At 40.6% G+C, this 102,133-nt stretch overlaps 2 protein-coding genes and 1 long non-coding RNA gene across 7 annotated transcripts; 2 read left to right on the forward strand and 1 right to left on the reverse strand.

Moving 5' to 3' along the window:
- Nucleotides 1-3,946: 3,946 nt before the first annotated feature.
- Nucleotides 3,947-53,260, forward strand: ogfrl1 (opioid growth factor receptor-like 1). 2 transcript variants are annotated; one of them, XM_061910976.1, is made up of 7 exons: nt 3,947-4,029; nt 19,531-19,617; nt 20,199-20,277; nt 29,249-29,327; nt 29,470-29,536; nt 29,645-29,790; nt 43,479-53,260. In XM_061910976.1, the coding sequence occupies exons 2-7, from the start codon at nt 19,561-19,563 to the stop codon at nt 44,026-44,028; spliced, it is 978 nt and encodes a 325-aa protein (XP_061766960.1). In that variant the 5' UTR covers nt 3,947-4,029; nt 19,531-19,560; the 3' UTR covers nt 44,029-53,260. The 2 variants fall into 2 exon arrangements, with proteins under 2 accessions (XP_061766960.1, XP_061766959.1); XM_061910975.1 differs by lacking the exon at nt 3,947-4,029 and adding an exon at nt 10,795-11,091.
- A 1,820-nt stretch (nt 53,261-55,080) lies between these two features.
- LOC133559319 (uncharacterized) lies at nt 55,081-64,291 on the forward strand. Of its 4 annotated transcripts, none has more exons than XM_061910972.1 (2): nt 55,081-55,229; nt 59,675-64,291. In XM_061910972.1, exon 2 carries the CDS (start codon nt 60,351-60,353, stop codon nt 61,596-61,598), a length of 1,248 nt encoding a protein of 415 aa, XP_061766956.1. In that variant the 5' UTR covers nt 55,081-55,229; nt 59,675-60,350; the 3' UTR covers nt 61,599-64,291. The 4 variants fall into 4 exon arrangements, 3 of the variants coding, with proteins under 3 accessions (XP_061766956.1, XP_061766957.1, XP_061766958.1); XR_009808146.1 differs by lacking the exon at nt 55,081-55,229 and having other exon boundaries at nt 55,820-63,528; nt 63,598-64,291; XM_061910973.1 differs by lacking the exon at nt 55,081-55,229 and adding an exon at nt 55,820-56,941.
- LOC133559321 (uncharacterized) lies at nt 56,647-98,004 on the reverse strand. Its single transcript, XR_009808147.1, has 2 exons — nt 97,624-98,004; nt 56,647-66,932 (listed from the first exon to the last, which is right to left on the reverse strand). It is a non-coding gene; the product is annotated as an uncharacterized LOC133559321 (long non-coding RNA).
- Nucleotides 98,005-102,133: the final 4,129 nt, after the last annotated feature.

The raw sequence follows: 102,133 nt of genomic DNA on the forward strand, positions 1-102,133 counted from the left end.
CGATAAGGTTGCAGCTCAGAGAGGAGAATAATCAATCATTCGAATACAAAATACAGTAACAAATAAAAGATGGTACAATTGTTTAAATTGACCATTAGTGAATGAAATTCCGATAATCTAATTTTCAACAATTATGTTGAACATATTTAATAACCAGTCGCTTCAGGACAATATTATCACTACAATCATGACCTTTGTATGTTTTAATTTATATTTCTTAATGACTTAAAGAGATGTTTGATTGTTTATTAATAATATATATATATATATATATATATATATATATTTATATATATATATATATATATTTATATATATATATATATATTTGTATATATATATATATATATATATATATATATATCTTTTTTTATTTATAATAGTGCAATTGTTTCATGTGCAATATGTATTATTTATTATGTGTTACTCACTTTAAGTTTTCCATTTCTTTAATTATTTTTACTTTTGTTACTGTATGTAAGAAATGCTCATTGTGGGATGAATAAAGTATGTTTTATCTTATTTGTTCCTATTCAACAGCCTTTCATTTAATGAGGCTCCAGCTTGCATTGAAAATCCTCATAAAAAGCCCCATGGAACGAATTAAGGGTGTATGCACACTTGGCCATTTGGACCGTGCTCGACTTAAAACATGAATCCATCTCCACATGGTGTGGGCCCAAGCACAATATGATGAGGGTGAGTACTGTATCTCCAATTCAGTCTGTCAAAAACCAATAATAGGATCAATGGTCCAACTTTCCAAATGACTCAGGAACATAAGCTATACCTAAAATAGTCCATTTACGTCGCTCCTATACCCATACTTAATTTAGATACATGTATACAGTATGTCATTCACTGTAGTAGTATTGCAGCCGTACTGTCGCTTCCAGAACAGATGCAACAGGCAGACATTTAACAATACTCCAGCCACTTCCTTTTTCTTGTTGCACAACAAAACCTCTTCTGTTCATAACATCTCCTTATTCATGTCGTGTCTATAATGGTTATGTGTTTGAGGACCAAGTGTTATGCAAAAAATGTTTATCTATTTTTTATTTATAATTATCGTTTTATCACAAACTAGCCTTAATCTATTGGTTTTTTTACTATTTATTTAGAAAATAAAACCCAGTTACATGAAAGATGCTAACAGACATGGCAATGATTCTTTTCCACACGCTCATTTTTTTTTTTAGATTTGTGAACGGGAGATTCATCACTGGTATCATTCATCCCTTAGCATTACGTTTCTATAAACAGGATGGTAGTATCATCTGTTACGCTGACACATACAATTAGCCAGTGTATCAGGCTGAGAGATTAGCTGCTCTTTCAGGACTTGGACTTAAACAGAGCTGTCCTGGTTCACATTTTTCCGTGGACAAAAAGAAATTGCAACTAGTTGAAGATGAGTATTTCAGTTTTTCTCACTGGCATTGCTGTCAGAGACCTAAAACTGGATATCAAATGAAAATGTGGTTTTATTTGACATCACCTCTCTGTTCACAATCGTCACACACACGTCAACCAATAAGAATTTGGCGGGGGAGGGTCATGGAATGCTAACTGCTATATGCTATATGCTACTGCCGTAGCTATTAAAATGGAACATTTCATCATTGGCGGTAACTTATGAAAACTGAGAAGGGCTGAACAAAAATTGGACCGAAAAGGATATCATGTACTGCAGATTACAAACTGGACGTAGTGAAATATGCAGCAGAAAATGACAAGAGGAAGCGGCGCATACCTTAAGAGTTGGCAGAGTTGTTTAGAAGCGACATCGAGGAAGAAGATTTCATCCGATTTATCGATTAGGAGTGACAGATTTTTTGGTAATCGTATAGCATGTTCTATATGTTATAGTTATTTGAATGACTCTTACCATAATATGTTACGTTAAAATACCAGGCACCTTCTCAGTTGGTTATTTATGCGTCATATAACGTACAATTATTCAGCCTGTTGTTCACTATTCTTTATTTATTTTAAATTGCCTTTCAAATGTCTATTCTCGGTGTTGGATTTTATCAAATACATTTCCCCCAAAAATGTGACTTATACTCCAGTGCGACGTATATATGTTCTGTCCCTTCTTTATTATGGATTTTCGGCCAGTGCGACGTATACTCAGGAGTGATTTATAATCCGAAAAATATGGTATATTCAATTCATGGGAACTATTTACAGTCAAAAACACGGTTGTTCTAATGGTTCTCCAGGATTTATTGTGGCAAACCTATACATGAAAATGTAATAAGAAGAGTTTTGAGCTCTTTTAGGGAAACAAAACCAAGACATTATAACAAATATGTAGATGACACATTGGTTAAAATCAGAAACCAAGAAGTGAAAGCCTTCAGTGGACAAAAACATTCAGTTAACAGGAGAGGACGTCAGTGAGAGTAATTGGCCTTTTTTGGACTGTGATGTGCACATTGGAGACAACTAGGGCCTAATGTTGAGGCTTACTAAAAAAACCACACATCTTGACCGATACCTACTTTTTGATTCACATCGTCCACTGGATGGCAAACTGGGTGTTATCAGAATTCTACAACCCAAAGCTGATAACGTTTCCATGAGCCCAGGGGCTTGTGGTTTTTGTTCTACAAGGAACAAAAACAAAGTGGGTGAGGGGGAAAAATATTAAAGACACAATAATATTGTCATTCCATATGTATCAGATCTATCTGATACATATATCTGGTCTATCTAATACATATCGAATGGCAATGTTATTGCATCTGTACAGAAACTCAGAAGATGTTTAACCAACACGACAATCCACTACACCAGGAAACACCCTGACACAACGACTAGTGCACCCCAAAAACCGGACACTCCATACCTAGAGAAAAAGTAATCTGGTGTATGTGGTCCAGTGCAGTGACAAATTCACTGATTTACTGTATACTGGGGAAACAAAACGCTTACTAACACAATAGGTGCATGTCAATACACAAATGTGCAAACTATTCAGGTCTATACTTTGCTGTCTACTTGCAACTAAAAGAGAGGACAAACATTTGCATATTCTGGATAGGGAATAGCCCTCATCTGTAAACAGCTGAGGGGTGTGCGACATCATCTATCCCCAACAAACCATGTTGTCCTTTGAACCATTTCTAACATATTTAACATGTTAGCCTCTAAAAAAAACAACTATTGACACTTATTAGTTACATGGTCTCTTCCTTTCATTCTGAGAACTATTACTTTTTGCACCACAATAGAGCGCAACCCTTCTAACAGGATAAATACCGTAGTTTGTGTCTGGCACGAAGCGTTTGGACTGGATCGGTCCCATCTAAATCTGTGAGCATGAACTGATTAAGCCTGCTCAGATGAGAGGCCAAATATCGTCCAAGACAATAAAAACAGTCCAGTTGTGATCGGTTCAATGGCCTAAGAATACACTGACCCGATGAATGAGAATATCTGGAGGAGACTTTGGTATTAAAGATTTTGGCTTTTCCTGCAACGTAAAGATCCACAGTATGTAGCTTTGTGTTTGCCGATTTTGGAGATAGTTTAGATGGGAATGAATCGGCATTAAAGGCATTGGTGCTGGTGGAAGTCCTGCACAATACTGCATATCACAATCGTCTACTTTCTTTTCCATAGGAAATGAAGATTTTTGCTCTTGCCGCTGATGTCAGTGTTGTCTTTCTTCAAACTAGAAGAGTTTATCAGAGTTTGTCTCCTTACTTTCATTTTTGTCTTAAATCAATACCATTAGTCCTCGAAGAAGGAGCTCCTCTTCAGGTCAGCATGATGGATGTCGCGGCAAACTGCCTGTAGCCACGCCTCTCAGCGTGCAGGACTTGGCACCAGGTGAACAAAACCCTAATCAGACAGCAGGCCTCAGCACCAGGTGGAATGAATTTTAATCAGGCAGCTAGGTGGCTTTATGTTGAAGCTGCTGCGTGTACGGGTAGAAAGGGTAGACAAGGAAGGTGAATGGTCTCGAAAAACAGGATTGGGAACTGCATAAAAACTATCACTTGAAGACTAAAGAGGGTAAGTGCATTATGTGCTGCTCAAGTAATTGAAATTCCTACTGATGCTTAGTGGTGTTGTCTGAGTTTATGCAGTATATAAACTGCTCAAAAAAACTAAAGGAAACACTAAAATAATATTGTAGATCTGAATGATTGAAATATCTTATCAAATATGCTGTTTTTTATTGTTGAATGTGCTGACAACAAAATCACATGAAAATTATCAATGGAAATCAAATGTATTAACCCATGGAGGTCTGAATTTGGAGTCACACTCAAACATTAGGTGGAAAAACACTACAGGCATTACATAAATTAATTGTCAATCAGTGTTGCTTTCTAAGTAGTCAAATTTATTTCACAGCAGTGTGATTACTTCGGAGTTAAGTTAAAGTACCAATGATTGTCACAAAACTAGGTGTGGCGAAATTATTCTCTGCATTTGACCCATCACCATTGTTCACCCCCTAGGAAGTGAGGGGAGCATTGGGCTCACATTGTGTTGTTTAAATGGGTCATACATATTTAGCGCTTTTCTACATTCAAGGTACTCAAAGCGCTTTGACACTATTTCCACATAACTTTCAATAACTTTAAGTGTTTCCTTTATTTTTTCAGCAGTTTATATTTGTCAACATCCATCCATCCATTTCTACCGCTTATTCCTTTTGGGATCGCGGGGGGCGCTGGTGCCTATCTCAGCTACAATCGGGCGTAAGGCGGGGTACACCCTGGACAAGTCGCCACCTCATCGTTTTATCTGTATTTGTCAACATGTGTCAACAAATGATTTAATAACTTAACTGTGGTAATTACTGTAAATGTATTCGGTTATAGTGGAAATTAGTTACTTTGGTTTATTATCTATTGCTTTTGTGTTGAATACCTTTTGGTTTATGTAGGGTTTTTAGTTTAGGCCATAAAATGGGGAATAACAGTAAAATATGAGGTTAATTGTGTTACATTGGATTGTGCAAGGTTTAGGATAAAGACTGTTCAGACCTGGCCAACCAGCGGCTCACGAGCCTTGTGCGGCTCTTTGGCTGGTTTCATGCGGTTCTTAACTCTGTTATGAGCGTAGCATATATGTGTGTGTGGCCCTGTAAGATATGACAGCATGTGAGGTGAGTGACGTCAGTGAGTGGGTGGGCAAGAGAGGTGAGGGAGCGTGAACAGTGAGTAGTGCAGGTGCTAGTAGCTTGGTGGATGGCTGTGTACAAGACACCGATAAAGTCACAAAGTTTCAACAAACCACCGACCTCGTCATTGACCCTCGAGTCCTGAGCTGTAAAGACCCACTGCCGGGTAAAGTGAAGGGTGTTACCTCCGAAGTACATCAGCCCTGGAGGAACGTCTCCCCTGCGCTCCTCGACTACGGTCTGGGAGCCGGAAGCAGGAAATGGTAAATGGGTATACTTGTATAGCGCTTTTCTACCTTTTTTAAGGAACTCAAAGCGCTTTGACACTATTTCCACATTCACCCATTCACACACACATTCACACACTGATGGCAGGAGCTGCCATGCAAGCGCGAACCAGGACCCATTAAGAGCAAGGGAGAAGTGTCTTGCTCAAGGACACAACGGACGTGACTAGGATGGTAGAAGGTGGGGATTGAACCAGTAACCCTCATATTGTTCGCACGGCCACTCTCCCAACTTTGCCACGCCGTCCCCAGGTGTAACAACTCTATTAGTGCCTTGGTTATTACCATGAAGTCTTTATTTTGACAGCCGGGCACGGTAAACTTGTCTAAGTGCAAACTGAGGCAGTATTTGTCATTGATAAAACTTTCGGTGAATCCAAATTTATGACCAATAGAAACGCAATTAACGGGGACGGAAATTTGACCCGGCAAATATAAACAAAAGAAAACACTGGCGGAGTGCGATAATCAATACAATGAAAAAAAAAAAGCAAACCGGGCAGTATGTGAAAAAATAAAAATCCGCGTACGGGTGACACGCGGGCTTCAGGAATTGTGCGTCCTTTCTGATTTCAATGCGTAAAAAAACACAAAAAGTGCCGTAACTCCAACACTGCTTGATAGTGTAACAAAATCAGTCACACTTATATTCTGCAACATTCACAGTTATAAAAAAAAAGTGCAGAGGTAGAAATATTCCAAATAACCTCTTGTATACAATGTAAACATAAATAATGGCTCAAAAAGAGTCCATTATATTTCAACAAAACACAGCAGACGAGCTTTCGCCCTGCACTGCTGTTTTGTGCTTTGGAGTATCAATATGGGCTTGTAGATCTTTATTTGCCACACATATACTCTGTATAAGGGCAGCACGGTGGAAAAAGGGGTTAGTGCGTCTGCCTTACAATACGCAGGTCCTGAGCAGTCCTGGGTTCAATCCCGGGCTCGGGATCTTTCTGTGTGGAGTTTGCATGTTCTCCCCGTGACTGCGTGGGTTCCCTCCGGGTACTCCGGCTTCCTCCCACCTCCAAAGACATGCACCTGGGGATAGATTGATTGGCAACACTAAATTGGCCCTAGTGTGTGAATGTGAGTGTGAATGTTGTCTGTCTATCTGTGTTGGCCCTGCGATGAAGTGGCGACTTGTCCTGGGTGTACCCAGCCTTCTGCCCGGATGCAGCTAAGATAGGTTCCAGCGACCCCAAAAGGGACAAGCGGTAGAAAATGGATGGATGGATGGATGGATACCCTGTATACCTTCCTGCTTTGCACACAGTGTATTCTGCTCCCCATGGGGACGGCGTGGCACAGTGGGAGAGTGGCCGTGCGCAACCCGAGGGTCCCGGGTTCAAATCCCACCTAGTACCAACCTCGTCACGTCCGTTGTGTCCTGAGCAAGACACTTCACCCTTGCTCCTGATGGGTGCTGGTTGGCGCCTTGCATGGCAGCTCCCTCCATCAGTGTGTGAATGTGTGTGTGAATGGGTAAATGTGGAAGTAGTGTCAAAGCGCTTTGAGTACCTTGAAGGTAGAAAAGCGCTATACAAGTACAACCTATATATGAGTCACGGCCAGGAAAAAAAGAAGGATACCTTTTCGCAACACATCCGTAAAGTTGCATTTACGTTTCGGCATTTCTCTCTTTTGTCCTGTCTGTGTTTCCACATCTTTCTTTTGTGTCCTGTCTGTCTCTCACTCTCTGTCTCTGCCCCTCCCTCCCTCACGAATGCTGCTCGCTTCCATAATGTGTTTTGTTTTTAACCCGTTCTTAACCCTGGACGTACATTGAAAATACATACAACCCTGACTCAAAATGCCAGACATTTGAGACATTTAAGAAATCCCGCCCAGACAGTCCCGCAAAAGAGGACATGTCTGGGGAAAAGAGGACGTAAGGTCAGTCCAGCATAAGAAGAAGAAGCCGAAGTCCGTTTGAGTGACGTCAAACGTGCTTGTGCGTGAGATAACAGTAGTAATCAATTTGTGACAAGTTCGCTCTCAAAATGTCAGGGAAAAAAAGCACAGAAAAACGAAAATATGGAGAACACAGTACATTCTAAACAGAGTGGGAGTGTTTATATATATTTTTAGAACGTAATGGCAAGCCATTCTGCCTTATATGTCAGGCGCCATTAGTGCATTTCAAAGCTTCAAATCTTCAAATCTTCAAATCTTCAGCATCACAAGGAATGCCAGAAGTCCCACTAGGCAACACGCATTATAACAGAAAAAATATCATAACTTTGTTTGTGGACTTGGTTGAACAGAGTTTGCGTGTGTGTGAAATTAACAATTAACACAATGTTAATTGTTGAAAATAACTAGCCTGTGGTCTTAGTACTGGAGGAGTCATGTTGGGGTGTGTGACATTTACAATACATCTGGCTGAGCAGAGGTGTGTGTGTATTTTCCATTTGTAAAGGTCCCCTAAATCAGAGCTGAGACGCTACAGAAACAATATGCTTGATTACACTGTACTAACTCACTAAACACATTCTATAAATGATAGCTGTAATGTAGTGGTTAAAATAATAATCAATTGTCACATAGTGGTCGTTTCCCCAAGATGCATATGGACGTCAGGAAGCAGAGTGCAGGTAAAAAAAGATTATATAATACCCAAAAAATCAAGCCAAATTACAAAAAAACACGGAAAGCTATGGTAAAATCTTAACCAAAAAAAAAAGAGCTAGAAGCAGATGTTGCGAATCAGAGAGAGGTAGGTGACAAAAATCAGTACCCATGGCAACAAAGAAAACAATCAAGGGTGCTGAAACAGAACTAATCACCATGTAGTCGAAGCCTTTAAAGATGGCTTTTGCCTTCATCCACGCGCACGTGACGGTGGTGCGATGATGTCTTCAGGCCAAACAGAATGACTAGCGAACCCTCAGGACCCAACATCTCGTTCTCCAATGGAAAATAGCGGAGGGTTTCTGCCTTCATTACCTTCAGCACCGGCCACGTTTCATCGTCAAATGCCAGGAAACCTGATACTGACAATCTTCTGTCATGTCAGGGTCGCATAGTTTTGCATCAGTCGTTTCCCCAAGATGCAGATGGACGTCAGGAAGCAGTGTGCAGGTAAAACAGATGATTTAATCCAAAAAATTCAAGCCAAAATACGAAGACACTAAATTGTACCGATGGCACGGGAAGCTACGGTAAGGGTTTAACTATACCAAAAACAGCAATAAGACAGTAGTACTGTGGTGTGTTGCAAATAGGACTGCCCGGCAGAGTGGAATAAATGCTCTCTGATAAGTTACTGGGAGCGAGTGAACATCCTGACCACTAATCAGACGCAGGTGACAACAATCAGTACCCATGGCAACAAAGAAAAAAAACAAAGGTGCTGAAACAGAACTAAACATCCATCCATTTCCTACCGCTTGTCCCTTCTGGGGTCACAGGGTGTGCTGGGGCCTATCTCAGCTGCATTCGGGCCAACACAGATAGACAGACAACATTCACACACAAGGGCCAATTTAGTGTTGCCAAACAACCTATCAGCAGGTGCATGTCTGTGGAGGTTGGAGGAAGCTGGAGTACCCGGAGGGGAACCCACGCAGTCACGGGGAGGACATGCAAACTGCACACAGAAAGATCCCGAACCCGGGATTGAACACAGGACAACTCAGGACCTTTGTATTGTGAGAAACATGCATTAACCCCTGTTCCACCGTGCTTCCCCAGAACTAAACAACTAAGAAAATAAATATGACCAGGACAACGGATCATGACACGAATGTAGAACAGAAGAATGCATGATTAACACTTTGGATGACATAAGGGGGATTTTACCTGGAGACATCATATTTAGACAGCGCTAAATGAAATATGAAAGTGCTACTGTTAGAATTAGAGGAACCCTTAAACTCCAGGTCACATTCATCATTCGAATATTTTATATTCATATGATAATATTCATTATGAAGAATTACTCTTTGAGTATAAAAAATAAATATTTGTCAAATAGATATAATAGTATCTCAGGGCTTTTTAAAGTCTGTTGCGCATTGGAAACATTTATTTGTTTTTGTCGTCATCTAACGGACTTAATGCAAAACTACAGTTTCAATGGCTTTTTTTTCTGTTGAAGTCTGCTCTTCAGTGCCATCCTATTTGGTGCCTATTCTCAAATCCTTAGAGTCACCACTGTGATGAAATTACCCTCTGCATTTGACCCATCTCCCTGTTCCAAACCCCTGGGAGGTGAGGGAAGCAGTGAGCAGCTAGCGGTGACCACACTCGGGTTTCATTTTGGCGATTTAACCCCCAATTCCAACCCTTGATGCTGAGTGCCAAGCAGGGAGGTAATAGGTTCTGTTTTTTATAGTTTATGGCGTTGGTTCTCAACCTTTTTTCAGTGAGAAAATGTTTTCAATTCAAGTACCCCCTAATCAAAGCAAAGCATTCTTGGTTGAAAAAAAGAGATAGAGAAGTAAAATACAACACTATCATCAGCTTCTGATTTATTAAATTGCATAACAGTGCAAAATATTGCTCATTTGTAGTGGTCTTTCATGAACTATTTGAAAAAAAAAGATATAAAAATAACTAAAAACTTGATTCAATTATAACTAAAGATTTCTACACATAGAAGTAATCATAAGCTTAAAGTGTCCTCTTTGAGGATTGTAGATTCATGAACTTAATTCTAAAAATTTCTTCACAAAAGAAGAAATCTTTAAAATGAATATTCATGGAACACGTCCACATAAAATCTATCCGTCAACACTGAATATTGCATTGTTGCATTTTTTTTTCACAGTTTATGAACTTACATTCATATTTTGTTAAATAATTATTCAATAAATGTATTTATAATGGATTTTTTAATTGTTGCTATTTTTAAAATTATTTAAAGAAATCTCATGTACCCCTTGGCATACCTTCAAGTACCCCCAGGGGTACGCGTACCCGCATTTGAGAACCACTGGTCTATGGTACGACTCGGCTGGGGTTTGAACTCACGACCTACCGATCTCAGGGCAGACACAGTGCTATGGCAACCCCGAGATCAGATTAAAAATAACAACAACAATTTATTATTTAATGTCTAATACACATGACACCTGACAAAGCAAATTACAGAGATTAAACAAAAAATATTGAAAAAATAAATAAAAAAGGTAACATGACTGCTGATTTTAACAATTCAAGTGCATAAAATGTGTAATATAATCGGTGTACTGTGTAAATATTAAAATACAAAACCATATGTTTAAAAAGTTGGAAAAGCCTGGCAGTTCCAATTCCTGCACTAGTCATATACTTTTTCTTATTGGTCAAAATGGCACTAAACCACCATGCGCATGCGCTGTAAAAGCCTTCTAAGGTTTTGATGTCAGTCTGGTGGAGGAGTGGTGTGCGAACAGTTGAAGGCGGTGCTCGGTGGCCTCAAACCAGGCTCATAATGTAATATTTAGTGACGAGGGGAAGGGCGCTGCCTGTATTTAAATGGGAAATCTGTTGGGCCACTGGAGGTTCAAGGAGCCGAGCACCGTGGAGGAATGCGACTCGACGTGGGGGTCGGACTCGGAGAGCGACGAGCCGGCGGGCGAGGAGGACAGCGGCATCTCCGAGAGCGTGAGCCCAGTAGAGAGCGAGTGGGCCGCCGCGGAAGACGATGGAGACTTGCCTCATCAGGTATGGTGGAGCTTTAGCTCGGTGACATGAGGAGGAAGTGGGAACACGCTGCGTGATTTTTTCGGCCAGGCCAGGACACCGAAAGGGCAAACGAGTGCCACGAATGTTTTAATTCTGTCATATCCCCAATGATCATGCTAAAATAACACTTCTATCGGCATAAATAATAACACGATGTGAACATTAACACCTATGATTAATACACCTTATTTATACGGTGTATCCAAAACGTATTCACAGCGATTCACTTTTCCACACTTTGTTACAGCCTTATTACAAAACGGAACACATTAATTTCGCCCTCAAAATTCTACACACAATGTCCGATAATGAAAATGTGAACATGTTTTTTTAGTGCTTTTCTCAAATTTTATTAAAAACAAAAACAAGGACTCACATGTACATACATATTCACAGTAGTGTTGTTTCGATACCAAAATTTGGGTACCGGTTCCAAAATGATTTCGATACTTTTCAATACTTTTCTAAATTAAGAGGACCACAAATGTCTGCATTATTAGCTTTATTGGCGGTATAGAACCGAATATGATTCATTAGTATCGCGGTACTATACTAATACTGGTACTTACAACTGCGGCTGGGTGATATGGCCTTTTATTAATATCTCAATATTTTTGGTCCATGTCACGATACACGATATATATTGCGATATTTTGCCTTAGTCTTGAATGAACACTTGATGCATATAATAACAGCAGTATGATGATTCTATGTGTTTACATTAAAACATTCGTGTTCATACTGAATTAATATATGCTCATTATAAACTTTCATGCAGAGGGGAAATCACAAGTAAATCAATTTAGCAAAACTGTATTTATTAAACATTTATTAAGCAGTGGCAAAAACATTTATGTCATTTCCAAAACAGAAAGTGCAAGATTGTCAGAGACATTTTAAAACAAACTATTAGCGCACTTTTGTGCATGATGTCACTAAATGAAATATCAAAACAACACTAAATTAAACTTCACTTTTTGTACAGAACGCCACTACAATAGTTAAAAACAAACAAAGTGCATTTTGTGCATTATCTCACACAAGATATTTCAATAAGTGTCAAATAAAAATGAGCTGCATAATAGGAATTCAAATAGTGTATGTCCTTCATTCTGTGGTAGGTTCCTGCGGACGTTATCTCCTTCTGTTGATGATTTTTTTTTTCATACAGTGTTGATCTGGAAATTGTTGCTTCAGCATTTTGTGGGTGTGGCACCGAACGGAAATGCTGACATGCAGTTTCAAGCACTCTTCAATCTCTAGCGGGTGACTTTTCAAATGATGCTACAAATTTGCAGTGCTGCTACTTTTTGTAGCAACGCTTTTGCTGCATACCTGTTCAACATATTCCCGCTTGAAGACAAACCACCGCCAGACGATGCACCCCTGTGCTGTTTTTCTTGGGAATTAATTCTTCCATCATTTGTTACCAGATTTCCACCTTCTTTCGCTTGTATTACCACCCGCAACGCACCTTTAGCATCACAGCTATTGTTACCCATGCAGCTACCTCTCTGCTCGGGGAGGACGTGTGACGTTGCACGCGTGACAGTATGTGGCATATGTAAGAACGTGCGCTTGTTTTAAGTCTCTGTGAGAAGCAGAGACAAGAAAGAGTGGGAAACGCATCCAGTGTAATGTCCGCAGCTAAAAGCAACTGTGTGAGAACATATACTCCAATATCACGATATATTAATTTTCTATATCGCACAGAGACAAACCCACGATATATAGAGTATATAGATATATCGCCCAGTTCCACATACAACCCTAATTCACAGTAATTTGCACAATACTTGTTGATGCTCCTTTTGGCAGCAATTACAGCCTGAAGGTTTATTTTGATACGGTTTAAGTTGGCTGGAAAGCTTTGGTGCACAGTCATTTTCAGATCTCTGCAGTGATGTTCTTTTTGATTTAAAGTCAGGGCAACTCAATGACATTTACAGCATTGTCCTGAAGCCATTCCCTTGATATCTCGGCTGTGTGCTTAGGTTCATTGTCCTGTTGAAAGATCAACCATTGTCCAGTCTGAGTTTAAAAGCCTACTGAAAGCTACTACTACCCACCACGCAGTCTGATAGTTTAAACATCAATGATGAAATATTAACATTGCAACAGTTTAGTTTACTAAATTAAAATTTAAAATTTCCCGGGAGTTTCATCTTGAAAACGTTGTGTAATGATGACGTGTACGCAAGACGTCACAGGTTTTTAGGAAGTATGAGCGCTGCACACACACACACAGCTAAAAGTCGTCTGCTTTAACGGCATCATTACACAGTATTTTGGAGATCTGTGTTGCTGAATCTTTTGCAATTTGTTCAATTAATATTGGAGAAGTCACAGTAGAAAGATGGAGTTGGGAAGCTTTAGCCTTTAGCCACACAAACACACGGTGATTCCTTGTTTAAAATTCCTGGAAGTGAAACTTTCCTGTGGATCACATCGTGGTCAAGCCAACATGGATCCCTACCAAATGTTAACCAGCAGGTTTCGGTGAGAAAATTGTGGTTAAAAAGTCGCTTCTTACCGGAGAAAAGCTGAGTTTGTGCCGTCCATAGCTGCCGTCGACTCCCCTGAGACACTGCGCGTCAAGACACCCGTGGAGACACCCTTCCGACTATCAGGCACTATTTAACTCACTAAAACACTAGCAACACAATAGAAAGATAAGGGATTTCCCAGAACTATCCTAGTAAATGTCTCTAAAAACATCAGAATCTGTCCCAATGCAATCGAATTTTTTTTTTTTAACGTTTCTTTTTTAATCTTTTTTTTTTTTTCTATTCCGTCGCTATCAATATCCTCAAACACGAATCTTTCATCCTCGCTCAAATTAATACGGAAACTGTTGTTTTCTCGGTCCAAATAGCACTTTTTGTTGGAGGCTCCCATTAAAAATAATGTGAATATGTGAGAAGCCCCCACATTTGTGACGTCATCATCTGCGACTTCCGGTAGAGGCAGGGCTTTTCTCTTAACACCGAAAGTTGGGAACTTTATCGTGGATGTTCTCTACTAAATCCTTTCAGCAAGAATATGGCAATATCGCGAAACGATCAAGTATGACATATAGAATGGACCTGCTAGCCCTGTTTAAATGAGAAAATCTCATTTCAGTAGGCCTTTAAAACCCACTACTACCCACCACGCAGTCGGATAGTTTATATATCAATGATGAAATATTAACATTGCAACACATGCCAATACGGCCTTTTTAGTTTACTAAATTGCAATTTTAAATTTCCCGGGACTTTTTTCTTGAAAACCTCATAATGATGACGTGTACGCGTGACGTCACGGGTTGTTATGAATATGAGCGCTGCGTACACACACAGCCAAATGTCGTCTGCTTTAACGACATAATTACACAGTATTTTGGAGATATGTGTTGCTGAATCTTTTGAAATTTGTTCAATTAATATTGGAGAAGTCAAAGTAGAAAGACGGTGTTGGGAAGCTTTAGCCTTTAGCCACACAAACACACGGTGATTCCTTGTTTAAAATTCACCCATTAAAATCAATGTGAATATATGAGGAGCCCTCAACATGTGACGTCATCGTCTGCGACTTCCGGTAGAGGCAGGGCTTTTCTCCAGTTGCAAACTTTATCGTGGATGTTTTCTACTAAATCCTTTCAGCAAAAATATGGCAATATCGCGAAATAATCAAGTATGACACATAGAATGGACCTGCTATCGCCGTTTAAAAAAAAATCTCATTTCAGTAGGTCTTTAAGAGCGCTCTGGAGCAGGTTTTCTTCCAGTATGTCTCTGTACATTGCTGCATTAATTTTCCCTAATTTGTCCTGATGTGTCTCCCAGTTCCTGCTGCTGAAAAACATCCCCACAGCATGATGATGCCACCACCGTGCTTCACTGTAGGGATGGTATTGCTCTTGCGATGAGAGGTGCCTTATTTCCTCCAAACATGATGACTGGCATTCAAAACCAAAGCGTTCATTCTGTGTCTCATCAGACCAGATCATTTTGTTTTTTCAGTGTCTGAAAGTCTTTTCGGTGAATATTGGCAAACTCAAGATGGGCTGCAATGTAATTTTACTAAGGAATGGCTTTCGTCTGGCCACTACCATAGAGGCATTTTTGATGGATTGCTGCAGATGGTTGTCTTTCTGTAAGGTTCTCCTCTTTCTACAGAGGAAGCCTGTAGCTCTGACAGAGTAACCATCGGGTTTATGATCACCTTCCTGACTAGGGCCGCATTCCCTTGATTGCTCAGTTTCGACGGCCGGCCAACTCTAGGAAGAGTCCTGGTGGCTCCAAACTTCCTCCATTTATGGATGATGGAGGCCACTGTGCTCATTGGGACCTTCAAGGCAGCATATTTTTATATACACTTTTCCAGATTTGTGCCTCGAGACAATCCGGTCTCTGAGGTCTACTTACATTTCTTTCGACTTCATGCTTGGTGTGTGCTCTGTGAAGTGTGGGACCTCCTGTATAGACAGGTGTCTGCCTTTCCAAATCTTGTCAATTCAACTGAATTTACCATTGGTGGACACCAATTAAGCTGTAGGAACGCCTCAAGGATGATCAGTTAAAACGGGATGCACCTGATTTCACTTCTGAGCATCATGGTTGGCTGTGATTTCTTAGTTTTTTATTTTTAATATTTAAAAACAACTTTTTGACATTTTCATAATAGAGTATTGTGTGTAGAATTGTGTGGCCAAAATGCATTTATTCCATTCTTTAATCAGGCTGTAACAAAATGTGAAAAAAGTCAAATCGGCACTTCCTGTTTCTAACTGATCACGTTTACACTACTGCAGTTTCTGAGCAACAAATATGTCATCACACTATTTTTATATTATACAATTATTATTCTAACAGTACATATTCTTAGTGCAGTGGTTCTCAAATGGGAGTACACGTACCCCTGGGGGGTACTTGAAGGTATGCCAAGGTGTACGTGAGATTTTTCAAAAATATTCTAAAAATAGCAACAATTCAAAAATCCTTTATAAATATATTTATTGAATAATACATCAACAAAATATGAATGTACGTTCATAAACTGTGAAAACATATGCAACAATGCAATATTCATTGTTGACAGCTAGATTTTTTGTGGACATGTTCCATAAATATTAATATTAAAGATTTATTTTTTTGTGAAGAAATGTTTAGAATTTAGTTCATGAATCCAGATGGATCTCTATTACAATCCCCAAAGAGGGCACTTTAAGTTGATGATTACTTCTATTTGTAGAAATCTTTATTTATAATTGAATCACTTGTTTATTTTTCAACAAGTTTTTAGTTATTTTTATCTTTTTTTCCAAATAGTTTAAGAACGACCACTACAAATGAGAAATATTTTGCACTGTTATACAATTCAAAAAATCCAAAACTGATGTATTTTACTCCTTTATCTCTTTTTTTCAACCAAAAATGTATTGCTCTGATTAGGGGGTACTTGAATTAAAAAAATGTTCACAGAGGGTACATCACTGAAAAAAGGTTGAGAACCACTGCTGTAGTGTGTAGTACTTCAAAACACTTGTGATGGGTTGTTTTTGTAGCACATCACTCGAATGTATAAGGCACATATGATGATTCTAATTTACATTTAAAACACTTGTTGGTCTCGTTAATGTATAGGTATTGTGTGACGCGTTTTTTGAGTCTGTCTGCAAACAGTTCTTTTGTGGAGGTGTTTCTTTTCGATTGTAATTAAAACCTTACATTCCCCCTTTCCAAATATTTTGAGAATGTACAGCGTTAAACATATCTTTAAAACAAACATAACTACCGTATTTTCCGGAGTATACAGTAAGTTGCTCCGGAGTATAAGTCGCACCTGCCCAAAATGCATAATAAAGAAGGAAAAAAAACATTTATAAGTCGCACTGGAGTATAAGTCACATTTTTTGGGGAAATTTATTTGATAAAACCCAACACCAAGAATAGACATTAGAAAGGCAATTTAAAATAAATAAAGAATAGTGAACAACAGGCAGAATAAGTGTACGTTATATGACGCATAAATAATCGACTGAGAAGGTGCCTGCTATGTTAACATAACATATAATGGTAAGAGTCATTCAAATATCTATAACATATAGAACATGCTATACGTTTACCAAACAATCTGTCACCCCTAATCGATAAATTCGATGAAATCTTAAACGTCTATTCCCTTCCGTGAATGAGCTAAATAATCCATCCATCCAGATAGCCTATCTCAGCTATAATCGGGCGGAAGGCGGGGTACACCCTGGACAAGTATATTATTTGATATTTTACGGTAATGTCTAAATAATTTCACACATAAGTCGCTCCTGAGTATAAGTCGCTCCCCCGGCCAAACTATGAAAAAAACTGCAACTAATAGTCCAAAACATACGGTACACATTTTCTTCGGATACGGTTGAAGACAGACTTTTGAAAAACAATATACTGTATTTTCTGCACAATAAGCCAGGACTTTTTCCCACAACTTTACAAAGTTGTGGATAATTTATGGATTTTTGCAGGTTCACAAGTTTCATTCACCGCCAATAAATTTAGCCTTGTCACATCATCTATATGAGTGTGTACAAAATAACATTCATCCAAAAATTAGGTAGGTGTTGCTTGTATTTAGGTGTAATCTATACCACAAACCGTATGGTAAACTTAAAGGTCACATTAGGTACACCTGGCTACTCAGAGATCGTTACAGAGCTGCATTTAAAAAAGCTGCATATACCAGCTTTTATGTCACTGCATGTAGCACGTCAGTGTTATAGAGCAAATCCCTCGTTCCGATGAAACACTTTATACTACCTTATCTTTTGTTTCATAAAACCAAGTTGTTATCTTGCCATCTTTATAAAGCCCCACTTAACAACTTTTCAGTTTTGGTTGATTTTGGCGACGCAAGTCGACCATAGAGATAGTGTTTTTGCAGAAGAAAACCACAGTTCCCATGAAGACTAGTGTGTATATCGCAAAACTGACATGATGTCCGTTGTAATATTGGCATTAATGGCTATGCTGATTAAATAGCAGACACTATCAAGAAATGATCTTGGATTGCTTTACAAACATGACGCTACTACCAAGAATGTATCAGGGGAGATGCAAGTCCGTAGCAAAGAAAGACTGACGGCAGCATTATCATTGTGATTTCAGCATCGACACTTACTTAAAACTCCAGCATGAACAGAGCCAAGCCAGCATCAATTGGAAATCCTTCCTCATCTTTGAGCTCGCCAGCGAGTGAAAGCCGGGGCAATGTTGATCGTTTTTCTTTTTCTTTTTTTGTCTTTTCAGACAACATTTTTTGTTTCTTTAGTTGTTTTGGAACTTAAGCCATGATAGCAGTAATTGCACGTAAGCGTTCTTTTTCTTCCTCTTACAGTTTTCGCATCGACTTCTGTCTTTTTATATAGATAGATAGATAGATAGTACTTCATTGATTTCTTCAGGAGAGTTCCCTCAGGAAAATTTTATGGCATATTTTTTGTTCTTTGTGTAGTAGGGTTACTGCCACGCTCCTAAAAGTTGCCAGTAAAAGCGATACAAACCCTCTCAGGCCATGACAGAGATGTCATTCAACTATTTGTAAGACCATGTATCATCCCAAAAGTTATGAGAATATTTTATGAAGGTTGAAATGTTAGTGTTGCTTTATCCGTTAATCCAAATTTGTTGTGCTCCATGTTGACAAGAGTCCTGCGTAAAATGGTGTGTACAAATAAATATGAACGTATTTATTTCAGAGACATCAGAGCAGACGGGAGGGCATTGCTGCATGTCAAAGAATGACCACATGTGTACGTACTTTCATCTGTGACGTCACAAATGGCCAACTGTCAAATAAGACTCCAGAACACAGCAATCAGAGGCATCAAAAACTGCATGCAAGCTTACGCTCCAAATGCATCAACCTTGTGATTTGATGTATTTGGCATTGTTTAACACGTGTAACCTTTATAAGTCAGAAAAAAGGAATATAATTATTAGTCCGCTTTACAGCATTAAAGTACCATATTATGTGTAGGTAACTTTGACTGTAAATAAGGACGCAGACTCCTTCCATCCATTTTTTACCACTTGTCCCTTCTAAATGTCAACGTGATTTCTATTGTTAGTTTGACCTTAAATCTTCCAGCCTCGCAATAAAACATATTTTGTGTCAGTAAGTATAAATTGGACTGATGTACGCATTTTATAAAGTAATTTATCCGTCTGGTAATTTTTTGAATGCATTTCTTTTCACCAGTGTTTGTCACGGGAACAACTTAAACTGTACTTATCACTGAATGCCAACGTGCTCAACCTCAAAATATTGCTGCTCTCATTGCAGCTGGTTGCAGTTCAGTATAAAACTGCAGCTCTTTTTTTTGACACAGGATGTTCCTGTTTCATTGGCTTTTTTTAACATTCCTCTCTCTTCCTCCCTCAGCTGACTGACTCTCCAGAGTCTCCTCCAAAGATGAAGAGGAGTTTTTACGCTGCCAGAGACTTGTACAAATACCGCCACTGCTATCCGGTAAATGAGTACAGACACCTGTAGCTTGCTATGAGAACATCTTGTGGTTGGTTTATTATGTATACAATCAGTACTCTCACTTCCTCTTTCCCAAACTGTGTGGAAACATACAATACTGGACAAAAGAGATCTTTACACATTAAAACTACAAATATAAGAATAAGTACATTCCGGCATAAGGCAGAATCGCTAGTCAGTCACAGGACACATTTGGATGATAACCATTCACGTTTACATTCATAACCTATGGACAACATGCATTTTTGGGGGATGTAGGAAGAAACTGAAGTACAAAACAACAATTACGCACTGGGAGAACATGCAAACCACACAGAAATGTTCTTCCTGAGATTTAAACTTGGATTGCCTGGTTGTAAGGCAGACCACTACGTCACCATGATGCTCCTTGAGACACTCTACAGTCTTCTATGTAAAACACACATGAAGGTTTTTTAATCTTGATTTATGATTGTCATTTGTCATTGACGTTTTTTGATCCGATTGAGGAGAACATGTTATGTATCATGTAACAAATCTAAAGATGCGTATGACTTCTGACATACTTTTGGTGTTGTGCGCAGAACTACAAAAAGTCCCGTCAACCCAATGAGTTCCTTAACCTGCGTTTCTACCTGAACAAAATTCCTCTCGTTCCTGATGGTGAGTGTGACAAACACGTGCGCACACACACACAAAAGTACCTTATAAAAATGTAATACACTCTTCACATTTCAGCAACCGTTTTACTATTATCAAAGGACCTTATTAGCGAAATTAAACTTAATTATAAAAATTATAATGTACAGCAGGCAGACAGTGGATTAGAGTTTAACAGAGTCAAATGCGCAGCAAAGTCCAAATGCTTTAAACATATAAACTACGGAGGTAACGGTTTAAAATCTCACGGTACGTTACTATCACGGTATTAAGGCCACAGTATGATATTAAGGCGGATCGGTGTGGCGTCTTCAGTAATGCAGACGCTGTATCGATCCGTTGTGGTGAAGAAGGAGCTGAGCTGGAAGGCAAAGCTCTCAAATTACCGGTCGATCTATGTTCCCATCCTCACCTATGGTCATGAGCTTTGGGTCATGACCGAAAGGACAAGATCACGGGTACAAGTGGCCAAAATTAGTTTTCTCCGCTGGGTGGGTGGGCTCTCCCTTAGAGATAGGGTGAGAAGCTCTGCCATACGGGAGGAGCTCAAAGTAAAGCCGCTGCTCCTCCACATCGAGAGGAGGCAGATGAGGTGGTTCTGGCATCTGGTCAGGATGCCACCCAAACGCCTCCCTAGGGAGGTGTTTAGGGCACGTCCAACCGGTAGCAGGCCAAAGGGAAGACCCAGGACATGTTGGGAAGACTATGTCTCCCGGCTGGCCTGGGAACGCCTTGGGATCCCCCGAGAAGAGCTGGACGAAGTGGCTGGGGAGAAGAAAGTCTGGGCTTCCCTGCTGAGGCTGCTGCTCCCGCGACCCGACCTCGAATAAGCGGAAGAAGATGGATGGATGGATGTAAAAAAAAAATTTTAAAAAGCTTGATAATAATGCCATAGTGCAGGGGTGCCCATTACGTCGATCGCGAGCTACCGGTCGATCGCGGAGGGTGTGTCAGTCGATCGCAAGCCAGGTATTAAAAAAATAGACATAAAAATGAGCAATCATCAATCTTCAACAAGACTTCCCTTTCGTCAGTTGTTTGACATTCTCGGCACCCGAGGATCTCGTGAGATGACGCCGGCTGCTGCGAGATCATTATTAAAAAAAAAAAATCGCTGACAGGGCGGAGAGAAACACTTTTTATTTCAACAGACTCTTGGGCTGTACCTGTTGTCAAAACTCTAAAAACCGACTGCACAGTTCCTGTCTTCACTATAAAAGCCCTGTTTCATCCTGCCCGTGCTAACAAAATAAGAGTCTCAGAAAGCTGGCGTGCACAAGCTAGCAAGCTACGGAGTTTGATGCCAATGTATTTCTTATTAAGTTGTTGCACCTTTCCTGCTTCCCGCGCCTAGACCATAGTCAAGGAGCGCAGGGGAGACACTTCTCCAGGGCCGATGGATTCTCTGTGCAACACCCTTCACAGTGGGTCTTCACAATTCCGGACTCCAGGGCAAAATGACAAATCCTGCAATTATTTGTAAATCGTGGCTTTTTATTTACGTCTTGCACGCAGTCAAAATCCCACACAAAAACACTAGCCACTCCCCCGCTCTCAGCGACCGCTCACTCTCCTCTCTCGCTCACACACTCACTGACGTCACTCACCTGCTGTCACACATTAAAATGCCACACACACATATGCTACTCTCATAACAAAGTGTTTAAAAACGAGTATTCAAGTTGGACAAATGAGATGCCAAATCCAACCACGTTCATGTGGTATTGGACAGAAAGGAGGACTTTTTTTTTCCTCCATTTGAAAATGCAGACGTTATCAGCACCACTGTCTGATTCCAATCAATGCAAGTCATCAGAATCAGGTAATCCACCAACTTATATTCTTGTCTTCATGAAAGAAAGGAATCTATATGTGTTAAACATGCTTGTATTATCATTAAACACCATTAACTTGTTAACAAAAATGTCTCTTTCATAAATAAATAAATATAAATTATTAATATGAATGAGGTAGATCTCCTCGACTTGGTCAATTGAAATGTAGCTCGCCTGCAGAAAAAGTGTGGGCAGCCATGGTCTAGACAATATATATTGCATAGCTGTTGTGTACATTTTGCTTTACAGTCACATTTATAATCTGTTTTTGAGTCTGTCCGGAAATGGTTCTTTTGTTGAGGTAGGGCTGGGTATCTTGGCTTGTTTCCCAAATCGATTCGGTTTTCTATGCATACGGTTCTAAATTGATTAATCATGATTCAATTCGGTTTGATCGACAGTACATTTTTTCTGGCGCACTTGACACTGCTCCGTATGAGAGTACACCTGCTATGGTTTCTTCTTACAAGACTCTGTCTTAATCATAAGCATAATCATCAAAAATAAAAGTATCAGTTCGATGGTAACGTTGCATAATCTTAACATAGTGTGGTTCACTTCAAGCACAGACAGAAGCCGGCGAGTATGGCAGCAAATCTTTGGCAACAAAAGTCGCAATGGCTTCTCTCACTGTTTGTATCTTCATAGTCGCCGCATGATTTTTGGTTTTGCCTCGGACAGTTTATTGTTGGCAGCTAACGTTAGCATGACACTGCCTCTGCTGCTCGACGTACAAGACTAAGAGTGAGGAGTAGGGTTGTCCCGATACCAATAATTTGGTACATGTGCCAAAATGTTTGATACTTTTCAAAATAAAGGGAATTACGAAAAATTTTAATATTACCTTTTTTTAACAGAAAATCTTACAATACATGAAAACATGTTTACTATTGCTCTCAAAAACTATTTTATAAAGTTGAATTATAAATTCAAAAGCAATAAACCCATTGTTTTTTTTTGTTGCACTCAAAGAACAATTTACAATTTTCCATATTCCATAGTCTACAATAAACAAGGATTAAATTAGAATAAAATAAAAAACTTCATCGATATTATATTCAATTATTGGTTGCCACTCCTGGTCAGTGCTTTAAGAAAAATACAATTATTAGTATACACTAAAAACAAAACTATGGATACAAGTACACAAAAGCCATTTGTCAGGTAAAACACACAGTTAAATATAAAACACAAATTGTAGGAATGTGTTACAAAATTTCTCCTCTCTGAGCTGCAACCTTATCGTGGTAGAGGAGTTTGCGTGTTCCAATGATCCTAAGAGCTATGTTGTCCGGGGGCATAAAGCCCCCTGGTAGGGTCTCCCAAGGCAAACAGGTTCTAGGTGAGGGATCAGACAAAGAGCAGCTCGAAGACCTTTATGAAGAAGAAAAATCATGGACCCAGATTTCCCTCGCCTGGACGCGGGTCACCGGGGCCCCCCCTCTGGAGCCAGGCCCGGAGGTGGGGCACGATGGCGAGCGCCTGGTGGCCGGGCCTGTTCCCATGGGGCCCGGCCAGGCACAGCCCGAAGAGGCAACGTGGGTCACCCCTCCAATGGGCTCACCACCAATAGCAGGGGCCCTAGAGGTCGGGTGCAATGTGAGCTGGGCGGCAGCCGAAGGCAGGGCACTTGGCGGTCCGATCCTCGGCTACAGAAGCTAGCTCTTGGGACGTGGAACGTCACGTCACTGGGGGGGAAAGAGCCTGAGCTAGTGCGCGAAGTCGAGAAATTCCGGCTGGATATAGTCGGACTCACTTCGACGCACAGCAAGGGCTCTGGAACCACTTCTCTCGAGAGGGATTGGACCCTCTTCCACTCTGGCGTTGCCGGCAGTGAGAGGCTACGGGCTGGGGTGGCAATTCTTGTTTCTCCCGTGCTCAAAGCCTGTACGTTGGAGTTCAACCCGGTGGACGAAAGGGTAGCCTCCCTCCGCCTTCGGGCGGGGGGACGGGTCCTGACTGTTGTTTGTGCTTACGCACCAAACAGCAGTTCAGAGTACCCACCCTTTTTGGGAACACTTGAGGGAGTACTGGAAAGTGCTCCCCCGGGTGATTCCCTTGTCCTACTGGGAGACTTCAACGCTCACGTTGGCAACGACAGTGAAACCTGGAGAGGCGTGATTGGGAAGAATGGCCGCCCGGATCTGAACCCGAGTGGTGTTTTGTTATTGGACTTTTGTGCTCATCACAGTTTGTCCATAACAAACACCATGTTCAAACATAAGGGTGTCCATATGGGCACTTGGCACCAGGACACCCTAGGCCGCAGTTCCATGATCGACTTTATAGTTGTGTCATCGGATTTGCGGCCTTATGTTTTGGACACTCGGGCGAAGAGAGGGGCGGAGCTTTCTACCGATCACCACCTGGTGGTGAGTTGGCTGCGATGGTGGGGGTAGATGCCGGACAGACCTGGCAGGCCCAAACTCATTGTGAGGGTCTGCTGGGAACGTCTGGCAGAGTCTCCTGTCAGACAAAGTTTCAATTTCCACCTCCGGAAGAACTTTGAACATGTCACGAGGGAGGTGCTGGACATTGAGTCCGAGTAGACCATGTTCCGCACCTCTATTGTCGAGACGGCAGATCGGAGCTGTGGCCGCAAGGTAGTTGGTGCCTGTCGGGGCGGCAATCCTAAAACCCCTTGGTGGACACCAGCGGTGAGGGATGCCGTCAAACTGAAGAAGGAGTCCTATCGGGTCCTTTTGGCTCATAGGACTCCGGAGGCAGTGGACAGGTACCGACAGGCCAAGCGGTGTGCAGCTTCAGCGGTCGCGGAGGCAATAACTCGGACATGGGAGGAGTTCGGGTAAGCCATGGAAAACGACTTCCGGACGGCTTCGAAGCGATTCTGGACCACCGTCCGCCGCCTCAGGAAGGGGAAGCAGTGCACTATCAACACCGTGTATGGTGCGGATGGTGTTCTGCTGACCTCAACTGCGGATGTTGTGGATAGGTGGAAGGAATACTTCGAAGACCTCCTCAATCCCACCAACACGTCTTCCTATGAGGAAGCAGTGCCTGGGGAATCTGTGGTGGACTCTCCTATTTCTGGGGCTGAGGTAGTTAAAAAGCTCCTCGGTGGCAAGACCCCAGGGGTGGATGGGGTCCGCCCGGAGTTCCTTAAGGCTCTGGATGCTGTGGGGCTGTCTTGGTTGACAAGACTTTGCAGCATCGCGTGGACATCGGGGGCAGTACCTCTGGATTGGCAGACCGGGGTGGTGGTTCCTCTCTTTAAGAAGGGGGACCGGAGGGTGTGTTCCAACTATCGTGGGATCACACTCCTCAGCCTTCCCGGTAAGGTTTATTCAGGTGTACTGGAGAGGAGGCTACGCCGGATAGTCGAACCTCTGATTCAGGAGGAACAGTGTGGTTTTCGTCCTGGTCGTGGAACTGTGGACCAGCTCTATACTCTCGGCAGGGTTCTTGAGGGTGCATGGGAGTTTGCCCAACCAGTCTACATGTGCTTTGTGGACTTGGAGAAAGCATTCGACCGTGTCCCTCAGGAAGTCCTGTGGGGAGTGCTCAGAGAGTATGGGGTATCGGACTGTCTTATTGTGGCGGTCCTCTCCCTGTACGATCAGTGCCAGACCTTGGTCCGCATTGCCGGCAGTAAGTCAAACACATTTCCAGTGAGGGTTGGACTCCGCCAAAGCTGTCCTTTGTCACTGATTCTGTTCATAACTTTTATGGACAGAATTTCTAGGCGCAGTCAAGGCGTTGAGGGGTTCCGGTTTGGTAACCGCAGGATTAGGTCTCTGCTTTTTGCAGATGATGTGGTCCTGATGGCTTCATCTGACCGGGATCTTCAGCTCTCGCTGGATCGATTCGCAGCCGAGTGTGAAGCGACCGGAATGAGAATCAGCTCCTCCAAGTCCGAGTCCATGGTTCTCGCCCGGAAAAGGGTGGAATGCCATCTCCGGGTTGGGGGGAAGACCCTGCCCCAAGTGGAGGAGTTCAAGTACCTAGGAGTCTTGTTCACGAGTGAGGGAAGAGTGGATCGTGAGATCGACAGGCGGATCGGTGCGGCGTCTTCAGTAATGCGGACTTTGTACCGATCCGTTGTGGTGAAGAAGGAGCTGAGCCGGAAGGCAAAGCTCTCAATTTACCGGTCGATCTACGTTCCCATCCTCACCTATGGTCATGAGCTTTGGGTCATGACCGAAAGGATAAGATCACGGGTACAAGCGGCCGAAATGAGTTTCCTCCGCCGTGAGGCGGGGCTCTCCCTTAGAGATAGGGTGAGAAGCTCTGCCATCCGGGAGGAACTCAAAGTAAAGCCACTGCTCCTTCACATCGAGAGGAGCCAGATGAGGTGGTTTGGGCATCTGGTCAGGATGCCACCCGAACGCCTTCCTAGGGAGGTGTTTAGGGCACGTCCAACCGGTAGGAGGCCACGGGGAAGACCCAGGACACGTTGGGAAGACTATGTCTCCCGGCTGGCCTGGGAACGCCTTGGGATCCCCCGGGAAGAGCTAGACGAAGTGGCTGGGGAGAGGGAAGTCTGGGTTTCCCTGCTTAGGCTGTTGCCCCCGCGACCCGACCTCGGATAAGCGGAAGATGATGGATGGATGGATGGGTGTTACAAAATTCAGTCATTTCACTTGCATTAGTTGAAGCTAATTGAGCGGTCTTAACTCGGCTCATATTTAGCAACAAGCCAAGCAGCTGCGTGCGCGTCTACGTATTCACATGTGCACAGCAGGGTAGCTGGTTAACGGTTATGAGAGTAGCGTATGTGTGTTTGCGAGAATGTCAATGTGTTGGGTGAGTGACGTCAGTGAGTGAGTGGGCGAGTAAAGAGAGAGAGAGGTCGAGTGTGCACTGTGTACTGCGCAGTAGAGTGATGAACGGGTCCGGTTGTGTCCTCCAAAACTAATATACCCACTGCCCTTTGTGTGTACGTTTTGACACACTCAACATCTTGCACCTTGGCTCTGTAGTCACCGTCGCACAGCATAATGCAGTTGAAAAACAGTACCGGTATTTTTCAAAGGCAATATATCACCGTTTCCAATTAATTAAAACCACATTTTTTTATTAGTATCGGTATACTGTACAACCCGAGTGGGGAGCTAAGCCTTGTGAATCGATATTGCTAAAAATGAAAATATATCAATCAAACTGGTTATTTTACCCAGCCCTAGCCCCTCAGAAACTATCTTTATCTGAAGTACTTAAAAAAAATATATTGAAGACATGTGCAGACTCTCAAATGGATAAAAAACATCAAGAGATGCTGCTTTCACCAGCATTTATGTCACTGCAGGTCACATGTCGGTGTAAGCTCACGGTCAAAAGCATGAACCTTCATATTTGACGCTTGAGTATCAAACATTATAACAAAATTTATGAATCAGAAAAGAAGAAAACTTATCATTGGTCGCCTTTAAAGACAAATCAAATCTCAGGTAAGTCTCTGTAGTGCCCGAATACTCTCATGATTGACGACAATAAAGCGTTCTACAGTATTTATTCTATTCTAAGTCTGGTGCCCTTGGGAGCCTGGTTAACTTCCTAATATTCTGTAGACTTGCAGCATTTCCCTCATTCAGTGTTTGGGAGTTTGTGTGCATTTGTAGAATTTTATTTTTGGATTTGCTTATGATCTTGTAGTGTTTATGTGGTAGCAGCAATTTTCATTTGCAGCATCCTCTGCACAGCACAGGACCGGAATGGTGGGGACATTGAACTTTAAAGACATTAACTGCAAGTCATTCTTTTAAATATTTGCTCGAAAGAGTAGATATTCTTGCACAATTTTTTGCACTTAGAAAAAGTTGTTAATTGTGAAAAATATGATTAGAACAGTTTACCTTATGTTTGAGTTCAATTTTAGTAAGCGTGTTTGTTTATCCTAAACATTCCTGCCACTTTATTTGACACACTATGGCAGGGCTGCCCATACTTTTTCTGCAGGCGAGCTACTTTTCAATTGACCAAGTCGAGGAGATCTACCTCATTTATATTTATAATTCATATTTATTTATTTAAGAAACAGACATTTTTGTTAACAAGTTAATGGTGTTTAATGATAATAGAAGCATGTTTAACACATATAGATTCCTTTTTTTCATGAAGACAAGCATATAAGTTGGTGTATTACCTGATTCTGATGACTTGCATTGATTACAATCAGACAGTGGTGCTGATAACGTCTGCATTTTCAAATGGAGGAGAAAAAAAGTCCTCATTTCTGGATTGGATTTGGCATCTCATTTGTCCAACTTGCATACTCATTTTTAAACACTTAGTTATGAGAGTAGCATATGTGTGTGTGGCCCTTAAATGTGTGACAGCAGGTGAGTGACGTCAGTGAGTGTGTGGGCGAGAGAGGAGAGGAAGTGGTCGCTGAGAGCGGGGGAGTGGGTAGTGTTTTTGTGTGGGATTTTGACTGTGTGCAAGACGTAAATAAAAAGCCGCGATTTGCAACTAATCGCTGGACTCGTCATTTTGCCCTGGAGTCCGGAATTGTGAAGACCCACTGCCGGGTAAAGTGAAGGGTGTTGCACCGAGAATCCATCGGCCCTGGAGAAGTGTCTCCCCTGCGGCTCTTGACAACGGGCTAGGCGCCGGAAGCAGGAAAGGTGCAACAACTTTATAAGAAATACATTGGCATCAAACTCCGTAGCTTGCTAGCTTGTGCACGCTAGCTTTCTGAGACTCTTATTTTGTTAGCACAGGCAGGATGAAGCAGGTCTTATGGTGAAGACAGGAACTGTGCAGTCGGTTTTTAGAGTTTCAACAGCAGGTACGGCCCAAAGGTCTGTTGAAATAAAAAGTGTTTCTCTCCGTGTCAGTGATTTTTTTCTTAATAATGAGCTTGCAGCAGCCAGCATCATTTCACAAGATCCTCTGGTGCAGAGAATGTCAAACAAAAGACGAAAGTGAAGTCTTGGTGAAGAATGATTATTGCTCATTTTTATGTCTATTTTTTTAATGCCTGGCTTGCGATCGACTGACACACCCTCCGCGATCGACCGGTAGCTCGCGATCGACGTAATGGGCACCCCTGGTCTAGACCACAAGGAAGTGTGCACACATGTGGTTGAGTGTATTGGAAAGACTAGCAGATTAATAAACTGCTTCATCACACACTGCTAAATGTGTGTAGCAACTAATAATGCCCTGTTTCTTGTCAGGTATTTATGTAGAGGAGATTTTGACGGGGTGGCGAGGTGACTATGACAAGCTGGAGCACAATCACACCTACATTCAATGGTGAGACACACAAAACATGAAATTGTAACTCCACAGCAAGCTCCAAATGACTGATATATCTCTTGATGATTCGTACTTAGTTTGCGAACAAATTCGTATTTTTTTCTTTGCATTTATGTGAAAATTAATTTCCGTGTGGAAGGCTCTTCCCATTACGAGAACAAGGGCTCAACTTCTACGCACATGAACTGACTCAGGATGAGATTAAAGTAAGGAGCACACACACACGACATGATAATTCATATTTTGACATTTTTGGACACTTTGAATTAATTACAAACAAAAAAAATAAATGAGCATCATTTTACTCTTCTTAGGAATTCCAAAGCACTCGAGAAGCCAAGCGAAGGTTCTTGGCAGCTTATTCCCTAATGTTGGACTTCTATGGCATCAAACTACTGAATAAGAGTGGAAATGTCGCTCGGTCTTCCAACTGGCAGGAGCGCTTCTATCACCTTAACGAGTAAGTTCACAAATTAAGACCTGGCTACACTTACGCCGAGTTTCTTTTACATGCTGCTACACCTCTGGTAGAAACTAACTGTCAAGGAGTGGTAACGCTCATACAGTATGTAGAACATGGCGCAGACTCATTCTGTAGGATCGATCAGCAAGAACTTACAATTGCCTCAAGAATAAGTGCTGTCGTGCTGTGTAGCTTAATTGCTTTCGCCAGCAAATGTGAAGCCAAATTAACAAGCAGATGGCCAAACAGCTTTTTGTTTTATTTGCTTGGCCTTCCCAAGTTGCTCGTGTTGTTCGGACAAAAAATTTTGAAAAAGTAAACATCACAACGATTTCCAAAGCTAAAGACACCACTGATAAATGTGTTAAGGCTTTGACACTGATATACAGTAGTTTTGAACACAATAATGATGATGTATTTTTAAAGAAGAGATTTGTACAGAATTAAGTTATTTGATGCAGATGCAATGGACATAACTACAACAATGGAATTGAAATGAGAGTAGATGGAAAAGACCGCTGGTACGCAAAATGGTCAACCTATCCTGAAAAGCTCCTGGGATAGATGTGTAGTGAAATAAACCCCCAAAAATCTACTGGAATTGCGGTATGAATGCGTCCGCTACGATCTTCTCAGACTTTCCATATGCAGGCAGACAACAGTCCTTGACAATGACTCTCATTGTATTCATGTATTGGAGTTTAGATAAAAATGTTTGAATTACCACCTTAAATGAATCCAATTAGTTTTTCCCTATCTCACCCATCTAAACTCTACCATTGAATTATTATCTTTACATACATATAGTTATTTGTGACTGCCTGACACAAGTCGAATTAGCACTGCCTGTTCGGTCACTCATAAACACATTATAATGGGACTTTGTGTACTTCCACTTGTTAACACAAACAGGGCCTAATTTTCTAAGGTTATTTGTTTACTAAAAATCATGCAAATTTGATAGTGCACCACTACTTAGCTTGTATGCTGAGGATTGCGTCTCTTTAACTGTGTCTCAAAAAAAGATGTTCCGATCAGGGATTTATGCTGCCAATTCCGATACCAATCGTTGATCACCTAACATCTGCACTTTTTTTGAAATTTTGCCTATCGCTTACAATCATAACAGACACAAATACACGTCTTTTTTTTAAGGATTCTAAAGATTATATATATAAGAAAAAAAAAAAAAAACGCTTGCAAACTGCGGCTAATGGGAGTTACTGTTGTAGCTTTCAAAGCCTTTTAAAGGCCTACTGAAATGCGATTTTTTTATTTAAACGGGGATAGCAGCTCCATTCTATGTCATACTTGATCATTTCGCGATATTGTCATATTTTTGCTGAAAGGATTTAGTAGAGAACATCCACGATAAAGTTTGCAACGTTTGGTGCTGATAAAAAAGCCTTGCCTGTACCAGAAGTCGCAGAGGATTTGCGCGTGACGTCACGGGTTGTGGAGCTCCTCACAGCTGAACATTGTTTACAATCATGGCCACCAGCAGCGAGAGCGATTCGGACCGAGAAAGCAACGATTTCCCCATTAATTTGAGCGAGGATGAAAGATTCGTGGATGAGAAAACGAGAGTGAAAGACTAGAAAAAAAAAAAAGGACTAGAGGGCAGTGGGAGCGATTCAGATAGGGAAGATGCTGTGAGAGGCGCCGTGGCAGCCGGGGTAGCCGTGGGGGTGGCAGGACCACTAGGCCAGGCCCAACCGCAATAAGGGATGGAGCCATACCGCTTTGAACCCGACGCTGATGGTGACGGTCAGGAGGACGCTGCTGATATTGATGCTGGAGTAGCACACTACGTAGATCGCTTTCAGAATACAGAATGGTAAAATGTCATTTATTTTTCGAAATGATCGCTGCATAATACACTGTACTTTGTGTGTGTGGTCCAATCCAACCGTGTTCGCTTGACATCTCTGTTCCATAGTAAAGCTTGACTGTCATCGTTCGGAAATGTATACAATGAAACACCGGCTGTGTTTGTGTTGCCAAAGGCGGCTGCAATACACCGCTTCCCACCTACAGCTTTCTTCTTTGATGTCTCCATTGTTCATTGAACAAATTGCAAAAGATTCAGCAACACAGGTGTCCAGTATACTGTGGAATTTTGCGATGAAAACAGACGATTAATAGCTGGGCACGATGCTGGAACAAAATGTCCTCTACAATCCGTGACGTGTCATCATACCGAGACGTTTTCAGCAGGATTTTTTGGCGCGAAATTTAAAATTGCACTTTAGTAAGTATTGGCATTTGTTGCAATGTTAAGATTTCATCATTGATATATAAACTATCAGACTGCATGGTAGTAGTAGTGGGTTTCAGTAGGCCTTTAAAACAACTTCAAAACCCTCCAACATTTTATAAACACACCGCAAGAATATATATATGTATATGTGAGAGTCTGCTCTTATCACGTCGTCATTTGAGGACCAGTACGTCCCTCTCTCTCTCTCTGGCCAAGAGAACGAGGACGCACCTGCACGCTGACAGCGGGAGTAAGCTTGATCTCAAAAAAACAATGTCACAGTGTTGTGACTTGGACAATATAACTTTTTGAGTGATGTGTAGTCGGGTCTACACGACAACTCGAGACCCAAGCGCGCACACAATAGAGACTCATGGAGCAGTAGACTGTCATATAAGCGTGCATTGGCGCGCTTTGCGAAGGTCATGTGGGAAGAAAATGGATGAATGGATGGATTATTTGCGATATAGTTAAAAGTGGTGTTGAAAAATAGTTTGTTGTTAAAGCAAAAATATATATACTTATATAATATATAATCTGTTTGTTTGTTGTGTTTAAAATAGGAAAATGTCGCAAAGAAAAGCTTATTTTCTTGTTGATTACGCTTTTAAAAAACTTCCTGATGCATAAAAGTAGGTAGATACTGTAAATAGCTCGTAGAGGTTAAAATAAGAACCTTTACCTTAATGAATATGCATAAAATACCTTAAAATTTAAATTATTTATTTATTCCATAAAGAAATGTTGGAAACACTCAGGTCTTAGGCATATAGCCTATTTGAACTAAACAATTTCCCTTGTGGATCATTAAAGTTTGTCTAAGTCTAATTGATACCTAAGAATAAGATTAAAAACCTAAACATTGTAAAATAAATGTGCGTGCGGTCTAAAATTAGAAACGTCTTGAACTGTGTATGTGTATGTGCATTAAAATATAGTTTGTAATATTGTTGTTTTCGATAAAAAATAAAACCATGAAGATACTGAAAATAGTAACTAAAAGAAGGACAAAGTACATGCACATGGATTGCTTGCAGTAGTAAAAAAATAAAAGTTCATAACTTATCCGTGATGTGTACAAATGTGCAAGGTGTACGTGTGTCATAAAAATCATTTAACTAGGAAGAATTAGATTTTGTGTATACAAATATACTTTGCAAATGTACACAGAGATAGCTAAGTACAGTGCTAGTTTGACTCCCAGTACTGTTAAGCATTACCTAAATTTACATTGCAAGTGTACAGTTGTGATCAAAAGTTTACATACACCTGTAAAGAACATAATGTCATGGTTGTCTTGAGTTTCCAATAATTTCTGTAACACTTATTTTTTGTGATAGAGTGATTGGAGCACATACTTGTTGGTCACTAAAAGCATTCATGAAGTTTGGTTCTTTTATGAATTTATTATGGGTCTACTGAAAATGTGACCAAATCTGTTGGGTCAAAAGTATACATACAGCAATGTTAATATTTGGTTATTTGTACGTTTCACTGCAATAAAGAATTTATGAGTATGAACATCAAATATCTTGTCTTTGTAGTGCATTCAATTGAATATGGGTTGAAAAGGATCTGCAAATCATTGTATTCAGTTTATATTTACATCTAACACAATTTCCCAACTCATATGGAAACAGGGTTTGGATTTATTATTCATATATTTAAATTGTGTTACAAATTGTGAAAGAGAACAAATGTGTTTGTAATTTCCATGAGAAAATGGAAATACGAGAACTATGTGTAGGATCGCATTGTAACGGTTTGCGTGTTCGTAATAAACTTTAATTTAAAGTTAAGCCTCAAAGCTTGACTCTCATTTTTGTATGTAAGCGCTTTATAAACAAAGTTGGATTGGTTGCCACTGCATACCCAGAATGTGTCCGTTTTTGGCTATTATTCTCCCTGATAATTTCCTTGTTTTTTTCATTACAACAAATATATTATCTTATGTGTATGTGTAATACCTTTACTTTCAGTCAAACACAAATTAAAGGAGAATAAAGTTGAAACTGTTAGTAAGATATGTGTATGGAATAAGAGAGTCCGGGATCGAAAGCTGTGCAATACCATTATGCATTGTAGACTTGTGCCTACGACTCACAGTTTAAAAAGTACTCCTTGATGATACATACATGTACATTTTCACAGTGTATTGTCACTTGAGCATGATTAATTATATAGTTCAAAGATCGCAAGAAGAAACCTAAAGTAATGTTTCTTAACCACTAAGAATGGTTACATTTCTGAAATGTATCAAAAACACACTAATGATGCAACTTACATTCACGATATGTATATTAAACTTCTAAACAATAATTACAAAATGATGCAAACTATCAATATTCTTACAATGTAGTGACACACAATTAAAAATATTGTGGTAAAAATATTTTTTTAAAACAGGTGGATTAAACATTATCACTATTTTAAAAAGCATTGATCAAAACTCTTTTGTCTATTCATAATCACTGAGCGCTTTTATACATTGTTGATATTGCAGACTCCATGGATCATTAAGTTAATTAGCTGTGGACACACCGTCATCTTCAGCCTTTGGATAGTAACGCTTTGATAGAAGGTCATCCTCATGTCCTGATAGAAGGTCATCCTCATGTCCATCTACTGAAACTTTGATAAAACAGACGGGAAGGAGGACCCACCTTCGCGCACAAACCTATCATCGCTATCTCAATGAAAAGCTGCCAAATCTTCAAGTCTACACTCAAAACCCACAGTGACTATAGTTGGCATAACTTTCATAAATCCTGTTAAATTTAATAAATTAAATACATAGATTATTATTTTCAAAACAACTAACATCTGACAATTAAAAAATGAAGGGGTGGGAGGACATGGAAATCTAAAAAGAAGAAACCACTATTTTATTGTATTTAATCAGTCGTTCACGATGGCAAGGACTACTTCTAAAGTGAAGAAATCGACACATCCAAATATGGATGTCCTGCCCCTGGGCTCTTGGGCTCGGAAAGTGCTGCCCTCTTCATTGTGTAGTTAAATGGCCCTGCTTTAGAATCTCATAAAAAAAAACTTTGTCCATGGATGAATAAAGCCATTTTCATATTTTGGAAAAGCTGTCAGAAAGTGGAACGTTTGTGAAAAGCCACAAAATTAGAGTTGCATAGTCTCCATTTTAAAGAAATAATAATGGAGCTGAATGAAATGATAAAACACGCTCGCTCAGCTTTCTTTTCACATTTTGTTTTGCATAATAAAAACACCCTAATTTCCTTTTTGACACTATTGAAAATCTCCCCATGTGCCTGTGTACATACAGGATGACTGTAAATATTTTAGAACTTCTTTGTGAACAAAGTGCAAGACATTAGGGGCAGAATCCTCTTTTGGATAGCTTGTGCACTACATCAGCCGCTGTGTGTTCATGGTCTTCATTCACTCCTGTCAGCCGACAGGATGTTCATGTTAAAATGGGCAAGATAATACCCACATATGCGGGCATAGTTCCGACTCCACTGATCTCAAATGTTTTTATTTTTGTTGGTCCTTGGGTGGTAAAATTTTTAAACATTTCACTTCAGTCTGGCTCGATCTAAAACTTTTTTAAACTTGTTTTTATTTAACTAATTATTGAGAAATGTAATACTTATCATTTATAGGATGTGAACAAATGTGTTAGTAATTGCTATGACTTGGAAAAGGGGTAGTTTTAAATAAGTTCTGCTTCTTCCTACTCAGACATTTTGTAACAAAAATACTATAAATATTTGATGTATGCGTGTACGTTTGAAATGTGAAGTGAATTATATTCATATAGCGCTTTACATTGTGAAATGCATTGCCTGCATTTTTAAGATACATTTAAACCAGCATAGGAGGAACTGGGAGCAAAGTAGGTAAAGTGTCTTTCCCAAGGACAATGACTAGAATGGTAGAAGCTGGAATCAAACCAGGAACCCTCAAGTTACTGGCACAGCCGCTCTACAACCTGAGCCACGCTGCCCCAAATAAGCTATTACCGTATTTTTCGGAGTATAAGTCGCTCCAGAGTATAAATCTCACCTGCCGAAAATGCATAACAAAGAAGGAAAAAAACATATATAAGTCACACTGGAGTATAAGTCGCATTTTTGGGGGAAATTTATTTGATAAAATCCAACACCAAAAATAGACATTTAAAAGGCAATTTAAAATCATAAAGAATAGTGAACAACAGGTTGAATAAATGTACGTTATATGACGCATAAATAATCAACTGAGAAGGTGCCTGGTATGTTAACGTAACATATTATGGTAAGAGTCATTCAAATAACTGTCATGCCTGTAATTCAGTTTTAAGTTTGATCATGTTTGTTTTGTTTTTGGACTCTTGTTTACCGTTTTACACTTCCTGGTTTTCTCCAAGTCACGCCCAGCCCTCAGTCCCACACCTGTTTCTAATCATCATAGCTGCTATTTATACCATTTTGTTTCTGTCCTCGTCCTGGGAACTTTGCTATTTCCTTTCTGCCTTCATGACTGCTATTGCATTGCCTACATATGCTACTCATTCTCCATGCCCAGGATCACCCGCCACGCACGTGCTTTTCTTGCCTCCGTTTTTTTTGTCACAGTAAGTGTTTTGTGTTAGTTGTTTATAGTCATGCCATCTTGCTGTTTTTGTTCATAGTTTATTCATGCCAACGTGCAAGTGTTTTTGTTTTCTGTTTGTATTATGTAGTCTAGTAATATACCTCCTTGTGAGCGCCCTTTGTTTTGATTATTTTTGTATTTAGTGTATTAATAAATTATCATCATGTACCTAAATTCACGCCTGGCTCGTCCTGTAATCCCTCTGCGTCAAAGGAGCAAAACCAATCCATGTCGTAGTCCTGACAAAAGTTCCCAGCAAAAGCGCTCCTTCGCAGGAGATTTGGACGAGGCGTCTTTGGCGGTGCTGAGCGCGATGCAGGAGGAAACGCTGCGCTACTCTTCCCTCGCGCAAAGAAGTTTGACGTTGGGGGCAAATGGTGAAGAGGTCCCCATTGACTTCATTTGGCCCGAAGACGACGACATGTTGCCGTCTTCCCGGAAGCGTCGCCCTCGACGTAGGATGTCAGGGAAGGCTTCCACGTGCGGAAAGAAAGTGTCGCGCCAGCAAGCTCCTCCCACTCAGGGCGGAAGTTGACCGCATGCTGGCCGGACTCTCCATGACAACTTCACGCCACCGTCGACAAATGACATCCCAGACCAGGATTTTTTTTTCAAGACTTTCACAGTTAATCATCCACCTCCATCAGAAGACTCAAACCCCATAACATTGATAAATTATTATCAACAAATGATTTTGCACAATAGATCACATCAATCACAGCCATCTGAATTTCATGCCATGCCTCCCAAGACTCAAGCCCCACCCACGTCACAAGAATTTTTTTTTCCTCACACAATCAAACCAAGACCAAAGAAAAAAGACTATATGGACAATTTAAAGGGGAATATTCTGCCCTCCTCCTGGGGCTGGGGTTTGTTTGGTTGGTTCTGCCCAGTGCGGTGCCAGGCCACAGCCTCCAGCACTTCCGCCTCCACCAGTCTTTCAGCCTGCTAAGCCACAGCGACCAGCACATCCCTCACCACCAGTCTTTCGGCCTGCTAAGCCACAGCTTCCAGCAAGGCCACCTCCACCAGCACCAAGTCCAGGTCCACGGCTCGCTCCAAGTTCAGGTCTGATGCTAGCACCAAGTCCAAGTCCAAGGCTAGCACCACGACCTGCTCCACGGCTAGCACCACAACCAAGTCCACGGCTAGCACCGCGACCAAGTCCACGGCTAGCTCCGCGACCAGCTCCAAGTCAAAGTCCAGGTCAAAGTCCACGTCCAGCCCCAAGCCAAAGTCCACATCCAGCCCCAAGTCAAAGTCCAAGTCCAGCCCCAAGTCAAAGTCCACGTCCAGCTCCGAGTCAAAGTCCACGTCCAGCCCAAAGTCAAAGTCAACGTCCAGCCCCACGTCAAAGTCCACGTCCAGCCCCACGTCAAAGTCCACGTCCAGCCCCACGTCAAAGTCCACGTCCAGCCCCACATCAAAGTCCACGACGCCAAGCGCCGCCAGTCGCAGCTCCACGACGCCAAGCCCAAGTCGACCGCCAAGCCCAAGCCCAAGTCGACCGCCAAGCCCAAGTCCACGCCGAGCGCCAACGCCTGCCACGATGACGACGCTAGCTCCGCGACCAGCTCTAAGTCAAAGTCCAGGTCAAAGTCCACGTCCAGGTCAAAGTCCACGTCCAAGTCAAAGTCCAAGTCCAGCCCCAAGTCAAAGTCCACGTCCAGCTCCGAGTCAAAGTCCACGTCCAGCCCAAAGTCAAAGTCCACGTCCAGCCCAAAGTCAAAGTCCACGTCCAGCCCCACGTCAAAGTCCACGTCCAGCCCCACGTCAAAGTCCACGTCCAGCCCCACATCAAAGTCCACGACGCCAAGCGCCGCCAGTCGCAGCTCCACGACGCCAAGCCCAAGTCGACCGCCAAGCCCAAGCCCAAGTCGACCGCCAAGCCCAAGTCCACGCCGAGCGCCAACGCCTGCCACGATGACGACGCTAGCTCCGCGACCAGCTCCAAGTCAAAGTCCAGGTCAAAGTCCACGTCCAGGTCAAAGCCCACGTCCAGGTCAAAGTCCACGTCCAGCCCCAAGCCAAAGTCCACGTCCAGCCCCAAGCCAAAGTCCACGTCCAGCCCCAAGTCAAAGTCCCCATCCAGCCCCAAGTCAAAGTCCAAGTCCAGCCCCAATTCAAAGTCCAAGTCCAGCCCCAAGTCAAAGTCCACGTCCAGCCCCAAGTCAAAGTCCACGTCCAGCCCCACGTCAAAGTCCACGTCCAGCCCCACGTCAAAGTCCACGTCCAGCCCCACGTCAAAGTCCACGACGCCAAGCGCCGCCAGTCGCAGCTCCACGACGCCAAGCGCCGCCAGTCGCAGCTCCACGACACCAAGCGCCGCCAGTCGCAGCTCCACGACGCCAAGCCCAAGTCGACCGGCAAGCCCAAGCCCAAGTCGACCGCCAAGCCCAAGTCCACGCCAAACGCCAACGCCTGCCACGATGACGACGCTAGCTCTGCGACCAGCTCCAAGTCAAAGTCCAGGTCAAAGTCCACGTCCAGGTCAAAGTCCACGTCCAGCCCCAAGCCAAAGTCCACGTCCAGCCCCAAGCCAAAGTCCACGTCCAGCCCCAAGTCAAAGTCCACGTCCAGCCCCAAGTCAAAGTCCACGTCCAGCCCCAAGTCAAAGTCCACGTCCAGCCCCAAGTCAAAGTCCAAGTCCAGCCCCAAGTCAAAGTCCAAGTCCAGCCCCAAGTCAAAGTCCAAGTCCAGCCCCAAGTCAAAGTCCAAGTCCAGCCCCAAGTCAAAGTCCAAGTCCAGCCCCGAGTCAAAGTCCACGTCCAGCCCCAAGTCAAAGTCCACGTCCAGCCCCACGTCAAAGTTCACGTCCAGCCCCACGTCAAAGTTCACGTCCAGCCCCACGTCAAAGTTCACGTCCAGCCCCACGTCAAAGTTCACGTCCAGCCCCACGTCAAAGTTCACGTCCAGCCCCACGTCAAACTCCACGTCCAGCCCCACGTCAAAGTCCACGACGCCAAGCGCCGCCAGTCGCAGCTCCACGACGCCAAGCGCCGCCAGTCGCAGCTCCACGACACCAAGCGCCGCCAGTCGCAGCTCCACGATGCCAAGCCCAAGTCGACCGCCAAGCCCAAGTCCACGCCGAGTGCCAACGCCTGCCACGATGACGACGCGTCCGCCTCCCACACCCGTCGGCCACGGGTGTGGCTACTACGTGGTCGTCCGTCATGCCAAGGGCACCGACCTCATCGGCGGTTCCGGATGTGGCCACTACATAGTGGTCTGCCACGCCAAGGGCGCCAAACTCCTCATTGGCCACTACGTGGTCGTTCGCCACGCCAAGGGTGTCGACCTTCTCGTCGACCTCGGACATGGCCGTTCCCGGGTCGCCCACCTCGTCAGGTACAGCGGGCTTCTACGCGTCGCCGCCACCTGACTATGCCCCGGTGGATACGGGGACACGTGGACTGGCGACCCACCACCATGCCCCCCTCCCGCCTTCCCATGACTCTTGATCATTGTTTTCTTTTTGGACATCTGGAATATGTCCTTAATGGGGGGGCACTGTCATGCCTGTAATTCAGTTTTAAGTTTGATCATGTTTGTTTTGTTTTTGGACTCTTGTTTCCCGTTTTACACTTCCTGGTTTTGTTTGTTTCCATAGTAACCCAATAGTTTCCACCTGGTCTCCAAGTCACGCCCAGCCCTCAGTCCCACACCTGTTTCTAATCATCATAGCTGCTATTTATACCATTTTGTTTCTGTCCTCGTCCTGGGAACTTTGCTATTTGCTTTCTGCCTTCATGCCTGCTATTGCATTGCCTACATATGCTACTCATTCTCCATGCCCACGATCACCTGCCACGCACCTTGCTATTCTTGCCTCCTGTTTTTTTGTCACAGTAAGTGTTTTGTTTTAGTTGTTTACAGTCATGCCATCTTGCTGTTTATGTTCATAGTTCATTCATTCCATCGTGCAAGTGTTTTTGTTTCCTGTTTGTATTTTGTAGTCTAGTAATATACCTCCTTGTGAGCGCCCTTTGTTTTGATTATTTTTGTATTTAGTGTATTAATAAATTATCATCATGTACCTGAATTCATGCCTGGCTCGTCCAGTAATCCCTCTGCGTCGAAGGAGCAAAACCAATCCATGTCATAGTCCTGACAATAACTATAACATATAGAACATGCTATACGTTTACCAAACAATCTGTCACTCCTAATCGCTAAATCCCATGAAATCTTATACGTCTAGTCTCTTACGTGAATGAGCTAAATAATATTATTTGATATTTTACGGTAATGTGTTAATAATTTCACACATAGGTCGCTCCTGAGTATATGTCTTACCCCTGTCCAAAAAATACTGCGACTTATAGTCCGAAAAATACGGTATTATGAGTTGAGTGGCTCCACATTGGCTGCTACTGTAACTTGTTAACCGGGGAACTAAAAATAAATCTTATCAGCATTTAAAAGCATTAATCAGCAGGATACATACTTTTCAAGAAAATTGTCGGATACTGATGGTTGACCAATTAATTAGCACATCCCTAGTCATAACACATTTAATGTGTCAGAAACTGATTATCAGAACACCCACAATACTGGGAGGAGGAGATACAGTACTTGAAGACAGACTCGCTAAATAGATTACCCTCCTTCTTTTGCTCATTTAAGAGATGCAGTCCTCTGCACACAAGTTTAATAGATGTGCTTGCGTGTGCTATCAAGTTTGCATGTGTTTTAATGCATTCAAACCTTTAGTAGATCAGGCCCACTTTGTTTGTTGTAGCATGGGATGGATATTCATACATTTCTTTCTATTGACCCTTTTTCCTCATTTTAAGTTGCTAGGTCGGTCAGTCATTCTTAATCTTATATCCTGAGTTGTCCTTTTTAACCCAAAAAATATGCCACGTTACACTGCATATCAATATAACATATCCACAAATGCCTTTGTTGCTGATTGGTTGACAGGGTATTTGCTGTTGATGGATATTTTTTCAATTAATAATCAATCAGTTGCTCTTAATGTATTCAATAGGATGTTCTTAACTCCTGTTTCTACACCATTGTTCTATTTATTAATGCTGCCTGCAGGAGATAGTGGAAGTATGTGTAGATGTAACTGGTACAGTGAATGCCACGCTTTGTTCTCTTAAGATCATTTGAATAACTTTGACAGAGAACCAATGGTGCATCTGTGTATGTACACATTACTGCACTCAATTTTACATCCGATGCTTTAAAACATCAACAGTCAGTTTCACATTCTTGACAAATAACCAAAACAGGTGAGAGGAGTGGAGATAAAGTAGTGCTCGCCCTGTTGGAAAAGATCGTCACTGGAATGATACGTAAAACTTAAGAAGTGGGCGCATATGTTGGTGACTAACTTACAACAATAACGGAATCAGCTTTATTGGCCAAGTAGTTTAACACACAAGGACTTTTACTTTGTAGACTGCTCTTTGTTCAATGCAAGAAACAAAGAAAAACACAACTACAATGAGAGAGCACAAGGCTGTGCTGGCCTGGTGTTCATACTGTACTATAGCCTGCTCACGGCCAGATTACAGATTCATGTAAAAGTTGTGTAATATTTGGTTTGAAACCTTTAAAATTTTAACATGCCTGCATATCAAAAAGGATATGAAAGACTCTGTGACTCTTGTTTGTTTACCGTATTTTTCGGAGTATAAGTCGCTCCGAAGTATAAGTCGCACCAGCCGAAAATGCATAATAAAGAAAGGAAAAAACATAGATGAAGTCGCACTGGAGTAGAAGTCGCATTTTTGGGCAAAATTTTTTTGATAAAACCCAACACCAAGAATAGACATTTGAAAGGCAATTTAAAATAAATAAAGAATAGTGAACAACAGGCTGAATAAGTGTACGTTATATGACGCATAAATAACCAACTGAGAAGGTGCCTGGTATGTTAACCTAACATATTAAGTAGCATGTTCTATACTATACGTTTACCAAACAATCTGTCACTCCTAATCGCTAAATCCCATGAAATCTAATACGTCTAGTCTCTTACATGAATGAGCTAAATAATATTATTTGATATTTTACGGTAATGTGTAAATAATTTCACACGTAAGTCGCTCCTGAGTATAAGTCGCACCCCTGGCCAAACTATGAAAAAAACTGCGACTTATAGTCCGAAAAATACGGTAGTCAATTATTTATCACAACACAGGAGAGCTACTTGCGGTATTAGCCATATTTGACACAAAGTCGGGCCATTCTTGCACCGTTGATGTGCCGCAATCACTGGCTGCTGCTGTCCGCCCTGCTGACCAAGCTGTGCTGGAGTCACAGGAACACATTGTGACAGCAATTGGTGGCAAAATGTTTGCCTTGATAAATTAATGGACATCTCCACAAGTATGAAGCAATAAATGCATTGGCAAAAAAGTGATATTTGTGTCCTTGCCTTGATCTTTTTACATTGTTGAAATCTAATGTTGGTAAAGCCCAAACAACCACCTATGTGCGTCACCAAAATATCCACAGCTTGTAAAAATGCGCCTACGTGATCCACATTTCCACGTTCAACCTACTCTTTACACATCTCATTTCTACTTTGTTGTAAAAAAGGGCATATGCCGGTTTCTTTTGCATACGCTCGCTTAACAAACCGGGTCCCAGGTGCGCATGTGGTATCTTTAAACATCCAATGTCATCTACCGTACAAAGTCACTTTTTCAGACAGTCCCATTATAATGTTCTTATGAGAGATAGCAAACAGCAGCACTAAATGTGTTTGTTGCAACACAAATAAATACATGTATAGTAGAATGTAGAATAAATAAAATGAAATGATGGAAATGTGTGTGTCTTTTGTGTGAAGGTCCCAGCACAACTACCTGCGCATCACTCGCATCCTGAAGTCCCTCGGCGAACTCGGGTATGAGGCCTTCAAAGCTCCACTGGTTCGCTTGTTCCTGGAGGAGTCACTGCATCACAACACCCTTCCCAACATGCAACACAGCATCCTGGAATACTTTGTATATACCATTCGCCTGCCGGACACCCGTAGACGCCTGCTGCGCTACGCCCGCCAGCACTACAGGCCTGCTCACGCCTTCCTCTGGGGTCCTCCACCTAAGAGATCCAGGTTTAAAGGTGGGGATGATGGAGCTAGTGTGGGGGCTGGGAGCAGTGGGATCCGAGCACCTGCTCCCACACCAGAACCACAGCGAAGGGGGGAAAATAGCTTCATCTCTACCTCTGCATGTAGCGGGTCACTTGTGTCTTCCTACGATGCCATAGTATGCCGTGATGTGTCGGTAGAGGGGCTGAACATATACAGTGGAGTGGGCTCCAGCATGGAAAGCCTGCAGGGGACACTTATTATGATGGCAGAAGGAAATAATTACACTGAGGTTGTTCATATGTAGGGAGTGAGAAATTTTGTTTAGGTTCTAAAACCCCATGAGAAAGTAAAATAAGATATACATTTAATGCCATGGACAAATATAGATTTTTTTGTTGTAGTAGGATATCTTAAGGGCTTATAGTAAACCTATATTTGCTGATGATGCTAGCTGGGATAAGACTACTATAGACTCAATTCCCAAAGTATGTTAACCCATTACATCTGAACACATGACTAAATATTGCCTTATGCTTATTGATTTTGAGGTGCATTTATAAACCAGAGGCCTGTCATGCTAAGGATTCATTAATACAAAGTCGAGAAATGGTGGCTACCAGGGATTAGATACTGTAAACTATGTTCTATTTTTACTTTTCAAACTCAGTAAAACAGCGATAAGGAAGCAGATTGTCATAACGATGACTGATACTTAAAGTTATTTAAGTACTTTTTTAACTAGTTAAATGACAATACATTGTGCTACTTGCCACTATCTATAGCACACGTCTGCTGTATAGAACAATAAATGTGATTTTTTTCATAGGAACAAAACTTTCCGGGAGGCCCATTTGTAGTTTTGAGCGCTTCTATAACGAGTTTACTGACAGATAAGTTCGAACTATACGCTAGTTTGTATCACAAATGACAACAGGGGAGGATGCATATGCCAGTCCACCCCACAACAAGAGGATAGAAAAAAAGAAGGAACTTATTGACTAGAACGTTGAACTACAACGGCCAATTTGCGCAAAGATCTTGGGGTAAATTTCTACCACATATTGAGATATCTGCTGATGTCACAGGACAGAGCAAATTTAAAATGGCTCATTTGCAAGAAATATGAAGGAAGTCAAGATTGTTTTATAATTATCTCTGCAATGCCTCCATGGTTTGATTTGAAGTTTTTGGGAATTATGCACATGCTCAATTCACAAAAGCAGGATAGTTTTCTATAATAGCAAACAGGTCCCCTAACATAGGTCTGCTAACATTTATACAGTGGTACCTCGTAGGGATGAGCGATACGGCCTAAAATATCGCAATATATATGGGAAACTCAACAAAACGAAAGTTGACTAATTTCAGCAATTTAACTTTAAACGTGAAACTAGTATGTGATGTAAACTTATGACATGCAAGGTGAGAATGTCAAGCTTCTATGTGTTATAATTTTGATGATCATGGCATACAGTTTTTGAAAACTTCACATTTTCTGAGATTTTCAAGTCAAGGTTTTCATAAGCTGCACGCCATAATCATCAAAAGAAGGGTTACAATATCTTGAGTTGCATGTTATGAGCCTCTGTCATATAATAGTTTCATCTTGTAAATCTAATTGCTAGAGAGAACAAACGTTTGCCCGATATTCAAATGTTTTGAGTTTCAGCTATATGTTGCAGCCTCCTGAGATAATGATGTGTTTTACAATATATTATTTGGCATATAAATTGTAATATTACCAATCAAAAAACAGATTATAGAAGGCACATTTTTCTGTTGACGTATGTTGTAACATAATTTCCGGTTGTATTTACAAATTTGTCATTAATCCGTTACTAAGTAGTTACAGAGGCAGAATTGGCCAAATCAATACTGATACTTCAAATCATTGATTGATTACATTTTTGATCACAATTTTAATCAGGCAGAACACAGAATGGCCATGCAACAATATCAATTACATTGTTTCCTTATTCCCTTTTATGACATACAATATTTGAAGCAAAATATAGTCAATAGTCAAAAGAACTTAAGCTAAAACTACATTTGGCTGGTATTTAAATTATTTGGTTCTGCCCTTAAAGGCCTACTGAAATGAGATTTTCTTATTTAAACGGGGATAGCTGATCCATTCTATGTGTCATACTTGATCATTTCGTGATATTGCCATATTTTTGCTGAAAGGATTTAGTGGAGAACATCCACGATAAAGTTTGCAACTGGAGAAAAGCCCTGCCTCTACCGGAAGTCGCAGACGATGATGTCCCATGTTGAGGGCTCCTCATATATTCACATTGATTTTAATGGGAGCCTCCAACAAAAACAGCTATTCAGACTGAGAAAACGACAATTTCCCCATTAATTTGAGCAAGGATGAAAGATTCATGTTTGAAGATATTGATAGCGACGGACTAGAAGAAAAAAAAAAAAAGTAAAAAAAAAAAACGCGATTGCAACCGCGTTGCATTGAGACATTTACTAGGATAATTCTGGGAAATCCCTTATCTTTCTATTGTGTTGCTAGTGTTTTAGTGAGTTTAACTGTACGTGATAGTTGGAAGTGTACGTCCACGGCCGGGTGTTGACGCGCAGTGTCTCGGGGAAGTCGACGGCAGCTATGGACGGCACAAGCTCAGTTGATATCCGCTAAGAGGCAACTTTTTATCCACAATTTTCTCACCGAAACCTGCTGGTTGACATGTAGTCGGGATCCATGTCCGCTGTGATCCATACTAAAGTTTCATCTCCGTGAATTTTAAACAAGGAATCACCGTGTGTTTGTGTGGATAAAGGCTAAAGCTTCCCAACTCCGTCTTTCTACTTTGACTTCTCCAATATTAATTGAACAAATTGCAAAAGATTCAGCAACACAGATGTCCAAAATACTGTGTGATTTTGCCGTTAAATCAGACAACATTTAGCTGTGTGTGTGCGTAGCGCTCATATTCATAACAGTCCGTGACGTCACGCGTACACGTCATCATTACGCGACGTTTTCAAGAAAAAAGTCCCGGGAAATTTAAAATTGCAATTTAATAAACTTAAAAGGGTGTATTGGCATGTGTTGCAATGTTAATATTTCATCATTGATATATAATCTATCAGACTGCGTGGTGGGTAGTAGTGGGTTTCAGTAGGCCTTTAAAGCCTTCCTATATCCGGGGACGTATTTACTAATTTTCTAAATAACAAAAACGACAAAAATAAACATTTTGTGATTGCAAAAATAAATGTATCTAATGGTACTTGCAATAAATGTGGTTCATTTGCCGGCGTGAGGGCGAGGATTAGTCGGTCACACTGTGGAGAAACGTTACCTGCTAACGAGGACTCAACATTGCGTTGAGGACGCGTTTGTTTTCTTGTGGTTGTCAAATATATATCATCTATGTTGTACAAACCTAGTACCACAATTTTTGTTACTAATCTGTTTCAAAAAGTCTAACAAAGACAGAATCATTTGAAAACCAAAAAAATCACGTAAATCCAATTGACTGATTCCTGACACCCCCCCACCCAGAAAATATGAAATACACAAAAACTTCAAATGAAATTTGATTATTGAACATTTAACATCACTTCTGCCTGTATTGATAGTGGGGGTTTACATTTTCGTCAGTGTTCTCACTCACAACTTTCTTTGGCCCCACGGTGGATTAATTTGCGGTTGTAGTCAATTAAAAAAGCACAAAGCCTGAGTCACTAACTTGTGGGATTCCATGGACTACTTTGTACATACGATAACCACGATGGTATATGAAAACCGATGCAAAGATTTTGGCAGAAATGTTCGCAGACCAAAACGAGGTTCCACTGTATCTGCAAAATGTGTCTTAATTGTACGGACCTGCAATTAAAACATTGTTAGCACGCTATATCTAATTAAAGGCATTATATATATGTTACTAATAACATTTTAGTGTTTGAAGTGTTAATATAATTATAAATGACTGTTAAAGTACAACATGTAATAGCACTATTTGACTAGTTCAAGATATCGCTGTATTTTATAGTTATCTATTTGGTAAATATCAACTCAACATAAACTTATTCAATTTCTAATTGTTGTGAAGTGTATGAAACAATATTAAGTAGATAATTGTGTAATGGTTGCCAACTAGTTTAGCTGTGCTCTACAATGTTAGGTAAACTTCACTTACTTATAACCAGCTTTGTGACATGACATTCACTCTATAACTACTATTCTTGTAATATGGAAAACATGACATTATTCTCCCAAGTTTTCACAACCTACTCTTTTGTTTCCCTTTTTTTAATCGGTGTGACCCGAATACTTATACCACAAGGTAGAGCTGGATGTTTTCGGGTGACGAGCAGAGTTGTTGTGTTCAAATGCTGTTGGAACATCCAGATTCCTGAAAATTACTGAATGGCTGCTTGTCACCTGAAAGCTTTTTGCACTGAAGACTTTATGCTAGGTCCGAGGCAGGTGACGTGCGATGTGCTGCTCTTTTTTGACAATCTATGTCTTCCTTTGAAAAGCGCAGTAACGTTACTTCAAATGGTTGATTTTGGGCTTGGCTGTATATACAAATATAGTGGAATTAGAATTAGTGTCGATGATACATACACTGAATTAAATGTACCTTTGAAGTATTGTATTCACAAGTACGCTAGGTAGTTTTCAAATTGTAGTTGTATGTGAACTAGGAGCCCACAAATGTGATCTTTTTAATACTGCTGTGAGGATATTTAAATGAAAATGCTCTAAAATTCCAATTTTGTTTATTTATTAAGAGTTAGACTCCTCATATCAGAGTTTTCAGGGCATTGAATCGAACGCTATTGGACTGTTCACAATGTCTTAAAAACATTTTGCCTCTCTTTCAAGCAGATATTTGATCAGTTCCCCTCAGCCATTGTTGCAACTGAATGAAAAGCTAATACACGTGACTCCATCCTCACTGCTGTTGTGCTGGCAGAGGTCTCACGTCATTGTGTCTTAACACCTGTTGTTTTGCACCACAATGGAGTGAAACCATCCTTGCCTGGACATGTCCCCTCCTGTGGCCATTAAATACTTTGAATCCTGTGCGGTCCACTTGCAATCGATTCAATCACCTTATGAATGAGAATACTCAAATGAGTGAAACACATTTTCTTGAATTGTATCTATTTTTTGTAGATTCTCTGTCATCCGAAAGGGTTCTTCTATCTGAAATGGTAGATGCAGAGTGGTGTGTCCATACTTGTGTGTGTCCCGAAGGTTGTTGCCCAGCATGGCCGATGAAACCACATTCCTGTACCTACAGCTGACATTTCAGACAATTTGAATCTTGTGCAAAGGTTGGTTTATACCAGCTGTTAGATTTACAAGGTGAAACTAATGTTGTGGGCTCTTAACATGCAACTCCAAATATTTCAGAACTTCGTTTGATATCATTTTGATGATTACAGCCTATACCAGACCTGGGCAAATTAAGGCCCGGGGGCCACGTGGCCCCTTAAGCTTTTCAATGTGGCCCGCCGGACAGTTCCATATAATTTTTTTCTAGATGTTTAGGATGGAAAGTGTAGCTGCCCTTATGATGTGCAGTGATGTTTTCTAGTGACTGTAACTCTTTAACTATACTAAGTGTTTCAATGGTTGGAATCTGCGCTTTTGCATAATATCACCAAATCACCACTCACCAAAATGATTCCCGAGCATGGCCACCGCTGTGGCTCACTGCTCCCCTCACCTCCCAGGGGGTGAAGCAAAGTATGGGTAAAATGCAGAGGATAATTTCCCCACACCTAGAATGTCAGAATATTGTATCTTTAATATACTAGTTACTATGGTAATCTAATTAGTTACTATGGTAATCTACGTCACAGAAGCTCAGACTAGGCAACAAGCAGTGTGGGTGGGGAGCGTTTCTACAGAGTGTTTCCAGAGCAGCCAGCACACAATGTGGGTGTCAGGGACAGATGATTTTTACAACAAAGTTCTAAAGCTTAGTGATATATAACATATATCAGATTGTAGGTGGGTTTATTTTTTACCCTTGGCGTTCATATTTCTCTGTGTTTGTTGAATTTTTGTTACATTTCGCTTGATTGTTAAATATGTCAATGGGGAGGGTGTGTAACATTCATATGGTGTCAATATTCAGTGTTTTATCCTTCATAGGTAATATTGTAAATCCCACATTCTTTATTTTCATGTACATTCTGGGTGTCTCATTCAGGAAAAAAAAATGTAATTCCATTCCGTCTTTAAAGGCGGTCTTTAGTAACATTTTTAGAACTCAATCAGACATTATTGTGAGATTTTGTATTAGTGTTCCTAAAAATCACATATACCGGCTCCCAGACACATTTTTTCTCTTAATGTGGCCCCAAGTCAAAATAATTGCCCAGGCCTGGCCTATACAAATATTAAATTAAAAATTGGAAAACATGTTGGGATTTCAAAACTGTAAACCATGATCATCAAAATGATAGCAAAGGTTTGACATATCTGACTTTGTATGTAATGAGTTTGTATCTCATATCGGTTTCACATTTGAAGTTGAAATGCAGAAAGTAAAGGATGATATCCACATAGTTGAGTTCCACCTGTGTGCATAATTTGCTGTTTGCATCCTGGCCGATCCCTCCAGGATTTCACAATGTTTTTTTGTGGCCTAAAATTCCCAATTTTGCAGCGTAAAAAGCTGCAACGATTTGAGGCTTATTTTTGTTTAAAAACAAAAACGTTCATTTCATCAGCTTGTGATTTTATGATATAGATGTTGTTTTTAAAATGTTTTCTTTCTAAAAAGAGCACCATATTTCAACAGATCTAATAAAATAGATCTTATTTAAACTTAAATGTGTGCAGAGTTTGGAAAACAAATATTTGATGTTTTAATCTACATTAGCACAGAAAGAAACAAAACCTAACATACACTGAACACTTAGAGGGCAGTATAAGCACGTTGAAGACATTCTGTGCATGTTTTACAGTGGAAAAGTGCGTGTCCGTGGTAAACGTTCATGAATGATTAAACACGTTACGCAGAGTTTATCCTCGCTTACGTTGAGATTCTTGGGGAATTGTTGAGTACGGTTATCTGTGTTGACTAAGAGAAACACATCCACATTTGTCTGTATAAAAAAAGGAAGTTAGGAGGAGGAAGTGTTGCTAGAAGTTTCTATACTACATTACCCAGAATGCTTAGCGCTGTATATCGGAGCTTGAAGAGGGTCTAAACAAGACAAAGGTTCCCAAACTGTTTGCCTCCAAAGTGAAAATGCGCGGGCCAAACAGCATTTTAAAGGTACAGCAGCACCGTGAGTAAAGTGTTTAGACCAAGGGGTGTCCAAAGTACAGCCCACACTTCATTTTTAAACAGCCCGCGTCTTTTAAATATAATTATGTTGCTGTTACGTGAGTATGATAACTATTAGCATCCTATTGCTATTATGCAAGCTTCTTTTTTAATTATTATTCTTATTATTTAACACTTTGTAGGTTTACACACCTCAGTCATATTTTGGTAGTTGATGCATGCTACTGTAGCATTTTACACACATTTTTCAGGTACACACATCAAAGTAATATATTTAAGTACTTTGCACACGTTACAGTTACCATTTTAACTTGCTAACATTAGCATTTTAGCTTGTTTTAGCAAATTCAAATGGTATTTCTTAGTTGATATTTTAGTATTTCACTAAATACTGTAACCATGTTATTGTTAGCACAGTACCTTTTTCTTTTGTCTCATTTTGCTCATACTTTTTTGCCAGTATAAATATGTTATATTTTGGAAATCACCAATTAGTGGGCCAAAAAAATGTCTCAAAGGGCCAAATTTGGTCCATGGGCTCCACTTTGGGCACCCCTGGTGTCAGAGTTAGTTGTTGACGAACCCCAAGATGGAGAGATGGAGGCAGGCATTTTGCAGGTGAACATGATTTAATAATTAACTTGAAAACAAAACCAAACAAAGGGTACAAATATAAAGCGCGCATGAGGCGGATAACAAACAAAAGGAGCTTAGCATGGAAGCTAGCAAAAACAAAAAGCTTAGCATGGAGGCTAGCATAAACAGAACAGGGAACAGAAGTCGTTACGTGTTGTACAAAGACAAAATAGGAAGCAGGGAACAAAAAACACTAAGCCACAAACATCTAACGAATTATAGCTTACCGCTATGCTGCAACGACACGAGTGACAATACAATACAGAAGCGACATGCAGTACGTGACAATAATCCAGCACAGACTGGAGGAACAAAGCAGGTACAAATCGGAGTGGGCTGATTGAGGTGTGACCAGGTGCCAATCAGCCACATCTGAGGGGAAACAGCGCCCAGGGAGAAACACAGAAAACAGACAAAATAAGAGCGCTGACAGGAATCACTACAAACACACAGAGGAAACAAAGACAAATGCAGAGGGAAAAACTAACATAGACAAACTGTCAGGGGCAAGCCTGACACCTGCTCTAAGATGTTATTTTTATTGCTCTTCCTGGTTTGCGTACATAATTTACATAACAGTGGATGTTGGGTCACGTTTGATTGGAACACATTCGCGCACTACTCAGGGACAAATTCATTTGGCAAAAATGATGAGTAACTAAAATTTACCAGTAATAGATTAACGTGGACCCCGACTTAAACAAGTTGAAAAACGTATTCAGGTGTTACCATTTAGTGGTCAATTGTACGGAATATGTACTGAACTGTGCAATCTACTAATAAAAGTATCAATCAATCAATCAATGGGCATGGAATCTTATGAGGTTTGAGCAAAGTGGCGAGACCGCACAAAATGGTTACATTTGCATGAATTGGCGCAATTGCAACATTGCAAATTCCTGGAGGCTCAGTGTGGTGGGAAATCAACTCATTAGCCCCTCTTCCCATGGAATGAGACAACATGTGGGGGAGAAACATCAATCAGGACATTGTTATAAGCAGACGGTAGTTAATGGTGCAAACCTGTGTTTATTTTAGTTTTTTACTTTGACTTGACTTCTTTCTATTGAGTAATTTTGTCACCCTCAGGAGATCGTTTTTCTGTGACAATTTGGCCTTAGCAGAAGGTTAAAACATGAAAATATTATTTGACAGATGTTTGTGTTTGTGAGGAAACAATATTGAATGCAGATTCTTCACTGTTCTTCCTGTTGGTGACAACTGTTCAGGTGAAATATGTGATCACATGGGCTAAACCTCGACTTATTAGGATACTGTATGTAATACTTATATATGTATGTTGAACCAATACTATTAAGTGCCTCTTTTGTAATGTCGTCTGCAAAAATATTATTTACCATCATTTATGTGACATTATTTTTCTATTGAATTTTGATATTTACTAGTGAGTGCATTATAGTCCTTTTAATAATGAATATTGATTTTGATCACATTAAGGATTACATCTGATTGTTGACTTCGTTTGTATCTGGCTCACTTTACCAATATGATTATTCCATGATTCTCTTTCACCATATTTATTGGACTTTAGTATATTGTGTAAGCCACATTTTGAAATCAATGCACACAATGTGAATAAAAAATTGTGGTTGTGAAGAAGTGTTGGCTTGTGATTATTTATGAATTAGAGATACCGCCGTTCGTAGGGGCTTTAAAAGTAAATATTTACAACCTCAATGGAAATATAAACTTAACCCGCCTACGTCTGCCACACACAACAATTCTAATTTACACATCGTTAGTTTCTTTGAGGTACCATGTTGAACTTGTGTTTATTTAATACACCTCAGACCTTGTATCACCCAATAAATAACTCGCGTGCATAGAATCAGTGTATACTTAAGGTACAAATTCCGACAACCTTTCCCGCCCATGTTCCAAAAATCCAAAACCAACAGAGAAAGTCAACAAGAGAGAGAGAGAGAGAGAAAGAGAGAGTGTATACACCTGTAAAAAACATAATGTCATGGCTGTCTTGAGTTTCCAATAATTTCTACAAGTCTTTTTTTGTGATGGAGTGATTGGTGCACATACTTGTTGGTCACAAAAAACATTCATGAAGTTTGGTTCTTTTATAAATTTATTATGGCCAAATTTATTGTGACCAAATCTGCTGGGTCAAAAGTATACATGCAACAGTGTTGATATTGTGGCCAAACAGCTAAATTTTTGTTTCATCTGACCACAGAACTTTCCTCCAGAAGGACTTATCTTTGTCCATGTGATGTCAGATGAAACACAAATTTAGCTGTTTGGCCACAACACCCAGCAATATGTTTGGAGGAGAAAAGGTGAGGCCTTCAATCCCAGGAACACCAATCCTACCGTCAAGCATGGTGCTGGTAGTACTATGATCTGGGCCTGTTTTGCAGTCAGTGGAAATGGTGCTTTAAATGGGACAATGAAAAAAGAGGATTACCTCCAAATTCTTTAGGACAACCTAAAATCGTCAGCCCAGAAATTGGGTCTTGGACGCAGTTGGGTGTTCCAACAGGACAATGACCCCAAATACATGTCAAAAGTTGTAAAGGAATGGCTAAATCAGGCTATAATTAAGGTTTTAGAATGGCCTTCCCAAAGTCCTGACTTAAACGTGTGGGCAATGCTGAACCAACAAAACCAACACATTTAGCTGATCTGCACCAATTTTGTCAAAACGGGTGGTCAAACATTCAAGCAGAAGCTTGTGGATGGCTACCAAAAGCGCCTTATTGCAGTGTGACATGTAACCAAATATTAACATTGCTGCACGTATACTTTTGACCACAACTGAATGTATTTATGTATGTAGTACGTACGAACTTGCGTGAGCTGGATGTGATGTCATTTTATTCTAAGCAGTTGTGCCTGAACGAATTAAGTCAGGCAAGAGACTGGGTCCTAGTGTACGCCACAAAACTCATGCATACATCTTGTCTTGTAAATTAACATCATCAAAATTGAAATTGCACTCCTAACGTGTACATTGATTACAATCAATTAACAAAGACAAAATCTCTTTTCCACACACATCACGGCATCTAAACACCACTGCTGTGTGTTCTGTTGCAGTCTCTGTATTGTAAGATTCCGGGCTATCTACGCAGTCCAGATTTTAGAAAGTTTAATTTGTTCCTCTTATTTAATGATTAATCAAATACAAGTTAATCATAATTAAAATTCAATATTTTTTTATTCAAATGAATCTGTGACTACATCTTCTTGTGTCATTTAATTAATACAAATGATCAGAATGCATAAAAAATACTGGAAAAAACAACAAAGTCAAGGAAATCGCCATAATTTATCAGAATAAAAATGTTGAATGATCAAATGGTCCAAAACACAAAATGCACCTTCATGCTCTTCATTCATCAGTTTGTAATAGAGCCACTTCCTTGAATGTGTGTGTGTGTGTGTGTGTGTGTGTGCGTGTGTGTGTGTGCGTGTGTCAATGTAGCACTGATTTGATGCTTTTCTGAATTGTTGCCCAACAACAGATGGTGTCTCCATGTGGTCCCTGTCTTTTTGTCCTTCACTTCCTGCCAGCAGTCATGTGATGCACACCTGGGGGCTGTACCTGACACAGGTGTTGCACAATATCATGTCAACACTTAATTCTTTGACAGATCAGGACAATGTTGACCCCACCAGCTGTTTGACGAACAGTTAATTTTTTTTTTGTCACGTTTTCCGCCTTAAGTTTGTCCTTGCAAAACATCCAGCTTTTCTACTTCCCATCAAGCAAAGATATCTCCCAAATAATAAATACATGATAATTAGACTTATATAATGCTGCGCCCCAGGTAGACAGAGTCAATTCCAGAAAGTAGAGCAGCTGTTCAAAAACGTTAAGGTTCCTGGTACAAATCGAACTTGTACCATCCTGGTCACTGCCGTTGTGTCCTTGGGCAAGACACTTCTCATCAGTTTACCCTACGGCAGCTGTGGTTCCAAATGCATCTTACCACCATTAAGGTGTATAATGTGTGTGTGTTTATGTATATATACATATATATATATATAAATGTTTATATGTGTATATATATTTACATATGTGTATATCTATATGTGTATGTACATATGTGTATATATGCATACATATGTATATATATATATATACACATGTATATATATATATATATACACATGTATATATATGTATGCATTTGTATATATACATATAGAGGTATATGTATATATATATATATATATACATATATGATGTATATATCTCCGATGAAGTGGCGACTTGTCCAGGATGTACCCGGCCCTCCGCCCGAATGCAGCTGGGATGGGGATCCAGCAACCCCCGGGAAAAGTGGTAGAAATCAATAAATGTATATATATTGTATACATATGTCCATCCATTTTCTACCTCTTGTCACATATATAAAATGAAAAAAAAATATGAATATATCTTTACCTTACTTTTAACATGAGTGACTTATGACCTTTAAAAAAAGTCTATAAATATTTCACCAGACTAAAAGTGTGGACAATATTGCCATCAGAAGAGAAATAGTACTTAAGTCCCTCCAATATTTATAGTACATACTGGAGCATTTTTTTTAACGATTAGAATATTTGGTCTCGTTTCCGCAATCATTTCGTTTTTTGTAAAAAGACTCTCTGGACTGTGCTATATAGTGTAGTGTGTGTGTGTGTGTGTCCCAATTCCACAGGGACAGTCATGACCCAGGTTCTATGGTCAGGAAAAAACCGGCCAATCAGAGAAGAACCACTCCCAGTGTTTCCTGTGCTGTATGGAAGTTTTCCCGCAGAAGTCAGAGCACGGATGTCAGAGGAATGTCACAAAGCTTGTAGCTGAAAGTCAAACATTCTTATTTATTTACACAATGGCAATGAAGCCTGGAGGCCTTTTGCCAAAATGTAAAAATACAGATTTTGGGATTCAAAGGTTTGTTTTTTTTGCAACTTCCCTTTATTTGTTCCCAGATTGAAATTATTTTTCTTTTAGCATGAAAAAAAGCCATTATCAGACACTCATTTAGTCATTTATTCAATAACCATCATTTCCAACAAAAGCAAAAACCTCATAGAAATACATTTATTCATTCATTTTCCACTATTCAACAACAATTAAAGCAAGTTGCTTTTTAAAGAAATTAAGTACCAGATGAGAGTCAGTGTATTCAACGTGACTTTTGCTCCCAAGTTGAATTCCCGAGCAAGGCAGAGCAAACATTCCCACTCCCGGCCACCAGGGGGAAGATGCCGAGAGTGTAGGATGTTTACACTTCCTGCGACTCAGTGGTCCATCATTTGATGGATGTGAGGGTGAGTTAGTTTACAATATGTCACTGCTTCCTTCCTTCTCTTCTTCCTTCGAGTCTTTGGTCCTGTGCTGTGCTGTGTTACACACACACGCACACACACAAACGCACGCACACATCCTCTCAGCCCAGCTGAAGAATGAAGACATTTATTACAAAAACGTCAGCACTGGCTTTTTTCATGTGACATCTCAGAGTATCGAAGCTCCTCTCAGCCACCGTCTTCACTTTGTTTGTAATTTGACTTTAGATCATTATTTTGCTGACTTTGTATAATTTCTGTCAAATAATTTAACACGTTTTTATCATGAATTGAGCAATACATGTTGTATAAAGAGTAAGAGTGTGTATTTAAATGCGCAGCATATATTGAGGAATGTGCCACTGCTAAAAACATGCTTGTTGTTTTTATTTAGTGAATATTTATCCCCGGTAACTAATGATGTTTGTTGGTTGAGTGGCAAAGGTTGATGATGTCTATGTAAGATGTGGACTAAAACTAGGACACAAAAGCAGACTGTGTTAATACAAGTTTGAGAAACGGTAAAAGCAAAGTTGTTAAAAAGTACATCGACGAAGACAAATACTGACAACCGTGTCTAAAATAATTTATTGTTAGTCCATTAATTTTAAATGTAGCACCTTTTACTACATATTTTGTATATCTTAATTCACTCTTCAGTGTTTGTCATTTTACATTTGTTACCTTTTTTTTTTACATATTCCTGACTTATTTCCTATTCATATTAAAGATGGCAACATGTTACATACAAGAAGCAGTCTAACTATATCAGTCAAACTTTTAAATACAATTAAAGCTGCAGTATGCCACTACTTAAGATGACTATTTGCAACAAAAAAAAAAAAAACAACGTCGGCCTGCATGTGTTACTAATTATAGTTTAAAAGAACAGATTTAAAGGATCTATGATGAAGTTGATCTTTTCTGACTTATAAATAATGTTACAATGTTAGAAACACGTGTTAAAGGCCTACTGAAACCCAGGACTACCGACCACGCACGCAGTCTGATAGTTTGTATATCAAAGATGAAATATTAACATTGCAACACATGCCAATACGGCCGGTTTAGTTGACTAAATTGCAATTTTAAATTTCCCGCGAAGTTTCTTGTTGTAAACGTCGCGGAATGATGACGCGTGCGCGTGACGTCACGGACTGTCAGGAAATATTAGCGCACCACCATTTGCGGCTAAAAGTCGTCTCTTTTCATCGCCCAATTAAACAGTATTCTGGACATCTGTGTTGCTGAATCTTTTGCTATTTGTTCAATTAATAATGGAGACTATAAAGAACAATGCTGTTGGTGGAAAGCGGTGTATTGCAGCTGTCTTTGGCACCGAGACAGACGGTGTTTCTTTGTTTTTAACACAGAGCGGTCAAGCGAACATGTTTCTCTACGTCAACCAGCATGTTTTTGGATGGGAAAATTGTGATATATATCTTACTGGAAACATTATTGGATTAATAGTCCTTCTGCAGTTGCTGTTTAAAAGGCAGCTGTGAGCTTGGCTCCTCGGCTTCTATCTGAGATACTGCGTGTTCACCGCAGCCATCCGACCTCGAGGTATGTCTTTACAATCTCACTAAAACACTATCAAAACAATAAGCAGATCAGGGACCTTCCAGAATTATCCTAGTAACTGTGTCTAATTACGTCTGAAACGCTCATACTGCTTCCGCCACCGTTGCTTTTTATTTTATTATTATTTTTCTAGTCCTTCGCTATCAATATCATCATCCACAAATCTTTCATCCTTGCTCAAATTAATGGGGAAATTGTTGTTTTCTCGTTCTGAATAGCTCTTGCCGCTGTGGACTCCCATTATAAACACTGTGAGGATGTGAGGAGCCCTCTCACCGGTGATGTCATCGTCTGCTACTTCCGGTAAAGGCGAGGTTTTTTTGTCAGCACCAAAAGTTGCAAACTTTATCGTCGATGTTCTCTACTAAATCCTTTCAGCAATAATATGGCAAAATCGCAAAATGATCAAGTATGACACATAGAATGGACTTGCTATCCCCGTTTAAATAAGAAAATCTCATTTCAGTAGGCCTTTAAAGCTGAATTTCTCCCAGGGATCAATAAAGTACTTTCTATTCTATTCTAAACAATGCCAAGGTGTCAAGTCATAAGGTTCATGCATTTTTCCGTGAGCTTACACAGTTTTGGATACCTCTTTTTGCGTGTAATTGCAATCTGGATACGTTGTGACGGCACAGCGAGGTGGACGTACTTATTTGGACATTAAGTCAAGCTGTCAGCCAGAGGGGGAAGTGCACTGTATGAAGTCAGGTGTATTTGAAGAAAAGGTAAAATAAAGTACTACTTTCATCTAATCTTGGCATGCACATCATAACACAGAGGGTGAACTAGTTTTTTTGCAGGTGTACCTAATGTGACTAGGTGAATCTACATCCATCCAAGTTTCTACCGCTTATTACCTTTGGGGTCGCGGGGGGTGCTGGTGCCTATCTCAGCTACATATTGAAGTTTATTTCTGACCACGTATGTGAAAAATGGTATATTATTATGTGGAGGGAGGTTGTGATTAGCACACCGCAGGTAGGAAGATCAGCGACCCCGTCTGGGTGGCTGGAGACAGCGCACCCTCAGACGGGGGCGTGGCATGGGCAGGACGGCGAGACGCAGCTGGCAGTTGATTAGATGTCGCAGGTGGTACGCGCTGTTCTAATTAACTGTTGTCTTTAACAGTAAACGGCCAGCGGAGGAGAAGGGGGCTGCTGTTGGTGAGACTGAAAAAGTCAAGCAGAAAAGCGTGATCCTGAGCAAAATTGAAAAATTAAAACTACTGTCACACCCGAACCACTGGCGTCCAGCGTGCATCTGTGGGAACTGTGAGTAAGAAGCTTACAATTGGCGCCCAACAAAAACAAAAGCTGCGATGTCGTCACCAAGCCCCATAGAGGCGCTGGGACAGTTGCTGGCAGAAGTGTCTACCGCAGATGGACGCGATGCAAAGCCAAGTTGCGCAGCAGAGTCAGATTCTGCAGGCGCTGACGGACAGGACCGGAGCGGGGACACACACAACAGCGAGGCCGGCTTTGACAGCAGTGGGGATGCACAGGATGGCGGAAACCGAAGATCCACATAGTTTCCTGGACATGTTCGAGGCCACAGCCAAGTCATGCGGATGGCCGGAAGAAGAGTGGGCGGTGCGGCTGCTGCCGTTGCTGGCGGGAGAGGCGCAGCGAGCGGCGCTCAGCCTGCCACCAGCGTCCCGGGTGAGCTACAGGGACATGAGGAGGGCGGTGTTGGACCGGACAAGAGGAACCAAAGAAGACCATAGACGGAAGTTTCGAAGCAGGAAACTAGGACAAGATGAGCGGCCTTTCGTCCAGGGGCAACAATTAAGAGATGCGGCAACCAGATGGCTACAACCCGGAAGCACCGAAGAGGTGATCGAACAAATAATATTGGAGCAATTCCTGGAGGCAATCCCGGCGCGGACATCGGCATGGGTCCGCTACCACCGGCCACAAGAGGTAGCAGCGGCGGTAGCCTTGGCGGAGGACCACCTGGCGGTACAGCGGGAGAAGGTTGCAGGAGGAGCGGAGCGGCCAGTACCGGCGCCGCGCAGAATGCGGCCACCACCAGAGGGAACAGGCCACGAAACATAAATTTGCTTTCTCCTCCGCAGGGACAGACCGCTGCAGACACTGCGTCTCCCCCGCAAACAGCGGCTCGAATGCCGGGGCAGGTGTGTTGGAGGTGCCGACGACTGGGTCACCTGCAACGGGAGTGTCCAGCGATGGAAGTGGGGAAGGTGATCCGGGTGGACGACCCTCCGGCATCCTCCCCTGGTCCGGGAGAGACATACTATGTACCGGTAAGGATACAAGGGAGTATACACCGGGCGATGGTGGATTCGGGCTGTGAACAATCCATGATTCACCAAAACCTGGTTCGACCCGGGGTATTGAGTAAGGTTACACGGGTGCGGGTTAAATGTGTGCATGGGGATATTCACACGTATCCCGTTGTGCCGGTGGAAATTTTTTTCAGGGGTGAAAAACATAATGTTAAGGCTGCTGTAAGTTCGCGCCTTGCGCACCCCTTAATCTTGGGAACAAATTGGTCGGGATTTAAGGGGTTAATGAAGCAATGTGCAGGTGTGCGTTCACGGACGGTAGGGAAAGGGGATACCCGTGCTGTTCTCATCGGCGACGCGAGTTTATTCGATGCTGCCGAGGGGGAGGGGGAGGGAGAAGGGGGGCCGGCGGGGACTTCCCAGGAGGTTTCCCCGGTGCCCCGATGGCGCCCCACGGATGATTTTCCACTCGAGCAGTCTCGAGATGACACTTTGCGCGAGACCTGGGACAAAGTGATTGCAATTGATGGGCAGCGGGTTCGCCTGGGAATAACGCGGGACTTCCCTCATTTTGTATTGATTAGGGACAGACTATACAGAGTGAGCCGTGACACTCAGACAGGGGAGGAAATTACCCAATTGTTGGTACCAAAAAGCCGTCGGGAAATGATTTTCCAGGCGGCTCATTTTAACCCAATGGCTGGACACATGGGCTATGATAAAACACTTAATTGGATAATTTCTATTGGCCAGGCATTCGGGCAGACGTGCGCCGGTGGTGCGCGGCATGCCCGGAATGTCAACTAGTCAACCCCACGGCCACCCCTAGAGCACCTTTGAGGCCATTACCACTCATAGAGGTCCCATTTGAGCGAATTGGCATGGACCTTGTCGGGCCATTTCACCCGAGCTTCCAGGGATATCGCTTTGCACTAGTCCTGGTGCATTATGCAACGCGCTATCCCGAAGCAGTGCCACTGCGCTCCATCTCTGCAAAGAGTGTAGCACAGGCACTATTTCAAATTATCTCCCGAGTTGGAATCCCGAAAGAGATTCTAACTGACCAAGGCACGTCCTTTATGTCACGCACGTTAAAGGAACTGTACGGTTTATTGGGGATCAAGTCTATTTGGACTAGCGTTTACCACCCACAGACAGATGAGTTGGTGGAGCGGATGAATAGAACTTTGAAATCCATGATCCGGAAGTTCGTACACGAGGACAAACCAAATTGGCATAAATGGTTGGATCCCCTGTTATTTGCAGTGCGGGAGGTTCCCCAGGCCTCAACAAGATTTTCTCCATTTGAGTTATTGTTCGGCAGGAAGCCGAGGGGGGTACTAGACCTGGTTAAAGAAAGCTGGGAGGAAGGTCCAAGCCCCAGTAAAAATGAAATTCAGTATGTCATGGACTTGAGAGCAAAACTCCACACATTAGGGCACTTGTCACGTGAGAATTTGCTCCAAGCTCAAAAACGTCAACAGCGCCTGTATAACAGGGGAGCGCAACTTAGACAATTTTCACCGGGAGAGAAAGTACTTGTGTTACTCCCAACATCCAGTTCCAAATTACTCGCCAAGTGGCAAGGACCCTTCGTGGTCACACGACGAGTAGGTGAGGTGGATTATGAGGTCAGGCGGTCTGACCGGGGCGGGGCAACACAAATATACCACCTCAACCTACTAAAAGGTTGGAGGGAAGCGGAGCCCGTCTCCATGGTGACGGCGATAGCGGAGAGCGAGGAGCTGGGGCTGGAGGTTTCCCTCTCCGCTGTGATAATCATCTTACGCTGTCACAGAAAGCAGACGTGGCCAAATTGCAGCAACATTTTGCTCACGTTTTCTCTCCCCTGCCAGGCCGCACGACTCTCACCCAGCATCACATAGAGACCAGCACGGGCGTGACTGTGAGGTCTTGGCCCTATAGGCTGCCCGAACACAAACGCAAAGTAGTTCGGGAAGAATTAAAAGCCATGTTGGAATTGGGAGTGATAGAAGAGTCCCACAGTGCATGGTGTAGCCCCATAGTTCTGGTAGGGAAGAAAGATGGGTCTGTACGGTTCTGTGTAGACTACCGCAAGGTGAATGATGTGTCACGTTTTGACACCTATCCAATGTCTCGGGTCGACGAGCTCCTGGACCGGTTGGGCACTGCTCGTTTTTTTACGACACTGGATTTGACTAAGGGCTACTGGCAGATTCCCTTGTCTCCAGAGTCCAAGGAAAAAACGTCATTCTCCACTCTGGAAGGGTTATACCAATTCGTGACCCTTCCGTTCGGCTTGTTGGGTGCGCCCGCCACATTTCAGAGACTCATGGACCGGGTGCTGCAACCGCACACTGCATATGCTGCCGCCTATCTGGATGATGTCATCATCCAGGGGAACAGCTGGGCGGAGCATATGCAGAGAGTGGGAGCGGTACTCGAGTCCCTCAGGCGGGCGGGGCTCACCGCCAACCCGTCGAAGTGCGCGGTTGGCCGGCGGGAGGTACAGTAACTGGGGTACCACTTGGGGGAAGGCCAGGTGCGGCCCCAGGTAGATAAAACCGCAGCAGTTGCGGCCTGCCCGACCCCGAAGACGAAAAAGGAGGTGAGGCAGTTTTTGGGGCTGGTGGGCTACTACCGGAGGTTTCTCCCCCGGTTTGCAGACCTGACCAGTCCACTAACTGACCTCACCCGGAAAGGTGCCCCAGATCTGGTCCAGTGGACAGAGCGGTGCCAGCAGGCATTCGAGAAGGTAAGGAAAGTACTTTGCGAGGAGCTGGTACTGTACATGCCTGATTTTTCCATTCCATTTTGTTTGCAGGCAGATGCGTCGGGCAGAGGACTGGGAGCCGTTTTATCCCAGCAGCGGGGGGGCAGCGACCATCCGGTCCTGTACATCAGCAGGAAACTTTCGGAAAGGGAAACCAGATACAGCACGGTGGGGAGGGAGTGCCTCGCCATCCGGTGGGCTGTCGGTGCCCTGCGGTACTATCTGCTGGGACGCCCATTCAGCCTCTGCTCGGACCACAAGCCCCTCCAGTGGCTCCACCGCATGAAAGATCCCAACGCGCGGATCAACAGGTGGTATCTCGCTTTACAACCCTACAATTTCAGAGTGGTCCATAGGCCGGGAGCGCAGATGGTCGGCAGACTTCCTCTCCCGCGCTCAGGCGTGGGGAGTAAGTGCGGCCGGGGCCCGGCCTAAGTCTGGCGGTGGAGGTATGTGGAGGGAGGTTGTGATTAGCACACTGCAGGTAGGAAGATCAGCGACCCCGTCTGGGTGGCTGGAGACAGCGCACCCTCAGACGGGGGCGTGGCATGGGCAGCACGGCGAGACGCAGCTGGCAGTTGATTAGATGTCGCAGGTGGTACGCGCTGATCTAATCAACTGTTGTCTTTAACAGTAAACGGCCAGCGGAGGAGAAGGGGGCTGCTGTTGGTGAGACTGAAAAAGTCAAGCAGAAAAGCGTGATCCTGAGCAAAATTGAAAAATTAAAACTACTGTCACACCCGAACCACTGGCGTCCAGCGTGCATCTGTGGGAACTTTGAGTAAGAAGCTTACAATTATTATTATCATTATAAAAAATATGTGTTCAAACAAAAGATAATGTATGATACTTTTAGGGAGGGCGGGGTGTGGTTTCATTTTTAATCTGGGAACGGCTCCGGATCGACTCACAAAAAATTTACACCAAAGCACATCCAATACAAAGACATGCACCTGGGGATAGGTTGATTGGCAACACTAAATTGGCCCTAGTGTGTGAATGTGAGTGTGAATGTTGGCTGTCTATCTGTGTTGGCCTTGTGATGAGGAGGCGACTTGTCCAGGGTGTATGCCGCCTTCCCCCCGATTGTAGCTAAGATAGGCACCAGAGCCCCCCGTGACCCCAAAAGGGAATAAGCGGTAGGCAATGGATGGATGGATGGCATATCCAATACAAATCTAGACCTGTGATTCTTAACCATAGGGCAGGGGCCCGTTGTTGGTGTACGAGCGCTCCATAGAGAGCCGTGACAAAATGCTTCTCAGCTGTTGTTGGTATGGGGCCAACAGTCCTCCGTTGTATTACACATTTCCACCACTTGTGTCAGTAATGATAACATTAAACAAACAGAAGAAGTCTGGAGCTAAAGTCAGAAGTTTCTTAAAGGGGAACTGTACTTTTGGGGGAATTTTGCCTATCAATCCCAACCCCTATGTAACACAAGTTTTTCTTTTTTTTTTAATGGATTCTAACTCACAAACGCTAGAAAAAGTAAGATCACAATAGAGGTAATGGAACTCACGACATTATTGTGTCTGATGCGCCTATAAAGCCCTCTAAAAACATCCAAAAACTATAAGTGATATTTTTTTATTTTAAGTGCTAATGCGGAGGAACTACTTTTAGTGGCGACGTGAACACAGAGAGCTAACTAGCATATGCTGCTATATTGAGCTTGTGAGCTGCTGCATCGCTTCTCAGTTAGTAATAATTAATCTAGATTGTAAATGATGTCCCTTACTTAAATAGTAGAAGTTGTTGTCATAAACAAAGAAGTTGGTAAATCCAGACATCCAAATTATACCTGGTGATGGTGAGAAAGACACGAAAAGACACGTTCGCGGCCCCCACTCCAACCTTTTCTTTAACCTGCGTGAGGATTATGATTAATTATTCATCTAAATGGCAAAATATGAACATCCCATGAATCGGCATCCCAGTCAAAGCAGCCATTGTACAATGAGTGATTGTTTTATTATGTTCATAATTTGTATGTCTTGTTTAGTACTTAACACTGATCATCATTTTTCCCAAACTAGTCATTGTCTCTCATGAAGTCTTCAGGGATTAATAGTGTTGTAGTTGAAGGGAAAAGGCAACATTGTGATGTGTCTGTGAAATTATTGCACAGCCATATGCTTAAAATGAACTAAACAGGTAAATAGTGCATGTTATTATGAATGTGCCTGTTACCGCATTACTATAAGCTGCTCCTTTTTTCCTACGCTTTGTAACCTGCAGCTTATAAAACGGGGCTGATAATTCATCGATTTTTCTTTGCTGATGACCATAATGCAAATAGAATTCATAAAACGCATGCAAAGACACTGATATTGTGTTTTATGGTTTGTGCTATGGTGCCATTTTTGAACGAGTTCACTTACTGCAAGTGCTATGGGGTGAATCTCTGCATTATTTCCTTCCGTTCAGGGCTTTCAACCGTAAATACAAGTGCTGTTTTCTCTTCTAATCGTCCATGGCGTTTCCACTCTTATGAATTGTTCATTCATCTCTCCAAGTAAAGTAGTGAGTTTTACAGTTTCATTAAAACTGTTCCTACTTACTAAACCGTCCCATGTGTGATGTCTGTAGAAGTGTTTTCATACATATTTGTATGTGTATTTGTAATGGGATCAAGCTACCGTTGCTAGCCTTAGCGAATATGCTATCAAATTTACGAGTGTCTTTGTTAGCATTACTAACTTACAATGGCATTATGTTTGTATTGCTTCAGTTTCGTAAATCGACCAAAATGTCACCGTGGACTTATTGAGTCCCTTTAGCTGCTTGGAAAGCCAACTTCCGCAGCTAGTGGGTCCATGGCGATGACTTCTGTTTTGTTTGAATAGCCATTTTACTACCTTGTGACAGGCACTGTTCGAAAACAATTGCATAAATAGACATTGACACAATCTTTCGTACTAGTATATATCTGCAGCTTACATTACAGTCCGATGCGGCTAACACGTGTTAAATATTTATTTCTCCTAAAATTCAGTGGGTGCGGCTTATATCCTGATGTGCTCTATAGCCCGGGAAAAACGGTAGTTTCCAAGGATGTAGGCTAGTGCTTGGTCACCCACCACATTTCCCATAAAACAACACATTTCACATCTCCAGATTTCCCAGAAGCAAGTCCACAGAAGTGTTCAATGTCTTGTGATGGTACTAGCAGGTGGCTGCTGCAAACATCCGACTGAAAGCTCTCGGACCCAAACACCAGCTTCCAGTCAAGGATGTTTACAGTAGCCCAAACTGCCAACCAGTGTGGTGAAAGCATGAAGAATATCGTACTTTAAATGACTCAATTGTCAACAAGTGATACACACGTGTAACATGGCTAACCAGCCTGGGTCTTTCCACTGTTTTCCTCACGCAGCAGAAACCTGGAAGAAACAGAGACAAAACCTGAGTTAAAAAATAACACTCCTGCAGTCCTGCTAGTTTGTCTCATGCCGACGAAATAAAAACACCTTTGATAATCTGTTTTGTTTGCACCTGCTTTTCACCAAATGTTACATCTTCGAGCTGTGATATCACATGGACAATGGAATTGACACTTAATAGGAAAATGGCAGATCAAGTAAAGTTGAATACAGCAGATCTTGTAGACACTCGGGTGTGTCTTAATTCTGTGTTAAGAATAGGGTGTTTGCATTTTATTCATAACCAGGGCAATTATGCACTACTTGAAAAAAATATATATACAAATGTCCAAAAAACACTGGAAATTATTGGACATTTTGAATTTTTGGATACACAGTTAAACAGAATAGTAATTTAAAAACGTAATCACAATGGAGGAATAAAATTTCCAAAATGAAATAAAACAAATACAGAACACATCGCATGAAAAAAAATTGTACGATTATTCAGTAGTGTAGTGATGGGAGCATTGTGTAGGTTTCTGAGCCGGGATTCAAGGGATGGTCTGTCGGGGGCCGTAACGTCTGCATGTTGGCTTGGAACCAACCTGGGTGTGAAGAAAAGTTTTGGGAGTTGGTCTTGTTGAAGGTGTGAATTGCATGAGCCCGTGTAGGAACTGCTGCTTTTTTATGGTTGCCATTGAAAGGCTGATTGGCATCTACACGACACATAATTCAAGCAGAAATATACAGGTACAAACACAAATGTGGCAAGGTTTGTGATTCTACATCAAAGAGTCATGCATTGATTGAGCAAAACGAAGTAACTTATACAACGTTGCTTGCACAATGCCACCATCAAGAACGTGTTGCAGATGGCTGAGTGTGCATCAAAGTTTAGTTCTTGGCTGGAGTATTTTAACTTCTTGCTCACAGGTGAAAAATTAATATTAAGTAATGGTAAATGGGTTGTACTTGTAAAGCGCTTTTCTACCTTTTATTTTTAAAGGAAGTCAAAGCGCTTTGACACTATTTCCACATTCACACACTGATGGCAGGAGTTGCTAACCAGATCCCATCAGGAGCAAGGGTGACGTGTTTTGCTCAAGGACACAACGGACGTGACTTGGATGGTAGAAGGTGGGAATTGAACCAGTAACCCTCAGACTGCTGGCACGGCCACGCTCCCAACTTCACCAGGCCGCCCCCCTAAGTGTAACACTGTCACAAGTGTTGGGTACGTCACCATTTGATCACAATAAACCGTATATTGTAGTATAAACCGATTTTTGGGCATCTTTAATTATTCAAATGTGTGGATTATTAATATATTGTTGTCTGTCTATCTGTGTTGGCCCTTTGATGAGGTGACAACCTGTCCAGGGTGTACTCTGCCTTCTGCCAGAGTGCAGCTGGGATAGGCTCTAGCACCCCTTCGTGACCCCATAAAGGGACAAGTGGTAGGAAATGGATGGATGGAAATTATAATACTTATGTTTAATTATTTTAATATGTATAAAAGCCTCCTCTGATGTTGGTGTATGTGGGATTGCATCATTTGCAGTTTTTGGATGAAAGTGTGCACACAGTATAAATGTCTGGAAGACTTGATATGTGAGAACATTAGCTGCCTGCTAAATGATAAAATAAACATCCCTACTTGGTGAGCAGGCATCCTTGTGTTAATTGACATGTTTTCTTAAACCACTTCATCCCAGTCGCCATAAACTTGAAGCTCAAAGAGGTGAGTCAGATCTACTCATTTACCATTTATATCTATGAATGACATTGTTTGGGTTTTACTCTCTCCTGACTTATTCATCTACTTGCTCATTTCCTCTACCTAGCAGGTTACTTGCGGCTGTAACACCGTTCCAATTAGACTTCTGTTGCAATGTACAAAACATGTAGTTACTTGTTTCACTACTTCACATTTAAACTAGCTTAGCATCTTTCCTCCTCCATCCATCTACGTTTTCGCTAAATCTGCATTTTAGAACCAACCGTCTGCACCGCTTTACTTAACATACATTAATAATCGATGTGTCCAACAATGCAGAATCGTCTACATTCCAGCCGTGAGGCATCAAAGAATCAATCACCTCCAGTAACACGACAGTTGACACAGTTTATAGTAAACTAGGCAAATGTAGCACCAAAAAAGGCACCGATATCCACTACGTGTTTTCGTTCTGGGTACTACTGATTGTCATAGTGCTACAGGGTTTTAGGGCGTATCCCCTTGTTGAAAACTAAACAAAAGCCCTATTAGTCTCTTAACTCTGTAGTCATCTCAGAGGTTATTGTGTTACATTATGTAACTAAGTCAGTTATTTACGCTTTCCTTTTATGTGAAATTTGCGGTGCTCTGTAGAATTTGTTTACTTTTCAGGCGCACACTGCTTATCATGGCTGTTCTTCATGCTTGTTTAGTAAAAACATGTTTGTGTTTTCACTTTTAGTTGTAACATTGAATTCTACCGCTCTCATATGTGTGCTCATATTGGAAGCTATTTACCACTCCCTATATTGCTAAAATTATGTGAACAATTATAACAGGTATTACTGTGGACGGTACATAATATAACCTGGTTACATGTAGTGTAAAAAAGTCTATGCATTCGTTAGGAAGCCCTACAGTGGTGAACTTATCAGTCATTCAGCACGTTTGCTTGTGCCATCACTTCATAACACCTTTCCGGGCTTATTGTTTTTAACTATCAACAATGACCGTCAACTGTACTTAGTTCACCTGTGTACTTTGACTTGTCGATTACATGGAGTTTTTCTGTTTATTTCTTATGGTTATATTAAGAGGAAAAGCGGTCCCCTTGCTTACCGTATTTTTCGGACTATAAGTCGCAGTTTTATTTCATAGTTTGGCCGGGGGTGCGACATATACTCCGGAGCAACTTATGTGTGAAATTATTAGCTCAATACCGTAAAATATCAAATTATATTATTTATCTCATTCGCAGAAGAGACAAAGAAAATGTCAGCAATCGTCACACACACGTCAACCAATAAGAATTCGGCGGGTGAGAGTCATGGCAGAAGTTCATCGTGGGGGAATGCTAACTGCTATATGCTACTGCCGTAGCTATTAAAATGGATAATTTCATCATTGGCAGTAACTTATAAAAACTAAGAAGGGCTGAACAAAAATCGCACCGAAAAGGAAATCATGTACTACAGATTACAAGCTGGACGTAGTGAAATATGCAGCAGAAAACGACAAGAGGAAGCGGCGCATACCTTTGGAGTTGGCAGAGTTGTATAGAGGCGACATCGAGGAAGAAGATTTCATCGGATTTATTGATGAGGAGTGACGGATTGTTTGGTAAACGTTTTGCATGTTCTATATGTTATAGTTATTTGAATGAGTCTTACCATAATATGTTACGTTAACATACCAGGCACCTTCTCAGTTGGTTATTTATGCGTCATATAATGTACACTTATTATGCCTGTTGCTCACCATTCTTTATTCATTTTAAATTACCTTTCAAATGTCATTTCTTGCTGTTGGATTTCATCAAATAAATTTCCCCCAAAAATGCGACCTATACTCCAATGCGACGTATATATGTTTTTTTCCTTCTTTATTATGCATTTTTAGCCGGTGCGATTTATTATCCGGAGCAATTTATAATCCGAAAAATACGGTATACAACTTTTCCAGGTTAGGGGTGTGTTTTGCTCATAATTCGTGAAATCATCTGCAAGCAACAGTGCGGAGCTATACAACATTTTATCCCCATATTTCTGTATTCATTATTGAATTAACTAATCCATTTATTTTCAAACAAACTGCATTTCTTGTGCTATTACAAAATGTGGCATTGATTGGACTAAGTGTAATTGCTCAGACTTGGAGAATGTGCAGAATTAGGTAAAATCTGCTTCCTTCTACTACTTTTGGGGAATTAAAGTTGTTTAAATGCAACCGTATAATGTTTTTCAACGTATTGTTAAGCATGTTCAAAATAAACTACAGCATTATGGTCACCATTTGTACCAAAATCAAATTCGCACAAGTGCCATATTTGTGGTAATCAGCATTGTAGTTTTTTTGCTGAATTTTGAAAAAAAAAACAAAAAAAACTGAATTTCTAACAAGTCCTTGGCAGGGGTTACACAATTTTGCATGTATAAACATATGGGCTGTGTAATTGGTCAAATCCTAAGATTCCACACAGCAAAACACCAGCACAGTTCTCCCACCATTGTTGTCCAGTAAGCATCCTGTCAACATGTGACATTCCACAGCCTTAACTCCCATCCCACACACATATTTACCATGTAAACACATCTCTGGCTTTCTGTTTAGCCATCATGCACACTGCCCAGCTCAACACACACAAACACTTGTACATAACACAGCAATTCAATTACATCTTCACAAGCAAATGAATTTGAAGAACTCCCATTGTGCCCTTTTACCGCAATATGCACATGGGCCTATGCACGTACACAAATAAATTGCAGCTTTTGCCGCTGTTTATAGTACAAACTCTCTTCCACACCGCTTTTCGGAGTCAACAGTAAAAGGTTTAAGGATTGCATATTCCCAGTGCAAACGTGGGCCTGATATAAGTATTTGCAAGTGTGTGACCTACGTAGAGATAAGGATACAGTTGTTCTTACAACAGTAAAATACCAAGAACTCACACAAAGTGTCACTCTTTTTCTTTTTATTGTTAAGTTGTATAGCTTTAGAGTAGCACAAGTCATGCCTGTCATACCAAGACCACTCTTTTACGAGGCAGTACTAAATACAATGGAAACTTAAAATCCAGGTAATATCTCAGCTCATCATTAGTATTCTTAAATCCCACACGTCCGAATATTTGCCTTTGTATAACTTCAGGTCTGTCCCCATAGTAACGTTTATGTTTCGTTTTGCTGCCAGGTCGAAAAAATAGATGCATCCGCACTGTGTCGTATCAAGAACGAGTAAAATCCGGGCCGAAACGATCACTGGGTGAAAATTATGTAATACAGCGCATTGCCACAAGTGGCGCTGTAAGCAGATGCAGACAGAGTACCAGACTTACTCAATGCTGTGTCCCAATCCAGGGTCTGCATCCTTCGAAGGGCGAATTTGAAGGCCGCTTAACTCACAATGCTGCGCAAAGGCTGTCCCAATTCATTAAAATTTGAATGCTCCTCCAAATGCAGCAAACATTCAGGCACCCTCCTTTTGCCTGTATTCGGAGGATGCACCGCGACTATCATTCGTGGCCTACCATATCCAAAGATGCTTTGCACGCCTTTGTTCAACTCGGATCTTTTTGACGATGGCGGCAAATACCAGCAGCGGCACCAGCAGCGAAAACACTTTCAAATGTAAGTATCCCCCGCAGGCTATACTGTCCCATTTAACAAGGGGTGACGCATCCTTCAGAGGTGCCTCCGAAGGTCCAGCCTTCTGAGGCTGCATAGACCGCGTGCTCCTAAGGATGCAGACCCTGAATTGGGACACAGCTAATGTGTCAATATTGACATCACTAAAGTTCATGTCAGTTTACAAACAAGTTAAATAAGATCTGGAACAAGTACAGGCATGTCATGGATTCTGGACATCAAAGGGGCCTCAGATGTTTAGACCCAAATATGTTTCCAACTCTGTGAGGAGGTTTAGGAGCTGGCAACCACCGCCAGCAGCCATCGATCAATGTAGCATCGATATGACAAATGAAGATTCTTCATCCGCTAAAACTTGCCTCAGTCTAGAGCTTCCCTCAAATGTGTTCACACCAGCGGTTTGTGCCTTGCAGTGGGCAACTGAAGCAGAAATACTCTTCTGGTAGGTCTAATTATACTTTAATCTTGACGAGCTAACTGCTACTTGTTATGCTAGATTGGAGCAAGCTAAATTGATCTAACTTAAGATGTGTTAATTTACGATGCATAATCTTTGTGTTGGTGTGTTTTTCATATTTTCCAACATACTGTTTGCAATAACAACATTATTAAATTGTTTATTTTGCTTACTTAGAGATGACTACCGCAGAGGGGCCAGAATGAAGAGTGTCCAAGGAGGTGCAGGCAAAAGGGAAAATAAAGAAGAGGATGTTGGATGGATTTGTGTTTACACAGATTAATCAATGTAGTGTTTTATTATGTTATACTGTTTGTATACTATTTTAAAAAGGAAATATTTTCCAATAAAGAAAGAAAAGAAATGGCTGCCATATGCATCACACACATCACCTCGTTCTCATTACACACTTTTAACAAAAGCTATAAACAAAAGTTACAGTATTAAAACGCAAGTAGTAAATAATTGAACAGGATATGGTTTTGAAGAGTATACAATAGTGAAGGAGACCAGCACTCATTGTTTTGGTGGCCCGAACATGACATTGTGTGAATTAATAGTATTATTGTGTGTGTGTGTGTCTTTATTGCATGTCTAGTTGATAGATCACAAGGTTTTGTTGCCATTGTGAGAATAGTAGTAACTAAATCTCAATCACAGTTTTGTTGTTTAAAATTTTGACAGTTGTTGCAGTACGTGCCTTTTTTCTTTTTCATGGTAACGTCATCATACTTGCAGCTTCTTTGTTCGCACGTTAACGGAAAGGCGGCGTTTTCAGACATTTTTTCACTCTGGAGCTCATCCCTCAAAAACTTTTGGTTCAGACCACACAGAACGGCATTCACGTGAGGATAAAAAAAAAACTTGAACGATACATTTATTAACCGTTTCCACCTAAAAAACGTTCTTGTGGGGACATCATCGAAAACACTTCAACTGAACTCCAAAGCATGACAAGGTGAAAAACTGCAAGCAAGAAAGCTGTAAACATTGCTGCTCATTTTGTTTAGTAGGTTCACACGTCACATCATCTTGCACAGCCCAGCCCTGCACACACTGGGCTCGAACCACAGGCCACAAATTCAGTTATTTCAGCAATGCTAATCAATGGTTCTGCAACGTAATGTCACACAGATACACTAGCTGGCACCCGTAACAACACTGTACACTCCAATAAAACATGCTGTGAGTGCAGGTTTGCCTAGGTCACTAACTTACAATTAAAAAGGTTTCTTGTATTGTCGTCTTCTTTATCACTTATCTGAAGGTAGTCAATCTTTTGAAAGACTAAAATGCCAATAAGAAATCAACACAACGGCGATAATTTTGGACGAGTAGACAGTCCTTTGGGGTGTTTGAATTTTGAGGTACCATAAATGTTGAAAAGGCTAGAAGGACTACCTGCATCAATATTTCAAGGAACTCTTTCACCGCATTGATTCAGGTTGCGATAAGAGAAATGATTTTGACTGTTTGATTCACTGACTTTAAAAAAACCAATCCGTCCCACAGATTAAAAATCGTACGACCCCTCCGATGCTCATCACCATGAACCAGGAAGTAACATTGCCGGTTAATGTTGATCACAAACCTTGATGCCCCTCAGGCTGACACATTCAGAGTCGCTGCTAACAAGCGGCTAGCAGAAAATCATGTGTCTTCATACACAGTGTGGAGCCGCTCCCCAAAGTTGATAATCATCACTTCTATTGAAGCAAATAAACAGCATTTTGTAGTATCTTAAGGATCGTTACCACTGGAGGAAGAAGCTAAACATGTTACATACCGAGAGCAAGCTAGGAGCAAGCATGCTAATTGATAGGCTAGCTGCTAAGCTACCTCGAAACAAGTGAAACAACACAAAATGCTTAGAAAGGTTTAGGAAATGTAGGAGGAACCACGTTATAGCAAAAGTAAGCAGTTATTAACAGGAAATTAACAAGAAGACTAATAAGAGTTTAGAGAGTCCGGACTGTCACAGTCTGTCTACAACACGTTAGAGGGCGGATCGATCCCTAAATTGGTCGTGTCAACCGTGTCGATCCTAAAAGGTAGTATTAGTATATAGTCGATACAAAAGTGATCAAATCAATTTTTTTATTCCCTCAATATTATTTTTTGTAATTTTTGTTGAAGATTACAAATTCATGTAATTTCTTGGACCCAGAAGGACATTAGGGGCAAAAAACAAAGGATTTGAAAGATTAGTAGATTTTGCTCTTGTTTAGATATTGTGTACTTTTGACTTTGTTTTGTAAGGTGTGTAGAAATTGGATGGATGGACTTTTTTGTGCTCAATATTAGGAAATAGTTTAAACATTGAGTTGATAATGTTAAATTTTTAATTTTACTCACCATAAAACATTCTAAAAAGAAGTTTTTACATGTGTCAGTACTGCATTGTATCAGCCCATCTCACTCATGAATGATCAGTATCTTAATCGGCAGCATAAAACCCTGATCGTAACATCCCTAAGTCTAACATTAACATTTCTAAATCACAGACTTAAATACTGGATCTCAGGATGTTATTGTCTTTATTTCTTTAACTAAACTAACAAGGACCTCCAGTGTAAGGTATTTAATGAGGTAAAAAGACTGTCTCTCCTGTCGCTCACCTGGGAACATAAGGAGCACTCAACTTTTTGTTCCCCATTGTCTGAATGGTTCTAACTTCAAGAGGATCTGTGTAAAAAGAGAGAGTTAACAATGCAGTGCAAACATAATGCCTCAGGAATGCCACTTATTTAACAGCATGTGTTATTTAGGGATAATTGTGGGACAGAGTTACATAGTTGTGTACAGATTGTCAGAGAAATGCAAATATAGGCATTTCTATGAAGGCAGATCATTTGTCCTTATGTACAACAGCCAATGTATGAGACCAGGCAGCATAACAGCTTTTAAGATACCACTCAGTTTCTCTCTCACTCAGGTCTCTTGGGGAACAAAGCAAACTTTATCAGACCACTGGATGCCTACATTCCCTAGATTCTTGGCAACCGGTTAACACACAGAATGAAGAGAGAAAAGGGGAGGGAGATATGAGGAGGAGGAGGTGAAAGAGAGGATAACGCCAATTGAGGTAGATGTGAGAGGAAAAAATAGAGCAGGTGTATGCATCAATCATATGTGCTGTAAATGACTTTTGGCGCGCATGAAACTGAATCAATGTTTCAGTTTTGCTTTTTTCACCCCCCAAAATTAAAAGAAGATAGTCTATGAGTCATGAAATCAAAGAATGTCGAGCATACAAAAAATGTGTAAACAAAAGCATCTAATTCGACCTTTGGAAAGTACGACCCATCTCCGCCTGTCCCAGCCACATTGAGAAATCCAAATTTTAAAAATAAAATTAAATCAAATCTATTTAATTTGTTAAACAAAACGACTGTGCTTTTAGTTGGAAACTTATTTATTTTGTGAATCATTCTACAACTCTTGATTCAATTTGATTCCAATTCTTGGAGTGAATCACTTCTCCATTCAGCAGTTTTTATTACGAACTGATTCTCGATTCACAATCAATACTATTTTAGTAACCCAGCTAATTCTAGGATTAACTATATTTTTTAACGTTATGGTCTCTGTATGCCTGCAAGTTGCCTTGCCCTCTTCTACTGGGAGTAACAACAGTGCCGCTAGCTGGCAATCAATAATACGATATTACAAACCCCATTTCCATATGAGTTGGGAAATTGTGTTAGATGTAACTTTAAACGGAATACAATGATTTGCAAATAATTTTCAACCCAAATTCAATTGAATGCACGACAAAGACAAGATATTTGATGTTCAAACTCATAAACTTTTTTTTTTTTTGCAAATAATAATGAACTTAGAATTTAATGGCTGCAACACGTGCCAAAATAGTTGGGAAAGGGCATGTTCACCACTGTTACATCACCTTTTCTTTTACCAACACTCATAAACGTTTGGGAACTGAGGAAACTAATTTTTGAAGCTTTGAAATTGGAATTCTTTCCCATTCTTGTTTTATGTAGAGCTTCAGTCGTTCAACAGTCCGGGGTCTCCGCGGTCGTATTTTACGCTTCATAATGCGCCACACATTTTCGATGGGAGACAGGTGGGCCAGGAAAGTACCCGCACTCTTTTTTTACGAAGCCACGCTGTTGTAACACATGCTGAATGTGGCTTGGCATTGTCTTGCTGAAATAAGCAGGGGCGTCCATGTGAAAAAGACGGCGCTTAGATGGCAGCATATGTTGTTCCAAAACCTGTATGTACTTTTAATGGTGCCTTCACAGATGTGTAAGTTACCCATGCCTTGGGCACTAAAGCACCCCCATACCATCACAGATGCCGGCTTTTGAACTTTGCGTCAAGAACAGTCTGGATGGTTCGCTTCCCCATTGGTCCGGTTGACACAATGTCAAATATTTCCAAAAACAATTTGAAATGTGGACTTGTCAGACCACAGAACACTTTTCCACTTTGCATCAGTCCATCTTAGATGACCTCGAGCCCAGAGAAGCCGGCAGCATTTCTGGATGTTGTTGATAAATGGCTTTCGCTTTGCATAGTAGAGCTTTAACTTGCACTTACAGATGTAGCGACGAACTGTATTTAGTGACAGTGGTTTTCTGAAGTGTTCCTGAGGCCATGTGGTGATATCTTTTAGAGATTGATGTCGGTTTTTGATACAGTGCCGTCTGAGGGATCCAAGGTCACGGTCATTCAATGTTGGTTTCCGGCCATGCCGCTTACATAAAGTGATTTCTCCAGATAGTCTGAACCTTTTGATGATATTATGGACCGTAGATGTTGAAATCCCTAAATTTCTTGCAATTGCACTTTGAGAAACGTTGTTCTTAAACTGACTATTTGCTCACGCAGTTGTGGACAAAGGGGTGTACCTCACCGCATCCATTCTTGTGAAAGACTGAGCATTTTTTGGGAAGCTGTTTTGTTACCCAATCATGGCACCCACCTGTTCCCAATTAGCCTGCACATCTGTGGGATGTTCCAAATAAGTGTTTGATGAGCATTCCTCAACTTTCAGTATTTATTGCCACCTTTCCCAACTTCTTTGTCACGTGTTGCTGGCATCAAATTCTAAACTTAATGATTATATGCAAAAAAAAAAAAAAGTTTCAGTTTGAACATCAAATATTTTGTCTTTGTAGCATATTCAACTGAATATGTGTTGAAAATGATTTGCAAATCATTGTATTCCGTTTGTATTTACATCAAACACAAATTTCCCAACTCATATGGAAACGGGGTTTGTATATTGCTAGTGAAAAAGAGGTCTCACTCTGCCACTGAACAAGGCTGGTGATGTTTTATGTTGGTATAAGCTTGAATGTAGTCTTGTTTTCAATCCATTCATTTTCTACCGATTGTTTGTCTTTTAGCGTAGACTATTATTTTTTATGTAATGCAAACCTATTGCGCAATCTTTGAAACAATGGCGTGATGTTGGGTTTGTTTCTACTCACATTAAGCTGACTTTATCCATCCATCCATCCATTTCCTACCGCTTATTCCCTTTTGGGGTCGCTGGTGCCTATCTCAGCTACAATCGGGCGGAAGACGGTGTACACCCTGGACAAGTCGCCACCTGTTCGCAGAAGCTGACTTTAAACTATTACAATTTATTTGTGCATTAATATAGTGACATACTACATGGACAAAGATGTGCAAATTTTATCTAAAGTCTACACACACTTTCATGGAGAAGGATGTTGTTTTAATCGCGCGTGCATGTCACAAGGAGCAGGCTCGCGAGTAGGCTGCTGGACAAAATTAAACTATCACTGGTAAGTAAATAAGTTCATGTTCTGTTGTCAAATAAGGTTTAAAACATGATCTTGTTGCACATTGTATGAGACAGCTGTGATTGCCTTTTAGTTCTGGCCTATTTGGGACTGCACAACAAGCGATGGCACTTTCATGACTTCTGCTGTGCTTTTTTGTAAACTTTTAGATCCAGCCATGTTTGCAACAGAGACCAGATGCTGACTCTCTCTCACACCCTAGTCTACGTGGAGACACCGGAGGAGATGCGGAGTAAGAGACGTGGAGATGGCGCTAGTGTTAAGACGGAGAGAGACAAAATAATAAAAATAAAAAAAATATGTATCAACTTATAAATGAATTTGTATTTGCACCCAACAATAGGTGTGACTGCTGATGATTAGTTATGAAACACACCAAGTAGCCCTGCCCCTTCAGCAATAATAAATACAGCAAAATTTGGCACAACTGTTTTAAAATAGAAGGAATACAGTCAACGGTCAATTACGCTTGCCCTCGACGAGCACCATACAAGATTTCACCTTGTGGGTAGGAGTAATTCTGAGAAAAATAAGGGCCACAATTACAGAGGAAGAGCATGGACCACAGTCACCAAGAAAACCATGGTAACACACTTTCTGTAAGGGATTGAGATCCTGCAGTGCCCACAAGGTCCCACTGCTCAAGAAGGCGCATGTATAGAACCGTCAGAAATTTTCCAATGAACACCTGAATGATTTAAGCAAGGTATGGAAAAATGTATTATGGTAAGAAGGGTTTAAAATAAGAGTTTTTTTAAATCAACTTCTTAAATCAACTTGTGATTATGGAGGCTGAAAATGCTGCATAAGATTCCTAGAACAGGGAGAAGAAAACGTACTGTCAGGCTTTTTCTTTGCTAGGTAACAGGATGCCGATGAAGGGGTCTATGTACAGTCACTAGGTATGTGGACATGGACACATTTAATCGAATGAAATGCCTGACCGAAATAAAAATGTTTCATGTAAACCCGGCATCCAGAATATTCTGACCCGATCACACACATTCGGATCCAAATTTTATTCCGATCAAAATGGGTGGTTTATGCCAATAGTCATTTGGATTGTAGCGCATGAAAACACTTTCCGAAATTCGGTTTGAAATTATCGTAACTATGCATGTCAGCTAAACCTTTGGTGGTCGAGGGGGACTAAATTTGATAGTCTCAGAATGAAGCGAATGTCTTGCTGCTGTCTCCCCCCATCCAACATGTACAGATATATAGTGTTATATACTGTTATAAAATGTTGGGTTTGTTGCTTTAAAACAAGACTAGCAAAAACAAAGTCATGGTGTGTAGTAGGGCTGGGTGGTATGGCCTTTTTTTAATATCAATATTTTTAGGTCATATCGCGATACACTATATATCTCAATATTTTGCCTTAGCCTTGAATTAACACTTGATACATATAATCACAGCAGTATGATGATTTTATGTGTCTACATTAAAACATTTTTGTTTAGTAATATATGCTCATTTTAAACTTTCAGGCAGAGAAGAAATAACTAAGTCAGTTAACCCAAACTCTATTTATTAAACAGTTATTAAGAAGTGGCACAAACATTCATGTCATTTTCAAAACAGAAAGTGCAAGATTGTCAGAGACATTTTAAAACAAGATATTAGTGCACTTTTGTGCATGATGTCACCAAGATGACATATCAAAACAACACAAAATTAAAGTGCACTTTTTGTACAGAACGCCACTACAATAGTTTAAAACAAATAAAGTGCACTTTAGTGCATGATGTCACACAAGATATTTCAATAAGTGTCAAATAAAAATGAGCTGCATAATAGGTAATCAAATTGTGTATGTCCTTTGCAATATGGTAAGTTACTGCGGACATTATGTCCTTTTGTTGTTGATTTTCTTTTCATACCGTGTTGATCTGGAAAGTGTTGCTTCGGCATTTTGTGCATGTGGCACCGAACAGAGATGTTGACATGCAGTTTCAAACAGTCTTCATTCTGTAGCGGGTGACTTTTCAAATGATGCTACATATTAGCAGTAATGCTACTTTTAGTAGCAATGCTTGTGCCCCACACTTGACAAATTACGGTTGTCTGTTCGACATATTCCCGCTTGAAGCCGAACCACCGCCTGACGATGAACCCCCTGTTGCTTTTCTTAGGAATTAATTCTTTCATTTGTTACCAGATTCACACCTTCTTTCTCTCGTATTACCACTCGCACGGCTTCGCTAGCATTACAGCTAACATTACACATGCTGCCACCTCTCTGCTCCGCGAGGGCGTACACGTATGTGATGTATAACGTGACAGTATGCGACGTATGTAAGAACCTCCACTTGCTGTCTGTGAGAAGGATACACAAGATGAAGTGTGAAGCGCCTGTAGTGTAATGCCTGCAGCAAAAAGCAACTGCGTGAGAACCTATACTCGAATATCATGATATACTCATTTTCTATATCACACAGAGACAAACCCGCGATATATCCCGTATATCGATATATCGCCCAGCCCTAGTGTGGAGTCTCATGTGTCGATGTAACAATAAAAAAAAGGGATCCAGTTGTCTTAAGGAGCGGTTTTATTCGCGGCATTACAGCTACTCGAAGTGCTAACTGCTAGCCTCAAACACAAAGAATGTCCTAACATGAAGACGTGTCGCAACCAGCACATAATCACAACATGAAAAGCACAGAATAGCTGTATTTCAAAAAGAGAGTTTAAACCAAAGTAGCGAATGGAAGGGAAAACATGATAACTAAATAATGTGATAACTTCTGAAAAGCAGAAATGCACAAATCCATATATGTTTACAGTGGAAGTCTGCTGCTTCTTCAGCACCTGCAGTGAGCAAATATGTCCAAAAGATGGTGTCATAGCAAAAACAACAACACACATTTCAGTTTATGTTAGGTTCTGCTCATGACAAAGTTAAGTATTCCGATTAAAAGTGTGATGCATGAAAATGCACGTCATAATCAGATCATTGTTTTAAGGGTCCATGAACACAGTAACATTTTAATCCGAATGACGATCAGATTAAATAAATGTTGTCCATGTACATGTGGCGATTGTTGGGTCTTCCAGAATGACAATCAAAAATATGGCCAGGGCAATAAAGAAGATGCTCAAGCAGCTTATGAAGATCTTGGCCTCCCAAGTGTCTGGACTTTTAATCCCAAAGCAATACTATGTTGGGAGATGATGCTACGAGTTTCCAAAGTATACAGTATACTTTCTTGTATTTTCTCATTTATATTCAAGTTTAATTTGTCTAGTATTGTCTCGGGGTGTAACGGAGTATGTGTTCATATCAGAATTTTTCCGCAAGAAACTTTTGGTCTATTACATATTCCTAATATGTACACAGTGCAAGGGGCACATTGTGCCTTGCATCAAATGTATCCACGGTAAAATAATGCAGGGCATCCCACTGCCCAGACTTTGGTTAGTAAGAGTCTTGGCTAGCGACAGTACGAAAGAGAAGACAACCCAGAGACTCTTTTCCGTAATGAAATGTTCTGTTTAAAAACAGTTGGTCTTTTGTAATAAATAAATATTAACTATGTAAATACAAAGACCAGTGAGAGACAAAAGTAGTGTGTTGCTATTGCCCAGTAGAGATGAGGAACAGCGTTAGAAAATGGAACCATTAATTCTGCACCTCAACCAGTGAATTACTTAAATCAACTAAACATAAAATAATTATTCATAAGGTTCCAACTCATACTGTTGTACTTTGTGTGCATACTTGCACTTCACTAAAAACAATAGCTGTAAACCAGAGGGCTCTTAAGTGTGGCCTGCGGGTCTTTCAGCTTGTTGCTTTGTAATCCAAATAATAAAATGAATTAATTCTTATCAAGATATGTTATTTATCAAAACGTGGTTTTGTTGAAAAGTATATAGCTTATAATACAATACATTGACAAAGTCTTTACCCATCTTTTTTCCCATAATGAATCAAAGTGGCACCACAAACATAAAACTTTTCTATATGCTATATCTATATTTGTATATCTTATTTGAGAGTTCCATTTTTAGGCTGTATTTACTGGATGTCACATCTAGCTCGTTAACTATACAAAGCTCAAAGTGGTGGGCCAGGGAACGTCTGCTCTAGCGTTCCGGGCGACATTTTGCTTTTTTCGAAAACACCCTAAGTTTGTGTTGTTTTTGGCTGTTAGAACCGTTCAAATAGCGACAACAGTTTTTTCAGAGTTCCTCGAGAGGTAATTAAGAAGGGCAAAAGAGTGCAAAATTTAAGAAAGAAGACGAAAAAAGGAGCACATGCTCCAGTCGAAGAAGACAGTGTCGAAGAACGGACAAGTTGATCACTTTGTTAAAAGTTTGATTGATATACTTATAACATTTAGTATTTCCAAATGAAGTGTTATCTTGATGGCTTTTCTTAAAACAAACTTTTGCTACGAGTGTTTTGTAAAGCACCAACTCGCCAAGTCTAAATAAAAGAAAATATGGGATAAAACTAAGAGTTAAGCTTTTAGCAGAGGCAACAATCATATATGACATTTTCAACACAAACACAATGTTGACATCCATAGTTAGATTTTGATAAAGACAGAGGAAAATACACGTAGTCGTAAACAGCGCGTACAACAAAAATAAAGTAACAGACATTGCTGTAGATGCAAAAGTTAAATAATGAAATGCAACCTTACCCGAACAAAAACGATGCATGATTTATCTGGGAGAGTCTAGATACCAATTTCCTTGACCAAGCCACACACAAATGAAGTCATGCTTTTCCAAGTTTTAATCTGTTTTGTTGGGTAGAATGACGTCTGCAGCACCAAAAAGTTTGACCTGTCTGGGAACACGACCGACGGATGATCCTTGATTTCATTTGACAAATATTCTATTGTTAGCGTATAGGGATATACTCTATTGCATATTTTGATGTTTTGCTGGTATGTGCTTTTAATGGTAAGATCCAAGACCCTTACGTACTCCGATAGTCCGCATTCTGTTTGCGGCACAGTAGCCATGTCTGGGAACGCGACCGCCGGATAATCCTTGATATCATTTGACAATTATTTTTTTGTTAGTGTATAGGGATATACTCTATTGCATATTTAGATTGTTTGCTGGTATGTGCTTTTAATGGTAAGATCCAAGACCCTGATGTACTCCAATAGTCCGCATTCTGTTTGTGGCACAGTAGCCATGTTGGTTTGGTGGCCCACCACTTCGTTTCCTTCCATTCAAAAGTCTTGTGTCTGAATACAATCTATTGGAGAATTAGCTTGCTACAATTTGTAGATTTTTTGTTGTTGTTCATTTTAAATCCGAATCATGATCTTAGTACCAAGGAATGTACCGAACTTTGAGAGTGCCGTACAGTTACACACTGAGAACATATACAGCTGAATAAAAGTGGTTGCCAAGATATAAGTGCTCTACTTGCAATTGTGAGATACTGTCTGTCAATGTCCTTCAGATGATCTCCAGCCGTGTACTACAATTAGGGATGGGTACCAATTCTCGGTGCATGGGAGTCAATACCCATACTCCAACCATCCATCGGTATGAAAATTTTGCATTTTTAGATTTTATGTGAATCAAAACCCGGTAGTACTATCAAAATTTGATCGGTGCCTATAAAAGTACCAAATTCGGTACCCATTCATGTCGACAATATCAACAAATGCCTTTAAACAAAATACAAATCCCAGCTTTTGAAAGTAACCTCCCATATGTAGGTCCTTTAATATTTTTTAAGTACAGTACAGCTTTTCTGTAAGACATCCTATTCAATTGTATTAGAGACCACACTAGTTATAAAACATCCAATGTTTTACCAGTCAAAAACACTGCTACTACAAGTCTTTTGAACTGAAATGTAATTAATGACTTTCCACATACATTTCTGTAGAGTCACGCAGAACCTCCATTCATCTAAGTTACAGCTCAGCTTAGTGGGTTTTACATTGACAGGCTTCTCAGAATGGCCCTAAGTCAACAGCATGACTTTCCGCAATTAAGCCTAAGGGTATGTAAGACCCTTGAGATTCCACAGAAGAGCTACTTGTCTTTTAGGAGACAACACCTGAATATCCCACAAAAACTCACAGCATTTTTCAAATGGTATTAATTACTTAATCCATCAATATTTGACTGCAAATGAGGCAACCTTGTTATGTAACCTTGGCAACAGTAAAGCATGAACTCTTCAACACAAAAACAATCCTGCAACAACCTCAACCTTTGCAAATTGTCTTCAAAGTTTCCATTCTTTATCAGTTAGCCTTTTCTGGTACCCCCCCCCCCCCCCCCCCCTTCCTCCTTCACTCAGCTTTCTATTGCTGACAAGTTGACTTTGTACATCAGTCCATCGCAGCAATTTAACAGGCCACCGGATATTCCGAACAGGGTCCAGAATACTAACAGAGCTAGTGGCCCGTGTAACCAGAACTTTGATGATTAACAAGGTTGACTAAAACATTTACAAAGCAGGTTTATGTCCGTTGAGAACTTGCTTGAAAACAACTTGAAATGCATGCCTATCAAATGGACAGGGCGTTTTAACCATTTACTGAATTTTAGCAATTTAGCACCATGTGGGTTGAGATCAGGGGGGATTGTTGTGAGTTTATTCGGGCTATATGAATAAATTGTGATTGATTGACCAAAGATACCCTGTGCCGTAAAAACTATTTGGAATCGTCATTGTTTTGAAAAAAAACATTACGAGTGGCCATCATAGTTTCGGACACGATCATGATGCTGGGGTCAACAAAACGTGGTGTCAATAAATTATTATTGTCCATAAAATGGACTCAAGTCACTGATCAGTCACTAAATTTGTCGGATGGATTTCTTGATTCTATTTTATACACTACTGTGTGTGGTTGACTTCCATCCATCCATCCGTTTTCTACCGCTTATTCCCTTTCGGGGTCGCGGGGGGCGCTGGCGCCTATCTCAGCTACAATCGGGCGGAAGGCAGGACTTTATTAGACTATTTCCCAGTACTTTACTACATTGTCACACTATGAATAATGTAACCGAAATATAAATCTCCCCCTGACCCTTTTCCATTCTATTCTTTGTCTGTCATGAGTTAACTCCAGCTCCCTGGCAAATAACACACTCTGGGATGGGCTGAGAATTCAGGAAGTGACTCTTGTCGTCTCTATGGCAACGTTGAGGTCAACCCTGCATGGCCGGAGACCCCTCCTCAAACACAGAGGCCCAGAGGTCTGGATCAACACAAACAACTTAGCTTGGACACACACACACACACACACACACACACAGATTAAGTAAATCTGTAATAAACTGTACTGAACTCAAGAGGTGCCTTTAAGCATTAACATGATATCACATGACAATAAAGTCTTGTGTCCATAAGAATGCAGGGGTGAGGTTTACAAAAATTGCCTTTGCTAAAAAAAAATGTAATCTACATGCTACACTCCCACATAGATAGACCAGAGGGATAAATTTTAAGGCCCATAGGCCAAATATGGCCCTACACCGTGTCAAGTATGTCTTAGATGTTGCGTGTCTTTAAATGACAGATATACTCTTGGGTGTGCAGCCTCTTAAAAGTGTTGTAAGGAGCTTCTGTGTCCTTAAAATGGGTACTGCACTTTTTGGAATTGTTATCTTTTTTTTTTGTGTCCTAAATAGCGTAAAACTGCTAGCAAGGGGACACTAACAAAACAGGTATTAGGGAGTGATCGAAAACCCTCAAAAAAAAAAAAAAAAAAAAGCATCCAAAAACTACCACATTGCTCCATTTAAATTCCGGGACCTGCCTATTAACCAAGCCATAGCGACATTTTATTGTAAGAGCGAACACCTAGAAACTACTTTTATGGGGTAATAACACAGCTCCTTACTCACAGACACACTGCTCCCCAGGCCATTAGCGAAAATTAAGCTAGCTACAAAGGTGCTGCTGAATCTCCTAAGTTTGAAAAAGTTAATGCTAGATTATAAAGAATGCCTTGTACTTGTATAGTGCAAGGTTGTGACCTTTGACCGAGGAGTTGGTCAACTTTGAAATTCCACACGTTACTAACTAAAACTCCGGGCCAACTAAATCACTAATTAGGATGTCTTTATTGTCATTGCACAAGTACAACGAAACTTTGTTTTCAGCACAAACCCGTTCAAACAGAACAAGAACGCTGATTAGTGGCTCTCAACATAAACAGAATAACATCAATCAGAAAACTGAGCAAGATGATAGGTTGTTCTCAGCATCTTTTACATGAGCTGAATATGATCAAATTACCTGCTCAACTGGTAGCACAAGTCTAGTGCTGAAATATACAACCATTGCATCTGTCAGCATCCCAGTGACAGCGGACATTGTAAGTGACTCTTTTAGTATGTTGTTGATTAAACGTAGGACATTAGTCCTACTAGAGGTGGGGGAAATCACTGTTTTTAAAAGTTGCAAGTGATTAACGTGTATTTACTGAAACGAAAAGAAATGTAACTACATCAATATAAATAAAATTACAAATGCATCAATAATAAATGTTTTATCAAATTGTGGCTCCTGAATCGTAATCGAATCGTAAGGTGCCCAATACTTCGCCACCTGTAAGTCCTAAATGCTAACACTTGGACAATGGATTAATGTTTCACTATAGTAGGGTCTGCTTAGCATGCAGCTTCTAAATCTTGTACCTCATCCTCCATATAGTCATTTTAAATAAGGTTCTGAATTAGGGCTGGGCGATATACCGCGGGTTTGTCTCTGTGCGATATAGAAAATTACTATATCGTGATATTCGAGTATACGTTCTCACACAGTTGCTTTTAGCTGCAGGCATTACACTGCGGCTTTACTTTGAGTCCCTCCCGGATGGCACATCGAGAGGAGCCAGATGAGGTGGTTCGGGCATCTGGTCAGGATGCCACCCGAACGCCTCCCTAGGGAGGTGTTTAGGGCACGTCCAACCAGTAGGAGGCCACGGGGAAGACCCAGGACACGTTGGGAAGACTATGTCTCCCGGCTGGCCTGGGAACGCCTCGGGATCCCCCGGGAAGAGCTAGACGAAGTGGCTGGGGAGAGGGAAGTCTGGGTTTCCCTGCTTAGGCTGTTGCCCCCGCGACCCGACCTCGGATAAGCGGAAGATGATGGATGGATGGATGGATGGCATTACACTGCATCCGTTTCCCACTCTTTCTTGTCTCTCCTCACAGCGACTTAAACAAGAGCACCATCTTACATACGTCACGCGTGCAACGTCACATGCTCTCCCCGAGCAGAGAGGTAGCTACATGGGTAACATTAGCTTTGTATGCTAAAAATGCATTGAGAGTGGTATTACGAAAGAGGGAAGGTGCCAATCTGGGAACAAATGGAAGAAAAATGAATTCCCAAGAAAAACAGCACGGGGTTGCAACGTCTGGCGGTGGTTTGGCTTCAAACGGGAATATGTTGAACAATTATGTGGCAAAAGCATTGCTACAAAAAGTAGCAGGACTGCTATTAGATTTCCTATTATGCAGATCATTTTTATGTGACACATTGAAATATCTTGTGTGACATCATGCACAAAAGTGCACGAATAGCTTGTTTTAAAATGTCTCTGACAATCTTGTACTTTCTGTTTTGAAATGACATGAATGTTTGTGCCACTGCTTAATAAATACACTTTTGCTCAATTGACTTTGTGATTTCCCTCTCCGTATGAAAGTGTATTGATGCAGTATGAACCAGAATGTTTTAATGAAGACACATAGAATCATTATGCTGCTGTGATTATATGCATCAAGTGTTCATTCAAGGCTAAGACAAAATATTGCGATATTTATCATAGGGCTGGGCGATATGGCCTTTTTTTTAATATCTTGATATTTTTAGGCCATATCGCGATATACGATATATATATCTTGATATTTTGCCTTGGCCTTGAATGAACACTTATATATATATATATATATATATATATATATATATCACAGCAGCATGATGATTCTATGTGTATTAAGGCTGGGGTATATATTGATTTATCGCGGATTTGTCTCCATGCGATATAGAAAATGACTTTATCGCAATATTCGAGTATACGTTCTCACACAGTTGCTTTTAGCTGCGGGCATTACACTACAGGCTCTTCTCACTCTTTCCTGTCTCTCCTTCTCACAGACAAGCAGGCGCACAAACTTACACAAGTCACATACTGTCACGTCATACCTCACATGCGTATACGCAATCGCCCAGCAGAGAGGTAGCAAAACAGAAAGTGCAAGATTGTCAGAGACATTTTAAGTGTCAAATATAAATGAGCTGCATAATAGGAAATTAAATAGTATTCATCCATCGCTATGTGGTAGGTTACTACGGACGTTATGAAATTCTCTCCATTCTCTAGCAGGTGACTTTTCAAATTATGCTACATATTAGCAGTGATGCTACTTTTCATAGCAACGCTTTTGGCCCACACTCGACAAATTACGGTCATCTGTTTGACATATTCCCATTTGAAGCCAAACCACCGCCAGACGATGGACCCCCTGCTGTTTTTCTTGGGAATTAATTTTTCCTTCATTTGTTACCAGATTCACACCTTCTTTCTCTCGTATCACCACTCGCACGGCTCTGCTAGCATCACAGCTGACGTTACCCATGCTGATATCTCTCATGCGAGGGCGTATACATATGTGACGTATAACCTGACAGTATGTGACGTGTGTAAGAAGGTGGCCTGCTTGTCTGTGAGAAGGAGACACAGGAAAGAGCAAGAGCCTGTAGTTTAATGCCCGTAGCTAAAAGCAACTGCGTGAGAACGTATACTCTAATATCACGATATAGTCATTTTCTATATCGCACAGAGACAAACCCGCGATATATCGTGTATATCGATATATCGCCCAGCCCTAATACATCGTGAAATGGCAAAAGAAAATAGAGATATTAATAAAAGGCCATATCGCCCAGCCCTACCCTGAATTTTCATATGTCCCAAAGTAGTCATCTCTCACCAAGTCTGCCATGATAAGCAGTAGCAAACACAGAACATACTGTCGTTATTGTTGACAGATGTAGCATCCTTTACTATCACCCAGTGAAATCAATGCATCTATATAAAATGTTGCAGGTTTTTTTTTAGGTTTTATAGAGACTTTTATAGGCAAAGTAAATACATTTTTGTTACCTATATTGTTAGTCCTATTTACAACGTATAAAAACGTTCCATATAGGGATTATCAAAAATCACTTAAGAGTCTGCATCTGCAAAAAAGACAATGTCAGACAACATTCGTCAAAGTGCAAATAGGGTTTCGTATCCTTTTACAAAGAACTGGAAATGAAGACTAATTTATACATTGAAATATATATCTTTGTTTCTACATATAGCAGACAGTATGTTGAGCTCATCTCAACATTGAGTTTCACTTGAGATAACATCTTGGTAATCTTGTTTTATCAATAAGTGTACAACAAGCTAATTGAAGCCATTTATACAGTAATAACACATTTACTTGTTAATCCATCCATCCATCCATCCATTTTCTACCGCTTATTCCCTTTGGGGTTGCGGGGGGCGCTGGTGCCTATCTCAGCTACAATCGGGCGGAAGGCGGCGTACACCCTGGACAAGTCGCCCCCTCATCGCAGGGCCAACACATATAGACAGACAACATTCACACTCACATTGTTAATTTGTTTTGCAAATGTAATTGTCATTTTAGCAATATAATACAATGAATGTTTTGGTACATAGAGTTATATGGGTTCCTATCTGCTTATCACTATGCAAACAGAGTTCACTGATGCACAGTAAGAGGTTCTCAGAAGGAATCAACGAGGGTCCCAATAAAAATGACACCCTGAGATAGAGTATTGTCTTTTCTGACCGGACTCCTATGATGTCTTGTTGGAATAATTCATATATTTTCCTAACTGCTTCGTTCACATATTCTGCCTGGGAACCAAAGCAGCCATTGTCCCAAAGGAGGGTAAGGAGCATGGATAGTCATGGCTCTAGGGCAAGGGTTGGCCAACCCTTACCATCAAAAGAGCTATTTTCCCTTCTTAAAAAAAGTCTGGATCTGCAAACTTGATACAACAACAACTTGTACACTTTTAAAAGTTTCCTTCTTAATTTTATAGGCAAAGGAATGTGTCCAAGCAGCATTAAATTATTTTTTAAGGGGTACGTATTCATGGTTAGCTTCCGGCAGGGGTTACACACTCAAGAAGCCGACATCTCTCTCAACACATGCACACACTAGGGATGTAACGATTAACTGTATTAAAGGGCAAGTGCACTTTTTAAATTTTGCCTATCGTTCACAATCATTATGTATTTATGACGTTTAATCATTACGTATATATGACAAAGGATTGTATTTTTTGTATGCATTCTAACTCGCAAATAAATTTAATTAAACGTCTGCTTACCATGGAGCCAATAGAAGATCCTCCATTCCGCCGATAAAACCCAATAAGAAAACTTACAAAAAGCACCAACAATATTTGATTTACATTTTGTGACTTGAATATTAACCTAGTATTAGTGATATTGTTATTAATAAGTGCTAACACAGACAAACTATTTATAGCAGTGCCGTGATCACTAGAATGTGTGTGCATACGTTTACCTCATCGAGTGATAAGCTGCTTCCCTGCTCATAACTGTTTATTCTAAATCATATATGATGCCTCTTACCTGAATAATAGAAGGACGAGGATTTTACAAGTTGGTACACTTTCACAGCTAACGTAGACCCAGAATTGCAAGATTGACACAAAAGGACGCTTGGTTCCACCCCCATTTCTTCGCGAGGGTTAAGAGGCATGTTTCATCTAAAATATAACCAGATTCTATCAATCAGCCTCCTAATGACAGCAGACCTTGTACGGTAAGTGATGTTTTATTATGTTTGTTTGCTCTCATGAAGTCTGCAGTGAGTAGAAATCAGTGATGTTGAAAAAAAAAAAAAACATGACGCATTTTGTAAATTAATGCGCCGTGTATACTTAAAATGATCAAAATATGTAAATATTAAATATGATTAATGTGCCTGTTACTAAAATACATATATACTTACAGTATGTATATAAAACATTAATGGAGGCGCGTGGATGTTTTTAAGCACTTTATAGGCCGAATAGAGCGACTCCCTTGAGCTCCATTGTAAGCGGACTTTGATCCCGGTTTGTTTAATATGTAAAATGCATGAACAGAGAGAAACATATGTGATCTTGACTTAAATATGGATTGTGAATGATAGCAAAAAATCCTAAAAAAGTGCAGTTCCCCTTTAATGATAAACCGCGGTAAAAATCTTGAGGGTTAGTATTATTGTTTTGAATTAAAATTATTGACGAACCAAACTTTGATGTACTCTAACTAGACTGAATACAAACATGAATACAAGAGACATTAACATCTTTGCCCATTAAACAAACTACCAATGTACATTTATATAAATACATTGCTGTCTGAGTAACTGAACTATTTAATTGTGCACACTGAACCTACAAACTGGGCTATAGAAGAGAGCGATTGATTTATACTCTGAGGAATACAACAAAGGTGGAGGTGTCTAAAACAGGAGGTAAACCCACAAACCTTAAGTGAAGAGCACGATGTACGTTTAGCCTTTATCCATTAAAAAAAAATACACTCAAACCTTTACAAATTAAAATGGACGAAGATAAACATATTTGAACATTGAAATAATAGTATGGCTCTTAAGAAGCCAATGTTTCTCCTACCAAGAAAGTGTTTGTGTCGACTTACTTTTTTTTCTTCTTTCAAATCAAACTCTGTTAAAAGATTTAATTGTGTGTGATGTCTAAGCTCCTTCAACTGGACCGCAATAATAATAATAATAATAATAATAATAATAGTGACCATTTTGGTAACAACAACAATGATATGAAACAGTTATATCGTTACACCCCGAACGCACGCACACACTCTTCCTGCACGTTTCTCTTGCTTTTCTTTGTGCCAATCCAATGACCAGTCAGTCAGGACACATTCACGACCGCACAGACAGAAGTAATGAAAGCATTTCCCCCCACCCCCGTCCTGGTGTTTCTTCTCTGAAAGGAACAATAAGCAGGCTGAAAAACCACATTCGAATCCAGACATGAAAATTGCTGACCCCTGCTCTAGGGTCACTTGTTATTGATTTTGCTTTAAAATGAACTTACTTCTGTGATTTGGGGGTAAAAGGTTACAAGTGATCAAATCACAAGTCAAAGTTTGCTGAAGATTACTAATTTCCTTTACAAAACACATCAAGACTAGTAAAGTATTCCAGACATATTAAGAGAGGGGTGTTAAACATATTTTCCATTGAGGGCCAGATCACAGTCATGGCTGCCTAGAGAAGGCCGTTTGTAACTGTAAAAAAAATATATAAATATATAAATATATATATATATATATATATATATATATATATACACATACATACACACATCCATTTTCTGATGCTTATTCCCTTTGGGATCGCGGGGGGTGCTGGTGCCTATCTCAGCTACAATCGGGCGGAAGGCGGGGTATATATAATATATGTATACATATATATATTTGTGTATAAACACATATATACACACACACACATACATACATACATACATACATACACAATAGCCTCAAAATAATATTACACAATTGCCTACGCATTTGATCATATTTTTAAACGGGCAAAATTGATGGTTAACTTGCTTTCCAATCACAAGCCAAGGTGATTCAGGTATTTATTTTTACAAAATAAATTGTGATACAGTATATACTGATAATTTTTGCATGATCAGATATTAAAATTTAAATGTGTGATTTCAGGCAGTAGATATTGTTTTTCCTGTCAAAACTAACACATTTAGTAAGATGAAGTCATTTATTGACCCATCATTTTCAGGATTTCACAGGCCACTTAAAATGATGTGGCGGTCCAACATTGGCCCCCGGATTTTGAGTTTGAAGCTCCCGTACTAAGATATAAGTTAAATCAGTGGTGTGCAGTCAGGGCCAACAGGGCCTTCTCTGCTGGCCTAACATAACCACAAATCATGATCATAATTAAAGATAAAAACGTTTTCTTATTTACTTTCCCTAAATATCTAAAATTATTCATTTTCTCTTCATTTCACATTATGCTCCTTGCTGTTGTTTTTAGTTTATAGAGTTTTTATCCAATCAGAACACGAGTTGTTGTCAGTAAGGCCTTCTAGATGGGATAAGGCCATCTAGCCATATAGTGATATTATGAGGCAGGTAACATAAGAACTGCATTACCCAGCATGCCACAGTAGTGAAGCGCATGCTCAGTAGCCCCATTTAGGTTGTTGATTGTAGACATGCTGGCAGGGGATGTGTTTAATGAGCACGCTGTGGAGTAAACTTTAAGAACTCAGCCAACACGCCTCGTCTGCATCTTTTATGATTAGACAAGACAACACATATATTTGCAAGGCCATTTTCAAGAAGGATATTTAAAGCAAAACGGCAAACTCCGGAAGCCAGCTCAGCTGTTGATGAAATGTGAGTTCAGATATTTTATTTCTTTGTACTTTCAAGTTTAAAATGCTTTTTACAATTTTAATTTTGACAGTACCACATAAGATATTTTTTAATTGCTGAAGCGGGTTTTTTGATTTTCAAATGCGCCAGAAAATAACCTGTTTAGTACAATGCCCATTAGTGCGTCAATGTGTTTCTGTATAGTATTTCTCCAGCAAAGGTCATGTGGGGACATGAATGATGGTATTTTGAGAGGTAATCAATGACGTTAGGGCTGGGCAATATATCGATATATATGCAAAATATCGCGGGTTTGTCTCTGTGCGATATAGAAAATTATTATATCGTGATATTCGAGTATACGTTCTCACGCAATTGCTTTTAGCTGCGGGCATTACACCACAGGCTCTTTCGACTCCTTGTGTCACCTTGTCACAGACAGCAAGCGCCCCTTCTTACACACATCACATACTGTCACGTCATACGACACAAACGTATATACGCCCTCGCAGAGGGGCAACGTTAGCTGTGATGCTGGCAAAACCACGCGAGTGGTAATAGGAGAAAAAAAAGGTGTGAATCTGGTAACAAATGAAAGAAGAATTGATTCCAAAGAAAAACAGCAGGGGGTCCATCATCCGGCGGTGGTTTGGTTTCTAGAGGGAATATGTCGAATAGACAACTTTAATTTGTCAAGTGTGGGGCACAAGTGTTGCTACCAAAAGTAGCATTATTGCTAATATGTAGCATCATTTGAAAAGTCACCTGCTCGAGAATGAAGAGTGCTTACTCCGCATGCCAACATCTCTATTCGGTGCCACACACCCACACCATCAAAATGCAGAGGCTAACATTTCCTGATCAACACCATATGAAAAGAACAGTCAAAAACAAAAGGAGATACTGTCCGCAATAATCTACCTCATTGCAAAGGACATACACTATGTGATTTCCTATTATGCAGCTCATTTTTGTTTGACACTTATTAAGATATCTTGTGTGACATCATGCACTAAAGTGCACTTTATTTGTTTTAATCTATTGTAGTGGCGTTCTGTACAAAAAGTGCACATTATTCAGTGTTGTTTTGATCTGTCATCTTAGTGACATCATGCACAAAAATGCACTAATATCTTGTTTTAAAATGTCTCTGACAATCTTGCACTTTCAGTTTTGGAAATGACATAAATGTTTGTGCCACTCCTTGATAACTGTTTAATAAATACAGTTTGGTCAATTGACTTAGTTGTAATTTCCTTCTCTACATGAAAGTTTAAAATGAGCATGTATTAATGCAGCATGAACAAGAATGTTTTAATGTAGACACATAGAATCATCATACTGCTGTGATTATATGTATCAAGTGTTAATTCAAGGCTAAGGCAAAATATTGAGATATATATCATGTATCGCGATATGGCCTAAAAAATATTGAGATATTAAAAAAAGGCCATATCGCCCAGCCCTAATAGAAGTCTGATATCACTGAAGGCCTAGGTGGGAAACACACGGCCTGCCACGGAGTTAAATATGTCATATGCATATGTTAGCATATAAAAATTTGTGTATTAGTCAATATGTTATAACATTGATCCTCAAACTGTGGAACGTGTACCACTAGTAGTACACAGGCTCCATTAAAGGGGAACATTATCACCAGACGTATGTAAGCGTCAATATATACCTTGATGTTGCAGAAAAAAGACCATATATTTTTTTAACCGATTTCCGAACTCTAAATGGGTGAATTTTGGCGAATTAAACACCTTTCTATTATTTGCTCTCGGAGCGATGATGTCAAAACTTGACGTCACCTAGGTAGTCAACCGCCATTTTCTCAAACACATTACAAACACAGAGTCAAATCAGCTCTGTTATTTTCCGTTTTTTCGACTGTTTTCCGTACCTTGGAGACATCATGCCTCGTTGGTGTGTTGTCGGAGGGTGTAACAACACGATTAGGGACGGATTCAAGTTGATTTACGTAGAATGTGCATTGATTAGCACGGCATGCTAATCGATGCTAACATGCTATTTAGGCTAACTTTATGTACGTGTGTAGCTATATTTGCATCCAGCCTTTCTCTCCACCCACATTTAATGTCAAACAAACACTTACCAATAAACGGATTTAAGTTGCTCGAGTGTCACAAGATGCGAAAGTCCCGATTGTTTGGTCTGCACATTTTACCGGCGATGTTAAGACAGACATGGCACAGAGATGTATGGATATCCTGCAGATGAATTTCCAACGATAAAGTCAACGAAATCACAAAGGTGAGTTTTGTTGATGTTATTGTGCTAATCAGACATATTTGGTCGCGGCAAGACTGCCAGCTAATCGATGCTAACATGCTATTTAGGCTAGCTGTATGTACATTTGTAGCTATATTTGCATCCAGTGTTTTCCTCCACCCACATTTAATGCCAAACAAACACTTACCAATCGACTGATTTAAGTTGCTCCAGTGTCACAAGATGCGAAAGCCCCGATCGTTTGGTCTGCACATTTTACCGGCGATGTTAAGGCAGACATGGCCGAATAGCGTCAATAGCTATTCGCTAAATAACTTCAGTTTCTTCTTCAATTTCGTTTTCGCTATCTGCCACCATACTCCAACCATCCGTTTCAATACATGCGTAATCTGTTGAATCGCTTAGGCCGCTAAAATCAGAGTCTGAATCCAAGCTAATGTCGCTATATCTTGCTGTGCTATCCGCCTGGATAGCATGTATATCACTGGATGACGTTACAGGAAAATGGACGGTGGCTTCACAGATAGCGAAAATCAGGCACTTTAAAGCCTTTTTTGGGATATTCCACGATGGGTAAAATTTTGAAAAAAAACTTCAAAAAATAGAATAAGCCACTGGGAAAAGATTTTTATTGGTTTTAACCTTTCTGAAATTGTGATAATTTTCCCCTTTAAGTGGTACTCCAAAAAATCTCTTGATTAAAATACAGTGTTTTAGTTTCTTAAATTCAAACAGAGTGTTGCTGTTCAATCTGTGTGTAATGTTACAAGGGCCAAACATATTGAACGTACCTGTAAAAAAATAATAATAATTGGGTCTACTACGCTACTGTATTTAAATGTTGGTCATTACAGAGGTACCTGTTGAAACAAAGTTTGAAAACGACTAAACACATATTTGACAGAGACAAGTTTACCACTTATTTGTACTGTATATCCTTTGAGATCGGTTGTCACCTGCACCAGACCCGTCCATCCATTTTTTACTGCTTGTCCCTTTCGGAGTCGGTTGGTGTGATTGGGAGTGGTTGGGGGGGCTGGAGCCTATCTTCAGCAGACTTTAGTTTTAATTTCTTCAGATATTTTATCCCGAAACATGTAACTTTGACGAATGAAAAACGTGGAAAAGTCCACTGCGGAAGACGTGAGTTCTCGGTACTATATATTCCATCATCCATGTTAAAATGTCTTCAAAGGAAGCGGAAGTAGGACCGCAATGTGGGACCCAATGACAAACAAAATACATGTAAACATACACATTAACCAATAATGAAGTAGTTGAATATACTATTAGAATGACTAAGAAAGTGACTTGCTCTTCGACGAAATTCAGTAACGCGCAGAAAGGTTAGTCGTCTAGGGATTCCGGATGTAACTTGAACTTACCATGAGTACTTCACTGCCGACACAAGTTGTGGGAAAGAAGGGCTTTCGGGCACTTTGCATATAAGGATGAAAAGGCAGCTTCCGTCCCTCTGAAAACGTCAAACATATTAGGCTAAACGTCTAATGGAGGTCAAAAGCGAACTTCAGTGTTCCGTCAACGATGTGGTTCACTTGTCCTTCACGTCCAGCGTCGAGGAAAATATGAGGTCTGTGTAACTCCCGTTGTTTTTAAACTGAAATTCTTCAAGTGAGTCTTTGGAAAGCACAACGAAGGCAAGTTTCTTGTTGGAAAGTTGTGTCGTCGATGCAGACGGAAGTTTTTGTAGGCGCAAGAGTGGACGTCGTCCTGCCCCCTTTGCTCTGACCGCTGTGGTCTTCTTTAGCGCCTGGTCACACAGCCACCCACCCAGTTTCCGGTTTGTATGGTTCCATTCAAAATAGCATTATAATTAAAAGTATAATTCTAAATTCTAACGACAAAGGTATAATAAATAAACAATATTTTATCTGCCTTGTATGATTTCATTACCATTGAAGATGCAGGACAGTACATGGTGGACGTTCTTACGTACACGCAAAGCCTTTATTTTGAAATTAATTATTTAAAGTGCCTGGCTATGTTTAACTTGACTTAACTATACTCACCTTGCAGAAGCAGTCTCTGTAAATTGATTTATTTTCAAATGTCGACCTAAGTTTTTTATGAAATACAATTTAATTAACAACATACTATACATTCAACCCTCTAAATTACATTCAAAATGTAATTTAGCTCTAAAAAAGGATGCATAAAAAAGGCAAACACGAAGACCACACTCCATCTTTTTGTTCCAACCCTCTCGAAATAAATGTATAGAATATATAAAAAAGTTGATTTCTGTCATTTTTAACTGTAAATGTATTTACACATGTTGAAAAATTCAAAATGTATGTTGCCCCATCGATGACTTATTTGAGTAACACGACTTTTATTTTATTTTAATCTTCTATTTTTTCTATTTTTTTTATTGATTATTTATGCTAGGACAACATGTCTAATACAAAGTTGTAATTGTGTCTCAATTCAAATATGAAAAATAGATGGAATGTTTTCTGTAGGTCACCATTGCTATGAGTGTCAACTAATACCCACATCACATGGGTGCTTTCAGTGTAAACACTTTCCTCCTCCACTCAGAGGTTTACTGTATTTTATCTGCTCATAAATCTTCATACCTGTAGCTTTACAGTTTCCACACAAAACAAAAAAAATAAATACGTTGGTGGAAAAACAGCAGTGTTATGTGGGCCTAGTGACTTGTTTAATGTGGACAAGCTGTTCTCGTAGCATTTAATTCTCTAGCATGTAGCTGGGTTGCACAGTCCACAGTGGTCTACAGTCCACAATGTCTACTCCTACATTGGGTAGACATTTATATTTATATTATGTTCTTATAGGGACGGCGTGGCGCAGTTGGAGAGTGGCCGTACCCAACCCGAGGGTCCCTGGTTCAATCCCCACCGATGTACCAACCTCGTCACGTCCGTTGTGTCCTGAGCAAGACACTTCACCCTTGCTCCTGATGGGTGCTGGTTAGCGCCTTGCATGGCAGCTCCCTCCATCAGTGTGTGAATGTGTGTGTGAATGGGTAAATGTGGAAGTACTGTCAAAGTGCTTTGAGTACCTTGAAGGTAGAAAAGCGCTACACAAGTACAACCCATTCATCATGTATTATTGATAGAGAAAAATTACATACTGGATTGGTGTAAGGTGAGGATAATGTGTGTGTTCTTTCCTCCGTGGTTGGGTGAGTTATTAAGTTAACATGTGCCAGTTCCCAAAGAGAGGGGGGGTCATGCTCTCCTTTAGAATGCCAGAGTACATGTTAGAATTCATGTTACCCCCAATTAACCACATCTCCCTTGAGTTGTCAGCACTCATACAGAAGTTAGACACAAGGTAAGAGCCTATTGTCTTGGTGTTCATTGATTGCCAGCTATTTGATAATATTGAGAGTGTGTTGACATTTTTTTGAGTTGATAATACATGTATACTGCTATACAAGCTAAACATTGACTTCTCTAAAGTTTGTGGAGCTATAATAGGGCTATCAATAAATTTAAATGAAACACATTTGAATCAAACAAAATAAATAAAATTACATCCTGAAAAGGATGTGTCTTCAATATAAAAATGAGTTTTTCATGTCCGTAATAGTTATGATCCACTCAGATCATTCTTTTTAATAGATGATTTATTCTTATATTACTTTGTCATATATTTTAATATTTAAGATAAACATTTTTTGTACAACTTTTTTTTTTTTTTTTCATTTTCATATACAGTAGCATACCACCATTTACAAGCTTGAATGGTTCTGTGGCAAAGTTTTAAGTCAAAACACTTGTAACTCAAATCAACATCTCCCACTGAAATTAAATTATATCAATTTATTTGTAGTTTGCCCCCCAATAATCTCAATTTTAACAGGCAGAGCATGCCTTTTCAAACAAAAACAATTGAAAATAATAGGAATTGTATTAAAAACAATACAGTATGATATAATATACTAATAACAACTACAGCAGTTATTAAGTAATGTAATAACAATGTACAGCATTTACCTTGGAGAGTCGATTTCTACGGTATCTTCAAGCTGCCTCTCCATCAAACACACCATCAGCAGTTTTCCATATGTTCATGGAGAAATGTATCCCGTTTTGATAGTATTTTAACATCCTTAACTGACTCATTTTGCTTCTGTATGGTGCAGACTACAGTAACAGTGATACGCTCAAATTGCTTCGCCAATTTGGCCACAAGCCCCGTCATGTTTTTGATTGATTATGTCTTTCTTTAATTCAATGAATATCATCCACTTCTACTCAGTGCTATCCTTCACACTCACTTGTTCTTTCCCATGGTAGGAAAACATAGTTACGTCCATCTCTGGCGAAGTCCAGATGTTTTGGTTGGATCTTATGGAGTTCACTGTGACATTTGATACACCAACTAATGGCTGGGATGCTTGTAACTTGAAGCATAACAATTATCTGAGACAGACAAATATGGAGAAGCAGCTTGCATAGAAGTCCACTCTCATAATGTACAATATTATTACATTACTTTATAAAACTACTGAAGTTGTTTGTAGTGCATTCCATACAACATGTAATTAGTAAAGGTTTAATTTTGTTTTTAAAAGAATGTGTTACAATTTGCTGTTTGGAGGCGGGCAAGCACAAATACATTTATTTCAATTCATTACAGAAGGTGACGTTGATTTGAGATATGAGTGTTTTGACTTTGAAGCTCCGTCACAGAACCAACTAAGCTCACAAATTTAGGTACGACTGAACTACTATATGTGCATTTTGCAGTGATGTAGTATTGCATCACTGCAATACTGAGTATTACATTTTGTAATCTCAACATTAAAAACTTGTTTTACAGAAATTCCAGTCATAGATTAATAAAAAACTTACATTTTTAAAATTGTAAACACTGGAGAAAATGTACGATAGCTCATATTGTGCTCAATGTGCTGGTAATATGTCCGGAAATACAGTATAGTGTCATTTGACATAGGACAGTGGTTCTTAACCTGGGTTCGATCGAACCCTATGGGTTCGGTGAGTCGGGCGCAGGGGTTTGGCGGAGGTCAAGAAACACCCGACTCATCGTGTAAATAAAAACTTCTCCCTATCGGCGTATTACGGATACGGCAACAGCAGAAGTCACACTGATTTGCAGGTGTGTAATTTGTTGTGAGTTCATGCACTGTGTTGGTTTTGTTCTTTGAACAAGGTGATGTTCATGCACGGTTCATTTTGTGCACCAGTAAAAAAACATGGTAACACTTTAGTATGGGGAACATATTCACCATAAATTAGTTGGTTATTAACATGCAAATTAGTAACATATTGGCTCCATTAAGTACTTATTAATGCCTTATTCTGCATGGTCTTATTAAAACCCTAACTCTCTAACCCTGGCCCTAACCAAATAACTCTAAATGAAGTCTTTGTTGCTTAGGATATGTTGCCCTAGTGTCCAAAAAACTCTGACTTAAGTCTTTGTTACTTAGATTATGTTCCAATACTAAAGTGTTACCAAAAACATATAACTTGGTCTTGAATTTGAAAAAAAACATTTTATATTTCACTAAAGAAGGGTTTGGTGAATTTGCATATGAAAATGGTGGGGTTCGGTACCTCCAACAAGGTCAAGAACCACTGACATAGGATATATAGACTATGAGGTAAACTCATATAATAAAAAAAAATTCTATGGAATCAGACATACAATGCACTGGTGCAAAAAATGATCTTATCCATCCATCCATTTTCTACTGCTTGTCCCTTTTGAGGTCGCGGGGGGTGCTGGAGCCTATCTCAGCTGTATATTCTAAAGAACATTATACCTTCTTTCCAAAAGTAACTGTATGATCTGGAGTCCATCCCGGCTGACTTCGGTACCTGAACTGGTCGCCAGCCAAACACAGGCTACACTGGAATAGACAAAAATATG

This window comes from Nerophis ophidion, linkage group LG09, assembly GCF_033978795.1.
Source record: "Nerophis ophidion isolate RoL-2023_Sa linkage group LG09, RoL_Noph_v1.0, whole genome shotgun sequence".
Lineage (NCBI taxonomy): Eukaryota > Metazoa > Chordata > Actinopteri > Syngnathiformes > Syngnathidae > Nerophis > Nerophis ophidion.

Bases quoted from the DNA above. Each gene is read 5' to 3' on its own strand.
- LOC133559319 (XM_061910972.1), top strand. From the start codon at position 60,351: ATGGCTACAACCCGGAAGCACCGAAGAGGTGATCGAACAAATAATATT.
- ogfrl1 (XM_061910975.1), top strand. From the start codon at position 10,903: ATGGGAAATCTGTTGGGCCACTGGAGGTTCAAGGAGCCGAGCACCGTG. The intron at 29,537-29,644 runs GTAAGGAGCACA...TACTCTTCTTAG, and splicing joins TGACTCAGGATGAGATTAAA to GAATTCCAAAGCACTCGAGA. The intron at 29,791-43,478 runs GTAAGTTCACAA...TTTTGTGTGAAG, and splicing joins CGCTTCTATCACCTTAACGA to GTCCCAGCACAACTACCTGC.